The sequence below is a fragment of the Trachypithecus francoisi genome, unplaced genomic scaffold (assembly GCF_009764315.1).
Source record: "Trachypithecus francoisi isolate TF-2019V2 unplaced genomic scaffold, Tfra_2.0 Lachesis_group5, whole genome shotgun sequence".
NCBI lineage: Eukaryota > Metazoa > Chordata > Mammalia > Primates > Cercopithecidae > Trachypithecus > Trachypithecus francoisi.
This window is the reverse complement of record NW_022681470.1, coordinates 81647064-81791242: the sequence shown is the minus strand read 5'-3', so window position 1 is coordinate 81791242 and position 144179 is coordinate 81647064. Positions and strand designations below refer to the sequence as shown.

The following is a 144179-nucleotide window of genomic DNA, read 5'->3' as shown; positions in this document are numbered from 1 at the left end:
GATAACCCCCCTCCCTCCACACACACACACACAAACATATCGCACAGCCAGAACAGTCATACCTGGCCATCACAATATGCAAGATGCCCCATCTCCAGGATCCAGGTGAAATCCTCCCCTACCCTCTAAAAACAGCTCTTAATTTCCCTGTCACTGAAACAGAAGCAGAGCTGGGGAAGTGGGTGGAGCCATCTGGCTTTATACCTGTATCTCCTAAAAAAAAAAAAAAAAAAAAAAAACACAGAGGGGGGCTGGGAAGGGCTCACAAGGAAAGAGTGTGTCACTGTAGCACTGCCTAGAGACAGATTTTCTGGCGGGGATGATGAGATGATGGCAGAGGGTAGGAAAATGTGCTGCAAAGTTTACAATCTGCCCCATCTGTTCAGCGCTGTTCTGTCCGTGGCAGGCGCGGAATGGCTTATCGGCTCTTGCCATGCAGACACATGCAGGGGCCAGGCTGTCTGGGGAAGCCTACAGAGACATGGAGGGCCAGCACCACTGCCTGGAGCATGCAGAGGGTTTGCAGAGGCCCAACCCCAAAGGCAGAAAGCCCATGACTCTTCATGGCAGCCCTTTTGCTTTGAGATCTAGGAACCTTTCATCTCTAGCATCTCTGGAGCTGCATAGGTTATTGTGTATCTCTTAATCTCAGTTTCCTCAGCGCAAAACGAGGCTAGTCCTCCTGCTCTGCATATGTCATAAGGTTGTCACAGTGACTGAATGAGTATGAGAGGGTCTAGAAGAGACCTCTAGAGGCTGAAAAGCAAACAAAAAAGCCTCGATGCCATGGCTCACACCAGTAACCCCAGTGCTTTGGGAGGCCAAGGTGGGAGGATCACTTGAGGCTGGAGTTCAAGACCAGAGCTAGGCTTTGAAAACACAAGGATGAATAAGATGCAATATCCGTCCTCTAGGGTTCATAGTCTTGTGGGAAGCCCATAGATGTGGTCCAATGGTAGCACCTGGAGTTGACTATGAAGTCAGCAAGGTAAGCTGAGCTGTGAAGGGCTTTATGTGCCAAGCCAAAGTGCATGGATTTTTTTTTTTTTTTTTTTTGAGTCAGAGTCTCACTTTGTCACCAGGCTGGAATGCAGTGGCACAATCTCAGCTCACTGCAACCTCTGCCTCCCAGTTCAAGCGATTCTCCTGCCTCAGCCTCTCAAGTAGCTGGGACTACAGACACACGCCACCATGCCTAGTTAATTTTTGTATTTTTAGTAGAGATGGGGTTTCACCATGTTGGCCAGGATGGTATCAATCTCTTGACCTCGTGATCCACCCACCTCAGCCTCCCAAAGTGCTGGGATTACAGGAGTGAGCCACCACACCCAGGTAGTGCATGGATTTTTTTCTCTACATTTGTGGGTCATAAAACACAATCCAGAGGGTACAAGAAGAAAATACTAAAATGTTTATATATTTCTTTTTATACAATTAAATACATAATAAGCTAAGCTTTATTAATATTCACTCTAAGCAACAACCTTCATACCTTCACTTGGTCCACTCATCAGTGACCACAAGTCACAGGGTCTTGAGTGATCCTGGGGGAACAGTGGGCATCCCACAACATGGATGGGTTGACAGTGGCGATTCCAGTTCTCAGCTCTCATTCAGCATGATGTAGCCTATTATAGACAAGCCTGGGTAAGTGGAACTACAGAGAACATTCAGTGTTTAACTATCCCCAAAGTGGGCAAGAGACTTAAATTTTGTTCTAAAAAGAAACTGTGGGCTGAAGAAATAATGCAAAATAAGACAAACAGCAAGAAAGAGGCAGACCTGACAATTGTTAGCCACATTTCAGGGGCAAACAAAACAATATAATCAGATCTCACGAGCCAGCCAAAAAGTTTTCAAATTACCAAGACTATTTGAAACATGGCTTGGCGCATGCTGTTGCTAATGAGGAATCTAACCCTAAGTGTAATTGTGCTCAAGATATTAGCTGACAACAGTAATGAAACCATTGCAGTTAACAAGACATTTTAAAATACTGCTTTCATTTTCTTTATCATGTTTTTTGAGTTAATATTTGTGTATACTTCACAATGAGCATAATATATTGGTACAGTAATGCATGTATAAAAGTACAAATAAATGAGCATACATCTGCTGGGAGTGCGTACTCAACACTTTTCACTGCTAGAGTGGTAATCAAATCGATGCAACTGTAAATAGCCTAGACCCCCGCCCAGACCCTCCTGTTCTTGGCTTTCACCTTCCAGGAGTAGTAGGAAAAACACTAAAAACATTAAAAGTGGGCACTGCCTACTAAAACTTTGTCAAAGATATATTCCAAAGAGTAAGACCTGCTGGTTTAACCACTCTTTCTTCCTAGTCATGGCCATGTGCCAGAGAGGAACATGTATCCAGCTAAATCTCAGCTCTGCAACTCACCAAGATGTGGGGCAATTCAAGTCACTTCTCTGGCCTAGGCTCCACACATGCAAAATAAAGGAGTGTGAGGTGGTATGGGAGGCAGAGAAGGGGCTTCTATTTTAATGGGGGTTTTGTTGTTGTTGTTTGTTTTTTGAGACAGGGTCTCACTCTCACCAAGGCTGGAATCCAGTGGCATGATCACGACTCACTGCAGCCCCAACCTCCCTGGGCTCAGGTGATCCTGCCACCACACCCTCCCAAGTGGCTGGGACTACAGGCTCGCATCACCACACCCAGTTACTTTTTGTATTTTTCGTAGAGACAGGGTTTTGCCATATTGCTCAGGCTGTTCTTGAACTCCTGGCCTCAAGTGATGCGCCCACCTCAGCCTCCCAAAGTGTTGGGATTACAGGCATGAGCCATTATGCCCAGCTTATTTTAATGTTAATTCTTTATCTTAATATGTATTTGAAAAATAGTAATTTTCCGTTTATGATGGTGATCTTTTTTAAATCCACTTATGTAAGTTTTACAGGAGTAGATATTAAAATACTAAGCAAATAATATAGCTAGTGTGCAGATTTAGATGTCAAAAACTGGTGGCTGGAGTCTAACTGCGGACTCAGAAACCCTGGCTGGATGATATTTACCTAGTGCCCAGGTCTGAAACTCTATGATTTTTCTTAACCTGTACGCATGTAAACTAAACTATCATAAGGCCCTTATAGGAAACAATAGGACTTAGACAAGTATGTTACAGTTCAGTTTAGGTAGATCATGTTATCCCTCTTGGCCCCTGATTTAAGATGAACAAATGCAAACCAAAAGATGAATGAAGTAGTTTTTTGTGGTGACAGCTTCTGCTGCTGTTGGAGATGAGGTTTGAGGGAGAGGGGTGTTTGTTTGTCTGTTTGCTGCTTTAATAAAGAAAGCTCTCTGCCTCGCCGTTGTGGGAGTCTAAAACTACCGTAGAAAGAAATGTCCAAATACCAACAAAGGGAGGGAAGGAACATGAGCCTCAGGCCCTGTCCCTCACCCAGACGCCCTCTCCCGGCGGAAATGTGCGGGTTTGGTGCCCCCTGCTGGCCCTTTTCTGACAAAGACGGACACCCAACCACGGAGGCCTGGGAGGGCCACTGCAAAATGAGCCTCTCGATGGTCGTGTGAGTGCACACTCTTGCAAAAATGCACCTGAAACAACAGCAATGCATAACGCATGATTGTTAAGAAAACAGATCCCATGAAGTGGCTCTGTGTCTCCTCCTTCCTGCCACTATATTGAATTAACGTGTAACTTGAATAGACAACAGCAGAACCCAGGGGAAAATTCGAAAGGCCTCTTCTCATCACTGCTTCTCATCACTGTCCTCAGCCAGATGGTTCCCCGTGTTCTCCAGGTGTACTGAGAACACAGTTAGCTTTTGCAACAACCCTTACATGCATCTGAACTGAGGCTGGGAAGTGAAGCTCAGGCATTGCAATCATTTCCTCAAGAAACAAACTGGCCAGGCACAGGGGCTCACACCTGTAATCCCAGCACTTTGGGAAGCTAAGGCAGGAGGATGACTTGAGTCCAGGAGTCTGAGATCAGCCTGGGCAACATAGAGAGACCCTACCTCCAACTCTACAAGAATTTTAAAAAAAAATTAGCCAGACATGGTGGTATGTGCCTGTAGTCCCAGCTACTCAGCAGCCTGAGGTGGGACGATTGCTTGAGTCTGGAAGGTTTAGGCTGCAGTGAGCTGTGATCACACCACTGAACTCCAGCCTGAATGACAGAGCAAGATCCAGTGTTTAAAAAAAAGTTAGGTAGGACACATTGTAAATTATACAAAGGGATATAGGCTGCGGGCAGGGTCTCTGTTCTCAAATGGCTTTCCATCTAGAAAAAGAGATAAAAACAGAAATGGTTAATAATGTCAGTTACCACTTATTAAGCCAGCCACTTTACCATAATCTCCAATGTTAACAACAATGCTGTAAGCTAATAATTGCCACGTTGCAGATGGGTAAACAGGTTCAAAGAGGCCAAAGGACATAGGCCAAAAGGGTGAGAGCCAGGTCTCCAACCCTGGTCAGCTTGATTCTGAACTCCATTCTCTGTCCACTCGCATCATTTTTGGCTTAGTTCCCCTATACATGTAGGAAGATAAACTACACCCACCCACACATGGGCTCCCACATGAACAGGGAGGGCATGTAACTATGACAGTAGCCACCTCAGGGGCTGGAGGGAGGTAAATGGGCTGGAGAGGTGGCAGGGTGGGTGGAATGAAGGAAATACAAATGTGCTATTTATTTTATTTTGAAAACAAACAAGGTTTAAAGCCCACATATACCTCATGGTATGTTGTTAGACAAAAATACTTTTAAGTGCAAATAAAAATTGTTAAATGTAAAAAATGTCAACATTTGTTCATTTTGGTTGATGGGAAACTGGCTATTCATTATTTAATTCTCTGTATAGCTCCATTTTTTCTTTTTTGTTTTTGAAACAAGGTCTCACTCTCTTGCCTCAGCTGAAGCACAGAGGCACCATCATAGTTCACTGTAACCTCAAACACCTAGGCTCAAGTGATTTCTCCCCTCAGCCTCCCAAGTAGTCGGAACTATAGGCGTGCACCACCACACCTCACTAATTTTTTAATTTTCTGTGGAGACGGGGTCTCACTTTGTTGTCCAGGCTAGTCTCAAATTCCTGACCTCAAGCGATCCTCTGCCTTGGCCTCTCAAAGTGCTAGGATTACAGGCATGAGCCACCATGCCCATTCTTAGCTCCAAACTTTTTAAAATTTTCTTAAATGTGTTTTACTTCAGACAGGGTCTTGTCCTGTCACCAGGTTGGAGTGCAGTGGCATGATCATAGCTCACTACAGCCTTGCCCTCCTGAACTCTAAGGATCCTCCTACTTCAGCCTCCTGAATAACTGGGACTACAAATGTATGCTGCCACACCCAGGTAATTTCTTCATTTTTTATAGACAAGGAGTCTCGCTATATTGCCCAGACTGGTTGCAAACCAGCCTCAAATGATCTTCCCACCTGAGCCTCCTGACATGCTAGGATTACAGGCATGAGCTGCCATACCTGGCCTAGTAAATAATATTTTTATTTAGGAGGAAAGAAGGAAAGAAACCGAAAGGAAATAAGTATCCTCCGAGGATCTGAATATGAAATCATGAAAACCAGTCTACCCACTTTGTAACCACATGCAAGTATGACTACGAACCCACAGGTTCAATCCAAGTGGAGAATACTCAGCTATTTACACAGTGGCTTTTGTCTGGGGACCTCAAAGCACTTCACAAACACAAATTAATTCTACCTCTTGTCACCTCCTAAAAGATGGAGGAGTATTTTACAGATTATTAAGTAGGGTCTGGGGAAAATGAAGTGTCTTATCTAACATCACACCATGAGTTACAGACTGAACTGGGAATAGAGCCTTGGAGACAAGAAGCAGCCCTCTGGCCTAACCACAGCTGTGACAGCATCAATGATAAAGAAGAAACCTGTAGCATCTGCCGCTCCTATTCTTTTCATGATATGTTATAATGCACTGTGCCTTTAAGAAGCAGGCCTTTCAGAGAGGCCAGCCTCCCTTTCCTCACATTAAGCCTCATCTGAAAATATCCTACCATGCATAAACAGAGGTCTTTTTCAGGGACAACCCAAGCCACATTCTGTGGCTTTCATTTTGCATCTCCAGCCAGGCAGTGTTCAGTGCTGGCCTATGGTAGAATGAAACAACTCTTCTCCTTTCCCCCTTTCCCCTTCTCTCAGAGGACAAAGCCAGGGAGGAAAGGGGCAGCCTGTTACCATCAGACCTCAGTGCCAAGGAGGCCTGGTGTGTGCTGAGCCAGGACAGACAGTATGTGCTCCAGAACCCCCTTTGGAGTGTCAGTCAGTAAACTCTGGTTGTGCCATCCTGGAACCTGGCTCCTCTATGGTTCCTCTTACCTGCCTACCTGAGCCCCATGGCATCAAGGTCAATGACTGGCCAGGACACTAATATGGTTCTAGTTCTTTTTTTTTTTTTTTTTTGAGACAGGGTCTTGTTCTGTTGCCCAGGCTGGAGTGCAGTGGCATGATCATGGCTCACTGCAGCCTCAAACTCCTGGCCTCAAATAAGCCTCCTGCAGCCGGGCGCGGTGGCTCAAGCCTGTAATCCCAGCACTTTGGGAGGCCGAGACGGGCGGATCACGAGGTCAGGAGATCGAGACCATCCTGGCTAACACGGTGAAACCCCGTCTCTACTAAGAATACAAAAACTAGCTGGGCGAGGTGGTGGGCGCCTGTAGTCCCAGCTACTCGGGAGGCTGAGGCAGGAGAATGGCGGGAACCCGGGAGGCGGAGCTTGCAGTGAGCTGAGATCTGGCCACTGCACTCCAGTCCGGGCGACAGAGCGAGACTCCGCCTCAAAAAAAAAAAAAAAAGCCTCCTGCCTCAGCTTCCCAAAGTGCTGGGATTACAGCCACAAGCCATGTGTCCAGCCTTGTTTCTGGTTCTCGCTGTCACTCACCTCAATTCTGAGTCTCCCAACTGGGCTCCGTGGCTCCTGACTGCTGATAGTGATTGTTTTAAAACACAATGCTGACCACGGGACGCCCCTACTGACATTCCACACCTGCCCATCAGCCGAGGATGAAGTTTAAGCTCCTTCGCATGGGAAACGGGGCAAACTGGCTCCCACCGACCCCTCCAGCTTCTTCTACTTCTGCTCCCTCTTCCCAGTAACAGAGCCTCTCACAGGAGCAGTTCCAAGGAGAACATCCATAGGCTTCCCTCAGTGAGTCAAGAGGGAGGAGTCCAGAGTTCAGTTATCAAGTTGACAGGATGAGAAGTGCAGGCCAGCGGCAGAGCCACAAGGTCCATGCTGCTAGGAGCCCACGGAAAGCGGACTAAGAAAAGGAAGGCCTGAAGCCCAGAAACCAGTAGCCAAAGGAGCTACCTCTATGGTTCCTGCATCAGGGGCAGGAAAGCACTGAGAAGGAGACACCACCACTTTCTGGGGCCCCTTTTCTAGGTGGGACAGCTGGGGCTTACCCCTGGGAGACACTGACACTGTCGCCTGCAGCTCTGAGGAGGGAAGGAGGTTGCAGGACTGCTCCTCAGGTCTGGATGCCACCCCAGCAGGCCAGACCGAGGCACCACAATGACTCATGCGCTCGAACCTCGGGCGAGGGAGGCACAGAGGTGCCAGAGACTGAGCATGGGTCTCATCGTCACCGGCCTGGCACCTCACACTTCTGCTTGTTTGGATTAATCTTGTAGCCAAGAGGGAGCTATGGAGGATCTCACCTGGGGAGTAACATGATCAGACTGAGGTTTCCAGAAAAACCCCTCTGGCAGCTGTTTGAGGCAGGGAGAGTACTTGGGAGATGATGACAAGAGTCCAGAGGACAGGACAGCAAGAGTCTGACCTGTGGCAAGGAAGGTGGGCCAGGGAGAGGGGGCTGCATGGATTGGGCACTGGGTCTCTGGTGAGGGTAGATTATATGTGAGCCAGATGAAAGCATGGAGCCAGAACAGACAGGAGAAGCTGAGAGGAAAACTCACAGCCAATAAACAAACTACAATCTGGGCTTTCTTTTCTTCTTTCCTTTCTTCTTTCCCTTCTTCTTTCCTTTCCTCTTTCTCTCTTTCTTCAGGGTTTCACTCTCACCCAGGCTGGAGTACAGTGGCATGATCTTGGCTCACTGCAAACCTCTGCCTCCCGGGTTCAAGTGATTCTTGTGCCTCAGCCTCCCGAGTAGCTGGGATTACAGATGTGTACCACCACACCAGGCTAATTTTTGTATTTTTTAGTATAGATGGGGTTTCACCATGTTGGCCAGGCTGGTCTTGAACTCCTGACCTCAAGTGATCTGCCCGCCTCGGCCTCCCAAAGTGCTGGGATTACAGGCGTGAGCCACCATGCCCAGCCAGGGCTTTTTTTTTTTTTTTACCATGAGGTTTGCCCAGGAGTAGACAATACAGGCAACTTCTCTCTTTTAGTATCTAATAACACATTTTACCTCTAGCATTTACTCGAATGCCTAGTTCCACTACTAAACCCTAAACTACTTTAGAATACAAATCATAGTTATCTTTGAATCCCCCAGGGTCTAATACTGTACCTCACATATAACAGGTGTTTAATAAACAAAGTCTCATTGGCTAGAATACAGAAATACATATATACATACCTTTATATCCATATGATTACGACAAAGCATATATGACTAGTGGGAGAAGCTGGAAGTTAGAGTTGTACTATATTTTGAAGAATGCTGAGTTAAAGATATATTTGATACTCTAAGTAATGGGGTATCATTGAAGTTTTCTGACAAGAAGAGTAATTTTATTAGAGCTATGCTTAGGAAACTAAACTGGGCAAGACGTTTTATGGAATAAAGCAGGAAGGACTGTAAGTAAGATTAACAGAAAGTTACAGCAATATTTTATCATAGAGTTCCTGCACAGGGTATAACTAATGGCCCGTGGCCACATTCTACAGACTGCAACCTAAGTCATTGACCATTAAGTTAAAAATCACATCTTAGGAATTCCAATTAAGACACAGACAAATACAGTATAAGATCAACTGTGCTAGTCTGAATATTTCTGTCTTTACTGGGAAAGCCTGCCCCTTCAAACGCCAGAAGCATTTACAACTCTCCGAGATCTGAGCCTGTGCCATGTTGTGAGTTTGAAAAGGCCCACATCTGGCTTTAATGATCATTGTCTAAAAAGAAACGTATCTGAAGGATTGGAGAGAAAGGAAAACTTTGGGGGGAAAAGAAGAGAAGGACATGTTTTATCTCAAGCCACCTAGCTTCTATTTTATAAATTTATCTATTGCCAAATACATTTTAGGAGTAGATTCTCACAAAACATACATATACCAGAAAATAGCAGTCTTAAATGGAAATACCTCTCATCCACTACTCTGGCATGGCAGATGGCCCTCTCCTGATGTTCAGGGAAATGGACTTTGCTTTCAGAGAGAAAAGCCTATAAAACAATGAGGAGTTGTCTAGCGTATGCAGAAATGCTTAACCCCTTGCCCGCAGGTATCAAACCTGTATATGGAATACAAACAGCATTCCTGAGCAGGGACTAAGTCTTATTCATCTTCATATCACCACAGTGCATTGCACATAGTAAATGTCTCTAAATATGAGCAGACATAGTTTAAAAAGAAGGCTCAACTCTTGAGGTATAAAGATAAATTGGCCTCCCGCACTGGTAAGTCTGTGGGGTTTCTGCAGTTCAGCAAGAATCCAAATACAGGACAAGACATGACGTACCCCTTGCTTGTAGACACCCTTGTAACAGCGGAGATGAAGCTGAGTTCTGGGGCTTCGACTGTGTTATATTCAAAAGTGTTTTGGTTGAACTATGGGCCCTCAGGCTGCAGCGTCTAACATCATGGGGATACATATACACCAGAGAAAGATCACGTACGCATATATATTTGGCAAACATTAAATAGAATTTATGATGTGCTAGGCACTATTTTAATCACCTTAAAAATATTAACCCATTTAACGTAATTGTCAGAACAAACCCCAGAACATAGGCACTATTATGATCCTCATCTACAAATGAGAAAACTGAGGCACAGAGAGGACACTTGCCCAGGGTCACATTGCTATTAAGTGACAGAGTCAAGATTTGAACCCGATCTGTCTGGCTCCAAGTCCAAGTCTGTGTCTTAACAACACCTGGCCTCATGAACAGCTCTTTTCTGGGTTGCAACAACAATTCTGTTTGGTTTGTTGGATCTGGAGGGATATATACATGTTGATATGTTTATAAGAATTGGTGGCTGGGCACGGTGGCTCGTGCCTGTAATCCCAGCACTGTGAGAAGCTGAGGCCAGCAGGTCACTCAAGCCCAGGAATTTGAGACCAGCCTGAGTAACATGGTGAAACCCCGTCTCTACAGAAAAATACAAAAATTAGGCAGGTGTGGTGGCTCACACTTGTGGTCCCAGCTACTCAGAAGGCTGAGGTAGGAAGATCACCTGAGCCCCAAGAAGTTGAGGCTGCGGTGAGCCATGATCACACCACTACACTCCAGCCTGAGAGACAGAGACCCTGTCTCAAAAAAAGAGAATTGGTGCTTCCCTTGTGTTATGAGTATGAATACTTCTCATCAACGTGTAGATACTGAGCTTGTTGATAATTAAAATGTGATCACTTTCTCTCTAGTCCAATTCCAGGCATGGTCTAATTGCTTAATATATGTGAAATTCTAGTATGGAGAAGTGTCTAACAGAAAAGCAAGCAACTCCGTTTCCCAAGGGTGGCTACTAGACACGTGGCTTGTTGGCTGCCCTTCTGATCTCACATCGTTACCCTAAAAGGGCTGTATCAGGTTTAACTTCAGGGAAGCCCTTGGAACAGGGACGATGTTATCTCAGTTCTCACTCATCCTCCCCCACTTGCACACGCCCTACAGAGTAATACGCAGACTAAAACTCCACTGAGCAGTGGGGACTGCCAGCAGATCCTCTGCCACTGGGGCCAGGAGGGTGGCACGGAGTAGGGTCCTGGGGCCTGGCAGAGCAGAAGCCAAGGCTGAGCAAGGAAGGAGGGAAGACAGTAAATACGGAATGTGCTAGCTTCATCACTGTGCCTGAAGTCTTTTACATCCCACAGTTCTGGAACAAAGAGAAGTTACTGCGTGTGTGTGTGTGTGTGTGGGCGCGCGCGTGCACGCTCACGCATGCACGTGCATATGCGTGCAAGGAATGGGAATGTGGCCCCAGGCCTGGTGACACACCAACAGCACTTCACTGCTGATTTTTTGGTTTATTTAATACTTAGCTGCCTTTGTTACAAAGGAATTTCATTCCTAAGAGATCCATTATTTTCAAAAGATTCATTCTCGAAAGATTATTATTGTTCAATATTCTATAAACCAAGATTCCTTAAAATAAGAAGGTTTGGGTCTCGGGAGCAATCTTTCCAACTGGGAGCAGGGGAGGGAGTATATTTCCAAAGTGGCAAAACAAAATGAAGCCTTTAAGCCAATCATTTCAAAAGAAATAACCAAACTTTTAGTGCAAGAGGTCACAGGGATCAAAGTACTACTTTCGGTTAAAGCTTTGGCTTGTTCAAAGGACTTTGCACCCCCAAATTTTTTGGGTAATCAATTGGCAGTTTACCAATTTTATTGAACACCAAGGGTTCATATGGTGTTGGTATAAACAGTAAATAAAATTAAAGTTTAGAATCTGCTCTACAGGCCGGGCGCGGTGGCTCAAGCCTGTAATCCCAGCACTTTGGGAGGCCGAGACGGGCGGATCACGAGGTCAGGAGATCGAGACCATCCTGGCTAACACGGTGAAACCCCGTCTCTACTAAAAATACAAAAAACTAGCCGGGCGAGGTGGCGGGTGCCTGTAGTCCCAGCTACTCGGGAGGCTGAGGCAGGAGAATGGCGTAAACCCGGGAGGCGGAGCTTGCAGTGAGCTGAGATCCGGCCACTGCACTTCAGCCTGGGCGACAGAGCGAGACTCCGTCTCAACAAAAAAAAAAAAAAAAAAAAAAAAGAATCTGCTCTACAAAGACAATGTTACTGAAAGGCACAAACAATATAAATAAAACGAAACAAGATCTTAGAGTCAAACAGACCTGAGTCTGAATTCCAACTCTGGCAACTATGTAATCCTAGTCAAGTTACTCAATCTTTTTGAGCCCTAGTTTTCTTGTGGGTAAAATGGGGATAATTACACCTACCCTAGGGGTTTGATTTTTCTGTGAAAGTTAGAGGAGATAATATGTAAAAATTTTCAGCATAATGCAAAAAAAAGTGTTTACTAAATATTAGTTATCTTCCCTGTGAAAATAAAGAAAAGTAATATGCCATCATTGTGAAGTAACGTCACTCTGCAAATTTACAAACAACTTAACCAAAATGAAAAGGAAAATGTATTCAGGGTATCTACTGAGTACCCACTACATGTATATCACAATTCATGATATGGCAAAAAAGACTTTTTTTTTTTTTCCTTTTTGAGACAAGGTCTTGCTTTGTCAACGGTTGGAGTGCAGTGGCATGAACACAGCTCACTGAAGCCTTGACTTCCCGGGCTCAAACAGTCCTCCTATCTCAGCCTCCTGGACTACAGGCGTGCACTACCACACCTGGCTAATTTTTGTATTTTTTGTAGAGATAGAATTTGGCCATGTTGCCTAGGCTCATAACCCACTTTTCAAAAGCTTACACTTGACTTGTCTCTCATGAAAGAAAGAAAGAAAGAAAGAAAGAAAGAAAGAAAGAAAGAAGAAAGAAAGAAAGAGAGAGAGAGAGAAAGAAAGAAAGAGAGAGAGAGAGAGAAAGAGAGAGAGAGATGGAGGGAGGGAGGGAGGGAAAGGGAAAATAATAAAGAGCTTACACTCAAGTCAGGGAATAAAAATGTTCATATTAAACACTCAGTGGCATAAAAGCCATACTTGCCCTCCATTGAGCACTTACAATGCACCAGGCATCATGCTGACCACCTCAGGAACAGGGTCTCATCTGATCCTCTAAACAGCCAAATGAGATAGTTATTGCAATTTCCCATTTCCCAGATGAGAAAACTGAGGCCTAGTAAGGTTAAATTACTTACCCCAAGGTCACAGAGTTAATATGTGGGCTTGGAACCCAAGCAGTCTGAATCTATAAGCAGCGGCATACAAGGACCAGTTACAACTAAGTCACAGGAGAACCCAGAGAAAGATGAAGGTGGGGTTGGACTAGTGACACAGTACTCCTTGGAGAAATTGAGCTGGGCTCTAGAGGAAACATGGAAGGCAGGGGGGACAGGAGGGGACAGGAGAGGAAGGGAGGGGAGGCAGGGGACAGGAGGGGAGGGGAGGGGAGGGGACAGGAGGGGAGGGGGTCATGGGAGCAGCCTCCTGCTGAAGCCTCCAGAGGACCGCAGGAGGAAAGGGTAACTTTCTTTAGGGGGAGAGGAAATTGGAAGAGGAATCCCTTTACCAAATGTTGCCTGGAGCCCAGAATTTCAGCCAGTCTGCATAATAATAATGTCCTACATTTTAAAGAACACACCATAGTTTACAAAATGCTTGCACAAAACTGTCCTATTTGATGATGACAATGGGTAACATTTACTGAGAAATGTATCATAAACCAGGCACTACACTAGCTCATTCCAGTCTTAACAGGGTGCTAGGAAGTAGGTTGTAGTCTTGTCCCTCCCAGATGAGAAAACAGAGGCCAAGGTCAGCTAACATGTGGCAACAGTAGGGTTCCAGGTTTGAACTCAGGTCTAACTCGGGAAGGCATCATCCATATAGTCCTCAAAACAACCTGTTTAAGTAAATAGGGCAAGTATTGTTTCCATTTTTCAGATGAAGAAACTGAGCCTCAAAGAGAGCAAGGAAATGAGTAACTTAACTCCACTAATAACTAAACCAGGTTTTGTGTCACCCAGTCCTCAAGTCCCCTCCACCCCACCTCCAAGTTTGCCTTCCCAGGCCTGAGGGCATCTCTGTCCTGGCACCCCGCCCTCCTGGAGCAGCCAGAGGCCTCAGAGCCTGTGGTTGCTGTGGCCCACAGCACAGCGTGCCTGAGCCTGCAGGGCTGGGCCTGTTATTTCACAGTAGTTGGCACTCCCATGGCAATCCCTGCCAGAGGGCTGGGTCGGGTTTCCTGTCTATCTCCCTTGCCACAGCTGTGTTTTCAATAGAGAAGTCGCCTGTTGCCTCTCCTGGGGGAGGACCACACTCCAGCTCCCCTTGCTAAACACCAGGCAGCCCTGTGCCGTTGCCAGGGTTGTGTGAGGATAAGATTAGGAGGGGACCCGCCCCTGTGCAGGCCTGAGCAGCTGGACAACCGCCCGTGCGATGTGGGCTTCCCCGAGGCCCAGGCTGTCACCTCGGCTCTGGGAGGCCCTGTGTGGTTGCAGGCAGCAGCGACAGCCCTCCTGCTGCAGGGGAGCCACCTGGCTGTTTTGGAGTGAGAGTCCAGGCTGCCTGTGGGGTCAAACCAGGAGGAAGAAGGAAATAAGAGGGGGGAGGGTGACAGAGACAAGGGGAATGAAGACAGAAGCAAGGGAGGAAAAGACAGAGAGGAATTAGGGCCAAAAGACCAACAAGGGAAGGAGACGTGGAACACTCTGGTCCTGGCTTTCAGCAAGTGCAGCACCCGTGCCTCAGGCTCTCCCTAGCTGATAGGAATTTTAATTACACAAAATTAAATTGTATATGACATTTAGTACATTGTGTTCTAAATAGTGTATTGGTTTTGAATACAAAGTAAAGGCCATCTTCTTTCACATCCTCCTCCCAAAAGGGTGGTGACTTCATCCTAGCAGAAGTCTCCCAGGGTTCCTCCGCCCCTGCCCCCACCTCCCCGCTCCCTCCCGGGGGAGAGCTATTTGCCTTCCTCCTGCCCTTCTGGGGTTGGCACCCAGCTGTTTCTTCCCTCCTCCTCCTCCTCTCTCACCCTCCAAAGCTCTGATCCCATCACCTTAGCCTGTGTTCCACCCCCTGTCAACTCACTGGCTTTCAACATCTCACCCTTCCCTCCACCTTTTATGTCTCTGGGCTCTGTTCCCCACTATTCATATGGTGTTTAAATCCACTGCTTCCTTTCAGAGGTTAGAGAAGGGATAAAAGCTTTCCTTTATGTTTGCCAGTGTTTAAATTGCTTCTGAAAACACCCAGTGGTGAAAACTATGAAAAGGGGACAGTCTTTTCAGCTGATTGTTTATGTAGAACTCGGCAGGGAATGTAAGCAGGGGGGTTGCTCAGTAATTATTGGACTCCGTTCCCCTGGCTCAGGCCCCGCCCTCCCTAGCCGTAGAGGTGGAATAGCAGTCCACCTCCCTACGCTGCAGGTTAGGCTGGTGCAAGAGTGCCTAGACCAGGAGGAAGCCTGTTCGTTCTGCTTATGCAAGCCAGGAGGCTCTGGAAACAGGCAAACTGGGTTTAGCCATAAAGAAATAGGCCAGCCTCCAAATAAAAGGCTTTCTGCTCTTGCTCCACGGCTGTGCCTTTCAGGAGAGCTGGGCTTTCAGCTCCAAAGGCTGCCCTTCTCCTCTGTCCTCCATGCTGTCCACATGGAGTCTCTACCATGAGATACTTGCCGCTGACCAGCTAGGTTCACAGAGATCATTTCGTGCTGCAGTCTCACTCACGCCACTTATTTTATCCCAGTAGATGTTTGTTTCGGCCCCTAATTTCCATTCCCTGGGGCCAATAAAGTGGCTTGATTCCCTCTGTTTCTGAAGACTCCAAGAAAACAAGGGCTTCACTCTCTGGGCGCCCTAGCACTCTTGGGTTCTGCCTACAAGTGGTATCCTCAGGGAAGACCCCTTTGGGCAAACCATTCCGAACAAGTCCCAGAGGCTCCTCTGCTCCCCTGCCCTCCCCACATTCTTCAGCACCTCCCTCCAGTTGCTCAGGAAGCCTCCAGATCCTCTGCCCCTCTACACTACCTTCCTCTATCCTCCTCTCCAGAGAATCATCTCCAACAGGGACCCCTCTTCCAGGAAAGTAGCTGGTCACAAACAAATTTCTGTGTAAAGGCCGGGCACAGTGGCTCATGCCTGTAATCCTAGCACTTTGGGAGGCCAAGGCAGGTAGATTGCCCGAGCTCAAGAGTTCGAGACCAGCCCGGGCAATACGGTAAAACCCTATCTCTACTAAAACACAAAAAATTAGCTGGCCATGGCGGCACGCACCTATAATCCCAGCTACTCCAGAGGCTGAGACAGGAAAATCGCTTGAACCTGGGACACAGACGTTGCAATGAGCCGAGATCGCGCCACTGTACTCCAGCGTGGGTGACAGAGGGAGACTCCAGCTCCAAAAAAAAAAATCTGTATAAAACATTATCATGATGAAGAACATGAACTTGGGTAAAAAAAAAAAAAATATATATATATATATATATGTTCAAGCCTATGCTGCTGTCTGCTGAGCATGTGACCTTGGGCAATTCGCTTATATCACTCTAAACTCCAGGACCCTCATCTGTTAACCAGATACAATAGTAATAGTACCTGCCTTATAGTGCTGTTGTCAAGATTAAATGAGATTAAATAAAATTATGAGAAGAATTCTTTACAAAGTGCCTTTCACCCAGTAAGCTGTCAATCACGATATTATTATTGCCCCTGACCATTTATTCAACACTCTTAAACCCCTACAATGAACAAAGTATGAATCCGCTTACCTCAAAGGTCTTTCTGTTCAACAGAGGAGTCAAATATACAAACAAGTGGACATAAAGCAAAGCAGAATTAGTAAATGCACATGAGATAGAAACATGATATGCTTTAGAGAATAGAGAGATGAAAAAAAAGATTACTCTTTCCAGAAGAACAGAAGAGGCACAGCAGTAGAGGTAGCCCACGAGCAAGGCTTTGAAGCATGAGCAGGGCTCTGATTAGTGGAAGCAGATGGTAGGTTCCAGGAAGTAGCAGAAGGGGAAGCATGGAGATGTGACAGTGCAGGGTGTGTGGAATCCACAGATGCCGGTTGCTTCCTCGGGTTTCAGCGCCCCTTCTTCCATCCCAGCAGCCCCAATGTCCACTTAGGCATCCACTGCATTGTGGGGAAAGTCTTGGCTGGGCGCGGTGGCTCAAGCCTGTAATCCCAGCACTTTGGGAGGCCGAGACGGGCGGATCACGAGGTCAGGAGATCGAGACCATCCTGGCTAACACAGTGAAACCCCGTCTCTACCAAAAATAAATACAAAAAAAAAAAACTAGCCGGGCGAGGTGGCGGGCGCCTGTAGTCCCAGCTACTCAGGAGGCTGAGGCAGGAGAATGCCGTGAACCCGGGAGGCGGAGCTTGCAGTGAGCTGAGATCGGGCCACTGTGCTGCAGCCTGGGCGACAGAGCGAGACTCTGTCTCAAAAAAAAAAAAAAAAAAGAAAGTCTTGAGGTCAAGGGAAACTATGCAGCAGGTAGCCACTCAGCACATCCCAGCCCACTGGCGACTGGGGTTGGTGCAGGGGCAGATGTGCATCAGAAACAAGTCTACTCAGATTGAAGACCAGTCAGGAATGCTGGGGAAAAGTCATTCTTTTTTTTTTTTTCTTTGTCGAGATGGGGTCTCACTCTGTCGCCCAGCAGGTTGGAGTGCAGTGACACAATCTCACCTCACTGCAACCTCTGCCCCCTGAGCTCAAGCCATTCTCCCTCCTCAGCCTCCCAAGCAGCTGGGACCACAGATGCATGCCACCAAGCCTGGCTACATTTTTGCATTTTTGGTAGAGACAGGGTTTCATCATGTTGGCCAGACTGGTCTCCAACTCCTGAGTTCAAGCAATCTGCTTGCCTCAGCCTCCCAAAGTGCTGGGACTACAGGGCATGAGCCATTGCACTGGCCAAGTCATTCTTTCTTTAGAGACATGAGATGAAGGGCTGCTGGCAACCATTTTGGGACCATGAGAATCAGGAAGAAATTGTGGCCAGGCACAGTGGCTCAGTTTGTAATCGCAGCACTTTGGGAGACTGAGGTGGGAGGATCACTTGAGACCAGGAGTTCAAGACCAGTCTGGGCAACATAGGGAGGCAATATCTCTATAAAATTTTTTTTAAAAAAGAATAATTGTTTTAATTAGTCAGGCGTGATGGTGCAGGCCTGTAATCCCAGCTACTAGGGAGGCTGAGGTGGGAGGGTCACTTGAGCCCAGGAAGTCACGGCTACAGTGAGCCATGATTGTGCCACTATACTCCAGCCTAGGAGACACAGTAAGACCCTGTCTCAAAAAGAAAAATGAAAAAGAAAAAAGAAAGAAAGGAATTAGATCCTTGGGGAATTGTTGAGCCTTACCCAAAGCCCCACTCTGACACTAGATTTCTTTTTCTTTTCTTTTTTTTTTTTTTGTAGAGATAGGATGTCGCTATGTTGCCCAGGCTGGTCTCAAACTCCTGGCCTCAAGCGATCCTCCTGCCTTAGCCTCCCAAAGTGCTGGGATTACAGGCATGAGCCACAGCGCCCAGTCAGCTGACTCTAGACTTCTTTTGTCCCAGAAGCAAATAAGGGCGTGTATTGTATAAGCCAGTTTGAGCTATGCTTTTCAGTTTCTTGATGTTCAAAAAATGACCCAAAATAGAGTTATAAAAAATTGAAAATAGAAAGGTATTAGAGGGTTAAATCATGAAAGGCTTTCCTTACCCCATTCTAAGACTTTATGTAGGCAGTGGGAAATCTCATTGAAAACTGCTGAGGAAGGAGGTGGCATGATCAAATCTGTTTTAGGAAATTAACTCTGATGGCAGGATGAATGATAGACTGGAAGGGAGAGGGATCAGAAGCAAAACAACAAAAACAACGATTGATTAGTCATGAGTCTGGGCTGGTAAAAGGACATTTTATCAAATATCTCCAGATGTCCACATGGCCTGGAGTAGGGAAGAGTAAGCAAGCAGAGATACCTATGGCAACCTCTCTTATCAGTACCAATGGCCTTCCCTTCACACTTAAGAGCTTAGTGTATACAGCAGAGAGTCTAAATCCTCATACTGTATTACAAAATCTCAGAAGACTACCCAGTTATCTTAGAAGCTTCAAACAACGGGAAATTTTTAATTTTAAAGCAAAGTCAAATTTTAATTTAAAATTTTAACTAACATTTTTAAAAGGTGGGGAGTAGGATGCAACCCCAAAACAATAAGCTTTAACGGAATGTCTTCACTCCCAAAAGTTTGTGAATCACTGATCTAAATCATGGCGCTCCCAGCACCCCTTCCTGGAGGGGTTGCCAGTCTTGGCATGGGTTCCCAGCCCCCTGGGGAGCTACCCCAGGAAGAGGCTCCAGAGCTCCCAGAGCTCCCATCCTCAGATCCACGAAAAAATGCGAATCTCTCCTGGAGCAATGTAAGTGTCTTGATTCCTCTTCCTGTCACCTTTCCCTGCTGCCCTTTCTGCTGCACTGTTGCAGCACTGGGCTGATGACGCCAGGGCAGTGAAGGTTCCTTGCCCCCGCCCACTGCATCTTCCCCTGTGCTGAAGCAGTGCATGGTAACCCGGCTGCCTGCGTTCTGATGCATTCCCCAGTCTTTCCCACGGGCACACTCCCACCTGCATTCCAAACTGACTGTTTCATTTACATAATTCCAATAGCTTTCAATGCCAGCTTCCTGTTTTTGTAAACTCCTGTACAATTTTTTAGTTTTATAAGAAACAAGGGCCCCAGCTCACAATCACCCTCTACCAACATAATTTATCTGCATCAAAGAAGACAGGGAAGCTTCTGTCCATTGGTTTCCCTTCTTATTTGGAAATAGAAGCTTAAAAAACACCCAGTGGTTTCCAATCCAGAGAGTTGCATATAAGCTTTTGACTTCACTGGTTACTGGCTTCCTGTTAACCGAAAGAAGTTTCAAGCTGAGTCAGAGAAGAGAACCAGGCCCAGCAGTGATTCATTAGTGTTGCTAATGACACCCCTACCGCCACCACCATCACTGCTGCTTCTGCTGGGACTACAGGGGCCTCCATGTTAGCCTAATCCTAAGAGAGCAAGAAACTGAAGTCATTGTCCTGATTTTCTCTTGCAGATGGCATTGTAGTGGCAGCAGTGAGCACAGGCCAAGCAAGACTGGCCTTGAGATGAGGAGGCCAGATGGGCCCTGAATCAGGGTGGTTTCAGGATGCCCAGGAAGGCACTGCTGCTGCAGAATAACTTCCCCCTCTCCCTGCCCTCCCTTTGCACAGTGCCTGAAGATTCTTCCTCCCTCACAGCTTTTCTGGTCTTCCCGTAAGATACAAATACAGCTTAAAAGGGCTGCCATACCCTAATATGATTAATGTGATGAGCTCACTTTGGAAAATACTAATCACTTGAGAGATGCAGATGGAACAGATGCTGAAATTATAACCCAAAAGACTACCAGGTCAGAAAAGAGAGGCAGGAAAGAGATGCAAGTGTCAACTACTTCTCAGTTTTGCCCAGATCCGGGCTTCACTGCAGGGTCATGGTCAGGAGCATCTGACCACAGTATAGCCAGCAGTGCAGGAAGTGTTCAGCACTCCTCAGCCATGACTCTAGTTTAGGGATTTCTCCCAGTGCCAAGATCCTCCTGAAGGGCTCCAACAAACAGCAACACACAAAAAAAGTTGTTTTAGAAATGCATCTATACAACAAAGGGTTCCCAACCTGTCTTCTTGCAGCTAAGTCTATCATATGCATTATCTTATCTAATCTTCATAGCAACCTAGGAAACATCACTTCTCCTGATTCTACAAATGAATGGTGAAGATGATGCCACAAGTAAATTTCTGACTTAAAATATCCTATTCCATCACAGTATAATTGATTAATTCCTGGACTTTAAAAATCAACATATCATTCACATAACATAAAATCTATCATTTTTTAAAGTAAACATAAAATCTATCATTTGTTGAAGTACGCAGTTCAGTGGTTTTTAGTATATTCACTATGTTGTGCAAACATCACCACTAGCTAATTCTAGAATATTTTCATCACCCCAGGAAGAAATCTTGTACCTATTAGCAGTCACTCCCAAGTCCTCCCTATGCCCCTCTCCCTGACAACCACTCATCTACTTTCTGTCTCTGTAGATTTGCCTATTTGAACATTTCATATTAATGGAATCAAAAAATGTAGTTTTTTTGTGACTGGCTTCTTTCACCTCATGTTTTCAAGAGTCATCCATGTTGTAGCATATAATAGTACTTCATTCCTTTTTATGGCTGCATAATATTCCATTGTATGGATATACCACATTTAGTTTATCCATTCATCCATCAAAGAACACTTGAGTTGCTTCCCCCTTTCAGCTATTGTGAATAACACTGCTATGAACATTATTGTACAAGTTTTTGTGTGGACATATGTTTTCAATTACCTTGGGAATTCCTAGATGTTTTTATATATCTGCAAACACAGGTAAATCTAAAAGAAATGAGTATCAGTTATTCAGCTATGGTATTGCATTCATTACAAGGTATTTATAATATGCCTGTTTTCAATAAGGATTTGCAGTATTCCCACCATGATATCCTATGCCACCTGTAGTACTGCACCTGTCACACTGAGTCTGTTTCCACAACTGCATGGAGTGCTCTTTGAGGGAAGGGACCCATCATATTCACTGTAAACAATTTCTTAAGTATAAGTCGCTACCTGTCTGTGAAGCAGCAGCACCTTCCTGGGCATACTGAAACCACCCTGATTCAGGGACCATCTGGCCTCCTCATCTCAAGGCCAGCCTTGCTTGGCCTGTGCTCATACTGCTACACCATCTGGAAGAGAAAATCAGGATGATGGCTTCAGTTTCTTGCTCTTCTAGTATTAGGTTAACATGGAGGCCCCAGCAGCAGCAGCAGCTATGGTGGTAGCAGGAGGGGTGTCATCAGCAACACTAGTTAGCTGGGCCAGAGCTGAATGGACTGGAGTTGACATCTGCCCACGGGACAGCAAGCAGCACAGAAAGTGCTCAGACATGAAAGTTCTCCCCACAGGCTCCTCAGGCAAGAATGGATCAATTAGACCCTCCTTCTCAAGTGGATGGTGGTTGGTAGAAGCCAAGAGACACAAGAGAGGAGGCAGCAAGCAGCAGCCCTGAGGAAGCAGAAGTTCTGGGGTACTGAGAATGATATGTAGTTGTTCAGTAACTGCTGGGCTGGCAGAGAGGCTGAGACAACAAATTCGTGCAGCTGGGAGGACAAGGGGCTGAGTCTCTGCCACTACATGAGATCTTGAATAATTTTTCACTTCCCAGATTATGTTCCACTCCACATGAAAAGAGCATATCTTACTGCTTAGTTGCACTCTCTCTGCCTATGAATAGCTCATAGATGTCTTTTTCATTGTTGTGTTTTGTAGAGATGGGGTCTCACTGTGTTCACAGACTGATCTCAAACTCTTGGCCTCAAGGGTTCCTCTCACCTCAGTCTCCCAAAGTGATGGGATTACAGGAGTGAGCCATGATGCCCACACTCAGCCCGCTCCTCTTGCCCAGAGAGTTTGCACATGGACTGCTGCTCCCCTGACCCCCCTCCTCCAGCCACTTCTCTCCAATAGCAAATGCTGTTCCCCTGGTGAATGCCCATTCCTCCTGGGATCTCAGCTCAGCATCACTTCCTCCAGGAGGACCCCTTGGAGCAGTAAAAGCCTCTCCTCTAAGCCCTCACAGCTGCATCAGCAGCTTTGTGACACCACTGCTGTTAACTGCATCTGTTGGGGTCCGCGTGTTTCCTAAACAAAGGAATGAATACACAAGACAACACAAGATAAGACAAACATGGCAGCCGCCTCGAATGGCGTGCTCTGCTTTATTTTATACAGTCGTTTGTGGAATGTTGCCAAGTCACAAGACACATTGTTGTTTTTCTGACCTTTCCCTGACTTTCTGGATTTTCAAGATGTTTACACATAAACAAGCTCCCAGGGTCTGCTGTTAGCAGCTGGCTCGTTTGTCCTCCCTGTTTGCAGGGAAGGAACGCCCTGCTTCGTTTGCAAGAGCAGGACTTATCGGGAATGTCTCGTTTGAGAGCACATAGTCCTCTACAGCATCTATAGAGTGATTACTTCATTCATATTGACTCCCAGCTACACTAACACTCCATTAAGGTAGAGACTATTTTGGCTCAGCTTTGTATCCCAGCACCTAGCCTGACACCTAGCAGGGCAATAAATATTTGATGAACAAATGAATTCATTGTTTTTTTTCAAGGAAGGAAACAAGTCCAATTTTTAAGTAGTTAAGGATACAGGACCTTCACATTGATCTCATAGTAAAAAATCAGAGTGGACTGACAAAATTCAAGGCATATACAAGGCATGTCCTGGGACCCTCTCCTTCTGCCATAGGACGGACAGTACCTTGGCATGGGAGAGAAGGGGGTTGGGATCAGGACTGTGTGAGGTAGTCTTGAGTCCTTACATGAGGAGGCTCATTGAACAGCCAAAAAATTGATGAGTCTCAGATAGGGGTCTCAGGAACTACTGCCCACCACGGGAACTACTCTCACTATGGGGCAGGTCTAACAGGCCTCTAAGGCATGAACTGGTAGAGTGTGGGTGTGTGCATGCGTGCATGTGTGCATGCGTGTATGTGTATGTGTGTGTGTGTTTGTCCTGTACTACAGATTCAGGTAAGGAGCAATGTGTGGGGCTCAGGTGCAGCCCCTGAATAGGGGGAAGTGGAGGTAGGCAGAGAGGGCAGAAGAAAGCAAGCCACTTTGAACACATCCCTCCAAAAACATCTGAGAGAGTTTAGCATAATAATCCGATTTTGTGAGACAAAGATCCAGAGGGAGTTGGGCATGAGTCCAGTTCTGAATCAATCTGGTGGGCACCTCAGGGCCCAAAAATACTCTCTTTACCAGGCCCTGACCTGAGCCACCTGTTATTGGAGCTGTGGAAGCTGGAATCCAGTTCCGATTAGGGCAGAATCCCAAAGAGGTCTTTAAGATAAAGTGGCTGTGAAAGGAACCCCGAAAGAACCATAGGAGTTAAACTACAGAAACCAGTATTTAGTACCATCAAGCTGGTTATCACAGGGCTTCAGCCACAGGCAAAGGTTTGGCAGGAATGTGAATTCAAAAATCAGGACTGTCAGGCAGCAGGCTTGATACATCAGTTACTACTTCTAGTCTCCTCTATTATCCTCCCCTTCCTGCTTTCAAGATGCAGGCTAAGGAGGAACCCAAGATGTGGCACTGCTTTCTGCCTGACATACATTCTCTGGGCCTACTGGCCTGACAGCGTTAGAATGACACCAGGATAAATCAAGAGGAACCGGCATGCCGAGAAAGATGTCAGCAGAATTAGTTAATTCTACACCCTTGGACTAGATAGCACGTTGAGAGGCTCTGTGATTCCTGAAATCCTGTATGAAAATGATATGAGATCTAATGTTTCAAGGTTCTTTTCGTCGATTTTATCAATAAGCGATGTGAAATACCAGCACTGCTGATAAAATATTCAGAAATTATATTACCACAGCTTTTGACCTGACATCTGTGATAAGACATATTTAAAAATCAGCTCTGGTGGCTTTTAAGGCTAAAAGACTGAAAGACATTATTACTGATTTTGCAGTTAATTTGAAGAACCACATCTGATCTTACATTGTCCTTTCTCATCAGATCAATACCTTCAAGTTTATTGTCTGTTAAAATGCTGCAGTACTGCAGCAAATTTACATACCCGATTGGTTCTGTGGCAGTGATAAGCACAAAGCGGTGTTAATGACGGGACTCTGGCCTGTCCTTTGCAGACTGGAGAGGAAATTATTGAGTCTCCTCCAGGTGCGTGAGAGGAGAGGCGAATCACACTCTCTCCCCTGCCATTCTCCTCACCTCCAACCTACACAAACAGCTTGATTCCTGCTTTTGTTTCCTTGTTTCTCCCACGTGCTTTTGGGAGTACCACTGAATGAGAGTGACCTGAATTATCTACAAGATATGGTAAAAGCAAATCATCCCCAATTTCCAATATTTTTTACTGTAACTGAAACAAGTCACTTTGATAAACCTTGCAACTCATTCGGACGTTTCAACTTTGTGCTTTGCTCTGTACTGGAAATCACCCGCTCCCCTCTCTGCCACTCCCAGGTGTTTACTTTTCATAATTTTTGCTAACAGCAATCACACCCCTTCCTCGAGCCCTCAGGGTAGACTGAAACTAGATTTAAAGAAGTACACCGGTTCTCCCTACCCCACTCCCAAAATATGTATATAAACACACAGGTAAGCGCATACACACACATATTCAGAGCCCCAGGTAGGTTTCCCTGACCTTTTGGTTTGCTAAGGACAACTTTAAAAGCCAAAAAATGACTTGCAAACTTCCTTTATGTTCTGCAAATAAAAATTTCCTCATGTATATTACACAAATCAGTCACCTACCCTACTTACCCACCATATCAAGTTTATATACAAAGACTAGCCAAATAACTTCCAACAAACGGATTTCTTTAAAAAAAGAAAAAGAAGGAAAATTTTGTTTCTGGGCTTAAAGTACCTTTGTCAACTGGTGACAAATAAAACAAGATTTCAAGGGATGATTACAGGCCCTGAGGTCAATGCCCTCACTCTCCAGGGAAATTGCTAACTAAACCCTTATAAATGGATTCGATGTCTCACTATCCTCCATTCTGATATTGTTGGTGATTATAATAAAATAGCCAGTCATTCAGTCTTACCATCAACAGATGGTGCCTGCTTTCTCTCATACTTGCCTAAAGGCCTCTGTTACAAACTCAGAAATAAAATGGGAACTTTTTGAAGAATGTCAAAAAAAGATGCAATAAAAACTGTAATAGGTACTCAGCTATGGATATTACAGCAAATAGAATCGGAGCACAGGCTTTTGAGCAGGAGCTGACGTTACCACAGACACTTGTGAGTCTATACTGGGGGCTCAGGACTTTCAGGATGTCTAGCACAGAAAGAGATGACTTCAAGAAAGCAGACTGCTGACCCCAAGATCAGCAAAATAAAACCTTCTTATGAAAAGTCTTTGTATATATGTTAAACTAGAAGATTGAAAGGAAAAACTTCAAAAAATAATGATTCTGTAGGATGTATTAATAGATTTTATCTATAAACTACCCAAAACCATGGCAACAATGGTTAAATATTATTCAAAGTGCTTTTATTCAGTTCCTTTACCTTTATGATCATGTAGTTATTTACTTAGGCTCAATAAAAATCCATCCTCTTTCCCGTAAGATTAAACTGAATAAATCAAATTTGCAACAATAACCAAGACCCAAATCTCATTTAATTAGGTATGACAAGCCACTTTTAAGGAACAAGGACTATGCTTTACAGGTTGGGGAGGAATGCCTACACGCAGTAATGTGTTGGTAAGTGTTTAACAACCAGCTCTGCAAAAGAAAAAAATGCACTGCATTGTCTCATTTGCCAATTTCTGTGGTATAAATATTCCTGTCACGGCCAATTTTAACATGACATCACTGAATGTGTAGTTGAGAAGACATGAAATAGCACACCATTGTAAAGTATTTCCACCATAAAGATGCAATATTCAAGTTGAATGATAAAGAATCATTAAATAAATAAATACAATAGATGCAGAGAGGCCAGGCACAGCAGCAGCTCATGCCCACAGTCCCAGTACTTTGAGAGGCCAAGATAAGAGGATCATTTGAGGCCAGGAGTTCAAGACCAGTCTCTGAGCAATATAGTAAGACCTTGTCTCTACAAAAATAAAAATAAAGTAAATAAATGGGCCAGGTGCAGTGGCTCACGCCTGTAATCCCAGCATTCTGGGAGGCCGAGGTGGGAGGATCACTTGAGGTCAGGAGTTCGAGACCAGCCTGGGCAACATGGTGAAACCCTGTATCTACTAAAAAATACAAAAATTAGCCAGGCATCATGGTGGGTACCTGTAGTCCCCCACTACTTAGGAGCCTGAGGCAGGAAAATTGCTTGAATCTGGGAGGCAGAGGTTGCAGTGAGCTGAGATTATGCCACTGCACTCCAGCCTGGGTGACAGAATGAGAATCAGTCTCAAAAATAAATAAATAAATAAAAAATAAAGTAAATAAATGAACTTATTTAATAGATGCAGATAAGCTTAAGAGCATAGATAAAAATAAACTGCCACACAATAATTAGTAAGAGATAGGTTTTCAGTATTTATTGCCATTGTTTTAAACATAATTTATTTAATTATAAATCATAAAGTTTAGTTTCTAATAACAGCCATGTTTAACAAGCAGCTTACAAAATTCCTATAAATTTAACAATCAGTTCTTGCAAGCCAGTATGAGCCAGTTCCAGAACACCATTCCCAGAAAACTGTCCTGGAACCTATTCTATGGTTTATGGAATATCAGCTTTACAGATAGTAAAGAATTGCCTAGCAAGTTAGGAAAATGACTAATTTGGAGGAGTCTCACACAAACAAAACCTCACAGAAGCAAATTGGATGTTTTTTGTTCCTCAGCTCAGTAAATACACTAATAAGGGCCTGCTAAAGCAAACTAAATATGGCCTGAGAAGGACTCCATATTTCTGTATTTGAGTCCTTGTGGACGCACTGTAACCTTGTAATAGGTAGACAAGATTGAGAACCTAACTTAGGAGTATGCACCTGTAACAATAGCTGAATCTTGGCCAATCCCAGTGGCCATACTTCAACCACTCATAGACTGCTAAGTGTTCAAATAAGGCAAACGCCAACTCATAGCCAGTCCAGCTGTTTCTGTACCTCATTGCCAATTTCTGTATGTCATTTCCCTTTTTTTGTCTTAAATTGTTCTAACCATGAGGCATCTCTGGAGTCTCTCTGAATCTGCTGTGATTCTGGGAGTTGCCCGATTTGCAAATCATTCATTGCTCAATTAAACTCCTTTAAATTTAATTTGGCTGAAGTTTCTCTTTTAACAGGCCATAAAATAATCTGACACATAAAAGTACATTACAGATATGGAGGATTTACAAGTTAAGTCTCAAACCACAAGGCTCTGGTTTTTGAAGTCTGTAACAAGGATGTATTGGTGTATTAACATCTCTTATACATGATGTAATTAAAACAAAATTTCAAAAGAGTTATATGGAATCAGAAAAATCCCAAAACAATTTAGGAGGTCAAATCTGCATGCTAGAAAAGAAGTTGACCATAAAGAAAAACTGTGAAAACACAAATACCCTGCTGGGCTGCATCCCATGGGGGAGTAGAGGGAGAAAACCATTTTGCACCCAGAGACAAAACAAAACACAAAAACCAGGATTACTCTGCATAATTCTAGTTTCCAAAATATGAAACTCTGAACCATTCCTATAGTGACTCCCCAACAAAAAAAAATCTCTATTCCTAACTTTTGCAATGCTAATGCCTGAATATATGTCTCAACCTTTGTAAATATTAATATCACACAAGAAAAACACTGTTTTTCCACCATAAACAGTAAACGCAGTGATTTGGTCATTTTTTCTTTTTTTTTTTTTTTTTTTTGAGACGGAGTCTTGCTCTGCCACCCAGGCTGGAGTACAGTGGCCGGATCTCAGCTCACTGCAAGCTCCGCCTCCCGGGTTTACGCCATTCTCCTGCCTCAGCCTCCCGAGTAGCTGGGACTACAGGCGCCCGCCTCGTCGCCCGGCTAGTTTTTTGTATTTTTAAGTAGAGACAGGGTTTCACCGTATTAGCCAGGATGGTCTCGATCTCCTGACCTCGTGATCCGCCCGTCTCGGCCTCCAAAGTGCTGGGATTACAGGCTTGAGCCACCGCGCCCGGCCTGGTCATTTTTTCCTTTAAATACTTGTTGCATTTTTTATTGGATGAGCCTGTCTTTCTAAAGCCTGGATTCCCTTGCAACACTCGCTAGAAATAAAGTTGCTTTCTCTTCTAAATGCTTTTGTCTGAGTCTTTGATAGTAACTTGCTTACTTGTCCCTATTTTTTTTGGTCCTACACACCTATTGCTATGATCTGAATGTTTGTGTCCCACTGAAATATGTATGTTGAAAATTTAATCCCTAGTGTGATGATTAGGCGATTAGATCATGAGGGTGGGGTCCTCACCAATGGGATTAGTGCCAAGAACTGCCTTGCCACCTTTCAACATGTGAGGACCCAGCAAGAAGACACCATCTATAAGAAATCAGGCCCTCACCAGACACCAAAGCTGCTGGCATCTTGACTTTGGACTTCCCAGCCTCCAGAACTGAAACCTCAATGTTTGTTGTTTACAAGCCACCCAGTCTATGGTGTTTTGTTATAGCAGCCCAAATGGACTAAGACACCTGCTCCCAGTCATGGCCATGTATTAATAGCTCCTATCAGACCAATCTTCTCACAGATAACAGTGAGCTCTGGACAGAAAATAAAAACATCTTTCTAAAGTCACAAAAGAGCAACCAAAAGTAGGTAGACGCTGGAGGGGAAAAAACATTTGAAAGAGGGGAAAGGAACTAAGGGAGCATCCCATTTTGTATGGCTTTTATCCTGAGGGAAAGCCCTCAAATGGCACTATGCAGGGCAGCTAAAAGTAGAAAAAAAACCAAAGTCTTACTGGCATGAACCAAAGGATGGGATTTGAGGGAAATACAGATGCTGGAAAGCAAAGCAGGGGAAATCCTGAAAGGGAGAGGGACAGAAAGGAGGAGCCCCAAACTGTGGGTATAAATTCTGACCAACTGTCCAGCTGATGCTGGAACCACATGTGTGTGAGTCAGACTTGAAGCAGCCCAGCCAAGAATAAAAGAACTGAGCAGAAATGTGAGCTACCACTCATAGCAAGGAAGACAAAGTTTAGCATTTGAATTCAGCCAAGTTAACTGCCTAGCATTAAAAAAAAAAGAAAAATACTCTTCAGAGAAACATAGCAGAACTCAGAATCTCTACAACATATTCACAGTGTTCAGGATACAGTTCAAAATTATTCAATATTCAAAGAAACAGGAAAACACTACTCATATCAAGAAAAATAATAAAATCAATGAATATCAACCCTGAAATGATTCATACATTGGAATTAGTAGACAGGGTTATATAAAACAATTATTACAACTAAACTCAAGGACATAAAGGAAAATATACTTGGAAAATATGCTTGTTAATAAATGAAAAAATAGGAATTGTCAGCAGGTAAATACAAACTATAAAAAAGAACTAAATAGAAATTATAGAACTGAAAAACACACATCTAAAATTTAAAAATTACCAGATAGGGGCCAGGCGTGATGGCTCATGGTTATAATCCCAGCATTTTGGAAGGACGGGGCAGGAGGATCGCTTGAGGCCAGGAGTTTGAGACCAGTCTGGGTGACATACAGAGACCTAGTCTCTACAACAAATTTTGAAAAATTAGCCAGGCATGGTGGCACATGTCTGTAGTTCTTGCAGTCCTACTCAGGAGGCTGAGGCAGTAGGATTGCTTGATCCCAGGAGCTCGAGGCTATAATGAGCTATGATTGTGCCACTGCACTCCAGTATGCATGACAAAGCAAGACTCTGTCCCCCCAACCGAAAAAAAAAAAAAAAATCACTGAATGGGCTTAACAGCAGAATAAAGATACAGAAGAAACTGTCAGTGAACTTGAAGACTGATTAACAGATAAATTATCTAATTTGAAGATCAGAGTGAAAAAAGATGGGAAAAAAAATTGACAGAGCTTCAGGAATCTGTGGGCCCTTATCAAAAGATTTAGCATAAGTACAATCAGAGTACCAAAAGGAGTGAAATAGAATGGGGTAGCCAAAACACTCAAGGAAATAATAGCCAAAATCTTTTCAAAATTGCTATGACCCTATTTAGAGTGCAAGCTTAATAAAAGCCAGGATTTTTTACTTATACCTCTTTAGTAGCCCATGTCATACCTAACAAGGTTAGGCCACATACTAGATTCTCAACTAGTATCAACTTATATATTCAGCATCAAAAATAATTATTTATTGAGTGCCTGCTGTGTGTAAAGCACCAGGAATGGTGTAGAGACACAAACATGCCCTGTGCTTAACGGAAGAAGAAGGTTTTGAAAAAGTATAAGAGAAAGAAGCTTTATTGTTTCTTTTTAAAAAAAGGGAAGGGTTTCCAATGGCCTCTGTTTTTCAATCTTTCCTAGGTAATTCATCATGATTTGATCTAACTTGCTCATAGCGATCCCTGCTAAAAGAATGTAACATTGTGATCCAGAGTGAGAAGGGATGTCACATCGGCAGGCCATGGTTACAGGTACATCCTTCCAGAACGGCTTCAAATGGTGCTTTTCTCAATTAACTGTTTAGAACAGAAAGGGAAGCTTCTTCTATACAATTTTCACTGTGTTTGCTTGAAGTTACCTTTACCTTTTAGGCAGAACTTACATCCTTTAAACAGCTGCAGATGATAGCTGTAACTATGACATATTTTTATCAGTCAGTAAAATATAGGGGGAACCAGCTAAGAAAGACCATTTCTCCACTTTGGGGAGAAAATACAGAGGTGTGTATACTTCTCCAGAACCTAGAGGGTAAAAGATCAAAAGGAATATTTGTGTGTGAGAGAGAGAGGGACAGAAAGACAGAAGGAGGAAGGGCTCCTAAGATTCCTTTCTCTGTGTGAATTCTTGAAGCACTTCCCTCCATCTGTTTACACATTGTCCGCTAATAGTCTATGATTCTGAGAACCAACCTGTCCACAAATAAATTCAGTAAAAATATCACATTTGGTGCTTTGGTTGTACTGGTCTGATAGGCTCACCTCAAGTATGATTGTAAATGTAAGGACATGGTTTCAGGCACAAAGCCTGAAACTATATGCCTGGAATCATAAATTTAGTAAATCCCCTCGAAATGAGCTGCTGAGAATGTCTTATTTCTGTTAGAAAATAGAATTCACTCATAAAGATATAAGCAGAAATTAGTCTAGGAAGTGGCATTTATGAGTTTGGTTATAGATCTGTCACTGGCTTTTTATGTGACTTTCGTCAGTGTTTTAGTATCTCCGGAGCCTATTTAGTCAGCCAACCTGGGGATAATACTCTTTGCTATCCTTCTCACAGCAGTGCTGCCTCTGTCCTAATCATAATAGCTATCACTTATTGCATTAGTCCTGTGCATCAGGCACCGTGATAAGCACTCTACTTGCATTATTTCTAATCCTAACAATCATCTTGAAGGTAGGTGTTATTCAATTTGCAGATGACAATACTGAATCTCAGAGTTTTAGCAATCTTTAAAAAGCTGCACCGACTAGTGAGGTGTGATGCCAGGATACTATCAGGTGCTTCTTACTACATGATGCTAAGTTGCTTTTATTCACTCGGCATAGGTGATATAGAAAGAGCATTCTAGCTATGTATATGTATATATTTATATATATATATGCATATAACTGTATGTGTGTATACAGAACAAAAAACTTAGTGATTACATTCAAGGAATATAAACCTAGATGAAAGATGAAATATGGCCCAAATCATCTAGAGAGTATAAACAAAACACAGTGAAAGCTACAGGCTGCACTTAAGGACTACGCATAAAACACAAAGTGGCTCATGCCTGTAATCCCAGCACTTTGGGAGGTGGAGGCAGGAGGACTGCTTGAGCCCAGGAGTTTGAGAACAGCCTGGGCAACATGGCAAGGCTCTATCTCCACAAAAAACATAAAAATTAGCTGGGCATGGGAGGCTGAGGTGGGAGGATCATTTGAGCAGAGGAGTTGGAGGCTGCAGTGAGCCGTGATCACACCACTGCATTCCAGCCTGGGCAATAGAGCCAGACCTTGTCTCAAAACAAACAACAAACAAAAAATACAAAGTAAAACAATATTTGAGATGCCTGTGGTAACCCCTGGAAATCATTAGAGACTGATAGTTTTCATATTGTATGCATCCTCACCTAGATAATAAATCACCTCAAAGAGAAAGCGTCCCTTCCACACGCCTGACAAGATGAAAAGAGTTGTACATTCCCTACTGCATGATTTCTAATGTAACTTGAAAACAAGTGCTCAGTGTTCCCAAATCAGAAGCATTAGAAAACTGAAGTTTTACAACTTGATGATTGTGGACGGATACATGGGAATTCATTGTACCAGTCTATCTTTCTTTGCATGCTTAAAAATTTCCATAATTAGGCCGGGCCCGGTGGCTCAAGCCTGTAATCCCAGCACTTTGGGAGGCCGAGACGGGCGGATCACGAGGTCAGGAGATCGAGACCATCTTGGCTAACACGGTGAAACCCCATCTCTACTAAAAATACAAAAAAACTAGCCGGGCGAAGTGGCGGGCGCCTGTAGTCCCAGCTACTCGGGAGGCTGAGGCAGGAGAATGGTGTAAACCCGGGAGGCGGAGCTTGCAGTGAGCTGAGATCCGGCCACTGCACTCCAGTCCTGGCGACAGAGCGAGACTCCGCCTCAAAAAAAAAAAAAAAAAAAAAAAAAAAAAAAAAAAAAATTTCCATAATTAAAGTTTTAAAAGAAAGAAGAGGGCTGGGCATTGTGGCTCATGCCTGTAATCCTAGCACTTTGGGAGCTGGAGACACAACAAGCCCGCACATCATAGTGAGATCCTATCTCTACAAAATTTGTTTTAAATTAGCCGGGCATTATGGCACCATCTGTGGTCCCAGCTATTTGGGAGGCTGAGGCAACAGGATTGCTTGAGCCCAGGAGTTCAAGGCTGCAGTGAACAATGACAACGCCACTGCACTCCAGCCTGGGTGACAGAATGAGACCCTGTCTCTAAAAAAAAAAAAAAGCCAGGGGCCGAGGGGAAGGAAAGAAGGTGGGGGAAAAGAAAGAGAAAGAAACATAGCAGTCTACCTGGGACGGAAGAAGGCTGATGCCTAGAAACAAAGGAGAATTCTGAAAAAATAAATGACCTACAAAGGAGCTTCTCTTCTCCTATTGGTCAGTAGTTGTAGTGTTTTAGGAGGAGAAAGCTCAGTGAAGAAAAGGAAAGATCTTCCTGTTAAAACCTGAGTTGTTACCTGTAAGGGATTCTGAATAACCAAGAAAAGCTACCATCTTGGAAGATGCACCCAGTAGCCCAACATGGAGAAGCAGAGAGTGACTACATAAGTTTATGAACGAAGGGCAGGTATGTAACAGAGGGCTGTTTCCAATAAACTCAACTACAACCCAGAACAAAGCTCAAAAATATTAGTAGGAATATAAAAATATCCAGCACTCAACACGCTGAAACTGACAATGTCTGGCATACAATCAAAGATAGGTACAAAGAAACAGGAAAACTGACTCTTGGTGAGGAGAAAGATCAGTCAAGATAAACTGACCCAGAACTGATCCATCTGTTAGAATTCACAGTCAATGACATAAAAAATAATCATTACAACTATATTATATATGTTCAAAAGTTAAGTAAATGCATGAAAGATATTTTTTGAAGACTCTTATCAAACTTCTAGAGATTAAAACTATAAAACCTGATATAAAAATACATTGCTGGGATTAATGGCAAAGTAGATACTACAGAAGAAAAGATGAGTGAACTTGAAGACATATCAATAGAAACTATCCAAGATGAAACACAGAGAAGAGCATCCATGAGTTGTAAGTGCCTAATATACATGCAACTGGAGTTCCTAAAAGGTAGGAGAGATGGGGACATAAAAATATTTGAAGAAATAATGGCTAAAATCTGGGTAAATTTTATAAAATTTATAAATTTGATAAAACCACAAGGTCACAGATACAAGAAGCTTCATGAATCCCAACATGAAGAAAATGACAGCAACACACATCATAGTCAATGTGCTCAAAACTGGTGATAACGAGAAAAAAATTTTTTTTTTTTTTGAGACGGAGTTTTGCTCTTGTTGCCCAGGCTAGAGTGCAATGGTGCGATCTCGGCTCACTATAACCTCAACCTCCTGGGTCCAAGCAATTCTCCTGCCTCAGCCTCTGGGGATTACAGGCACATGACACCATGCCCAGACAATTTTTGTATTTTTAGTAGAGACAGGGTTTCACCATGTTGGTCAGGCTGGTCTCAAACTCCTGACCTCAGGTGATCCACCCATCTTGGCCTCCCAAAGTGCGGGCATTACAGGCATGAGCCAACGCACCCAGCTGAGGGAAAAATCTTAGAAGTAGTTAGAAAAAACTACATACATGTAAATTTCTCATCAGAAACAATGTGAGCAGGGGAGGAGGCAGACCAAGGTTGCAGAATAGAAGTGTTTACTCATTGATGTCCCCCACAGGAACACTAAATTTAACAACTATTTACACAAAAAAGCACCTTCATAAGAACCAAAAATCGGCCAGGTGCAGTGGCTCACACCTGTAATCCCAGAACTTTGGGAGGCCGAGGTGGGCGGATCACTTGAACTCAGGAGTTTGAGACCAGCCTGGCCAACATAGCAAAACTCTGTCTCTACTAAAAAAAAAAAAAACACACACACACACACACACACACAAATTAGCCAGGTGTGGTGGCATATGCCTGTAATCCCAGCTACTCAGGAGGCTGAGGCATGAGAATTGCTTGAACTAGAGAGGTGGAGGCTATGGTGAGCCAAGATTATGCCACTGCATTCCAGTGTGGACAACAGAGCAAGACTTTGTCTAAAAAAAAAAAAAGGGGGAGAAATCACACTGCTTTTTGTTTTTGTTTTTGCTTTGAGACAGAGACTCACTCTGTCACTCAGGCTGCAGTGCAGTGGTGCAATCTCAGCTCACTGCAACCTTCACCTCCCCAATTCAAGCAATTCTCATGCCTCAGCCTCCTGAGTAGCTAGGATTACAGGCACGCACCATTACGCCTGACTAATTTCACAGTACCTGATGTTAACTTCATATCACTCAAAGAGGCACTGGAGAGGGTAGGAAAGACAGTTTTGAATTGCCAACACCACCCCTCCCCATTCCCCTGCCGGTGGCCAGCTAGCTGTGTGCCACAGAGAGAGAATCTGTGTGCTTAAGGAAGGGAGAGTGCATTGATTGTGAGATTTTGCCTTGGAATGCAGTGCTGCCAACAGTGGGCAGAACTCAGCCGGGGCCCAAGGAGGGATGATTTAGCTCAATCCTAGCCAGAAGGGAATCGCCCACTCTACTGGTCAGAACTTGAATTTCAGCAAGCCTCGCCACCGCAGGCTAACATGCTCTGAGCCCTAAATTAACTTGAAAGACTGTCTAGGCCATAAAGAGTGCAACTCCTAGATGAGTTCTAGTGCTGTGCTGGGCTCAGAGCCAATGGGCCTGAGGAGCACACGACCTAATGAGACACCAGCTGAGGCGGCTAAGGGAGTGCCTGCATCACCTCTCCCCCAGCACCAGGCAGTACAGCTCACAGCTCCAAAAGTGACCTTCCTTCTGCTTGAGGAGAGGAGAGGAAAGAGTAAAGAAGACTTTGTTTTGCAACTTGGATATGAGCACAGTTACAGAAAGATAGGGCACCAGGCAGAGTCATGAGGCCCCCATTCTAAGGCCTAGTTCCTAAACAACATTTCTAGACACATCCCAGGCCAGAAGGGAACCGGCTACCTTGAAGGGAAGGACCTGTTCTTGATAGGATTCATCATCTGCTGGCTAAAGAGCCCTTGAGCCCTGAATAATCAGTAGTGGTAATCAGGTAGTACATACTGTGGGCCTTGGGTTAGACTCGGACATGCTGGCTTCAGTTGTGACCCCGCACATTCACAGCTGTGGTCGCTACGAGGAGAGAACCCTTCTGCTTGAGAAAAACAGAGGAAAGAATAAAGAGGACTTTGTCTGGAGCTTAGGTACCAGCTTGGCTACAGTGGGGAAGAGCACCAAGCAGGCTCTTGGGGTCCCTGATTCCAAGCTTCAGTTCTTGAACGGCATCTCTAGACCTATCCTGGGCCAGAGGGGAGCCCACTGCCCTGAAGGGTGAGTCCCAGGCCTGAGAGCATTCAACACAATCTGACTAAACAGCCTTGGGCGTTAAATGAACATCAGCAGTATCCTAGCACTGCTCCCCATGGGCCTGTAGTGGTGCATGAGGAGAGACTCCTCTGCCTGCTGGGGAAAGGAGAAGGAAGAGTGGAAAAGACTCGTTCCAGTGAGTTTGGTGCCAGCTCAGCTACAGTAGAATAGAGCGCCAGGTAGATTTCTAAGGTTTCCGACTCTAGGCCCTGACCCCTGGACAGCATCTTTGGACCCATCCAAGGCCCAAGGGAACTCACCGCTCTTAAGGGAAGGACACAAGTTTGACTGGCTTCACCCTCTGCTGAATGTAGAGCCCTAGGGCCTTCGGCAAACATAGGCAATAGCCAGGTAGTGGTTACAGCAGGCCTAGGGCAAGACCCAGTGCTCTGCTGGCTTTAAGTTTAACCCAGTGCAATCCCAGTGGTGGTGGCACAGGTGTATTTGTGTCACCCCTTCCCCAGCTCCAGGTATCTCAGCACAGAGAGAGAAACTCTCTTTGTCTGGGAGAATTTAAGGGAAGAGAACAAGAGTCTCTACCTGGTAATCTAGAGAATTCTTCTAGATTTTATCCAAGACCATGAAGGTGATACCTCTATGAGTCTGCAAGAGCCACAGTGTTACTGGGCTTGAGGTACCCTCTAATGCAGCTATGGCTGCACTGACCAAAAACTTAGATCACAACACTCAAGTCCCTTCAAATACCTGGAAAGCCTTTCCAAGAAGGATGGGTACAAACAAGCCCAGACTGCAAAGATTACAATAAATATCTAACTCTTCAATGCCCAGACACTGATTGATATGGTTTGGTGTGTTCCCACCTAAATCTCATCTTGAATTCCCACATGTTGTAGAAGGGACCTGGTGGAAGGTAACTGAATCATGGGGTCAGGTCTTACCCATACTTTTCTCATGGTAGTGAGTAAGTCTCATGAGATCTGATAGTTATGATAAGGAGTTTTCCCCCACAAGCTCTTTTCTTTGCCTGCCGTCATCCATGTAAGATGTGACTTGCTGCTCCTTGCCTTCAGGGATGATTGTGAGCTCTCCCCAGGCACGTGGAACTGTAAGTCCAATAATCTCATGTATGTCTTTATCAGCAGCATGAAAATGGACTAACAGAGTAAATTGGTACCAGTAGAGTGGGGCATTGCTGAAAAGATACCAAAAAATGTGGAAGCAACTTTGGAACTAACAGGCAGAGGTTGGAACAGTTAGTTTGAAGGGCTCAGAACACAGGAAAATGTGGGAAAGTTTGGAACTTCATCAAGACTTGTTGAACGGCTTTGACCAAAAGCCTAATAGTGATATGGACAATAAGGTCCAGGCTGAGGTGGTCTCAGATGGAGATGAGGAACTTGTTGGGAGCTGGGGCACAAATGACTCTTGTTATGTTTTAGCAAAGAGACCGGCAGCATTTCGCCCCTGCCCTAGAGATTTGTGGAACTTTGAACTTGAGAGAGATGATTTAGGGTATCTGGCAGAAGAAATTTCTAAGCAGCAAAGCATTCAAGAGGTGCTGTTAAAGGCACTCAGTTTTATATGGGAAGCAGAGCATAAAAGTTCAGAAAATTTGAAGCCTGACAACGTGATAGAAAAGAAAAACCCATTTTCTGAGGACAGATTGAAGCTGGCTGCAGAAATTTGCATAAGTAAGGAGAAGCCTAATGTTAATCCCCAACACAACGGGGAAAATGCCTCCAGGGCATGTTAGAGGTCTTCACAGCCGCCCCTCCCATCACAGGCCCAGAGGCCTAGGAGAAAATGGTTTCTGGGGCCAGGTCCAGGGTCCCGTGCTGTGTGCCATCTAGGGACTTGGTGCCCCGTGTCCCAGCCACTTCAGCCATGACTAAAAGGGGCCAAGGTACAGCTCAGGCTGTTGCTTCAGAGGGTGGAAGCCCTAAGCCTTGGCAGCTTCCACATGGTGTTGAGCCTACGGGTGCACAGAAGTCAAGAACTGAGGTTTGGGAACCTCCACCTAGATTTCAGAAGATGTATGGAAACACCTGGATACCCAGACAGAAGTTTGCAGCACGGGCAGGGCCCTCATACAGAACCACTGTTAGGGCAGTGCGGAAGGAAAATGTGGGGTTGAAGTCCCCACACAGAGCCCCTGCTGGGGCACCACCTAGTGAAGTTGTGAGAAGACGGCCACCGTCCTCCGGACCCCCAAATGGTAGATCCACTGACAGCTCGCACCATGTGCCTGGAAAAGCCACAGACACTTAATGCCAGCCCATGAAAGCAGCCAGGAGGGAGGCTGAACCCTGCAAAGCCACAGGGGTGGAGCTGCCCAAGACCATAAGAACCCACCTCTTGCATCAGTGTGACCTGCCTGTGAGACACGGAGTTAAAGGAGATCATTTTGGAGCTTTAAGATTTGACGGCCCTGCTGGATTTCAGACTTGCAGGGGCCTGTAGCCCCTTTGTTTTGGCCAATGTCTCCTATTTGGAATGGCTGTATTTATCCAATGCCTGTACCCCCATTATATCTAGGAACTAACTTGCTTTTGATTTTACAGGCTCATGGGTGGAAGGGACTTGCCTTGTCTTAGATAAGACTTTGGACTGTGGACTTTTGAGTTAATGCTGAAATGAGTTAAGACTTTGGGGGACTGCCGGGCGCGGTGGCTCACACCTGTAATCCCAGCACTTTGGGAGGCTGAGGCAGGCGGATCACTTAAGGTTGGGAATTCGAGACCAGCCTGTCCAACATGGAGAAACCCCGTCTCTACTAAAAAATATAAAATTAACCGGGCATGGTGGCGCATTCCTCTAATCCCAGCTACTCGGGAGGCTGAGGCAGGAGAATCACTTGAACCTGGGAGGCAGAGGTTGCAGTGAGCCAAGATCGTGCCATTGCACTCCAGCCTGGGCAACAAGAGTGAAATTCCGTCTCAAAAAAAAAAACAAGGAAGAAAAGAAAAAAGACTTTGGGGGACTGCTGGGAAGGCAATGATTGGTTTTGGAATGTGAAAACATGAAATTTGGGAGGGGCCGGGGTGGAATGATATGGTTTGGCTGTGTCCTCACCAAAATCTCATCTTGAATTCCCACATGTTGTAGGAGGGATCCAGTGGGAGGTAACTGAATCATGGGGGCAGGTCTTTCCCATTCCGTTCTTGTGATAGTAAGTCTCACGAGATCTGATGGTTATTATAAGGGTGAGTTTTTCTGCACAAGCTCTTTTTTTGCCTGCTGCCAGCCACATAAGACATGACTTGCTGCTGCTCCTTGCCTTCTGCCATGATTGTGAAGCCTCCCCAGCCATGTGGAACTGTAAGTCCGATAAACCTCTTTCTTTTATAAGTTGCTCAGTCTCAGGTATGTCTTTATCAGCAGCATGAAAACAGACTAATACACTGATGAATATCCACAAACATCAAGACTATCCAGGACCTTAGCAAACAAACTAAATAAGGCACCAGTGACCAATCCCAGAGAGACAGAGATATGTGCCCTTTCAGACAGAATTCAAAATGTCTGTTTAGAGAAAAGTCAAAGAAATTCAAGATAATACAGAGAATGTATTCAGAATCCGATCACATAAATTTAACAAAAAATTGAAATAATTAAAAATAATCAAGCAGAAATTACGGAGCTGAAAAATGCAATGATCTACTGAAGAATACATCAGAATCTATCAAGAGCAGAACTGATCAAGCAGAAGAAAGAATCAGTAAGCTTAAGAAGAAGCTATTTGAAAATACACAGAGGAGACAAAGTAAAAAAGAATGAAGCATGCCTACAAGATCCAGAAAATAACTTCAAAAGGGCAAATCTAAGAGTTATTGGCCTTAAAGAGAAGGTAGAAAAAGAGATGGGGGTAGAAAGTTTATTCAAGGTGATAATAACAGAGAACTTCCAAAACCTAGAAAAAGATAACAATATTCAAGTACAAAAAGGTTGTCGAAAACCAAGCATATTTAACCCAAAGAAGACTACATCAAAGTATTTAATATATTTAATATATCAAACTCCCAAAGGTCAAGCAAAAAGAAAGAATTCTAAAAGCAGTCAGAGACAAGAAACAAATAACATACAGTGGCAGTGTGTCTGGCAGCAGACTTTTCAGTGGAAACCTTACAGGCCAGGAGAGAGCAGTGTGACATATTTAAAGTGCTAAAGGGAAAACCTTTTACTCTAAAATAGTATATCTGGAACAAAAATACCCTTCAAACATGAAGGAGAAATAAAGACTTTCCCAGACAAACAAAAGCTAAGGGATTTCATCAATACCAGACCCTTCTGCGAGAAATGCTAAAGGGAGTTCTGCAGTCTGAAAGGAAAAGACATTAATGAGCAATAAGAAATTATCTGAAGGTACAAAACTTTCTGGGTAACAGTAAGCACACAGAAAAACACAAAATGTCATAACACTGTAATTGTAGTGTGTAAACTACTCATATCTTAAGTAGAAAGATGAAAAGATGATCAACAAAAATAACAAAAACCACTTTCATGACATAGATGGTATAATACAATATAAACAGAAACAACAAAAAGTCAAAATGCAGGAAGACAAAGTTAAAGTGTAGAGTTTGTATTAATTTTGGGGGGCTTTGTTCATTTGTTTTTTGCTTATTTATTTGTTTATACAAGCAGCATTGTCATCAGTTTAAAATAATGGGTTTGTGGGCATTTCAGTTATTCCATCTAAACTATAGGACTGGATTTGGGGTTCTCAAATATAAGCAGGCAGAAGAATCTCCTAAAGAATTTGTTTGAAATTCGGAATTCAACTTAAGAGATTAAGATGGTGGATACGAGGCAAGACTAGTTTGAGCATCCCATTCAGATGGACAGAACAGCATGCGGAGACTTACATCGTGAACTTTTGCTCCAAGAACTACCATAGGAACATACCAAGAAAGCCAAAAGAATCCACAGACCCTTTGAAGGAACTTCATCACCCCTGCAGGCTCCCTGAGATGCCAAAAAACTGTGAGTCTGCTTGCTTTCTCAATGGGGCAAGTTCTCAGCCCTGGTCACCAGCTGCCTAGAAAGAAACTTGGTGCTGTTGCAGGGGCATGGGGAGAGTAAGATCAGCTTTAGGACTGTGGGCTGCTCCGGAGCAGGGTGAGGTCTGTAACTGCCGGCTTTCCCCCAGTTCCCTGGCAACCTGTACCTCACGTCTCAATACTAACATTGACTGTAAATGTCCTAAATGCTCCACTTAAAAGACACAGAATGTTCTTTTTGCTTAGGATAGCTTTGGCTATTCCAGGTCTTTTGTGGTTTCATATAAATTTTAGGGGTTTTTTTTCTATTTCAGTGAAGAATATCATTGTATTTTGACAGGGATTGCATTGATTCTGTAGATTGCTTTGGGTGGTATGGACATTTTAATAATATTGTTTCTTCCAGTCCATGATCATGGACTGTCTTACCAGTTTTTGGTGTCTTCTTCAGTTTCTTGCATCAGTGTTTTATAGCTTTCATTGTAGAAATCTTTCACTTATTTGGTTAAATCCTAAGTATTTAACCCATTTCCTATATAGACAAAAAAAGTGCAGCTCGCTGTCAGTGCTTATTTCTCAAGGCAAATGGATAATGGGTTAAGTCTATTTGTAGCTATTGTAAATGGTATTACTTTCTTGATTTCTTTTTCAGATTGTTCACTGTTGGCATATAGAAATGCTACTGATTTTTGTATGATGATTTCATGTCCTGAAACGTTAGTAAATTTGTTTACCAGTTCTGATAGTTTTCTTAGTGGAGTCTTTAGGTTTTTCTGAATATAAGATCATATTATCTGCAAACAAGGCTAATTTGACTTCCTCCTTCAATTCTGATGTCCTTTCTTTCTTTCTCTTGTCTATTTGCTCCAGTTAGGACTTGAATAACAGTGGTGAAAGTGGGCATCCTTGTCTTGTTCCAGATATTTGAGGAAATGCTTTCAGTTTTCTCCATTCAGTATGATATTAGCTGTGGGTCTGTGCTATATGGCTTTTATTGTGTTGAGGTACGTTCCTTTAATACCCACTTTTTTGGAGGATTTTTATCATGAAGGGGTGTTGAATTTTTTCAAATACTTTTTCAGCATCAACTTAAATGATCGTATAGTTTTGTCCTTCATTCTGTTGATATGATGTATCACAGTGATTGATTTGCATAAGTTGAAACATCCTTGCATCCCTGGGATAAATCCTCCTTGGTAATGATGAATGATTTTTTTTAATGTATTGCTGAACTTGGTTTTCTACTATTTTGTTGAGGATTTTTGCATCAATGGTCACGAGGGATATTGGTCTGTAGTTTTCTTTTATTGATGAGGCTTTGTCTAGTTTATGAGGCTTTGTCTAGTTTACAGGTAATAACTGGCCTCATAGTGCACAGTTTACAAGTATTAGGTTTACAAGTATTCCCTCCTCCTCTATTTTTTGAAATCATTTGTGTAGGGTTGGTATTATCAGTTTTTAAATATTTGGTAAAATTCAGCACTGAAGCCATCAGGTTCCAGGCTTTTCTTTGCTGACAAAATTTTTATTATGGCTTCAATCTCATCACTTGTTATTTGCCTGTTCAAGTTTTGGATTTCTTCATGGTTCAGTCTTGGTAGGTTGTATGTGTCTAGGAATTTATCTGTTTCTTCTAGACTTTCCAATTTATTAGCATATAATTGCTCATAGCCGCTAACCATCCTTTGAATTTGGCAGTATCAGTTGTAATGTCTCCCTTGCCATCTCTGATTTTCTTTTTTTTTTTTTTTTTTTTGAGATGGAGTCTGGCTCTGTCACTCAGGCTGGAGTGCAGTGGTACGATCTCAGTTCACTGCAAGCTCTGCCTCCCAGGTTCACGCCATTCTCCTGTGTCAGCCTCCCGAGTAGCTGGGACTACAGGTGCCCACCACCATGCCTGGCTCCTTTTTTGTATTTTTTAGTAGAGACGGGGTTTCATAGTGTTAGCCAGGATAGTCTTGATCTCCCAACCTCATGATCTGCCCACCTTGGCCTCCCAAAGTGCTGGGATTACAGGCGTGAGCCACCACGCCCGGCCAAAACTTTCATTTTTTTATCTCTTCATTGACCCACTGGTCATTCAGGAGCATATTGTGTAATTTCCCTGTTTGTATAATTTCCAGAATTCCTCCTGTTATTGGTGTTTAGTTTTATTTTATTGTGGTCAGAGAAGATATTTGATATTATTTCCATTTTTTGAATGTTTTAAGATTTGTTTTGTGCCCTAACATAGGGTCTTTCCTTGAGAATGATCCATGTGCTAAGGAAAAGAATGTGTGTCCTGCAGCTGTTGCATGAAATGTTCTGTAAATATCCATTAGGTCCATTTGGTCTATTGTGCAGATTAAATCCAATGTTTCTTTGTTGATTTTCTATCTAGGAGATGTGCCCAATGCTGAAAGTGGGGTGTTGAAGTTTCCAGCTATTATTGTCTCTCTCTCTCTCTTTAGCTCTAATAATATTTCCTTTATATACCTGTGTGATCTCATGTTGGCTGCATATGTATTTAAAATTGTTATATCCTCTTGCTGAACTGACCTCTTTATCATTATATAATGACCTTCTTTGTCGCTTTTTATAGTTTTTGTATTGAAACCTTTTTTTGTGATATAAGTATAGCTACTCTTGCTCTTTTTAGGTTCCATTTGCATAGAATACCTCTCCCCATCCCTTTGTTTTCAGTCTATGTGTGTCTTTACAGGTGAAGTGGTGAAGTATGTTTCTTTTAGGCATCAGATCATTGGGTCTTGTTTGTTTGTTTGTTTTGTTTTTTAATCCATTCAGCCACTCTATGCCTTTTGATTGTTGAGTTTAGTCCATTACCAATTGCTTGTTATTATTGATAAGTAAGGACTTATTCCTGCCATTTTGTTGTTTCCTGGTTGTTTTGTGGTCTTCTCTTCTTATTTCCTTCCTTCTTGTCTTCCTTTTAGTGAAGGTGATGATTTTCTTGTGATATGTTTTAATTTCTTGCTTTTCATTTTTTGTGTATCCATTGTACATTTTTAAATTTGAGATTACCATAAGGCTTGCAAATATCTTGCAAACCCATTATTTTATTTTTTGAAAAATACAAACTAAGGCTTTTTCTTCAATTATCTCTATCATCCAGGGTAAAAGAAAGTAAGTCACCTGCAACTGAAGCCGAACCCTCCTGCCAATGAGAGATAAGCAGCTCTGGGTAATTTCACATAGCCCAGCAAAGACAGTTTCCTTGAATTCTCAAGAAAAATTGACCCTAAAATTTATCAGGATGACTTATTCACAAGAATCATCTGAGATACCCATTACAAATACAGATGTCCAGAATCTTAGGTGGTTGCGGGAGAGGAAAGCTCCTGTAATTTTGCATTTTGTGGTGTTTTATTTTTAATTTTTTTTATTTCAATAGGTTTTTTTGGGGAACAGGTGGTGTCTGGTTACATGAATAAGTTCTTTAGTGGTGATTTCTGAGATTTTGGTGCATTCATCACCCTAGCAGCGTACACTGGGCCCAATGTGTAGTCTTTTATCCCTCGCCTCCCTCAATCCTTTTCCCCAAGTCTCCAAAGTCCAATGTATCATTCTTATGCCTTTGCATCCTGATAGCTTAGCTCTCACATATTAGTAAGAACATACAATGTTTGGTTTTCCATTCCTGAGTTACTTCACTTAGAATAATAATCTCCAATTCCATCCAGGTTGCTGTGAATGCCATTATTTTGCTCCTTTTTATAGCTGAGTAGTATTTCATGGTGTACACATATATACCATGTTTTCTTTATCCAGTCATTGATTGATGGACATTTGGGCTGGTTCCATATTTTTGCAATTGTGAATTATGCTGCTGTAAACATGCATGTACAAGTATCTTTCATATAATGACTTCTATCATCATATAGAAAATGTGATATCACTTCATTTTAAATGGTTTTTATGCAAAAGACAGGTAATAACAAATGCTGGTGAGGATGTAGAAAAAAGGGAATCCTTATACACTGCTGGTGGGAATGTAAATTAGTACAACTGCTATGAAGAACAATTTGGAGGTTCCTCAAAAAAACAAAAATAGAGCTATCATATGATCCAGACATCCCATTACTAGGGAAATACCCATCCCCCCCAAAAAAGGAAATCAGTATATCAAAGAGATATCTGCACTTCCATGTTTACTGCAGCACTATTGACAATAGCCAAGATTTGGAAGCAACCTAAGTGTCAAATGAACAAATGAATGGATAAAGAAAATGTGGCACATATACACAATGGAGTACTATTTAGCCATAAACAAGAATGAGAGGGGGCTGGGTGCGGTGGCTCAGGCCTGTGATCCCAGCACTTTGGGAGGCCGAGGCGGGTGAATCACAAGGTCAAGAGATCAAGACCATCCTGGCTAACACAATGAAACCCCATGTCTACTAAAAATACAAAAACTTAGCCGGGCATGGTGGCAGGTGCCTGTAGTCCCAGCTACTCGGGAGGCTGAGGCAGGAGAATGGCGTGAACCTGGGAGGCAGAGCTTGCAGTGAGCCGAGATCGCGCCACTGCACTCCAGCCTGGGCGACAAAGCGACACTCCGTCTCAAAAAAAAAGAATGAGAGGCCAGGCACAGTGACTCACACCTGTAATCCCAGCACTTTGGGAGGCTGAGGTGGATGGATCACGAGGTCAGGAGTTCAAGACCAGCATGGCCAAGATGGTGAAAGCCTGTCTCTACTAAAAATACAAAAAAAATTAGCCAGGCGTGGTGGCAGGCACCTGTAGTCCCAGCCACTCAGGAGGCTGAGGCAGAGAACTGCTTGAACCCAGGAGGCATAGGTTGCAGTGAGCCAAGATCACGCCACTGCACTCCAGCCTGGGCAACAGAGCAAGACTCCATCTCAAAAAAAAAAAAGAGAATGAGATTCTGTCATTTGCAACAACATGAATGGAACTGGAAGTAGTTATGTTAAGGAAATAAGCTAGGCACTGAAAGACAAACTTTGCATATTCTTAATTATTTGTAGGAGCTAAAAATTAAAACAACTGAACTCATGGAGATAGAGCATAGAATGATGGTTACCAGAGGCTGGGAAGGGTAGTGGGGGAGTGGGGAGGAAGAGGGGATGGTTAATGGGTACAACAAAATAGAATGAATGAGTAAGAACTAGTATTTCTGCCAGGCATGGTGGTTCACGCCTGGAATCCCAGCACCTTGGGAAGCCAAGGCGGGCAGATCACTTGAGGTCAGGAGTTCAAGACCAGCCTGGCCAATGTGGTGAAACCCTGTCTCTACCAAAAATACAAAAAATGAGCTGGACGTGGTGGCGTGTGCCTGTAGTCCCAGCTACCCAGGAGGCTGAGGCAGGAGAATCACTTGAACCCAGCACCCAGCATGCAGTGAGCTGGTGGCAACAGAACGAGACTCCAGCCTGGACAACGGAACGAGACTCCATCTCAAAAAAAAAAAAAAAAAAAAACACCTAGAATTTGCTAGCACAACAGGGTGACTATAGTAAAAAATAATTTAGGCTGGGCGCGGTGGCTCAAGCCTGTAATCCCAGCACTTTGGGAGGCCGAGACGGGCAGATCACGAGGTCAGGAGATCAAGACCATCCTGGCTAACACAGTGAAACCCCGTTTCTACTAAAAAAATACAAAAAAAAAAAACTAGCCGGGCAACGTGGCGGGCACCTGTAGTCCCAGCTACTTGGGAGGCTGAGGCAGGAGAATGGCGTAAACCTGGGAGGCAGAGCTTGCAGTGAGCTGAGATCCGGCCACTGCACTCCAGCCTGGGCGACAGAGCGAGACTCCATCTCAACAACAACAACAAAAAATAATAATAATAATAATTTAATTGTACACTTTTAAATAATTAAAAGAGTAGGCCGGGCGCGGTGGCTCAAGCCTGTAATCTCAGCACTTTGGGAGGCCGAGACGGGCGGATCACAAGGTCAGAAGATCGAGACCATCCTGGCTAACACAGTGAAACCCCGTCTCTACTAAAAAATACAAAACACTAGCTGGGCGAGGTGGCGGGCGCCTGTAGTCCCAGCTACACGGGAGGCTGAGGCAGGAGAATGGCGTAAACCTGGGAGGCAGAGCTTGCAGTGAGCTGAGATCCGGCCACTGCACTCCAGCCCGGGCCACAGAGCAAGACTCTGTCTCAAAAAAAAAAAAAAGAGTAAAACTGGATTGTTTGTAACACAAAGGATAAATGCTTGAGGTTATAGATATCTCATTTATCCTGATGTGATTATTATATATTGTATGTCTGTAACAAAATAGCTCATGTACACCATAAATATACATGCCTACTATGTACTCCCAAAAAAGAAACAATGCAAACAAGAAGACAATGGAACAACATCTTTAAAGAACTGAAACAGACGGCCAGGCGTGGTGGCTTGTGTCTGTAATTCCAGCGCTTTGGGAGACCGAAGTGGGAGGATGGCTTGAGCCCAGGAATTCAAAACATAGGCAGATCCCATTTGTACACATAAACAAAAAACAACAACAACTGAAAGAGGGCTGGGTGCGGTGGCTCACACCTGTAATCCCAACACTTTGAGAGGCCAAGGCAGAAGGGTCACTTGAGGCCAGGAGCTGAAGACCAGCCTGGGCCAGACTAGGAGACCCTTGTCTCTACAAAAAAAGTTTTGCAAAATTAGCTGGGCCTGGTGGCACACACCTGTAGCCCCAGGTACTTGAGAGGATTAGGCAGCAGAATCACTTGAGTCCAAGAAGGCTGCAGTGAGCTACGATCATGCCACTGCACTCCATCCTGGATGACAGAGTGAGACACTACCTCTTAAAAAAAAAAAAAGGAAGAAGAAGAAGAACTGAAAGAAAGAACTGCCAAGTTTAAATTATACACCCAGTTTTTTAAAAACCATATTTCAAAAATGAAAATAAAGATGTTTTCAGATTTTTTAAAAATCTGGCAGAATTCATCACTACCAGACTTTAAAAAATATTAAAGGAAGGCCTAAAAGTAGAAGGAAAATGATACCACATAGAAACTGAATGAAGAATAATTGTGAATATAATAATAATAATGAAAATAAACTGAATGAATTAATAACCAAAGGAATGAAGAGTGTCAGAAATGGTTACCACACAGGTAAAATATGGAAGATGTTGTACCTATTATTTATGTCTCTTTAAGAGATAACTGAGTCCTCAACAAAATATTAATAAATTAAATTCAGCAATATCAAAAAAGAATTAGCCAGGCACGATGGTACATGCCTGTGGTCCCAGCTACTTGGGAGGCTGAGGCAGAGGGATCACTTGAGCCTGAAGTTTGAGATTACAATTAGCTATGATTTGCACCCCTGCACTCCAGCCTGCGTGACAGAGCAAGACTCTGTCACTATAAAATAAATAAATAATAAAAAATTCTTTAAAATTATACATCATAACCAAGTTGGACTTACTACAGGTATGCAAGGCCAGTTCAATATTTGAAAATCAATCAATATAACCCATAATATCAACAGGCTAAAGAAGAAAAATCAGGCTGGGCAGAGTGGCTCACACCTGTAATCCCAGCAGTTTGGGAGGCCAAGGTGGAAGGATCATTTGAGTCCAGGAGTTCAAGACCAGCCTGAGCAATACAGCAAAACTGTTTCTACAAAAAAATTTAAAAATTAGCTGGGCATGGTGCCATGCACCTGAAGCTCCAACTTCTCAAGAGGCTAAGGTGGGAGGATCACTTGAGCCCAAAAAGTAAAGGCTGCAGTGAGCCATGACTGTACCACTAAACTCCAGCCTGGGTGACAGAGAAAGACCCTGTCTAAAAAATAAAATAAAAAAGAAGAAAAGTCATATAGTCATATTAATTGATATAGAAAAAGCATTTTACAAAATCCAATCCCCATTCACATGCACATACAAAAAAGTTTCACAAACTAGGATTAGAGAGGAAATGACTCAACTTGATAGAGAGCATCTACCAAAAAACTACAGGTAATGGCATAATTAGTGGTGAAAGACCAAAAGACCGAATGCTTTCCTCCTATTATCAGGAACATGGCATCATCATTCTTTTTTTTTTTTTTTTTTTGAGACAGGGTCTCATTCTGTCACCCAGGCTGGAGTGCAGTGACAGTGGCATGATCATAGTTCACTACAGCCTCTAACTCCTGGCCTCAAGCGATGCTCCCACCTTCTTCTCCCACAGACGTACTCTCATTATTCTTATTCAACACAGTACTGAAAGTTCTAGCCTATGTAATAAAGCAAGAAAAGCAATAAATGCAGACAGATTGGAAAGAAAGAAATAAAATTGTCCCTATTTGCAGATGACAATTATCTACACAGAAAATCCTAATAAATCTACTTTTAACTGCAATTTTAAAAATTAATAAGGAAGGTCACCGGACACAAAATCAACACACAAAAATCAACAAACATGTAAACCAAAGCTGAAAACACAATACCATTTACAATTGCTACAAAGCAAGTGAAATACTTAGGTATAAATCTAACAAAACATGTGTAAGATCTGTATGCTGAAAATTACAAAATGTTGATGAAAGAAATCACAGAAGACCTAAATAAATGGAAATACTGTGTTTATGACTTAGAAAACTCAACACTAAAAATGTCAATTCTTCCCAAATTGATTTACATAATTCCTATCCAAATTCCAGCAAGGCTTTTTATAGATATAAATAACTTATTCCAAAATTTATATGGAAAGGTAAAGGACCTAAAAGAGTTCAGACAATTTTGAAAAAGAAGAATATGATAAGAATCATTCTACCCAATGCTAAGGCTTACTAAATAACTTCAGTAATCAAGACAGTAGGGTACTGGTGGAAGAATAAATATGTAGACCAATGAAATATAAAAGAGGAATCAGAATAGAACCACAAAAGAATGTACAACTGATTCTTTTAAAGAAAAAAAGGTACAAACATGATTTAATAGAGGAAGCACAGCCTTTTCAACAATTGGTGGTAAAAAAAAAAAAAAGGGCGGGGGGGATGTCTGTAGGCCAAGAAAAAAACAGAAAAGCCTCAACCTAAGCCTCATACCTTTTACAAAAAGTAACTTAAAATGAATCATTGATTTAAATATACCATGTAAAACTATGAAACTATTGGGGAAAAAACAAAAACAAAAAAACCAGGAGGAAATCTTCAAAATCTATGTCTGGGAGAAGAGTACAGTAAGTACTTCAACTTGATATCGAAACTATGATCCCAGCCAGGCACAGTGGCTCACACCTGTAATCCCAGCAATATGGGGGGCTGAGGTGGGTGGATCATCTGAGGTCAGGAGTTCGAGACCAGCCTGGCCAATGTTTCTACTAAAAATACAAAAATTAGCTGGGCGTGGTGGCGCCTGCCTGTAATCCCAGCTGTTCAGGAGGCTGAGGCAAGAGAATTGCTTGAACCCAGGAGGCAGAGGTTGCAGTGAGCTGAGATCGCACTATTGCACTCCAGCCTGGGCAACAAGAGCAAAACAAAACAAAAACAAACAAACAAACAAAAAAACCTATGATCCAGAAAAACTTGATGAATTGGACCTCTTAAAAATTAGAAAATTTTGCTCTGTGAAAGATTCTGTTAAGAGAATGAAAAGGGCCAGGCATAGTGGCTCACGCTGTATTCACAGCACTTTGGGAGGCAGAGGTGGGCAGATGGCTTGACTCCAGCAGTTCAACATTAGCCTCAGCAACATTTCCAGCAGTTCAAGAAATGTTGCCCAGGCTGGTCTTAAACTCCTGGTCCACATATTTCTACAAAAATATAGAAAAAATTAGCAGGGCAGGCCGGGCGCGGTGGCTCAAGCCTGTAATCCCAGCACTTTGGGAGGCCGAGACGGGCGGATCACGAGGTCAGGAGATCAAGACCATCCTGGCTAACACAGTGAAACCCCGTTTCTACTAAAAAATACAAAAAAACTAGCCGGGCGAGGTGGCGGGCGCCTGTAGTCCCAGCTACTCGGGAGGCTGAGGCAGGAGAATGGCGTGAACCCGGGAGGCGGAGCTTGCAGTGAGCTGAGATCCAGCCACTGCACTCCAGCCTGAGCGACAGAGTAAGACTCCATCTCAAAAAAAAAAAAAAGAAAAAATTAGCGGGGTATGGTGGCACACACCTGTAGTCCCAGCCACCTGAGAGGCTGGGGTGGGAGGATCACTTGAGCCTAGGAGGTCAAGGCTGCAATGAGCCATGATCACACCAGTGCACTCCAGCATGGGTAACAGAGTGAGACCCTGTCTCAAGAGAATGAAAAGATAAATTACAGACTGGGAGAAAATATTTGCAAGCCAAATATCCAACGAGGAATTTAGTATCTAGAATATAAAGAATTTCCGAAACTCAACAGTAGAAAAGCAAACAATATAATTAGCAAGTGTATTAAAAACATTTCACTGAAGAGTAGATACAGGTGACAAGCTAATAAATAGATGTTCAACCTCGGTGATTAGGGCAATCTAAATTAAAACCACAATACAGTATCACTACATGCCTATCAGACTGATAAAATAAAAAATGCCAAATTCTGGCAAGGATGTGGGAAAAACTGGATCACTCCTACATGGCTGGCAGGAATGTAGAATGGGACAGCTACTCTGGAAAATATTTTGGCATTTTCTTTTAAAACTAAAAGTGCACTTACCATACAACCCAGCAATTGCACCCTTGGGCATTTATCCCAGGCAAATGAAAACCTATATGCACTCTGAAATCTATACATGAATGTTGATAACAACTCTATTTGTAATAGCCAAGAACTTGATACCACCCAAATGTCCTTCAATGTATAAATGGTTGAAGAAACTGTAGTACATCCATACCACAGATACTACTCTGCAACATAAAGGAAAAAACTATTGACAGAATTAGGCCTTGGCTGGTTCTCAAGGGAATTATGCTGATTGATTTTTTTTAAAAAGCTACACACTGTATGACACTACATAAGTGATTCCATTTATGTAATGTATTCTAATAACAATATTAAAAGATGGAGAACAGATGAGTGGCTGCTGGGGTTATGGACTGGGGAGAAAGAAGGTAGATGTGACTATAAAGGCATCAGGGAGGCTTATGGTGATGAAATGGGTCTGTATCTTGATTGTGGTAGCAATTACACAAAGCTACACATATGATAAAACTGCATAGAACTACATACACACACAAGTGAGTGCATGTGTGACTGGTAAAATCTGACTAAACCCTGTGGATTGTACCAATGCCAATTTCCGAGTTTTTGTTTGTTTTCTGTGTTTTTTTGAGACAGAGTTTCGTTCTCATCACCCAGGCTGGAATGCAATGGCGAGATCTCGGCTCACTGCAGCCTCTGCCTCCCAGGCTCAAGCGATTCTCCTGCCTCAGCCTCCTGAGTAGCTGAGATTACAGGCTCCTGCCACCATGCCCGGCTAATTTTTGTATCTTTAGTGAAGATGGGGTTTCACCATGTTGGCCAGACTGGTCTCAAACTCCTGACATCAGGTGATCCACCCGCCTCGGCCTCCCAAAGTGCTGTGGTTACAGGCGTGAGCCACCGCACCCGCCCAATTTCCTCATTTTGATATGGTATGTAGTTATGCTAAATGTCAACATTGAGGGGGGAGGGGTGAAGGATGCACAGGACCTTTCTATACATTTATTTGCAACATCCTGTTTATCTATAATTATTTCAAAATAAAACATCTAAAAAAGAAAACTGGCTGTTTGAGCAAAAATAATAATATAGGCTGGGGTTTATAACAAATGTGTAAGTAAAACATACGACAACAACAGCATAAAAGCTAGGAGGAGGGAAACAAAGGTACACTCCTGTAAAGTTGTTACATGTGAAGTGATACAGTACAACTTGAAGGTAGACTGTGATGAGTTAAAGATAATTCTAAACAGCCAGATATGGTGGCTCACACCTGTAATCCCAGCACTTTGGGAGACTGAGGCGGGCGGATGACGTGAGATAGGGAGTTTGAGACCAGCCTGACCAACATGGAGAAACCCCGTCTCTATTAAAAATACAAAATCAGCCGGGTGTGGTGGCACATGCCTGTAATCCCAGCTACTTGGGAGGCCGAGGCAGGAGAATCGCCTAAATCCCGGGAGGTGGAGGTTGCAGTGAGCCAAGATGGTGCCATTGCACTCCAGCCTGGGCAACAAGAGCGAAACTCCATCTCAAAAAAAAAAAAAAGATAATTCTAACCATCTTGGCTGGGTGCCTTGGCTTACGCCTCTAAATCTCAGCACTTTAGGTGGCTAAAGTGGGAGGGTCGCTCGAGTCCAGGAGTTTCAGACCAGCCTGAGCAACACGGTGAGGCTGTTTCTACAAAAAATCAAAAAGTTAACTGGACCTAGTGGTACACACCTGTGGGCCCAGCTACATGGGAGGCTGAGGTGGGAGTATTGCTTGAGCCCAAGAATTAATGACTGCAGTGAGCTGTAATCATACCACTGCATTTCAGCCTGGGCAATAGAACAAGACCCTGTCTCTAAAATAAAATAAAATAAAATAAAATCTTTTAAAAAAAGAAGAGCAAAGCTGGAAGACTTATGCTACCTGACTTCAAGATTTATTTAAAAGCTACAGGAATCAAAACTGTGTAGTTTGGTATAAATAAGGAAAATATATAAATGGAACAGAATATGGAAATCAGAAATAGATCCATACATAAATGGAGAACTAATTTTTTACAAAGGTGCCAAGGCAATCTAGTGGAGAAAGGATAGTTTTTTCAACAAATAGTTCTGGAACAATTAGATACCCACATGCAAAAAAGAAAGAAATGAACTTTGATCCATAACTCACACCATACATAAAAATTAGCTTAAAGTCAGGCAAGGGAAAGTATTACCTATTCAAAAATTAAACTAACTAGCTGCGTGCAGTGGCACATGCCTGTAGTATCAGCTACCTGGGAGGCTGAGGCAGAAGGATCCCTTGAGCCTAGGAGTTTAAGAACATCCTGGGCAACATAGAGAGACCCCATCTAAAAAAAAAAAAAAAATCAATTCAAAATAGAGCATTGACCTAAATGAATAACCTAAAACTATAAAACTTCTAAAAGAAAACACTGGAGAAAACTTTTGTGGCCTTGGGGCAAAGATTACTTAGATAAGACACCAAGAGCATAACCCACAAAAAATAAATATAAAGTGAACTCCATCAAAATTTAAAGGTTAAGCTCTTCAAAAGATACTTCTAAAAGAATGAAGACAATCCAGGTCGGGCGCGGTGGCTCATGCCTGTAATCCCAGCAATTTGGGAGGGTGAGGCAGGCGTATCACAAGATCAGGAGTTCGAGACTAGCCTGGCCAATATGGTGAAACCCTGTCTCTACTAAAAATACAAAAATTAGCCAGGCATGGTGGCATGTGCCTGTAGTCCCAGCTACTTGGGAGGCTGAGGCAGGAGAATCGCTTGAACCCGGGAGGCAGAGGTTGCAGTGAGCTGAGATCACACCACTGGACTCCAGCCTGGGCAAAAGAGCAAGACTACCTCTTAAAAAAAAAAAAAAAAAAATGAACACAACACAATCAATAAGCTGGGAGAAAATCTTCACGAAGCACATATCTGATAAAAGACTTGTATTCAGGCCGGGCACAGTGGCTCACGCCTGTAATCCCAGCACTTTGGGAGGCTGAGGCGGGCGGATCACCTGAGGTTGGGAGTTCGAGACCAGCCTAACCAAAATGGAGAAATCCCGTTTCTATTAAAAAATACAAAATTAGCTGGGCGTGGTAGCGTATGCCTAACCCCAGCTACTCAGGAGGCTGAGGCAAAAGAATCGCTTGAACCTGGGAGGTGGAGGTTGCTATGAGCCGAGATTGTGCCGTTGCACTCCAGCCTGGGCAACAAGAGTGAAACACCGTCTCAAAAAAAAAAAAAAGACTTGTATTCATGCTAATAACTCTAAAAATTAATAACAAGAAAACAACACAATTTTTTAAATGGCCAAAGGATTTTTAACAAAACATTTTAACAAAAGACTGACCATCCCAAGAGTCAGCAAAGATATGAAGAAACCAGACACTCACACATCATCAGGAATGGAAACAGTACAAGCACTTTGTAAAACATTTTGGTAGCTTTTTAAAAAGTTAAACAGGCCAGGCAAGGTGCCTTACGTCTGTAATCCCAACACTTTGGGAGGCCAAGGCAGGTGGATCACGAGGTCAAGAGATCGAGACCATCCTGGCCAACATGGTGAAACCCCGTCTCTACTGAAAATACAAAAATTAGCTGGGTGTGGTGGCACACACCTGTAGTCCCAGCTACTCGGGAGCCTGAGGCAGAAGAACTGCTTGAATCCAGGAGGTGGAGGTTTCAGTGAGCTGAGATCGCATCACTACACTCCAGCCTGGTGACAGAGCAAGACTCTGTCTCAAAAAAAAAAAAAATTAAACATATTTTGGGAAACCAAGGCAGGAATATCACTTGAGCCCAGGTGTTTTGAGACCAGCCTAGACAACATGGCAAAACCCTATGTCTACAATAAAAATACAAAAAATTAGCCAGGCGTGGTGGTGCATGCCTGCAGTCCTAGCTACTCAGGAGGCTGAGGTGGGAGGATCACCTGAGCCTGGGAGGTTGAGGCTCCACTGAGCCGTGATCATGCCACCACACTTCAGCCAGGTGATAGAATGAGACCCTGTCTCAAAAAAACAAAAAAAAATTGGGTCCAGGCCCAGTGGTTCACACCTGTAATCCCAGCATTTTGGGAGGCCGAGGTGGGTGAATTGCTTGAGGCTAGGATTTCGAGACCAGCCTGGCCAACATGGCAAAACCCCATCTCTACTAAAAATACAAAAATTAGCCAGGCGTGGTGGTGGGCACCTGTAATCCCACCTACTTGGGAGGCTGAGACAGGAGAGTCGCTTGCACATGGGAGGCAGCGGTTGCGGTGACCCAAGATTGGGCCACTGCACTCCAACCTATGTGACAGGGCGAGATTCTGTCTCAAAAAACAAAAAAAATTGAAACCTAACACTGAGGATTTTTAGGGCAGCGAAACTACTCTCTATGACACTACAATGGTGGATACATGTCATCATTAAAGGTTTGTCCAAACCCATAGAATGTATAACACCATGTGAACCCTACATTAGGGTTACATTAGAGTGAATCAACCTTACTGAAAACTATGGACTGAGTGATAATGATGTCAATGTAGGTTCATTGACAGTAACAAATGCACCAACAGCGCGGATGGTGATAATGGGGGAGGGTTTACGTGGAGCGGGGCAGGGTGTATATGAGAACATCCTGTACTTTCAGCTCAATTTTGCTGTGAACCTACAACAGCTCTAAAAAAATCAAGTCTATTTTTTTAAAAAAGGAAACAAGTACTGATAAATGCTACAATGTGGATGAACATTGAAAACACCGTGCTAAGTGAAAGAAGCCAGTCACAAAAAAATATATACTGTATGGACTCCATTTATATACGTCCGGAATAAGTAAATATATAGAAAAAGAAAGCATATGATTAGTGGCCTACAACTGAGGCATGTGGAGAATGGGAAATGACTGCGAATTGATATGGATTTTCTTTTGGGGTGAAATACTCTAAACTTAGATTGTGGTGTTGGTTGCACAACTTTGTTAATCTACTAAAAACCAGTGAATTGTGTACACTTTAAATGGTTGAATTTGGTAGTATGTTAAAATCTTAATAAAGATGTTTTAAAACTGTTTAAATCACTATGTTAACTGAAAAAAAGAAATGATTTATGTAAGGTATATGCATGTGAGGAAGAGATATATATTCAGAAGTAAATACATATGTCTATAGATTCAATAAATTCCTTTTAGTTATTATCTTAAATCAGAGGTAAGCCAAGGGAAGTAAGTGTGCCTTGTGTGCTGATACTATTCTATAGAATACTGGTGTGATTAACTCCCCTTAAAGAAAGGGGAGTAAAAGTCATACTAGCTATAAACTCATATTGTTTAAAATGTATAATGAATCAAAAATAAGTCTGTATTGAACATCCTTTGTTCAAAATTTACAATGGAGGCCAGGCACAGTGGTTCATGCCTGTAATCCAAGCACTTCGGGAGGCCAAAGTGGGTGGGTCACTTGAGGTCAGGTGTTCAAGACCAGCTTGGCCAACATAGCAAAACCCCATCTCTACCAAAAATACAAAAATTAGCTGGGTGTGGTGCTGGGCGCCTGTAGTCACAGCTACTCGGGAGGCCAAGGTACAAGAATTGCTTGAACCTAGGAGGCAGAGATTGTAGTGAGCTGAGATCGTCCCACTGCACTCCATCCTGGGTGACAGAGTGAGACTCCATCTCAAAAAAAAAAAAAAAAATTAAATTAAATATACAATGAATTAAGGATAAAGTCATAATAAAAATAACTGGCTGGATGCAGTGGCTCTCGCCTGTAATCCCAGCTACTCAGGAGGCTGAAGTGGGAGGACTGTTTGTGCCCAGGAGTTTAAGGCCATAGTGAGCCACAGTCACGCAACTGCACTCCAGCCTGGGCGACGGAATGAGACCACATACCTTAAAAAAAAAAAAAAAAAACCTACCACATGATTCAACATTCTACTCCTGGATATATACCCAAGAATAACACAAAGGCACATACACAAATGTTCAGAGTAGCTTTATTTTAATAGCCAAAAATTGGAAGTGATCCAAACGTCCATCAACAGGTGAATGGATTAAACAAACTATACAGATACGGTATATCCATACAATGGAATGTTATTCATCAATAAAAGGAAAAGAATTGACAAACACAACAAGACAGATGAATCTAAAAAATAATTATGCTGAGTGAAAGAAGACAGACAGAAGAGCACATACTCTACGATTCCGTTTACATAAAACTTAAGAAAATGCAAACGGATCTGCAGGGACAGAAAGCAGTTCAGTGGCTGCCAGGGGGAGGGTTTTCTCAGGGGGAAGAGGCCGAGAAAACTTTTGTGGGTGATGGATATGATCCCCCTGTTGATTGTGGTGACAGTTTCACAGATGTAAACATATGGCAAAACTTATCAAATTACCCACTTTAAATATAAGCAGTGTATTGTATATCAATTATACCTCATTGTGGCTGTTTTAAAAAGATGATTCCAAGCTTAAGAAAGATAAACCAGGAGGGGTGGATCATGCCTGTAATCCTAGCACCCTGGGAGGCCAAGGTGGGTGGATCACTTGAGCAACCTGGTCTTAAGCTCAGGAGTTTAAGAGCAGCCTGGGCAATATGACAAAACCCTGTCTCTACAAAAAGTACAAAAGTTAGCCGGGTGTAGTGGCATGGGGCTGCAGCTCCAGCTACTCTGGGGACTGAGGCAGGAAGATCACTTGAGCCCAGGAAGTTGAGGCTGCAGTGAGCTGTGTTCGTACCTCTGTATTCCGGCCTGGGTAACCAAGCGAGACCCTGTCAAAAAAAAAAAAAAATAGGGGTTCCATGACTCTAACAATCCCCTCCCCACCCAGGGTGTGCAGGGGAACTGAACCAAGAGCCTCAATCCTGTCCTTGCTTTTTCTGAGCTCAGCACAAGCTCAAATGTGCATTTTACAAAGGCAATCAGACCAGCCTGTCTCTCCTCTCTGATCCTTCTGGCCCCTCCACATCTCTACCCCCATATTTAAATGGAAGCTAAGAGACACTACTATGTGCTTATGAAACCCCAGCTTCACTCCACCCCCACCCTGGGAAAGACTTCAAATTCAGTAATTCTAAGGAGAAAGATAAGCACAAACAGATCTATTTTATTCTGTGTACAGAGTTCTACCAGAAAAAATGCCTCGCCCAAGATACAAGTTGTTATTTCTTTCTTTACTGAGAGGTATTTGCCCCTTTGCCATAGTATAGATGAGAACAGGAAAATACTTGGATGTCACTGAGGGTCACGTTATTTGTTATAATGAGATTTGGCTCCATGGAATAGAAAAGTTGTTTTCATACTGTAAGGATTTATTTTCATCACTTTGTTAAAGTCCCGGAGTAAACAGTCAGGAACTGTTTTGGCAGCTCTGTGAAGTCATCAGGGTTTCGGCCTTCTGTTTCCTCCAGCATGTGACATCCATCCTCAAGGTCACATGATGTCTGCTGAAGACTTGATCTAAGCAGTAGGAGGAAGAGGGAAAGGCAAAGAAAGGGGCCCTGGATGCCCTAGAAGATAAAAGCCAGGCTACTAGAGAGGAAGTCAGGTGTTTGGCCATTCGGAGTCAAAGAGATAATAGACACTGGAACCAATCCTGGAATAGCATTTAGGCACCTTGGAGGGTGTGCCCTAAGAGAGATGATCACTGGAGCTGAACAGGGCCTCTGGGTACAAGGATCACGTAACAGTATGGTGCTAAAATTTTCCCCTTTTCTTGAAAAACTGCTGCAAAGAGCTCCCCTCCTAAGTTCTGGCCCCATCTTTCCAGGACTGTATCAGAAGTGCAAGCAGGGTCTCTCCTGACTGGACCAAACAGGCACTGGGAGACCCCATTGACACTTCCCCTGAATACCTTGCATCTTCCTCTGAGCACTCAGCTACCCAGTGCGTCTGATACCCATGGTGGGTTGGGTGCATGGGTGGATCCGAGCAAGACGAAAGTTCACTGTTCCTGAATACACACTTGAAAAGTGGTAAGGTCTCAACAAATTCATAAAAGTGAGTACAGTATGTTATCATTGGGGAGCAGTAGGAAAGTGGTGGGAGGTCTGTTCAACAGTGGAAGGAACGGTTGGAATCAGACAGTAAGAGCCACAGACAAGGTAGTCAAAGGGTAGTTGCTATCATCAGACCGGGCTCTCCTGCCCACCAACCACAGGCCACAATCCCAGCCCTTCTCTCTGATGTCAGGAGCTGGGGAGCATCTGCCTTGCCAAGCCTTGTGCGATCGGCTCCTGGCAGCCTCACACTTGGTAGGCTGAGGGACTGGGAGTGAGCCAGAGCCCCTCTGCTAAGCATAACTTCGGGAAGTGGGCAGCCCGCCCCTGAAGAATCAATACTGACATAGCACTGCTGCCTTCGCTGCTGACCACACAGGGACTACAGGACCTTTCTTGGCTTTGGTGCCCTGGCCACACGATGCCCCCAGAACCAGGTTCTGCTCAGCGCTGGGCTCTCCCACCACTGTCAGTGAATGAGATCAGAGCGAATCCAGCCGTACGTCACTCCTTAATACATTCAAAAGCACAGAGGAGGTCCCTGGACGCAAAACCAGGAGAGGGTAGGAACCCTGGAAGAGAATATCCTGCCCAAGTGCAGTACTTCACTATAATTATCACAGTTATACATTATTTCTGTTTAAGATCACTTCAGAGGGCACTAACTGGTATAAAGTAAAATAAGTCTTCTTCCTCCCTACACCTAGCTGCACTCCCTAGGGACCACCACGTATAGCTTCTGGTATACCTTTCAGAAATTTTCTATCCTACTGTATTCTGTTGAATGCATGTGTAAGAATTTTACTTATAGATAATTCAACTAACAATAATCACTAATTTATAAAATGCATATTATTGACACTGAAATTGGAGGTGGATAAACAACTAAAAATGATAAAAGTGAACGTTTAATTCTTTCAGAGTGCAGTTTTTGAAATGACCACCAGGTGTCAGAGTTATCAACAGTAATCCCCAAATTATGACTGGAAAGTTACAAGAACAGAAAAGTGCCTGGCTGGAAATGAGACCACGAGATTCCTCCCTTAACAGGATTCCTTGGCCCTTTGGCCCAATATTTTGTCTACTTAGGGTTGCAGGGAGGGAGGAAGGGAAGCTACAGACAAAAAAAAAAAATTCCTCAGACCACAGATTCCCATTCAATTGGGTACCCTTTGATCTTTAGAGAAGCTCTGTGAAAGCACTGTTAAATTTTACATGGGAAATGTAAAGGCTAGGCAGAGTCAGTCCTCCTACAGCTGCAAGGCTACTTTTGGAAGCCAGAGCTATCTCCTTTCCTCAGTAGGGGCGGAGAACAGAAGAGGACATGGACACACACGGACACACACACACACACACACACACACACACGAGAGGAGGGCTCAGCTACAGCCATCCTTGTTTTAAAAGGGAAAATTCAATTCTGTTTGTAGGAGCACCTCCTAGTTTACCACCGCCATCTCTTACTCACTTGCCATTGACTCCTCACATGCACTTCCTCTACCAGGCCTGACCTGCCTGCTGTCCTGAGCTGCTGACCTAAAAACACTCAACCTCCATGCTTGAGAGCAGGGCGTGGACCGTCTCCCCTCACCACATCCAGGCTGTCGTCCAGGGGTGGTTATGCCACCCTTCCTCCAGGGCAGAGGCCTGAGCGGGGTGGCCTTGCTGCTCCCACTCCCTGGCACCACATGCCCAGCTCTTGTAAAGCCAACATACCATGGAGGGCTCCAGGCGACTCCCACACAAGCCTCTTCCTGTATCTTCTTGGATCACTGATATCCGCACTGGCAGAACAGGAGAGTGAAGCAGTTAGGACAAGGCCTTGTGCAAGGAGGGCACGAGAATGGCACAAGTGGCTCCAGAGTGAGCTAATGTCTTCCCTGGGAGGGCACAGCTGAAAAGTGTCAAAAAGACAGGGGAATCCTTGGCTGGGCACAGTGGCTCATGCCTGTAATCACAGCACTTTTCAGAGGCCGAGGTGGGAGGATCTCATGAGGCCAGGGGTTTGAGACCAGCCTGAGCAACACGGTGCAAACCTATCTCTACAAAAAATACAAAAATTAGCTGGGCGTGGTGGCACGCACTTATAGTCCCAACTGCTTGGGAAGCTGAGGTGGGAGGATGGCTTGAGCCCGGGAGGTCCAGGCTACTGTGAGCCGTGACTATACCACTGCACTCCAGCCCAGGCAACAAAGTGAGACCCTGTCTCCAAAAACACTTTAAAGAAAAGGGGAATCTTTACATGTCCCACTGGCACTTGTCTAGGCTGTTCCCTGGACCACATCTCATTTCTGAGTTATGAGGCTAAGGAAGGGATCAGACAGGTTTCAGACCCCCTACACACTAGAGCTTTTTGTGGATGGAACATTGCTATGCAGAACGATGCAGAGCTTGTGAAAAGAAGCAGGAGATGGTGTGAGGAGAGGGGAGCGGGGAAGAAAAGAGTTCCCTTCCTCATGGACCACGTTATGCATGTTTCAATCCTACTTGAAATGTGACTTCCATGATTTCTGACAGATTAAGGTGACCTTTTCATGTGAGCTGAGTAACCACATCTGCTAAACTGGCACATGCCACATCGACCACATGAAACAACAGGAATTATTTTAGTCACTATACGCTTTAAATGCCATATATAATTTAAAATGATACACCTGTGGTGCCACACATATAATAAAATGTCAGTTATTATTAAAACACTGGTAGTATTCATATTCCATATGACAATACACTATGTTTGATGTTTCAAACATAAGGTTCAAGCCAAATGCTTCATATAAAAACATAAAGGGGTAAAACAATGTTTATATCTGGACCTCCATTCATTTACCATGACTGATATAGTAACTGTTGCTTTAATGTGGCGTATGGCAATTGAGATTTCTCTCCATTATCCTATAACATATAAGGGGTACAGAACAGAAAGAATCTCTCATAATGCTATTCCTATTATACTCCCTTCCTGAGTAGGGTCAGACTAAGCCATGGGCAGGGACCATCCAGAATCACCCTCATCTACACTGAGTGTGTCTACCTCAAGGAAGGTTTAATAATGGGCCTCCTCTCTGGGCACTGAACTGTTTGGTGACATTTGGATAATCCTGGATCTACTAGATTCCTGGTAAGTCAAAGAACATTCCAAATCTCTCCAAAGTCTTCCTATCAGTCACAAGTTCTACTTCATTAGGCCGTTCGGATGATAAGGGTTTCACAAGGCCAAGACAGACTTCACTGGTCAATGTGTATTTTGAGGATGGGGTAGTCAGGGGAGGAGGAGGGTGGATTCAGGCCCCTACCTCACTCATTCAAATACAGATGGTCCCTGACCTACAATGGTTCAGCTTACAATTTTTCAACTTTATGATAGTGTGAAAGCAATACGCATTCAGTAGAAACCATCCTTTAGTACCCATACAACAATTCTGTTTCTTACTTTCTGTACAGTATTTAATTTATTGAATAAATTACATAATATTCAACATTATTATATAGTAGGCTTTGTGTTAGATTATTTTGCGCAACTGTAGGCTACTGCAGTGTTCTGAGCGTGTTTAAGGTAGGCCAGGTTAAGCTATGAAGTTCTGTAGGGTATGTGGATTAGATGCATTTTTGACTTACAGTATTTTCTACTTACAATGGGGTTTATTGAGATACAACCCCACTGAAAGTCAAGGAGCATCTCTGTACCTGCTTGCCACCACCCCCTCCAGGTTATTCATGCTTTAAGTAGGTGAGTCAGAGGAGGTGGGCGGTTATATTTGGTTTTGCCATGTGTATGGTATCCTAATGACAGTGACTCCTCCCTCTAGTTAATCCTTCCACAAGCGACTCCACCTCCAAGCCCTGCACTCAGCCAGGTAAAATGCCTGACTGAAAATCTCCAGTCTCTTCACCAGTACCAGACGCCAATTCTCTTCTAGAAAGCAAGGAAGGAAATCACTGATGTGAACACAGAAGCAGAAGACTTTCTAAGCCAGTCACGAGCTTGGGTGCAGAGTCAGACAGGTCACTGACCATAATTATCCCTCCCATAAGGGCAGCCTTCCTCACCTGCAGCCACGCAGCTTCTGAGGCAGTGACAAATAGTTGTGCCTGTCGAAACTCCAGAGGAAACATTCCTCACCAGGTCTCTCAGTCCAAGCTTCAGTGACAGGACCAGAAATGTAAACAGACTACTCCAATAGAAACAAGAGAGAACTGGTTCTCCTGCTCTCTGGATGGTTTATGACATTTCAATTATGTTCAACACAATATAGCTGAATTATTTTTAACCTTACTGAGCCTCCTAGCTTTGTAAAAGAAATATTCGTTGATAGAGTGGAAGGACAGCTAGAAGCAGAGATCTGGAAGAAAAAAAAAAAAAAACTCACTAGTAGAAATGAGCCTATAAACGATACTACTTACAATATTGAGTAGATAAAGCATAGCACCTTTTACTCAAGGAACCATGAGTGAGGGACATTTTGGGTGTTGCTTATTTGTAATTTACTTCTTAGAATAATATAGTGCATTTTCTTCAAGCAATTTTGCTGTTATTTCAGCAAACAGGAGAGAGGAAATCTCAGTTCTAATTTCCCCAGTAGCTGTGCTGCCATGATTACCATCATACTAGAACAAACAGTTCAAGATAATTCTGCCTAAGGTTAAGACAAAGAGATTCTTAATGCACAATCTTTTGGACAATATGACTCAGTGTCTAAATAAACTGATCTCGGGTTTTAATAGTTTTGTTGAGGGGAGGGAGGATAAAGAAGGGTCCCATTTCTTCTCTTTGTTTCACTTTTATTCTCCCCTCAATGCTACGAAAACCTTTCAAAACTTGTCAAAGGTATCAGTGCACCTGTAGTCCCAGCCACTAAGGAGGCTGAGGCAGAAGGATGGTTGAGCCCACAGTTTTGAGGCTGTAGTACACTTTGATCATGCCTATGAATAGCCTGCACTCTGCACTCCAGTCTGGGCAACATAACAAGAACCTATCTCTAAAATTTTTTTTTAAATTTTTTAAACCTTGTTAAAGGTATACAACAACCTCACAGTGAAATATCCAAAGTTCTTCTGACTATGGTGTTAGAACTAAGCATAAGAGTTGCAACCTCCAGTGACTACAGGTGCCAAATACCTTTGTTTCATAGTATCTTGAGACCAGGTAGAGTGGCTCACGCCTGTAACCCCAACACTTTGGGAGGCCAAAGCAAGAGGATCGCGTGAGCCTAGGAGTTCAAGACCAGCCTGGGCAACATTGTGAGAAACTGTTCCAACAAAACAACAACAACAACAAAAAGCAAGGCATGGTGGCTCGTGTCTGTGGACCCAGCTACTCAGGAGGGCTAAGGTGGAAAGATTGGAAGATGGGTTGAATCCAGGAAGTCGAGGCTGCAGTGAGCCATGATGACACCACTGCACTCCAGCCTGAATGACAGAGAGAGACTGTGTCTCTCTAAAATAAAAACATATATACACACATTATATATACATATTACATGTGTATATTATACATATACTTTTTTTTTTTTTTTTTTGAGACGGAGTCTCATTCTGTTGCCCAGGCTGGAGTGCAATCTCAGCTTAGTGCAACCTCCGCCTCCCGGGTGCAAGTGATTCTCCTGACTCAGCCTTCCCAAGTAGTAGGGATTACAGGCATGTGCCACCACGACTGGCTAATTTTGTATTTTTAGTATAGACAGGGTTTCTCCATATTGGTCAGGTTGGTCTCGAACTCCCGACCTCAGATGATCTGCCCGCCTCAGCCTCCCAAAGTGCTGGGATTACAGGCGTGAGCCATTGCACCCAGCCATAATCTTAAACTATATTCTTTTGGCCCTGAAATACTTTACTTTTTTTTTTTTGAGACGGAGTTTCGCTCCATCGCCCAGGCTGGAGTGCAGTGGCACGATCTCCACTCACTGCAAGCTCTGCCTCCCGGGTTCACGCCATTCTCCTGCCTCAGCCTCCTGAGTAGGTAGGACTACAGGTGTCCGCCACCACACCCGGCTAATTTTTTTGTATTTTTAGTAGAGATGGGGTTTCACAGTGTTTAGCCAGGATGGTCTGGATCTCCTGACCTCGTGATCTGCCTGCCTCAGCCTCCCAGAGTGCTGGGATTACAGGTATAAGCCACCGTGCCTGGCCAACACTTTACTTTTTAAAATATCCATTTCTTCTTGAAATACAGCCCACTTTGCTGCGCGCAGTGGCTCAGGCCTATAATCCCAGCACTTTGGAAGGCCAAGACGGGTGGATCACTTGAGGTCAGGAGTTTGAAACCAGCCTGCCCAACATGGTGAAACCCTGTCCCTACTAAAAATACAAAAATTAGCCAGGCACGGTGGTGCGTGCCTGTAATCCCAGCTACTTGGGAGTCTGAGGCAGGAGAATTGTTTGAACCGAGGAGGTGGAGGTTACAGTAAGCCGAGATCACGCCACTGCATTCCAGCCCGGGCAACAGAGCGAGACTCCATCTTAAAAAAAAAAAGAAAAGAAAAGACAGTGATAAAGGAAATAGTTCACTTTTGTCTTAATTCTACTATTAGAAAAATAATAGTGTAACATGGATGAATTTCAAAAGTAAAAATAAATACAACAGTACCACAAGTGGCAACTGACAGTCAACCTCAATATCTGGGAGGCAACAGGGAAGCATGGCGACTCTGGTAATCTGAAAAGCGCATAACCTGTATAAAAGCAGAAGCCGCTGTGAATGCCAACCATCTGTTTTTCAGAAGTGTCGATCCAAGTCTTCATTTGAGAAACCAGAAGTCCAGATTCCTATGTGTAATCTCTTAATTTTTAAATATGGACTATTATCTTAAAAGAAAAAGTCATCAGGTCACCACTTTGCTACCCTCCTTTACTAACTAGAAACAATCTGACTGGGGATAGAATTATTCTGGAAGTCAGGGAGCCAAGACTGTTAAACCCAGCTGACACCAACCTAGTTTCTTCCCCTGGGCCAAAGACCTAATCATTCTGTGACTCAGTTGCATTGTCTGAAAAGTTTAGAGGTCCAAAATTCCTTTCAATCCTAAAATATGGCATATGGATGAATAAGTTTTCTAGATAGTCAATACTCACAAGAATAACAAGGAACATAATTAAATGAAAAACAAAACTAGATCATTGTGCCATAGCAGGCTCTATTACATTGTCTAGACATGATCTTGGTGTGACCAAGCTATTTGGTTAATATAACCACAAGAATTGGAATACTTTTATCAGAGCAGATCCAGTTTCTAATATCTACCCACCCACTGGGGAGAGAAAAAAAGTGTGGATCTCTAGTACATCATGACTCCGGAAGGAGCACCCCTCTATGAAACAGAACTCTTGGGTCTTTTGAACCCAAACCCAGCGTTTGAAGGGAATAATTCTGAGTCAGAACAAAGCTGACCAAGAGGCTGCCCTGAGCCACAGCTCTTGCTTAGCAAGTTCATGCTCAGCCTACCTGCGATGAGCTTTGTAGATGCCACATCACGGTCTCCTGCAGGCGCCAACTGCACTAGGAACAGCTCTTCTTACATAATCCTCGGCCATGCCCCATGACTGTGCACGAGGACATGGCTTTGCCCTGCACAAACGCACACAGGATTTTAGACATGGCATCTCATTTTTCAGGGAGCACAGAAAGGAAATAGAAAATATAAGGCTGGAAAATAATAAGGAATAGATAAATTAAGGGCCTTTCCCACTGTAAAGGTTAAAAGCATATTTCAGAACAAATAAAAGTGTTCACCTTCTTGTGGTTATATTAACTGTGTGCCTTTGGCAAAGTGAAGGCCCAAAGAATAATGGAAACCCACATGAACTACAACTGGTGGCTTCTTCACACAGGCCATCGTGACACAGATCGCATGGCTCCAAGTGAAACGTGGAAAGGGTGTCTGCTCCCTACATTCCTAAGTACTTTTGTGCATCAGTTGTGAACAGGACCTTTTCAATTTTGCTATTAGCAGCTGCCAATAAGTATCTAGTACGTCTTAAAGAATAATTTACCTTTGGTTCCAGAACCAGCTATGATCTCTCTTCAGTTCTATCGCCCCCTAAAGGCGTTTTCTTCATTGTGTCCTTTTAATGCCCTGGCTTTAGCTAACCAGGGTGTTTATTCTAAAAGTCAGTTCATTCTTACCCTAAGTCCTTTGTATTATCTGTTCCCTCTGCCTGGAATGCTCTTTACCCTGATCTTCACAAGAGCAGTTCATTCAGATCTCAGCCTCAAGGGTACCCCTGAGAGAGGCCCTCCCTGGCCATTCAGTAGACAGGGTCTTCCCAAGCACTGTGTCATGTGACCCTACTTTAATTCTCTGCCTAGCGCATCACACCTTCACACCGTCACACCACCTGATACATTTCCTGTTTCTTTCTTTCTTTTTGCTGGTCTTCCCTGGAAGACACAATATAAGACTAGAATATAAGTTTGTGTAAGCTTATAAGAATATAAGCTCCATGGAAATAAAGATTTTGTGTCTTGTTCACTGCATATTTCTAGCACCTAGAAGGGTCTTACATATAGCAAGTGCTCAAAAAATATTTTTTGAGGGAGTCCCTGAACATATTCTGGCTCAGGGGGCTTCTCAATAATATATACATATGTGTGTGTGTATGTGTGTATGTGTGTGTGTGTGTGTGTGTGTGCTGAATGAATGGACGGTTGGATGAATGGAAGAATCCATTCAGCAAATATCCACAAAGTGCCTGTGGTGTACTGGAAATATGATGAGGAGTAAGATCTTCCTTCAAGGACCCTACTAGGTCCCCACCAGGGAAGCAGGCATTACAGAATACAATGTGGTAGAAGAAATGCTTGAAGAAGCATTTCAAGCTCTTAACTTTCCCTAGAGATTACCCTTATACTATCTGGGTTTGGGTATGAGGGTAATCTCTAAGGAAAGTTAAGAGCTGGCCAAAAGGATAAGAATGAGAAGAGGGGTAGCAGGTAAGGCATCTGAGAAGCACTGCAACAAAGCCACCGAGTCTGAAAGCAAGCCACAGGTTCCGGGAGCCCCAAGTGGTCTGGTGTGACTGGAGCCACAGGTGAGGGACTTGAGGGAGACTGGGCCTCCAAAGAGAGGCATGGGCCAGTTCTTAAGGAGCCATGCAGACCAGTACCTGCACATTAGATTTTATCATCTAAGCGGTGAGGGCCACTGAAATCATTTTATACAGTTTTAAGTAGGGAAGTGACATAATGGTTCCATGCTTTATAAAGATAATTTTGTAGCCGGGGGTGGTGGTGCATGCCTATAGTCCCAGCTCAGGAGGCTGAGGTGGGAGAATCACTTGAGCCTGGAAATTCAAGCCAGCAGTGAGCTATGATCGCCCCACTGCACTCCAGCCTAGGTGACACAGCAAGACCCCCTCTCTTGGGGGAAAAAAAAAAACAGAAAGAAAGATAATTTTGGTAGCAGTGACAGCAACAAATTAGAGAAAGGAACAAAATATTCAGGAAGCTATAGTCTAATCCAGGTGGAAGAAAAAAATGTAAACCCAAACTATGAGTGGCAATGGAGATGAGAGGAGACAGATTAAAAGCTATTCAAAGGGTAGGATCAATAGAGCTTAGTAACACAGGAGATGCGGGAGGTGAAAGAATGAAAGGGGTTAAAGAGAATCTGGCTGGGCACGGTGGCTCACACCTGTAATCCCAGCACTTTGGGAGGCCAAGGCAGGTGGCTCATGAGGTCAAGAGATCAAGACCATCCTGGTCAACACGGTGAAACCCCATCTCTAATAAAAATACAAAAAATTAGCCGGGCGTGGTGGCAGGCACCTGTAATCCCAGCTACTTGGGAGGCTGAGGCAGGAGAATCGCTTGAACCCGAGAGGCGGAGGTTGCAGTGAGCTGAGATCATGCCATTGCACTCCAGCCTGGGCAAAAAGAGTGAAACTCCATCTCACACAAAAAAAAGAGAATCCCAGTTTCTGATTCGTGTCAGTGGGAGAAACTGTGACATTCTTCATGGAAATGAATAGCTCTCAGGCAGGCACAAGGCCTCTGGAGCTCTAAATTCACTCTGCCTGTGAGCTGACTGAATCTGAGTCCGCTTGCTTGCGTGAGCTCATGGACACTTGCCCAAGTGGCTATCTATGGTCCTAGCATAAATATGAGTTTATCTGCTGAATAAGTAAATGCAGACAGAAGTCCCTCTGGTGTGTGTACATCAAATCTGCAGTGCTGGTGATTTATCTGTTCATAACAATACACGTGGGATTGCACTGCACGGCCATTTTGGGAGGCACACACTGATCCATCACCATGAACACATGACTATTGGTCTAAATATAGATGTGCCTGTCACCTCAGAGAAAGAACAGACCAGAAGTCATGATCCCACTTACTCCAAGGAAACTTTAAGGTGACAAACTTGAAAAAAAAAATCAATGAACGTATAATATTTCTTAAGTCTGAATCTGATCTAAAGATCAAATTATAATTACCTCCCCTTTGTTTCATTTTTCTTGACTTTAATTGCTAATTTAACCCCAGCCTCTTCTAAAGTAGCCCCACTTCCATTCCAAGATAATTCTGACAGTCCTCAAGGGACACCTCACAGGTGCTCAAAAGCAAGTACAGTCGGCTATCTATCAAGACACTCTGTGAGGATGTCCAGTTTATTTCTGATGGTTTTTTTGTGTTTTTTGAGAGACAGGATCTTGCTGTGTCATCCAGGCACGATCATACATGTCGTACAGTGGCACGATCATAGCTCATTGCAGCCTCAACCTCCTGGGCTCAAGCAGTCCTCCCACTTCAGCCTCCCAAGCAGCTGGGACTACAGGCATCCGCCACCATGCCTGGCTGGAGTTTATCCATTTTCTCCTCCTCCAGTGCCCCCATCTGCTGCTGCCACTTGAAAGACTATATAATGTTAAGAGCATGGGCTCTAGTGACTGCCAGCTTAGGTTGGAATCCTGGCTTTGCCCTTGATGAGCTGTGTGACCCTGGGCAAATTATTTAGCCACTCTGTGCCTTTTTTTCCCACCCTGGTAAAAAATATATATATATTATTATTATTTTCATTAACCTCTAGCCTACCTTGTGGAGGTGCTTGTGACAATTAAATGGGTTAATATTTATAAAGTACTTATAGTAGTGCCTAAAGCAGAGCAGGCACTGAATAAATGCCAGCTATTATTTCTACTACCATCACTCCTACTGGCCATGAGGATACCTCTGGTGGTCCTGCCATAAGGTGCCAAGGCAATGGGGGTTATTATAAGGTAAGGGACAATGCCCTCTTTGTAATATGACATCAAAGGCAGCTACAGCTTATGTCCAGTGTTTTCTGAAATTACCACTGTGATGGTTAATTTTAGGTGCCAACTTGACTGGATTAAGGAAGAGAACTGGTGAAGCACTGTTTCTGGGCATGTCTGCCAGGGTTTCCACAGGAGACTGGTGTGTGAGTCAGTGGACTGAGTGGGGAAGACCCACCCTCAATGTGGGCGGGCACCATCCAACTGGCTGGGGGCCCAGATAGAACAAAAAAAGGAGAGAAAAGGATTTCCTCTCTCCTGGAGCTGGGACACTCTCCTCCTCCTGCCCTCAGTCATCAGAACTCCAGGATCTCTGGCCTTGGGACTCCAGGACTTACACCAGCAGCCCCCTAGCTTCTTGAGCCTTTGACTTCAGATAAGAAGTACACCATCAGCTTCCCTAGTTCTAGGGCTTTTAGACTTGGACTGAGCCACACTACCAGCACCCCAGGGGCTCCCGCTTGCAGACGCACTATTGAAGGACTTCTCAGCCTCCAGAATCCAGTGAGCCAATTCCCTAATAAACCCCCTCTCATATATCTATAGATCTACATCTATCCTATTGGTTCTGTCTCTCGGGAGAACCTAACACAGTTCCTAAAAGTTCTTTACATTTTTACTTGCAAAGGACTGAGATGAGCTATGAGTCCATGGGCACCCAGGGTAGAAGGCAAATGAGTGACCAACACCATCTATCCTCTCTCCCTCAGGGCTTTGTTACAGGGCTCAGCTGGGTCCAGTCTGGCTCCATCTCCCTTAGGATGAGTTCTGCCCAGAAGACTCTTTCCTTCCTCACCTAGATAGACTTCTTTGAGTCCCCCTCTTCCCAGTGCTTCCAAAGGGGGAATTTAAATCCGATCCTTTAAAAATAATGAAACACGGCCAGGCACAGTGGCTCAAGCCTGTAATCCCAGCACTTTGGGAGGCCGAGACGGGCGGATCACGAGGTCAGGAGATCGAGACCATCCTGGCTAACACAGTGAAACCCTGTCTCTACTAAAAAAAAATACAAAAAACTAGCCGGGCATGGTGGCGGGCGCCTGTAGTCCCAGCTACTCGGGAGGCTGAGGCAGGAGAATGGCGTAAACCCGGGAGGCGGAGCCTGCAGTGAGCTGAGATCCCACCACTGTACTCCAGCCTGGGCGACAGAGCGAGACTCCGTCTCAAAAAAAAAAAAAAAAAAAAGAAACACCAGCTGTATCATTAAATTATTTCTAAGTGGAATTTAGACTTAATATGAGTCTTTTAACAGTAGACTCTTAAATGAAGCTCCTTAACTCAAGACTAAAGAATACTACTGATGTGGGCATTCATCTTTGATGATGAGTCCCTGTTGACAGTCTTAACATTAGGACAGGAAGAGGAAAAATTAAATTTTAAACATACCATTTATGTTAGCATCAAAAAACATCCGATACCTAGGAATAAATCTAACAAAAGATGTACAAGACTTCTACACAGAAAACCATGAAACATTACATTACTAAGAAAAATTAAAGACATAAAGAACTATATAAGTAGAGAAACATGCCATATTCCTAGACACAAAGATTCGATGTTATAAAGATGTCTAGTCTCCCCAAATTGACCCAAAGATTTAATGCAGTTCCAATCAAAATTTCACAAAATTTTTTGTGGAAATTGATGAGTCTACACTTTACATGAAATGCAAAGGGCCAAGAATAGCCAAGACGATACTGACAAAAAAAAAAGTTGAAATAATTATACTACCAAATGGCAAACTTAGTATAAGATTACAGCAGCAAGTAAGTCAGTATGGTATTAGCACAAACTTTTACCAGTTAAAACATAAAGATATGTGAATAGAGCAATCGAGCAGAGTTTAGAAACACACCCACACATATACAGTGCTCTAATTTATAACAACACCACTGCAAGACAGAGGGGAAAGGATTTTCTTTACCCTGTGGTGTGGGTCAACTGGACATTCACATGGAAAAACAATGAACCGTGGTCCCTACCTCACACCAGTCAGAAAACTAAATTCCAGAATGCTTGTAGACATAAACATGAAAGGCAAACATTGAAACTTCCAGAGGATATAACACAGGAGAATATCTTTATGCCCTTGCAGACAAGAAATGACTTCTAAAGTAAAACACAAAAAGCACAAACCATAAAGAGAACAACTGATGAACTGGATTTCATTAAGAACTACTGTTCATCAAGACAACATTAAAAGAGCAAAAGCAAACCACACAGAGGGAAAACAAATTTGCAGTACATACAACCAACAAAGGACTCACAACATCTAGACTCTGTCGTCCAGGCTGGAAAGCAGTGGCATGATCTCAGCTCACTGCAACCTCTGCCTCCCAGGTTCAAGGGACTCTCCTGCCTCAGACTCCCAAGTAGCTGGGATTACAGGCATGCGCCACCACACCCGGCTAATTTTCATATTTTTAGTAGAGATAGGGCTTCACCATGTTGGCCAGGCTGATTTTGAACTCCTGACCTCAGGTGACCCACCCACCTTGGCCTCTCCAAGTGCTGAGATTATAGGTGTGAGCCACCACGCCCGGCCAAAAGGCAACACAATCTTAAAAGAGGAGGAACAAGCAAAAGATATGAAAAAGCATTTCACAAAAGAAAACATCTAAATAGCAAAAAATGTATATAGACCTACTTACATACACACACACATATACGTAGGTCTATACATACACTTTTGTATTAATACACACACACCATTAGTCATCAGAGAAATGCAAATTAAAACAACAATAAGATACTACTGGGGTCCTGGTAATGTTCTATTTCATGACCTGGGTGATGGTTTCACAGGTATGTTCACTAGAAAAAACTGAGTTGTACAATTAAGGATGTATATACTCCTCTCTACATATTATATTTAAATAAAGATGTTTACTAAAAAAAAAACTGGGGCCGGGCGTGGTGGCTTACACCTGTAATCCCAGCACTTTGGGAGGCCAAGATGGGCAGATCACGAGGTCAGGAGTTTGAGACCAGCCTGACCAACATGGTGAAACCTCATCTATACTAAAAATACAAAAATTAGCCAGGCATGGTGATGCACACCTGTAATCCCATCCATTCAAAAGGCTGAGGCAGGAGAATCGCTTGAACCTGCGAGTCGAAGGTTGCAGTGAGCCAAGATCGCGCCACTGCACTCCAACCTGGGTGACAGAGAGAGATTCTGTCTCAAAAAAAAAGCAACAACAAACAAACAAACAAACAAAAACAGCTGGGCACGGTGGCTCATGTCTGTAATCCCAGCACTTTGAAAGGCCAAGGAGGGTGGATCACACGATCAGGAGTTTGAGACCAGCCTGGCCAATATGCTGAAACCCCGCCTCTACTGAAAATACAAAAATTAGTTGGGTGTGATGGCATGCACCTATAGTCCCAGCTGCTCGCGAGACTGAGGCAGGAAAATCACTTGAACCCGGGAGGCAGAGGTTGCAGAGAGCCGAGATTGTGCCACTGCACTCCAGCCTAGGCAACAGGGCGAGGCGAGACTCTGTCTCAAAAATAAAAAATAAAAATAAAAAAAACCAAATGCCACATGTGGGCCTTTTTTAGATCCTGCTTCATACAAGCCAACTGTTAAAAGAAATGGTGAGACAGTCAGAAAAATTTGAGATTAATTGCATATCTGATGACAATATTAATTTTTTAGGTGTGATGATGGTATTAAGGCAATATTTTCAAAAGGAGGTTTTATCTTTTAGAGCTACATACTGAAATATAAGTAAATATATTATAAATAAATAATATCCTGGATTTAATTCAAAACAATCAGAAGAGAGGACAGATAACACAAGCATAGATGAGTTGATAGCTATCATAGCTGGACAGTGGTGGGGACATGAGAACTGCTACACCATCTCTTTACCTTTATGTATGTTTAAAATACTGCACAATAAAACTTTTTAAAAATCTAGAAACAAATCCAAGGTTTTATCTGTTTGCCTATTTATGACTCTTCTCTTCTGCCCATACGTGGACTAATCAAATAACATTATGTAATAGCAATGCAGAGTCCATAAACACTGAATCCCTAGGCTACAGAGACCTCAAGAAATCATCTTGGCTATCCCCTCACCATCAAGCAGTCTCTGAAACAGAGGACATCCCAAATCACATCTGCACACTGACCAGCACAGGCGACAGTGTGTCTACTCTCAGAGAAGCAGCCTAAATATATAAAAACATATATATATTTTTATACATATATTATATATTACATATCATATATTATATATATATATATATATATATATATATATAAAGAACCTAGATGAACCTAGATAGGGCAGAGCAATCATTTACCTATATTCTTTGGGGTGTATGCCAAGGTAAGGGCTCTAAGTAGCCTGGCTGCTTTGTCTAAAACAGAAGACTCTTAAAAGAAGCTCCTATATTCTCCCTGAGCTGACCTTTCCTGTCTTGTCCCTCGAATATTAAGCTTATGCTATCAAGCCTCATCTCAGTTAGGTATCTGTGGCTTCCTTTGCCAGCTGACCTAGCTGGAGCTGCTAATGGAGTAATCAAGTATGAATTCCTGTATAAATCAAGTCTGGCTCTTATTGCAGGGATCTAGACTACTACAGGCCTACACAGTTTAGAAACCCTCATTAGATAGATGCAAGTACTTGTAAATATAAACCTGGCTAGGGCCTTCTGATTTATTGTGTCTCCCAGGAAGCCCTCCAGATTTGGGAGACTTCTCAGTTCACAGGGAAAGAAAATTCATTTCCTCCTTCTCACCTTCCTTTGCCATTTCAAGGTGAAGTGTCCTAAATTGATAAATCTCCAAGTTAACGCCTAGCTTAGTGTGCTATCCCTACTGGACATAATATCTGTTTCAACAAGGATTTCTTGGAGAAATGAACTATACCTTTGGCACAAAGCATCCAGGTACCCTCTGTGATAGCTTCTGGAGGAAAGAAAATCTTTTAGTGTCCCTAACGGGCATAATGAAATGATACAGGCTTCAAAGGTGAAGAGTCGAGGTTTCATATACCCAAAAAGGGAAAAGTTCAAAAATGAATGTATAGGATTTGCTCCATTTTTTCTTTTAACCCCTAAGGAATTTAAACAGTGGCTACTTTTCGGACTAACACAAGCCGTCTCCAAAAAGTCACGTAATGAAGCGGCTGAGAACACGACTCTGGAGCCACACATCAGCTATACAACCTCAAGTTTTCTGTGCTTCAGTTTCTCACCTGTAAAATGCAGCTAATGAAAATACAGCCTTAATAAGGTTGATGGGAAGATTAAAAGAGTACAATATATGTAAAGTACTTACAACCCTGTCTTCCCAGTGTTAGCTCTATTATTTCATTATCACAGAAGCCCTGCTGTGGACATATGCCATCGCAGGGAAAAAAAAAAAAAGGCTAAGAATGGAACAAGTGGACACTAGGAAACAAAATGAAAAAGAACAGTGTTGTTGACACTTCGGCTAAACCTTAAAAACATCTACTTCTATGCCACAGTATTTGTCAATAATCTGGGGACAGAGAAAAAGACATTCTGAAATAAGGGGTCGGAGGTGTAGCAGAAAATGTACATCCCTATTTTTCAGGAATTTATAGAGAAAGGCTACTCTTATGTGTGATGATACAAACCCCAGTAAGAGAGGCCAGGCTCTTGCCCATAATCCCAGCACTTTGGGAGGCCGAGGCAGGAGAATTATTTGAGCCCAGGAGTTCAAGACCAGCCTGGGCAACACGGGGAGACCTCGTCTCTACAAAAAGTTAGCCAGGTGTGGTAGTGTGTGACTGTGGTCCCAGCTATTCGGGAGGCTGAGGTGGGAGGACTGCTCGAGCCCACCTCAAAGTGGGTGCAGTGAGCCATGATCGTGCCACCGCACTCCTGCCTGAGCGATGAAGGAAGACCCTGTCTCAAAAAAAAAAAATTAAGAGAATCAACAAATCTCCCAAACTCTGTTAGTCCTCAGTTGGCCAAGCACCCCTCCACTAGCCACAAAAAGCTGAGTTATTGTTTTGCATTTTGTTGGTAATGACTGACATTCATGGTCTTTCATTCAATACATTTTTTAAAATTCAGGCTATTATAATATTTCATGTTTGCCTATACATTTAGTATTATTTAGTAAGGAGCATAATTTTTAAAAATAATAATTAATGGAAGAAGCCTCGACATCCCTTCAACAATTTTTTAAACTTTATGAATAATCTACTAAAGTCTTTAAAATTTTTCAGTTTTAAATGCCTAGTTATTGGTCCATTACCTCTACAGGGGATGCATACACATATTCAGAAACATTTTCTTATGATAATTAGAATTTGTTGTTAACAGTCATAATTGTGTTTTACCATTGATTATTGTGATTATCATAATGCCAGAGGGATGAACAACACATTTGAAACTGAGAAGAAGGAAGACTGCCCAAAGGGCCTGTTGTTAGAGTCTATGCATGGACTCCTGGGGCTATTAATTATTTATCTGGTTTTCAAAGTTAATAAATAGGAATGTCTTTTTGCCCTTTATTCCCCAGATGAACTTAACCAAATGAGAGATGGGGTGGGTGTGTGCAGAGATGGCAGTCTGAGAATACAAGAGGTATAGGTAATGAGAAGGAGATTTTAGAAAAACAAAGACTTACTGTCAAATATACTTAATAACATTGCCTTATCTGGCATGTTTATCTGGCATGTTTTTATTATGAACATTTTGATGTTTTCGAGTGTTCTTTTAAAAACGAGTGCTTTAGAAGCATAACATGAATATGAAAAGAAAGACAAATTATATACAATCTCACAACCCAAATAACCCCTTGGCACTTTTTAGAAATACTTAATACTGTATACAGCTGTAAAATTCAAACACTAAGGAGTAGTATTAAATGGAAAAATAAGAACTTCTCCCCTTCCTATCCCACTCCATCCATCAAAGAGAAACCCTGTTTATGCTTTTCTTTCCCACCAGAGAAAAAAATGTGCATACATACATAAATTTATCTACCAAAATGCATCATATTAGGCACACTGTTTTGTAACATGCATTATTCACTTAATAACATATCTTGGTACTATATCCATATCAGCACATGGTGATTAGCACTTTCTTTTTCCTCTTAATGCTTCAGGCCAGAAGCAATTGTCCATGTCTGTAATCCCAGGACTTTGGGAGGCAAAGGCAGGAGGACTGCTTGAGCCCAGGCGTTCAAGATCAGCCTTGGCATCATAGGGTGACCCTGCCTCTACAAAAAAAAAAAAAGTAGTCAGGTGTGGTGGTGTGCACCTGTAGTTCCAGCTACTTGAGAGGCTGGGGTGGAAAGATCACTTGAACTTTGGAGGTTGAGGCTACAGTGAGCCATGACTGCACCACTGTACTCGAGCCTGGACAACAGAGTAAGACCCTAACTCAAAATAAAATAGTAATAATAATAATGCAACCGGGCGTGGTGGTTCATGCCTGTAATCCCAGCATTTTGGGAGGTCGAGGCAGGTGGATCATGAGGTCAAAAGATCAAGACCATCCTGGTCAACATGGTGAAACCCCATCTCTACTAAAAGTACCAAAACTGGCCGGGCGCAGTGGTTCACGCCTGTAATCCCATCACTTTGGGAGGCTGAGGCAGGCAGATCACAAGGTCAGGAGATCGAGACCATCTTGGTTAATACAGTGAAACCCCATCTCTACCAAAAACACAAAAAATCAGGCCGGGCGCGGGGGCTCATGCCTGTAATCCCAGCACTTTGGGAGGCCAAGGCGCGCAGATCAGGAGGTCAGGAGATAGAGACCATCCTGGTTAACACAGTGAAACCCCATGTCTATTAAAAATACAAAAAACCAGGCCAGGCGCGGGGGCTCACGCCTGTAATCCCAGCACTTTAGGAGGCCGAGACAGGCGGATCACAAGGTCAGGAGATCGAGACCATCCTGGCTAATGCGGTGAAACCCCGACTCTACTAAAAAATACAAAAAATTAGCCAGGCATGGTGGCGGGCGCCTGTAGTCCCAGCTACTCCAGAGGCTGAGGCAGGAGAATGGCGTGAAACCCGGTAGGCAGAGCTTGCAGTGAGCCCAGATCACGCCACTGTACTCCAGACTGGCAACACAGCAAGACTCCGTCTCAAACAAAACAAAACAAAACAAATACAAAAAATCAGCCGGGTGTGGTGGCAGGTGCCTGTAGTCCCAGCTACTCCAGAGGCTGAGGCAGGAGAATGGCGTGAACCCAGGAGGCGGAGCTTGCAGTGAGCCAAGATCGCACCACTGCACTCCAGCCTGGGCGACAGAGCGAGACTCCATCTCAAAAAACAAAACAAAAAAAAACAAAAACCAAAATTACCTGGGCATGGTGGCCCACACCTGTAGTCCCAGCTACTGGAGAGGCTGAGGTAGGAGAACCACTTGAACCTGGGAGGTTGAGTTTGCAGTGAGCCAAGATTGCACCACTGCACTCCAGCCTGGCTACAGAGCCAGACTCCATCTCAAAAATAAATAAATAAATAAAATTAAATAATAATGCTTTAGTGACTATCTTTGTACCCATAGCTGAGAGTTAAATGTTTTTTTTTTTAAATACAACCCATACTGCAAAATCAGAGCTGCAAGTACAAACTAAGCAGTCTATCCCAGCTGTGTGGTAGGAAAAGAACGATCTCATTTATATGGTTCATTTCAGTTCCTTCAGGAAATTTCCCGCGACATTGTTATTTATACCAAATGGGTCTCAAAAACGTGAGACGGCTACTGAGAAGAGGACTGTTTTCCACTGAGAGGAAGGTGAATATGTCTAACTGTGTACAATTGCTGGTTGTAAAGGCGCCTGTGGCAAAGCAGTCGTCCTGTCTTTGTGCTTAAATCCACCTGGTGTGCCACCCCTACCCTTGCTTACAGGACTGTACTGAATGCCCATGGCATGAACGGAATGTTTGCAGAAGGGGAAAATAAGCAAGCACTGGAGAAACATGCATAGAACAGCAGGTAAAACTGCCAGATGACTGTGCCCTTCATCCACTCATGGAAGGCCAATATGAAGCCATGTTCAGAGTCATCTGCCCGGAGCTACAGAGGAATACAGGGCTGAGTAAGAAAGTGACTACAGAGTCACAGCTCAGAAACAATCATAACCAAAAAACCATCTTATACCTCTGCATTTAGCTGCCTCAAATCCTTTCTAAATGAAGAGGGATTTAAATTTTATTTTAAAATATTTCAACACAGTACTTTTCCAAATATTTGTTATATTCGTTATCTCATGACCCACACATTAACACTAGCAGGCAGGTAGGCCAATGTCATTATTCCCACTTAAACATGACATGCCTGAGGGGCTGCAAAAGTTAAATGACTTGCCTGGAGTCAATCGGCTGACCAACTGTTCGGACCCAAGAACCATGCTCTCCTGAATTCTCCCAATCCCAACCAGGCCCAACAAGTCCAGCTGGACAATTTTAGCATCCCAAAGAAAAGTTAGGAATGAAGCTGGAGATATAAATATAAAAATATTCCTTCCCAAAGACACCTGAGATCTGAAAACTACCTCTTCCTAACAAAAATTTAAAAAATTAAGTATCGATGTTGCTAAGCACCAAGTTGATATACCAAATTTACATCTGGACAGAACAACTACAGTCTCTACTAGTCACAAAGACTTGTGAGAAATGTTGGTTTTATGTTTTATTATAAACATTTATACTATCTCAGCTTTTTAAAATATGGTAGAGTTTAATTTTTACAATTAATATGTTGTCTTGTGGTCAGGAGTGGTGGCTCATACCTGTAATCCTAACACTTTGGGAGGCCAAGGCTGGAGGATCACTTGAGCTCAAGAGTTTGAGACCAGCCTGGGCAACACAATGAGACTACGTCTGCATTTAAAAACAAAACAAAAAAAAGGCCTGCACGGTGGCTCACGCCTGTAATCCCAGCATTTTAGGAGGCCAAGGCAGACAGATCACGAGGTCAGGAGATCGAGACCATCCTGGCTAACATGGTGAAACCGCATTTCTATGAAAAATACAAAAAATTAGCCGGGTGTTGTGGCGGGCGCCTGTAGTCCCAGTTACTTGGGAGGCTGAGGCAGGAGAATGGTGTGAACCCCGGGGGTGGAGCTTGCAGTGAGCTGAGATCGTGCCACCACACTCCAGCCTGAGTGACAGAGCAAGACACTGCCTCAAAAAAAAAAAAAAAAAAAGTTGCCATGGGCAGTACTAGTCATTTGTCATTTATATATCCAACACCTATATCTTGAATTGCCTTCTAGTCTAGTCTGGACTGGCTTATATGAATGTTTTTCAAACTCTTTTGACAATGGCCTACAGAAGAAATATATTTTACTTTGTGAAGCATAGACATGTGTCTGTCATTCAAACAAAAATTTCACAAAATAATAATCACCCCTCTTTTGAGTGATTCACTTGGATATCTTCTATGCTTTTATACTTTGCCACATTATTTTTTAAAATACAAATTATGGCCCAGTAAATGGATTTCATGACTTACAAATGGGTCACAAGCCAAAAGCCGAAAAAACTGGATTATATGAACAATATACAGATTGTGCCCTCGAGGAATCTGTACATTAGTTGGGAGTCTCATACACTTCACACACCTCTTTTTTTTTTTTTTTTTTTGAGACGGAGTCTCGCTCTGTCGCCCAGGCTGGAGTGCAGTGGCCGGATCTCAGCTCACTGCAAGCTCCACCTCCCGGGTTTACGCCATTCTCCTGCCTCAGCCTCCTGAGTAGCTGGGACTACAGGCGCCCGCCACCTCGCCCGGCTAGTTTTTTGTATTTTTAGTAGAGACGGGGTTTCACCATGTTAGCCAGGATGGTCTCGATCTCCTGACCTCGTGAGCCGCCCATCTCGGCCTCCCAAAGTGCTGGGATTACAGGCTTGAGCCACCGCGCCCGGCCACACACCTCTTACAGTTGGAAAGGCCTATAGGTCAATTAGTTCGACTACCTACTCTATACTTGATTCTACAGCATCCCTGAAAAAAGGTGAGACATGTGAAAAAGGCTTGTTTGCTCTTTCAAGGACAAGGAGTTACCTCTTACTTAGAACCTAGCACAATATGGGTCAAATAGAGACCTGTTAAAAACAGTACAGAAACAAATACAAATGAATCAAGTATCAAAATATACACTTGATTTCTTTTTTCTAAAAGATAACTTGGACCTTTGTTCCTAAACCCATCTTAGTCTTTTTTAGGAGGAGGGTGAAAAGGGGAAGGTAAATCAGGGGGACAGAGGTCTAGAAAGGCTTCTCTCTGATGACCTGAAGAAGGGGTCTTAGCAAGTTACATCACAAGTAGCCTTCGCGATTGAGGAGCCTAATAAATGACACTCACAATGACGGCTAGGAGAGTGGAAGTCAGGAAAGGCTCCCCTGAGGAGGTTTGAAATGAGCTGAGTCTTGAAAGATTGACTGCAATCAGACAGGTGAAGAAAAGATGGGAGAGTGTAGTCAAAGACTCTGAAAAAGAAATGAGTCAGTACATTTGGGGGACAGCAGATGGGGTCCCTGAAGCAGAGCAATAAGAGATGAAGCTGAAAAGAAAGACTGAAACCAACCTGTGGTGAGCAAGACAGAATTTGGATTTTATTCTGTAGGTAATGTGGTGTCACTGAAGGTTACTCAGTGTGTAGAGTGTATTTCAGAATTGTTCATCTGTACATAGACCTGAAACTTGGCTCTAGAAAGACCTAAAGACCCAGAGTTCAGATAACAGATTCTCAAGCTGTGTTTTAGTACAGAGAAAAATGTTCTGTAAGGGACTTTATAAATTCAGAATTCTAACATGAGCAGTGTTGGTTACCTAAAAAGTAGAAAAACTGGAATATAGAGTTTAGATAGCAATGGAATCCAATTTATTTTTCATCATTTTACTTTCATTAATTTTTAAAAAGTGTGAGCTTTGTCTGTAGCTGCCACTAAGTGACTGATTTCCTTTATAAACCCTACAGACTTTATTCAGAAGCAAGTCTTCAGCATTGCTATGGGTCTAATAAACTATTATAAACCATTTTGCAAAAATTAAATTTTTCCTAAACAATAGCAACACTTTTAAAAATAAGGTTGTCTAAAGTTAATATACAAACAGGGCTTTCTGAGGGTGTTAACTATCTAGTAATTCAGGCTCTGCTGGATACAGTGACAGAGCTCTAAGAACCTCAACTAGAACTCAGGTCGGCCTCAGGTGAATATAAACACTGTATGTGAGTCACCTTGCAATTACAGCTGCCACCTGGAAGCAAATTTAAGCAGTAAGAACTACAAAACCAAATCCCTGTAAGATCCTGCATTGACCTTCCTCTTACTTCTTCCTGTCTGAGGATCCATAAACCTCAGGATTCTTTACTAATTTCTCATCAGCATCATTTTTCATTGTATTCCCAAATTTAAAAACGACTGTCTCCAAAGGCCTCAAAATTACTTTCAGTTATTAGTATAATAAGTATCAGCGATGTATGATGTATTCATTAGAACCTATGGTGTTTTTTTTCCCCCTCCCCACAGGAAAACTACTTCAGAGAAAGACTTAATTTCTGAGAAAATCTTTGTACATATCGAATATATATGCTATCGACATGAAAATAATTGTTTGGGGATAATGCACACCATTTGCCAATGATTAAGATTCAGCCCAGTCTTTGTCACTACATTTCTACATTCACATAAATTAGTAAGTCATGATGACACGGAAGGCTCACATGCCACGTAAAAATTTCAAGCTTGGATCTGAATCGGTGACTGAATCCTCCTCAGAATGCGTATTTTGGAGGCAACTGTTTGGTTTATGTTACTGCTCCCTAAACCGGGCAGTGACTCAAGAGGCAGCTGGAAGAGAGAAGGAGGTGCTGGGCAAGTGCTAAAATACTGAAGTCTCAACAGTAGAGTCCCTCCCCTTCTCTACACACCACACAGCCTTTTTGTGACTTCTTGTCCCCATCAGATATGCTCCTCTAGACTAGCTCACCTTCCCAGGGTGGGGCAGAGTCTCACCGGCTCATTATCTCACAGCTCCCGGGATGGCCCCGGGTACAGCAACTGTGTGGCACTTGGCTGTGGAAATTCAAGTTTTTCCACCCTAAAACAAGTAGGTTGTGAAACCCGATTTCGGTCCTGGTTACCATTAAGAGAGGGGCCTACCACAGCCCTGTGCCTGGAAGTTCTTGCTACTAAACCTCGCCTCCTGCTCCACCCTCACCTTCAGCACCTGATGGAGAAGGTCCAGTCCCTCCGCACACCTTACATGCCCAGGCCACACTGGTGGACTCACGCACGCACGCCAACTCTGCCATCCCATGCACGCCCGGCTTCGGAGAGCGGCTACGAACTTACTGCTCGCCGAGTCAGCCGAGCCAGGGCGCAAGGGGAAAGGCCGGAGAGGGGCTGGGGATAGGATCGGATCGGAGTTGGGGTCGCGGTCGGGGTTGGGGCGGACCCCGCCGGCCCGCTGGCCTCCCTCCCCTGACTCCCGGGACAGCCCCGGCGCACGTGCTGGGTGACAGGCCCCCTATAGGTTCCATACCTGCCACCGGAAGTGAGTGAGGAGGGCAGTATAGGCATTTCCTGTGACGCGAGCGCCTGGACTCCATTAGGCAGCAGCTGGGGGAAGAATCAACACACCAGGGAGCAGAGCGCAGCGGACCCGAGGACAGAGGCGGCAGCTGCCTCCGCTGCCGCCCGCCGCCGCCGCCGCCGCAGCCACTGCCGGGGCTCAACCCAGCGGCGGGTCCCGCGCCCCCTCAGCCGCCCCGCGGCGCCCGCAGGCGCGACCCCCGGGCCGCGCACCCCGAGCTGCCTCCGGGAGGGGGGGGGGAAAGGGCCCGGATTCTCCTTCTCCCCCTCCTCCTCCTCCTCCCCCTCCTCTCACCCCCACCCTCCTACCCTGACCCCCTCCCCGCCTCCCCGGCCCCCCTCACCCGGACCCTCTCCCCGGCCCCCGCCTCCCCTCCCCCGCCTCGCCCCACCGGCTTCCCACCACGGCCTCTCTCGGCGAGGAAACTCTGGCCTCCGCTTCCTCCTCCTCCGACTCGGACACCGGCGGAGCCTCCCCGCCCCCGCGGAAGAAACCCCGAGCCTCGGCGGCGGAGGGAGCAGGAGAGCCCGGGGCTTCGGCAGGCAGAGCAGGCCTCTCCCCTCCGTCCTCGTCGTCCTCGTCGTCGTCCTCCTCCTCCTCCTCCTCCTCCGTGGTGGTAGTGGTGGGACTCCCCCCGGCTGCTGCCCCTCCCGCCGCCGCTGCTGTCCCCCACCGAAGTAGCGGCCACAGCCTGGTCAGCGGCAGCATCATGCAGGCCAACGGGGCAGGAGGAGGAGGAGGAGGTGGCGGCGGCGGCGGCGGAGGAGGGGGCGGCGGGGGCCAGGGACAGACCCCGGAACTCGCCTGCCTGTCGGCTCAGAACGGGGAGTCGTCCCCCTCGTCGTCGTCGTCCGCGGGGGACCTGGCCCACGCTAATGGGCTCCTGCCTTCCGCCCCCTCCGCCGCCAGCAACAATAGCAACAGCCTGAATGTCAATAACGGGGTTCCCGGCGGGGCGGCCGCCGCATCCTCAGCCACCGTCGCAGCTGCCTCCGCCACCACCGCCGCCTCCTCTTCCTTGGCCACCCCAGAACTGGGCAGCAGCCTCAAGAAGAAGAAGCGGCTCTCCCAGTCAGATGAGGATGTCATTAGGCTAATAGGACAGCACTTGAATGGCTTAGGGCTCAAGTAAGTATCCCTTACCGGCAGCTGGTGATGGACAGACCGAGGGACGGAGGCTCCAGGGGGGTAGGGGTAGCGGGGGAGGGGGGTTTGAAAGAGCTCGGTTAAAGAGAATGAGTGCTGGGCACGCAGGGCCCAGTACACAGGAGGACGCGTCTCAGACAGGCCGACCGGGGAGGAGGAGCGGACCTGAAAGGAAATAGGGGGAAATCAATCAGTCTCACAAATTGTGAGATGAGACAGGCGGTTGAGGGGTTAGGAAGGGGTAGGAGAAACCCAAAGAATGACTTCTCCCCACGCACCTTCAGAGCTTAATTGTCTGTCAATAAAGACAGATGCGGGAGTGTGTCTCTCTGTGTTGGGGGAGGGGTGGATTAGAGCTGGTGGAAATAATGAACCTTGGAGGATTTGTTTTTCAAGTGTATCTTGGAGGCATCTTTGTGGGACACCTCCCCACCCCCAACCGTGGCAGACAACAACCCAGGCAAACTACCAATCAGGAAAGACAATCACCTACAAGTGTTTATGGGAACGGAGGGGCTGGGATCATTTGGAAAGAGGTTGTTGAATAAATCTGATGGGAATAATGAAGATACAGTGTTGATGTCGTTTAAAGGCCCTTGTGTGTGTGTACAAGAGGCCTAACCCTAACTACTCTGAAATCTCAGTTTAATACCAAGAAGATGATCGCCTCTGAAAAGGGGACATCTGATCTGGTGAATCATTTGTTTTCAAATACAATTTAGGTGGCCTTGTATACCTAACATAGGGTGAGGGTAGACAGCGACCTTGGACAAAAAACACCGTTTTGTATACACACAAAGAAAAACTAAGGGGGTAGAAGGTAGGATTGGTGGGAGTGTCTGATGAAGGAGGTGCAAGAGGCAGAGTCAGAATGAAATGGTGGGGGGGAGGACGTGCAGCAGCAGTCAGTTTCCTACATTCAGAGTGTAGATTAAGCTCTCAGGCTAGCCGATGTGTACTTTTGCATTTATGGATTTCTTGGGGAGTGGGGAGGAGAACAGAACTTTTTAAAAGTGACATAAGTATTTTGATTTTCAGGCAGATCGTCGCACTGTTTAGCTAAAAATTAAGTTTTAAAGCTGAATTAAGAAAGCATTGAAACATAAGCACAAAAAAAAATAAGACTGATAAATGAAGGTTCTCAGATACCAGAATACACGAGGGAAGAAAATACAGTTGATGAATCTTTTAAGTGCTCAAAGACAAATATGTGGTAGGAAGAATTCACTTTATTCTCTAGGGAAAAGGATTAGTATGAAAACAGATTTTGTAAATGCTAACAGAACATGTTACTGAGACAAGAAGCAAGCTGACAGCAGCAGGAGGAAATAACTCGTGACTGTTTGGAACCTACACCATAGTAAATTTGCTATTTTTAGTATAGAGAGAAAGGGAATGATTTTTGATGCTGGATTTATTTTAATTTTAAAGATTAACCTAGTAGAATTTCTATGCAATATAATACCTGGATATATAAGCTCTTAAGTGACACAGGTCATCTCTGTCACCGTGTGAAGCTAATCATTTTGATCTTTCAAAATGTAGTAATGTAGTATGTAGATCCTGGTTTTTCATTTATTTGACTAGTTGGTTACAGCACATTTTTAGAAATCTTATACTTTATACATTAAATTGAGGCATCAAATGGCACACTAGGAAGAACTTATATTGATTCTGGTTTCAAGAAAGGTTTTTAACTTGACTAGAAAAAAATGTAGGTGTCAGTTTTAAATAAAGTTTGTTTAACCAGGCACATGAAAGCTATTTTTTTCTTCATCATGAGGCTAGCTTAAAAATTTTGCATCTGTTTTCATGGACATTAGTTTATTTGGAAGATTAAAACCCTAAAGTTGGTCAGGTCTGTTTTACACTGTATCTCTCCTGCAGCCAGACTGTTGATCTCCTCATGCAAGAGTCAGGATGTCGTTTAGAACATCCTTCTGCTACCAAATTCCGAAATCATGTCATGGAAGGAGACTGGGATAAGGTAAAGTAGGGCATATAGAGCTGTGTGACTGCTGCTAAAATTACAGATTTGATGTGCATTTTGTAACATTTCTGTTTTTCTTTTATACCAATTTTTACAGGCAGAAAATGACCTGAATGAACTAAAGCCTTTAGTGCATTCTCCTCATGCTATTGTGGTAAGAGGCGCACTTGAAATCTCTCAAACGTTGTTGGGAATAATTGTGGTAAATACACTTTTGTTCTTAGTTTCACATTTATGCTTATTTTAATAGGTTATTGATAATTCTAGGCTTCTGCCTCTTATTTAAAAAAAAGGCCTAAAAGTAGTTAAATTTCATTTAATTTGTGAACTAGGATAAGTATATGTTTTAAAGTATGAATTTTATATCTTTAAAATCATACATAGTAAATGTGTCATTTGAACTTTATAAATTAAGCTCTACAAAAAATATATTGAAAGCTCTTCGTGCTTTCAGTGCTACTAATAGGAGTTTTATGTTTATAGAGTTAAAGATAAATTATACTTTTATTATGTTACTTAAAATACTGAATGTGCTGGTTAAAGAGAAAATGTGTTTGGGTGTGTGTATATCCATACAGCCTTAAGAAGCTGATATGTTATATTTTTTTAATCTTTGGGAATTATAGTTAATTCAAGCCAACTCCGTTGGTATGCTGGCCATTTTCCATTCTTGCATTCCAGTTGTGTGAATTGACAGTGTCAAAGTTTGTATAATATGTATCACTCTGGTGGAGGGTTTGTATGCGGATTTGACCATTAGGCCCTGCTTACTGGCCTTATTTCCCTGACAAGATCAATTTAGTAGTTTAACCTGTTAGTCTCTTTCATAAATCTTAATGAATCTTTTAGACTTATGGGCTTTAATTCTTCAGTAGATGGTGGTGAGGGAGAGAGGAAATAAGGTTTTTCTAAGTGCTAGAGTTTGGAAACCATGAAGAATCAGCTGCTAGCTGCTGGGTTTTTAACTTCTAGCTGATTCATTTGTTGTCAAAAGCAGTTTCCTGTCTGGGGGTGGGGAGAGAAAGAAGGCAAATAGGAAGTGAAGTAGAGAAACCAGCTGTTTGTTAAATATTAGTAAATGACTATTACATTTTGATTTTTTTTTAAATTGGGTCAAACATTAATCTTTTCTGTCTCTTTCTATAAAAATAGGGCCTTGGTGGTTTTTTTTTTTTGAAATCTTGTTACGAAAGTTTTCAAACTCAATGTAATTCTATACAGTAATATAATCCTAGAGAAATGGGCTTCAGGTGAATTAAAGGTTCAGACAAGCAAGAACAAATACAAGTTCGTTTAAATTGATGATGTAGTGTATTATTTTTATTTCATTAAATACCTAAAATATTAAAAATTTTAAACTGTTGAGTGAGATAATTGGTAATAAATTAACTTATAAAATAATTCTGTAGTAAAATTTAAAAATAAAAACAAGTTAAAATAGTTCATGTATATGAACTGTATATTCAAGTATATTCAAACATGTATATTCAAAGGGATTGGAAATTTTTCATTAACTAAAGTGTCCTCAACTGGTGTGTTTGGGGTTTAAAAAAAAAAAATACCCAAGTACATTTTATTGAGCAGTTCTTCATAAATTTTTGCTTCTGACTGAATGAGCTAAAATAAAGACAGTTAGATGGCCAAAATAAGAATTAAGGTTGCTTTCCCATTGGGCAAGTTAGCACTACTTGTGTGTTGACAATAAAGAGCTTGCTTGTGGACTGTTTTAAAATGTGTGTGATTTCTTGGAGGTTGTTTAAGCTTCACCCAAATTATATCTGTAATTTAGTGGTAAAAAATTTAATAGGCTTACTTCCTATTTTTTTCTTATTTATAGTAATTTGAGAGTTCTATATTGGATGTCAGTTATGACTATCTGATTAGAAACCTTCATTAGAGGCAACATGTAAACTGAAGAAAGATAGTTATAGATAATAAGGAGGAATCCTTTCTTTTTACAGCCTGTTGAGTCTGTAGAACATTCTAGGATCTAATAAAAAAAATGGAGATTAAATCTCTGGCTGAGTCTCATGCCATCAAACTGTTTAGGTATTTATACAAAGAAAGGGGTTCCAACTTTTATCTCACTTTAAGCGTTGATGAATCAATTGCTTTTAAAGATTCATTTCAGCATTTTTTGAAGTTGCTCTTCATCTCTCTAATTGTGTTTAAATTTACTTTTCTCGTCCATTGCATCTCCAGAAGAGAATCTAATATAAGCTTAAATTTGTAATAATATCTTAGGAGACAACTATTAGGGTTTCTTTAAACATTATTATTTTAATTGTATACCCAGGCACATTGATGGCTTAGTCTAGACTAAAATTGTACTTTATTTTTTAAGCGTGAATGTTTTCATTGACCCAATTCACTCTCCCTACAGCCTACTCCCTTTGTTTTTTTTTTTTGTTGTTGTTGTTGTTTGTTTGTTTGAGACAGAGTCTCACTCTGTCGCCCATGCTAGGGTGCAGTGGCGTGATCTCGGCTCACTGCAACCTCCACCTCCCGGGTTCAAGTGATTCTTCTGCCTCAGCCTCCGAAACAGCTGGGACTGCAGGCGCACGCCACCATGCCCGTCTAATTTTTGTATTTTTAGTACTGACGGGGTATCACCATATTGGCCAAGCTGATCTGGAACTCCTGACCTTGTGATCCGCCCACCTCAGCCTCCCAAAGTGCTGGGATTACAGGTGTGAGCCACCGCACCCAGCCATTTAAATGGTTTCCAGTTAAATGGTAATAGGAATGGCAGAAGTTGCTCTCATGAATCATCTTTTTTTTTTTTTTTTTTGAGACTGAGTTTCTCTCTTATTGCCCAGACTGGAGTGCAGTGGTGTGATCTCGCCTCACCGCAACCTCTCACTCCCGAGTTCAAGAGATTCTCCAGCCTCAGCCTTCCAAGTAGCTGGAATTACAGGTGTCCATCACCACGCCCGGCTAATTTTTTTAGTATTTTTAGTAGAGATGGCATTTCACCGTGTTGGCCAGGCTAGTCTCGAACTCCTGACCTCAGGTGATCCACCCGCCTCAGCATCGCAGAGTGCCGGGATTACAGGCGTGAGCCACCATGCCTGGCCAAACCAGCATTTTTTAGTTTGGATTCAAGTGTACTTAGCCATTTCTGGGCAATTTGGATGGGTATACGAGACCAATAATAGAAAACTTTTTTTATGTCTAGAAATATTTGGTTATTTTTTAATGTAATGGAAATATGCTTAACAAAAATTGACATCTATAATTAACTAGTATATTTTAAAGTCAAATAGGAGTTTTGAGAGCCAAGTTTATATATAATTTGTTTCCCCTTTTCTCTGAGAAATCATGATTTAATTGATAAGATTTGGTTATAACCTTACTCCAGAGTTAGAATCACTACTGAATTAGCTAGGAGGCGACCCTTGAGAACCAAACTTTCTGAGTATCATAATTTCTCGGTTTTTCTTTCATGTTGAGTTCAGTTTAATCATATGGGAGCAAAGGAAGGGATAAAGCAATTCAGTATTGGGTGGACTAGGGTAGCAACCGCAGAATTTACAATGTGAAACTATCATTCAAGCTTATCCTAGTCACTTAACAATTTCAAATTTATTAGATATTAAAATGGAGAAGGAGATCTTGCTGAGCCCAGAGATGGTGAAAAATCATTAGAGACCAGAAATAATCTCTTAAGAGGTCTAATTGGGAGCTGGGGAAAGACATAAAGCAGAGTTTATTTTCCTAATATTTTTCTATCTTTATTTCTTCAAGATTTGTTTTAAACATAAACATTAGTAGAGCCCTGGGCCGGGCGCGGTGGCTCAAGCCTGTAATCCCAGCACTTTGGGAGGCCGAGACGGGTGGATCACGAGGTCAGGAGATCGAGACCATCCTGGCTAACACGGTGAAACCCCGTCTCTACTAAAAAAATACAAAAAAAAATACTAGCCGGGCGAGGTGGCAGGCGCCTGTAGTCCCAGTTACTCGGGAGGCTGAGGCAGGAGAATGGCGTAAACCCGGGAGGCGGAGCTTGCAGTGAGCTGAGATCCGGCCACTGCACTCCAGCCCGGGCTACAGAGCAAGACTCCGTCTCAAAAAAAAAAAAAAAAAAAAAGTAGAGCCCTGTCCCCATCTCAGCAAGCTTTAATTTTGTCTGATTTTTACAGTGTTTTCAGTATTTAGCATTATTTGTTAATTATAGGGTTTTTGCTTTCTTGAGATTATATTTACATTTTTGTGCTTTAAATTTTGGGAGGTAAAATACAGTTTTACTCCCCACCCTTATCATATGTGTCAAACACTTCAACTGATTTTTTGGAGAATAAACATTTTCTCTCAAATCTCTAGCTGTGCTTGGCCAGCAGCATGTTAGTTGCCATGCACAATACCAGGATTTGATATCTGTTTGAGAATATTCTTGGTCTTGATCTGGATAAAATGACTCATAAGAAATGCTCTTGTGCTACTTTTATAGCATTCCCTGTATATACAGAAATACGTGTTTATATTGGCTTCTCTCAGAGTTTTAGTCAGCCTTTCTCTGTTCTCCTGCCCCACCTCTGCCCCATAGAAAGAGAGTAACATGTTGTATCAAGATCTTGGTGGGAAAATAAGGGGGAAACAGCACTTTGGGCACTGTCCCTACACACATTGGAATGGGGGAGGGATGGGCATAGGAACCTAATGATTGATACCAAAAAATATATAAATATTCAGTAAATAAAAAACTTGCCCTGAAATTTTTTTTTAAGTCCCTCAATTCCCAGTTACTAAGAAAATTTAGTGAAGAAATTACATCACATGCTCTGGCCAGTTCCATGTGGCATTTAAATGAAAAAGTTCTGCAACTGAATATGATTTTCAAGTTTGAATTTAAAAAAATACCACAAAATGGAATGAAACTTTTTTTTGGGCGGGGGGGGGGGGGGACAGAATTTTGCTCTCGTTGCCCAGGCTAGAGCGCAGTGGCACAATCTCGGCTCACTGCAACCTCCGCCTTCCGGTTTCAAGCAATTCTCCTGCCTCAGCCTCCCAGCAAGCTGGGATTACAGGCGCCCGCCACCATGCCCAGCTAATTTTTTTGTATTTTCTTTTTTTTATAAGTAGAGACGGGGTTTCACCATGTTTGTCAGGCTGGTCTCGAACTGCTGACCTCGTGATACATCCGCCTCGGCCTCCCCAAGTGCTGGGATTACAGGCATGAGCCACCGCGCCCGGTGGAATGAAACTTTTAACATTTTATTGATAAATGAAAATATATGAGGTCTTCATTTCATAGTTGGATTTTTTTCAGAAGCTAAAATGGTGCAAATATCCAGAATAACTTCAAATATAACATTTTTTTATTTTTAGTTTTTTTTTTTTTTTTTTTTGCATTGTTTAGTTTTTGCTTTCTGTGACCAGGTGAATATCAAAGTTTTTTCATTTAACATAGAAAGGTTAACTTCAGGCTATATGTACAGTAATGTACTTTTCAGGGCATCTTGGTAATTAATGTATTTCTGAAACATCCATTAGTCATTCTAAATTTATATGTAAAATTTGGTAAGTGTAATTTTCCTAGAGTTACAGGAGTGTCTCAGTTTGAATTTTTTTCTGTTCCTTAGCCATATATTTAAGATGAGATTTGTATCAAGCATAAGCAATGTATCTTATAAAGGATGTATTGAAATACATGCCTAACTTATATGAGAGGGTTTATTATTGCTTGCTTTCTCTAGAAACCACTTTCATAAGTTTATAATTTATCTCTCTTCTAAATACTCCTTGATAGAAAATCTTGTAGAGCAGTTTATTACACTGTTAATTCTACAAATAAATGGTAATTTCTCCACAGCATTTCGTGACAGCAGTGTACTTTTTTATGGTTTTAAAGTAAGCATTTTGGGCCAGGTGCAGTGGCTCATGCCTATAATCCCAGCACTTTGGGAGGCCAAGGTGGGCAGATCACTTGAGGTCAGGAGTTAGAGACCAGCCTGGCCAACATGGCAAAACCCTATCTCTACTGAAAATACAAAAATTAGCTGGGTGTGGTGGCGGGTGCCTATAATCCCAGCTACTTGGGAGGCTGAGGCAGGAGAACCGTGTGAACCCAGGAGGCAGAGGTTACAATAAGCCGAGATGGCACCACTGCGCTCCAGCCTGGACCACAGTGAGACTCTGTCTCAGAAAAGAAAAAAAGCATCTTACAAACAAGAAAAATTATACTTTAAGTTTTAATTTTAAGTGGGCTTGAGATCTTTACCACTGTATTCCTGGGAGTCTGTGAATGTAACTAACATTCCCTACCTACGTCTTTTCTGTTTACATCAATTGACTTGCTCAAGCTCCACAAGTACCAAATAATGATGAAAAGGTCCCTCCAAACTGTGGTCCTTAATTAGGTTTAAGGTTTAAAAGAAGTTTTGAAATATTTATAAACATCTCTTTTCTCTTGTAAAAAACTGCTAAGATTGTGACCAAGTTGAAAGTAAAATAATAAAGTAGCATTTAAAAGTATTTGGTTATTAGGTTTAGGGGAGAAAAGAGCTAATAATAATTTCCTGTTCTTCATTTTTAAATGCATTAGTGATCAGATTGTCAGAAATATACAAGTACCAATATAGAATCTTTTTAAAAACTTTTAAGTTCAACCATCTAATGTAGACATCCCTTAATAGCTGCCTAGAAGAGAGTGAGTGCATCAAGCTTATGCTTGGCTGCGTTAGTCGTAGGAAACTCAATACTTTGCATACCAACTTGTAGTCCATTTGTTGGACAGCTCTTAACCTTTGATAAGCCAAAATAAGACACTTTTCTGCTTCTTCTGAGTGTTTCTAGTTCTGCTTTCTGGTCTACTTAGTCCCTCTTTCACATTGTGACTTAAGTAGTTCATTTGCTGTTTTTTTCTCTAATCTTCTCAAAACTTGTTGCATAAAACCCCCCAATGCCCTAGTTATAAAGTCATACTTTTTAAAAAGCAAATTTCAAATACTTGGAATAGTTCTAATTTTTTATACAAGAACTAAAATTCTAGGAAATTGCTTTGAGAGGAGAATTCATTTTTTCCAAGGCTGATACTTCGATCACTAATGATCTAGTCTGATTTGAGATTATTTGTTCAAAGCAGAGTTTTAGTAAGATGTGGAATTGAGCAAAGTCACATTTAATCTACTGTGGCTCTACTAAACTATTTTGAGTCATCTTGAAACTTTATAAAAAGTTATTTCAAAGGGCATAGTAGAATGGTTTCTACTGTTCTGTTTAGGCACAAACATTTTCTGAAACTTCCATCAACTTTTTTCCCCTGACTGCTGCTTTCTGTCATGTCAGAGGATGAAGTTTTTGCTGCTGCAGCAGAAGTACCTAGAATACCTGGAGGATGGCAAAGTCCTGGAGGCACTTCAAGTTCTACGCTGTGAATTGACGCCGCTGAAATACAATACAGAGCGCATTCATGTTCTTAGTGGGTAAGGAAACTGAGTTCTTGAACTCAGGTTAATGGAGGGCCAAAGTTATATTTCTTTAACATTTTTCCAAAATATAGATACTTGATTATTGCTAAATTCTTAGATATTTATCTAGGTAAACTCACTCCTGTGTGGATGAACTATTTTGGTCATCCTAGGAAACTTCAGACTAGGGTAGAGATATATTTAAGTGGGTGAAAGGGAGAAGAAAATACGTATTGCCTGTGAAATGCTATTTTAAAATCTTCTATGAAAACCCAATTACATTCCAAGGACAGCTTTTGTAGTTAAAAACAAAATAAAAATCATATGATATGGATCATGGTAAACAACGACATTTCCAGTATTGGTGCACACTAAGTTTTTAAGTGAATACTTGTCATGTGCCAGGCCCTTGCTAAGCTTTTCACATAAACAACCTCGTTTAATCCTCACATCAACATCAGTCCTTTTTTGGGGTATGAAGGGTAGAGACAGGGTCTCACTATGTTGTCCAGTGTGGTCTCAAACTCCTGTGATCTTCTCACAGTGTTGGGATTACAGGCATGAGTCACTGTACTTGGCCACATTAATCCTTACAATGTTAGATTACCCAAAGGTTTGATCCTGGGCCTCCTTCTTATTCTCTATCTACATACTCTTTTTAGGTAATCTCATTCTATATGATGCCTTCACATACTGTCTGTATACCGGTGACTCTTTCTTTCTTACATGAAGTGACAATGTATATATCTAGTGGCATACCTGACATTCTCCACTTGGATGTTTAATAGATGTCTCAGTTTTATGAGGCTGGAGTGCAGTGGCACAATCATAGGTTACTGCTGCCTCCAGTTTCTGGACTCAAGCCATCCTCCTGCCTCACCCTCCTAAGTAGGTAGGATTTCAGGAAAACAAAATTCTGGATTCACCCCTTCATGATAAATACACTCAACAAACTAGGAATAGAAAGGAACTTCCTTGACCGAGTAAAGGGCATTAATGAAAATTCACAGCGCTGGCAGTGAAAGACTGAAACCTCTCTCCTTGTGATCAAGAATAGGACAATGATGTCTACTCTTGCTACGTCTGTTCAACATTGTATTAGAGGTTCTAGCCAGGGAAATTAGTCAAGAAAAAGGAATAAAAGGTTGAAAAGGAAAAAGTAAAACTATCTCCATTTAAAGATGTCATGATTTTATATAAAGAAAATTTAAGAAATCCACTAAAAAACTCTTAGAACTAATAGGCAAGTTCAGCAAGGTTGTAGGACACAAGATCAATACACAAGAATAATGGTATTTCTAAAATCTTAACAATTAATTTAAAAAATTGAATTAAGAAAACAGTGTTATTTACAGTAGTATAAAAAAAAAATTTAGGAATAAATTTAACCCCTACAGACCTGTGCCACTTCTAGCATATCGCAAGATCTTCAACCCAGTTGCTGAAGGGAAAAACTTAAGCCTCATACTGCTTTTTCTTTATCTTTTAACTTTGACATGTATGGCCTAATTCTGAAACATCTCAAATTTTCATTTCTCTGAATCTCCAGTTTCTAGCCTAGTTAAGCCATGGACATCTCTTCTAGAATATTATAGTAGCTTCCCACCTAGTTACATTGTCTTCACTCTTAATTTTTTTTTTTTTTTTTGAGACAGAGTTTCACTGTTGTCGCCTAGGCTGGAGTGCAGTGGTACAATCTCAGCTCACTGCAACCTTCACCTCCCGGGTTCAAGTGATTCTTCAGCCTTGCCTCCTGAGTAGCTGGGATTGTAGGCATGTGCCACCACACCCAGCTAATTTTGTATTTTTAGTAGAGATGGGGGTACCCCCATGTTGGCCAGGCTGGTCTTGAACTTCTGACCTCAGGTGATCCACCTGCCTCAGCCTTCCAAAGTGCTGGGATTATAGGTGTGAGCCACTGTACCCGGCTTCACTCTTAATTTCTTAATAATGTGTATTTCACACAGTAGCCAGATGAATAAGCAAAACCATAAATGAAGTCTTCACTCCCTTACCACTGGCTCTCCAGCAGTCTTAAAACCCAAAATCTCTGTGCAAGGCTACAAAAACCCTGATCCTTTTCTGCCATCTTTTTCTTTATTCATTACTGTACAGTGACACTCGTGCTCTTTTTGTTCCTTCACTTGCCACCCCTTAAGGCATTTGCACTGCTTGTCCTCTCCATCTGAAATGTATGTTCCCCAGTCTTTGCATAGCTAGGTACTCCTTGTTTAGTTCCCAGCCCGAGCATCATCTTCTCCCGAGATTACCCACTGGGTATTCTCGTCACATTACTCTGTTTTTAATTTTTTTCTTTATAGCATATTTCACTATATGATATGGCTCCAGCATCAAGAACAAATATGTGACACATGAGTTTGTAAATACAAAATGATGAACAAAAGAATGGGCCCAAGATAAGGGTCCATTCCTTGCATGTAGGGAAACTGAGCCTCAAAGAAGTTAAGTAGCCAGCACAATATAAAGCTAATAATTCAGAAAGCAGTTCTCAAAGCTTGGTTTGACTGATTCCAAAGTCATTGGTCTTACCCACTATCTCATCTTGTAACAGTAAATTCTACAGGTTTTTTGTTTGTTGTTTGAGATGGAGTCTGGCTTAGACTTAGTCTTGCTTAGACTGGTCTTGAACTCATGCCCAAGCAGTCCTTCCACCTTGGCTTCCCAAAGTGCTGGGTTTACAGGTATGAACCACCACACCTGGCCTGCTAGATGTTTTGATATGGTAGCTGACAAATTATCTTGTTCTGATTACCTTTTTTTTTGAGACAAGAGTCTCATTCCATTACCCAGGCTGGAGTGCAGTGGTGCAATCTCGGCTCACTGCAGCCTCCACCTCCCTAGTTCAAGCAATTCTGCCTCAGCCTCCCAAGTAGCTGGGATTACAGGTGTGTGCCACCATGCCCAGCTAATTTTTTTTTTTGTATTTTTAGTAGAGATGGCATTTCACTGTGTTGGCAAGGCTAGTCTCGGACTCCTGACCTCAGGTAATCGCCTGCCTCACCTCCCAAAGTGCTGGGATTACAGGCATGCTGATTACCTTTTTAATGCAGTATCTGATTTCTTTGTCATCGGAATATCATTCACATGATTTTTTTCCTGCTCTTGAGTCAGAACATATAATTTAGTCACATGGGTTTTATTCTGAAGCAAACCCTGAGTTTTTTACCTAAGGAAATGGCCCGAAGGTGGCAAGATGTGGAACTGGGATCAGAACCCAGAGTTTCTCCTACTCAGTCCAATGTCCTTTTAGTTATACTGTAAACAGAAATTCTTTTGAAACTTTAAGATTTAATGTGTATTTTCACAAGGACATAGAAGCAATCATAAGTCATTTTTTTTAATTTTAAAAATAAACATTTTAAAATAATTATTGATAATAAACTTTGCCCAAAAGAAGTTATTTTAGAAACAAAATATTCACAACAGCAAACTTCCTATAGAGTAATTTGAGTGTTGAGTATAATTACTTACATTATTAAGTTTTTTTGATCAGCTAAAGCACTATTTATGTAGTAAATAACGAGAAGTAGTTCTGCTGTTTGGGAAGAGACTATTAAATCATTTAGATTCTAAACGAAATACGCTTTATGCAGTTAAGAAAGGGAGGGAGTGATACTAATGTTAACTGAGAGGTATAGCAGGTAGTAGACTAAGTACTTAATATGCTTCATCTTCAGGAATTCTCATTACCCTATTTAATATTCTTTTTACAAGTGAGAAGAAGAGATTTGTCTGGCAGAGCATGAGACAAAATAGCAGGAGAGTTACTTGCCAGGTCTAATCTCCATGTTTAAATAATACCTTCACTTCTTTTACTTTCAAAGCGCATTCTTCTGGGAAGAGCCAAAACCAGGTCAGAGTCACACTCCCAGCAGGGGACCCTCATGTATTCTCCAGAATCTGTGAACTTTAGCTTTTATTCCACCTTCTTTACATACAGTGAGCAATAATACAGTTCCCCAATTTTGTGCTCTGGGATCTCAGTATCTTTCACAAGATGACACAAGAATGATTATCCAGTTATACTATTTCTTGAATGATGTTTATTCTAAAGTCTTGAAGGTATGGTTTTTGGGTTTTATTTTACTCTTCAGAAGTAGTTAAGTTAGCCTAGTGGTTAAGAGCAAGTTCTACAGCTAGAATGCCTGAGTTTATATTCCTGCTTTGCCTCTTAACCCTAGGCCAGTTACTTAAGCTTTTTGTGCCTTGGTTTCCTCATTTATAAAAATTGAATAATAATAGTGCTTACAGGGTTGTTATAAACATTAAAGGAAGTAATATGTGTTGAGTGCTATAACAGAACCTGCACAATAAGAGCCATACATATATAACAATAGCACAAGCATATGTTATGTTAGTAGGTAATATATATTTAGATGTTGTTACTTACATTTTAGTAATTATATGCAGGTGCCAGATTATATTAATGAATTGAGTCCACTGTAGAAATTTCTTGATATGTATTAGTAAGAAGCAGATAGCCAGATGGTCAATACTTTTCAATTATATTTATTTCAAAGAAATGGGTTTGATATTGGTTGCCTTCTCTGTTGTATTTTTAGGTATCTGATGTGTAGCCATGCAGAAGACCTACGTGCGAAAGCAGAATGGGAAGGCAAAGGGACAGCTTCCCGATCTAAACTATTGGACAAACTTCAGAGTAAGAGTCTTAATTTTTTATGTTTCTGTATTTTCTCTTAGATTATGAATGGATACAGTGATCAATTAGGAAGACATATCTAGACATACTTTTATTGAGTGGTTAGAAGAGGGAGAATCTGTTTTTTCAGACTCTGTCATGGAGTCTAAGAAGCTAACCTCAGGAGTCAGTGAAAGGGCACTGGTCCCAGAGCAGCCCTTCTTGCATTTGTATTATATGGTGATGCCCCCCCTTAAGATTTTGTTTGGGGCCGGGCGCGGTGGCTCAAGCCTGTAATCCCAGCACTTTGGGAGGCCGAGACGGGCGGATCACGAGGTCAGGAGATCGAGACCATCCTGGCTAACACGGTGAAACCCCGTCTCTACTAAAAAATACAAAAAACTAGCCGGGCGAGGTGGCGGGCGCCTGTAGTCCCAGCTACTGGGGAGGCTGAGGCAGGAGAATGGCGTAAACCCGGGAGGCGGAGCTTGCAGTGAGCTGAGATCCGGTCACTGCACTCCAGCCCAGGCGACAGAGCGAGACTCTGTCTCAAAAAAAAAAAAAAAGATTTTGTTTGGGGGAAAAGTGCTGTATTTAGAGAAAAAAATATGTAAACCACAGTTTTAAGTCACAAGTGCTTTAAAGATTTTGATTTCAATAGTAAGGCCCAGGTTTCTTTAGGTAAATTGTTTTATTCTTCCCCAACCATGTTATGTTTATTCTAGATTGTAATGCGGGTTTCATTTTTGCTGTATTTTTATGTAAAAGATGTTGTTCTCTCTGCAAATTATATGATTCTATAATTTTGATGTTGAGATGACAGTGACGGTCCTAAGAATCACAAAGCCATGCATTTGGGGGAGGTATAAGGCATTCAAGGACTGCAATAGGTTGATACTGATATCAAAACACTAGTTACTCCCTGAATTCACACAGTATCTTTGACATTTGGAGTAATTTGTACTTGATCTTAGCCAAAAGGCCAAAAAGTGATTTTTAGAGCAGTTTGATGGGAACTAGAGCTTGACCTATTGCAGCATTTTCCAAAATTTTGCTCTTTGTTAAGTGGAGATTTTACTTACACCTGGTCTCCTTCTGGTATATGATAATTATCTGATACTCTTTTCATTGTTGTCTTCTTTTTCTTCATTTTGTTGTTGTTGTTCCCCGCTTACCTCTCCCTGCCCCTAGAAAGTCCACATACAAAATAAACCCCTCCCACCCAAGTATATCCAATTCTATGAGCAACATAACTATTGCTGCTGACAAATATTGGTAAAGCTCACATATCACATAACCCAGAACTTCTCTATTTAAGAAGTAGATACTATTGGGGTAGGAACAAGTACAGCAGAAGATGAGCAAATGTCTTAAATAAAAGTTTACAGTTTATTATTATTTCTCTTTTTTAAAATATCTTCTATTAAAGCGTATTTACCACCATCAGTGATGCTTCCCCCACGGCGTTTACAGACTCTCCTGCGGCAGGCGGTGGAACTACAAAGGGATCGGTGCCTATATCACAATACCAAACTTGATAATAATCTAGATTCTGTGTCTCTGCTTATAGATCATGTTTGTAGTAGGTAAGAGGAAAACTTCTTATATTCTGAAATAGGCTAACATTTTACAAACTCAATGATGAACTTATTTTAGTTTTCTTTTTTAGAGTCTTGTCCTGTAGCTATATAACAGTTCATGTCTGACTTAACATTTTTTCACAAGTAAAGCTAGAACTATGAAAATTGAAAATTATAAGAAATTTCTGTATGTTTATATAGTAACCATACCTTGAGAACTGAAGTTGGGAAGCCAGTTTTTCATTATCTATAGGTTTGGTTACTCGTTTTCTGTGTCTGACAATTTAACTATGTCTCAAATTATTTACTGCACATAAAATCATGGCAATTCTTTTTTCTTAATGAAAGTTCTGCTTTTTAGTAGAAGATGGACTCTAAAAATGGTTAAAACAACAGCTATTATTAACTTATAGTTTTGGTTTTTTTACTGTCTCTACCCGTGTCCATAATTCAACTTGTAAGAATTTAGGCTTCTCTTTTGAAATTAGGAGTATTTTGAATAAAAATATACCTACTATTTTAATGGTCTCTAAAATTAAAGTATAGCTTTATTTTGTTCTTGGTGTTTTTATTGGTTTCTTTTTTAGACACAGTCTCTCTCTCTCTTGGCCCAGGATAGAGTGCAGTGGCACGATCATAGGCCACTGTATAGCCTTAGGCTCAAGTAATCCACTCACCTCAGCCTTCTGAGTAGCTAGGACTATATAGGCATGCGCTACCATGTCTGGCTAATTCTTAAATTTTTTTGTAGAGATGGGGTCTCTCGCCCCTACTGGTCTTAAACTTCTGGCCTCAAGCAATCAATACGTCTGCCTTGGCCTCTCAAAGCACTGGGATTACAAGCATGAGCCTCCATGCTAGGCCTAAAGCATAGCTTTAATTTTAAGATATCAAATAACAAATTGTGAAATATTTCAGACTTCAAGAATGAAATAATTTGGATCTGATGAACCAAACAGAATAGAGAATAGCTGCAGTGCATGTGCTCAGTTGCTTTTACCAGTGATATCAAAGAACTAATGAAAATAATATAAATAAGAACAAAAGCATATTAAGTGTAAGGGCTTTGGAATAATGAGGAACTTCTGAATAACTATAAAAATTGTCTATATATGCATATTTCTACTGTGATTTAAAATAATTTTTTACATATGTATAAACCACTTTTGTAACTATTGAGTTTTTATCTCACTCTCCCTACTTGAAATACAGAAATAATAATTGTTTGAGATATTGGCCTTAAATTACTTAAAAGGGTTATTTAATCTTAAAGTATTAAATTATTACTTGGTACCTATCTTAAATGTTCTACAAGAAAGTGATTAGAAATTTTTTCCCCTGTCCCCTTTTAAACTCTTTAATAATGGTCATTGACCCGCTTCTGAGGATTTTAAAATCTTTTTGTATAAAATTGAATAGAGGTAGGAAGAGATAATAGATTAAAAGGCTCTATATAGTTTTGTGGTTCATAGCTCCATTAGCAGATTTGAGAACAGTGTTAAAATTAAGACGCTTGTGAACCCAAATCTTTTTTTGGTTCATAAATTTAAATATTTTGAAAGGTGGTGACTAGACATAATGGTTCAAGAGGTATCAGTAGGTTGGGAGCTTGCCCTCCTGTTTCGAAACTAAAATCTATGGGAACATGACCAAAGTGTTTTAACACGTACATCAGCACCTATGAAACTAAATGATGAAAAATACTTAATCTAACTTTTTCCAACCCTCAGATAAGGGACCAAGCTCTCATAAGCCTGTGTAGAAAAGCAGTCCAGAGTTTTACATAGGAATGAAAGCATCCTTTTTCTTCTTCTGAAATAACCATTGATTAGAAGGTCTTCTCTGTAATCTTAAAATGAAACCTTCACTCTGTGCTCCTAAGTACCTCTCTTTCTCTCTCCCTCCACTTTAGAGCTACCTTCTTGAAATCATTACCTACTACACATTCGCAATGTCTGTGTCCTTACTTTTCCTTCACTCTTCATATTTCTGTAGTATTAGGACCTGTGTAGCTAACGTAACACCAGAATTGTTGATGTTGGTGAGAATACCTCTTTTACATTCAGTGGATATTTTCCAGCCTGTATCTTCACCTTACTATAGCACTGTACTACTCTATTTTGAAACTTTTCCTTTGACTTCTAAAACATTTTAGATTCTTAGTTTAACTCCTGGCTACTCCTTAGGCTTTTCTTCTTTAACTGTCCCTTAAAGAAATACGTGTTCCAGGCTGGGTGCGGTGGCTCACGCCTGTAATCCCAGCATTTTGGGAGGCCGAGTTGGGTGGATCATCAGGTCAGGAGATCGAGACCATCCTGGCTAACATGGTGAAACCCCATCTCTACTACAAATACAAAAAAATTAGCCAGACGTGGTGGCACACGCCTGTAGTCCCAGCTACTCGGGAGGCCAAGGCAGGAGAATCGCTTGAACCTGGGAGGCAGAGGTTGCAGTGAGCAGAGATCGCGCCACTGCACTCCAGCCTGGGCAACAGAGCGAGACTCCGTCTCAAAAAAAAAAAAAAGAAATATGTGTTCTAGAATTGTTTCTTCCCTCATCCGTAGGTTATACTTCCATGGTTCTAATGACAGCTAGATACAGGCCAGAGCTATAGAATTTATCTCCAAGCCTTAGACCTTAATACCACAATTTGGGTTCTCAAGTACATTAAACACAGCATGTCCGAAACAGAACTTCCTTTCCCTCTCACCTATTTTTCCAAAATCTGCTTTTTCTTAAATTCCCTACCTCAGTGAAAAGCAGCCATCTACCCAGTTTTCCCAAACCAGAAAACTTGGAGTCAGCCTTAGTTTTTTACTGTAGAGATTTTAAAGCCACTAAGAATAATGTCACACATTACATTATATACACGGTCTTGAGAGTGAGTTGTGCCCTTTATTGCTAAACTGAGAAAATAGAACCTGAATTTACTTAGTTATTTTTTAATTAAAAACAATTATTTTTAATTTTATTCGACACATGATCTTGCCCTGTAGCCCAAGTTGGAGTGCAGTGGTGCAATTATAGTTCACGGTAGCCTTGAACTCCCATCTCAGCCTCCTGAGTAGCTGGGGCTTCAGGCGTGGACCACCACACAGCTAATTTCAAAAAAATTGTTTGGCTTTGTTTTTGTGTTTTCGTTGTTGTTTAATGGTGATGGAGTTGCTCACTGTGTTGCCCAGGCCAATCTCAAACTCCTGGCCTCAGGTGCTCCTCCCATCTCATCCTTCTGAAGGGCTAGGGTTACAGGTGTGAGCTACCACACTGGGTCTGAACCTAAATTTAAGTCCTATTATTTATCTAAAAGTCTTCAAAAGAACAGTTGCTAATTTTTGTTACCTTCTTTACTCTTTTAGAAACTAGATTTTAGCATTGGAACTAGAAAACTATTTTCAGAAATTAAATCTTAGCTTTTAAATTACATAGGAGCTTTTTTCTGGAGAATAAAGAATTAATTATGAATTATGACTTTTAAAAATATCCTGATGTACATTGAAAAGATTTATCAGATTGTATACAATTTCTAGGCAGGGCATGGTGGCTCACACCTGTATTCCCAGCACTTTGGGAGCCCAAGGTGGGGAGATCACTTGAGCCCAGGAGTTTGAGACCAGCCTGGGTAACATAGCAAGACCTTGTATCTACTAAAAATACAAAAATTAGCCGGGTGTGGTGGCAGGCGCCTGTAATCCCAGCTGCTCAGGAGGCTGAGGCAGGAGAATTGCTTGAACCCAGGAGGCAGAGGTTGCCATGAGCCAAGATCGTGCCACTGCATTCTAGCCTGGGTGACAAGCAAAACTCAGTCTCAAAAAAAATACAGGCCGGGCACAGTGGCTCACACCTGTAATCCCAGCACTTTGAGAGGCCGAGGTGGCTGGATCACCTGAGGTCAGGAGTTCGAGACCAGCCTGGCCAACGTGATGAAACCCTGCCTCTACTAAAAATACAAAAAAATTAGCCGGGCATAGGGTGCGCACCTGTAATCCCAGCTACTGGGGAGGCTGAGGCAGGAGAATCATTTGAACCCAGGAGGCGGAGGTTGCAGTGAGCAGAGATCACACCACTGCACTCCATCCTGAGCAACAGAGCAAGACTCCATCTCAAAAAAACAAAGATAAACATTAGAGGAGGAAAAAACTATTTCTGATACTGAAATTGCTTATTTGATTGGAATTTTGTCCAGCAGTGCCTTGGAAAATATGATTTTAAAATGGTATTTGGAAAGAAAACTGGTCTTGAAGTCAACCATAGGTCCAAATCTTAGTACAATTACTTACCAGTTTTATGTCATCTAGTAAATTATTTGTCCTCTTTGAGCCTCGTGAAAATGGGGCTAGTAGTACTTCCATGAGCAATATTATATGTAAAGTGCAGCATTTGGCACTTAGTAAGTGCTTAATAAATGTCAGCTAATATTGATTATTTTATCTAAAATCACACATGTAGAGTAGTAATATTAAAGCAATTTAATTTAAAAATCTGAAAGTTTAAAACAGCCTACAAATACCCATCTGCTAAGGTAGATTGCCATGTGTACCAAGTAAAGAATGTTAATTTATTTTTACATGTATATTTTGTTTCAGACTGGTGAATTGACAAAATATAATTGTAAATTATTGATTGGGAAAAGAAGCAAGGAAGACCGTGTTTCCAGATACACTTAAAGGTGTATCCGTTAATGTTTAAATAACGTTGTTTTTTTGGTGGGAGGGGGATTGTCGTCATTATTGTTGTTTGAGACTGAGTCTCACTCTGTCACTCAGGCTGGAGTGGAGTGGCATGATCTTGGCTCACTGCAACCTCCACCTCCTGGGTTCAAGCGGTTCTCCTGCCTCAGCCTCCTGAGTAGCTGAGACTACAGGCATGTGCCACCACACCCAACTAATTTTTGTGTTTTTAGTAGAGATGAGGTTTCACCATGTTGGCTAGGCCAGTCTCGAACTCCTGACCTCAGGTGATCCGTCCGCCTTGACCTTCCAAAGTGCTGGGATTACAGACGTGAGCCACTGTGCCCAGTCTACTCAAATAATGTTTTTTTATAATACAGAGAATTAAGGTAGAGCTGTTTTGTCTAAACAGTAGCCACTAACTACATGTGTCCATTTAAATTCAAATGTAAAATAATTCAAATTAAATAAATCAATTTCCTCCAGCTTACTGGCCACATTTTAAGTGTTCAGTAGCCACTTGTAGTGAGGGCTACCGTATTAGATAGCACAGGTATATAGCATTTCCACTGTCACAGAAAGTTCTGTTGGACAGTGCTGATGTAGAGGTTGGAAAAGAATGGTTTTTTAATGAGTGCTTAATGAAAATAGTCATTTAAGTTGGTAAACCGGATCATAAATCACAAAATTCTTTGCCCTTGATATATAATATTAGCTGCCATTTATGAGGTACTAGCTAAGTGTCAGATTCAGTCTAAATGGTTTATAGTCATTTTCGCTTCCTCTTATTTCATCCTTGTATAAGGAATTCTGTAAGGCAGATACCTTAATCTTTGTTTGATGGTTGGAAAAGTTTAGATTTAGAGAGGTTAATTTAATATCTCAGAATCGTAGCTAAGTGACTGAGCCAAAATTTGAATCTAAGTCTGTCAGACTACTGCTCCCATTCTTAAGGTTTTGCTCTTAACTACTGCACTCCTTGCCATATATTGCACTTCTTCTGTGCCTCCCTGAAAATATTATTAATCACATTTAAGTATCTATTACATTCCAGAAATTTTAAATGTATTTCTAATTCTTACAAGAATTCTAAGAACTCTGTTAGGTAGATACTAATCTCCTTTTGTAGATGTGGGAACTCAAGCTGAGAGAGTTAAATGACTTGCCAAAGACATTAAAACTTGTGAGTGAGAAGGACCTAAACTCATTATCTGGAAGCTATTCTGATTTCGGTTTTGGTTTGTTTTTTGAAATGATCTCACTCCATCACCCAGGCTGGAGTGCAGTGATGCGGTCATAACTCACTGCAGCCTCTTAACTCCCAGGCTCAAGCAGTACTTCCACCCCAGCCTCCCCAATAGCAAGTAAAAAAAATGTAGCTGGGCCTGGTGTCACGGGTCTGTGGTCCCAGCTACTCAGGAGGCTGAGGTGGGAGACTCTCTTGACACCAGGCGGTCAAGGCTACAGTGATCTGTGATTGTGCTACTGTACAACAGTACACAGCCTGGGCGACAGAGAGACCCTGTCTCAAAAAAAAAAAAAAAGAAAAAATTTTACAAATGCATTCATTTCTTATTTTTAGTGATGTGATCTTCAAAGAAGTTTTGTCAGTTATGTAACCTTTTTTATTATTATTCTAATCTGTTTTGAAAGAATAATTTGTGGACCTCTTTGTTTTAGGAGGCAGTTCCCATGTTATACACAGCAGATACTTACGGAGCATTGTAATGAAGTGTGGTTCTGTAAATTCTCTAATGATGGCACTAAACTAGCAACAGGATCAAAAGATACAACAGTTATCATATGGCAAGTTGATCCGGTATGTACCCCAATATGAGTGTTTATATTACAAAAGGGAATAATTTTGAATCTAATTCGCTGATTACATATTTTTAAGTATACATATATCAACAGTATTCTTTTCCAAGAGCATTTTTTGTCATCTTTATTTCTTACATCTTCGTGTGTTCTATAGATAATATTATTAACACTGTTGAGTGTTTATGTACTAATGATGTTAAATCTGTGTATGCATTATCTAATTTAATTTTCTGAAAAACTCTGTGAGGTGCTAACATCTGCATTCAGAGGAGGAAACTGAGGTAGAAGTCAAATGCTTTGACTCTCACAGCTAGTACATGACAAAGTTTGACTCAAATCCCGGAATACCTTGACTCCAAACAAACCCACTGCTATTAACATATGTGCCAATTTATATCTTTATTAGTACTTGATTGAAAGATTAGGCCAGGCACGGTGGCTCATGCCTGTAATCCCAGCACTTTGGGAGGCCGAGGCAGGAGGACCACTTGAGCTCAAGAGTTCAAGACCAGCCTGGACAACATAGGGGAGAGTCTGTCATTACAAAAAATTAGCCAGGCATGGTGGTACACACCAGTCGCCCCAGCTACTTGAGAAGATGAGGTAGGAGGGATCAGTTGAGCCCAGGAGGTCGAGGCTACAGTGAGCTCTGACCTTGATACTGCACACTCGAGCCTGGGCAACAGAGTGAGACCCGGTCTCAAAAAAAAAAAATAAGAGTGGGGGAAGATTAATACAATGTCCATTCTGTTCCAACCACAAGTTAGAAAAGACTCATTACTCTTTTGCCTTCTGAAGCCCATCATTATCTTGTATAATTTGTGGACCTTGATGTGTAAGCCTTTCTCCTTTGTTTTCCCATTGATATATATGAAAAGTATTTTATTCTGGATTTAAAATTCTGAGTTCCCTCTAAAATCAGTTAAGTGTTTGTTTATAACCAGATGACCTATGGATTTGTTGTGGATAATAAGTATTTTCATTTATTTCAGCTAATTGAACATTTATCAAGGGATCAAAGAAGCACATGACTCCAGATAGATTAAGGAGCTATATTTGTTTTAGGAGTCATTCACCTAAAATAAATTTTTCTTTTTTTTTTTTTTTTTTTTTTTTTTTTTTGAGACAAAGTCTCACTCCTGTCCCCCAGGCTGGAGTGCAATGGCGCAATCTTGGCTCACTGCAACCTCTGCCTCCTAGGTTCAAGGGATTCTGCTGCCTCAGCCTCCCGAGTAGCTGGGATTACAGACGTCTGCCACCACACCTGGCTAATTTTTGTGTTTTTAGTAGAGATAGGGTTTCACCATGTTGGCCAGGCTGGTCTCAGACCCCTATTAGCTCAGGTAATCCGCCCGCCTTGGCCTCCCAAAGTGCTGGGATTACAGGCGTGAGACAGTGTGCCCAGCCAAATAAACTTATTTTGAAGTTTAGAATTAAAATATGCTATTAGCTCAGTATAAAGTTTTGGGCTCCTGTGTTGAGAAAAATAGAAAAAGGGAGCCATTCTGAGACAGTATCTCACTGTGTTACCCAGGCTGTAGTGCAGTGGGGTAATCTCGTCTCACTGCAACCTCCACCTCCCAGGTTCAAGAGATTCTTATGCTTCAGCCTCCCAAGTAGCTGGGACTACAGGCACGCACCATGACGCCCAGATAATTTTTGTATTTTTAAAGTAGAGACGGGGTTTCACCATGTTGGCCAGGCTGGTCTCGTACTCCTGACCGCAGCTAATCGCCGATCTTGACCTCCCAAAGTGCTGGGATTACAGGCGTGAGTCACCATTCCAAGCCTAACAGTTCTTTTTAAAAGAGAATTGAATTTGAGAGCATACACCAATGCTTGCATACCTACATATGCTACAAACAATGAAAGGTAAATAAGATACATTCTTTACCATAAAGCAGTGGTTCTTTACCTTTTTTTGGTACCACGTACCTCTTTGGCAGTTTGGCAAACCTATGTACTCTTTCTCAGAATGTATTTAAATGCATAAACGAAGCACATAGTAAGGCCAAATATATGTTATGTATTCATTACTAAGGAAAGCCAATTATAGTGATACGTAGTTAACATAGTACAAAAACGTATTTTTTATTTTTATTTAATGCTTTATTAATGCGTTAAATAATAAATTCTAGCAGCAGATGTAAGTACCAGAATTTTGAAGTAGTGATGAGCACACAAATATTTCAAGTATCTGCAACAACTATAATATATGAAAAGATTTAAGATTTCTGTTGTTAATGGAGTCACCTAATACCACCTAATTTAGTATATCAGCTAGTATACTACCCACCACTACCTAATATACTACCGTATGTAATTAATAATATACCCAGTACTGCCTAATACTACCTTGTTACTTGCCTGCGTTAGAGAGTGAAGGAAACACTAAATTTCAGGCTGTGTTTAATAAAAATAGAGATGTATCTTTTTCCAATTTAAATTCATAGACCCCTGATTCTATCCCTGGACCCATTCTTGTAGATCTCAGGTTTAAAATTCCTGTGAAAAAAATGTACAGTTTAAATGAAAACAAAATTCAATGAAATAAGCATGATACGTAACAGATAATACATAAAGTATTATGAAAGCACAAGGAAGCTTTACAAGTCGAAATACCTCATGAGAGCCTTATTGTGCATCACACCGGTGGACAACAGGAAAGGGGCACTCTAGGAAGACAGGAAAACCTCTTACCCTCCTATCCCCCTCCAAAAGAAAATAATAATAATAAGATAATGGGATGAGTAATGACAGAGTGGCAGATTAGACTAGAAAAAGAGTTTGGGATCAAATCACAGCCTTTGCATACTAAGTTCTGTTTTCATTCACCAGTCATTTATTTGCATGATACCTGAAAAAGAAGGCAGTAATACCAAAACTGTGCTTTATTAAAGTTTTTCCTGGTAGCAGTGTATAAGAATCCCCCTTCGTGGCCGGGCGCGGTGGCTCAAGCCTGTAATCCCAGCACTTTGGGAGGCCGAGGCGGGCGGATCACGAGGTCAGGAGATCTAGACCATCCTGGCTAACATGGTGAAACCCCGTCTCTAGTAAAAAAATACAAAAAACTAGCCGGGCGAGGTGGCGGGCACCTGTAGTCCCAGCTACTCGGGAGGCTGAGGCAGGAGAATGGCGTAAACTCGGGAGGCGGAGCTTGCAGTGAGCTGAGATCCGGCCACTGCACTCCAGCCTGGGCAACAGAGCGAGACTCCGTCTCAAAGAAAAAAAAAAAGAATCCCCCTTCGTTTAGCCAGTATTTATTAAACACCTGCTGTGTGCCAGGTCTTTTGCTATAGACAGACTAAGCACATGATAATACACCGTAATTTATAATGGGCACTACAGGAGCTCATAAAACAGAGCCTACTGGAACAGGAAAGCTAAGGAAAGTAAGAAAAGTAAATATTGGGTGAAGAAGAGGTAAAGAACTGTTTAGGCAAAACTAGTTAGGTTAGGCCCTTGGGCAAAAGAAAACATAACATGGCATTTGGGTGGTTTGGGGAAAGAGTTTCAGGTACACTAGAGTTGAGGTTAATTAAGTAGCAGCCAGATCAAGGAGGAGCTTTTGTATTCTTTGCTAAGAGGTTTAGACTCTTATGCCAGTGTTTCCTAGAGTGTTACAGTGAGTCCTCTGGGACTGACTCTTTTAGTATGATGGTATTTTGGTAATGTCAAATACTGTCTGAAAAAATTATAAGAAAATGTATGTTCTTTTTGGCCGGGTGCTGTGGCTCACCCCTGTGATCTCAGCACTTTGGGAGGCCGAGGCAGGTAAGTCACCTGAGGTCAGGAGTTCAAGACCAGCCTGGCCAACATGGTGAAACTCCATCTCTAGTAAAAATTAAAAAAATTAGTCTGGCGTGGTAGTATGTGCCTGTAGTCCCAGCTACTTTGGAGACTGAGGCAGGAGAATTGCTTGAACCTGGGAAGCAGAGGTTGCAGTGACTTGAGATCGTGCCACTGCACTTAAGCCTGGGCGACAGAGAAGACTCCATCTCCAAAAAAATATATACGTATGTGTGTGTGTGTATGTATATATATACATTTGTGTATATATATGTATACGTGTATATATACACGTATATATATATGCCCTTTTTGAACATGTGTGTGTATTTTTTAATGTAGAGGAAAAAAATACATTTAAGAGAGCCTTAAAATCTGAGTTGATGTGATTCCAATGCCTACATTCCTTTAACAGTTTTTCTTTGCCTAAAAAGTGATTTTTACCCATTCCCCCCAAAATCCAAGCAAAGTCATATAGGCTTCATGAACATGTTATTTCCACTTTGAATAAATTAGTGTAAAGGCACTGTACTAATGAAGATACAGTATTAATGTTTTTATTTTCAACTTTATCTTTTATAGGATTATATTTTTTTCATTCATGAACATAAAACAGTTTTTGAGTTAAATATTTCTTTTTTTTTTTTTTTTTTTTCTTTTTAAGACAGGGTCTCACTCTGTCACCCAGGCTGGAGTGCAGTGGTGCGATCTCGGCTTACTGCAACCTTCACCTCCTGGGTTCAAGCAATTATCCTGCCTCAGCCTCCTGAGTAGCTGGGATTACAGGCATGTGCCACCATGCCCGGCTAATTTTTGTATTTTTAGTAGAGACAGGGTTTCACCACATTGGCCAGGCTGGTCTCAAACTCCTGACCTCAAGCAATTTGCCTGCCTTGACCTCCCAAAGTGCTGAGATTGCAGGCACGAGCCGCCACACCTGGCTGAGTTAAATATTTCTAAAGGAGTTTGTCTTCAGTTTAAAAGCAAATCTTTGTGTTGATCTGGGGCAGTACTGTGAATGAAAATTTGTTCCTGGAAGATCTTGAGCTAGTCAGGAAGACTTGACTTGCTTAGTAAATTATTTAAACCACTTTGATCTAATGATACTACTGATCTGATACAAATACCTCATGCCTCTTACCCACTTCCCAAAGAAGAATCAGAAGTAGTCGCATTGTTAACTATTGAATTTTGTCAAAACGATGGTGATTTGGAATAGATAATTGCATGAATGATAAACTTAGAATTCAGTGAAGAAACAGTAGCGTAAACAATCCATTTTGCAGTGACATTTCTCAGGAGGGGAGGAATCTCCAGCTTAATTTTATCAGACTAGTTCCCAACTTGTTTCAACTGCTTGTGGGTCATTCCATTGGGATTTCCTCCCACTCCACCCTCCCCCCTCGCCCCCCTAGCTCAGAGCTAAACTCAATCAATCTTAAGACTAAAGTCTAAAACTTATTGTTTCTTCCCACCTTTAGTCAAATTCTTACTTCCTCTATTTCTTGGAAACATCCATCCCTATCCCCTAAACCAGAAATCTGGAGGTTGTGTTTGAAGATTTCTTGTTATATTCTATCATGTCATTTTTATCTCCACAGTATCTTTTTTTTTTTTTTAAACAGGTGTTTCACTATGTTGTCCAGGTCAGTCTTGAACTCCTGGACCCAAGCAGTCCTCCAGCCTCAGCTTCTCAAAGTACGGGTATGAGCCATAGTGCCCAGCCCAAAATACCTTTTGATTCTGACCTATTTTAGTCCTTAACATCTTACATTAGGGCCTCATTTTTTGGGAACTGACTGTAAACTATGTATGGCTCATTATCGTTCCATTGTCCCGTTATGGTTTCCTTATCCTGTGTCTTTCTTTCTGATTCATCTTCCACGTTGTTATCCTGGTTCCTAAAGCCAAATATCACACTGTATATTCCCTAGCTTACAAATTTTAAGTGGCTTTTCACACACAGGGAAAATGTAGCCCCTTAGCCTACAACAAACACGTCAACTCTTGCAGCCTTGTCACTTGCCACGTCTACATTTGCACTTCACAGTTCAGCTTGCATAGCTTACAATATGGGCTTTTAAGTGAGGCAGTCCAGATTCAGATCCCCATTGCACTACAAACAGGCATGTTTCTAACCTTTCTAAACTTTCATTTCTTTCCCTATAATATGAGAGAGGGGGTAATATTCTAGATCTGTGAGGATTAAATGAAGTATTGTTTGTGAATGGTGCTAGTAGTGGTTAGCATTAATAAGTGGTAGCTTTGCTGGGTAGGATTGTAAAATGGTGCAACCACTTGGAAAACAGTTTGGCAGTTTCTCAAAATGTTAAACAGAGTTAGCATATGACCCAGAAATTCCACTCCTATGTATATACCCAAGAGAAATGGAAACATATGTCTACACAAAAACTCATACATATTCATAGCAGCATTATTCATAATAGCCAAAAAGTAGAGAAACAGTCCAAATGTTCATCAACTCATGAATGGATAAACAAAATAATTATACTGTTAAATATTATTCAGCAATAAAAAGAGATTAAATACTAATACATTCTATAACATGGATGAACCCTGAAAACATGCTAAGTGAAAGAAGCCAATTAAAAGAAACCATATCACGTATAAGTCTATTTAGGTGAAACATCCAGAATAGGCAAATCTATAGAGACAGAGACAGAAAAGTAGTGGTTGCCAGGGGCTGCACGGAGGGATATGGCAGCTGCTGATGGGTAGGAGGTTCCTTTGGGAAATGATGAGAATGTTCTAAAAATTCGATGGTGTGATGGTTGCACAACTCTGAATATACTAAAATATACTGAGTTGTATACTTTAAAAGGATGAATTTTATGGTAAGTTATATCTCAATGAAGTTGTTTAAAAATATGTAAGAGATAGCTCATTGTACCCATCTGTTTTCAGTTGCCTTGAAAGCTTTCTAAGGTCAAATGCAATATATCTTTATACATATAGTAAAAATATAAATATATCTTTATATTTTCATCGAGTACACAATGACTTGTATATAGTAGATGCTTAATGGTGTAGTAGATGCTTAATAGATGTTGCAATGTGTATGAGTCTTTATGAAGCAAGCTGTTAAAGGGAAAATTGGTCTGAAAATTCCTCAGATTAAATTATCAAAGTACATCTTTGTAGCTATTTAAGTTCTTGCACCAGAAAACAATGACTTTAGTGAAAGGAGTTAACTGAATTGTTTATTTTCCTTCCTAGGACACACACCTGCTAAAACTGCTTAAAACATTAGAAGGACATGCTTATGGCGTTTCTTATATTGCATGGAGTCCAGATGACAACTATCTTGTTGCTTGCGGCCCAGATGACTGCTCTGAGCTTTGGCTTTGGAATGTACAAGTGAGCGAGTTCCATCTTTGGTTTAGCTTTTAAGTACAGCATAGTCATAATGTACATATTCATTATAACTTTATTGATTTATATAACAGAACCATTCAACCTAAATTACTATACTGTATCTCTTCAAGTGGAACCCAACTTTCCGGATTTATCGATTTAAATATTATGCTCAGTAATATATTTTTGAAAGAATGATAAGTAAGTGTTTTCAGGACATTTGGCTTTGTCCTATGGAATTTATACTATTTACTGTGCTTCCTCAGAAAAGATTTATAATGGTTTCATAGTTTCACAGTTGTACATTAAAACTACCTTTGAAATGTAAAAGGTCAGTGTTAAACCAGATTTTCCATTCTAATGGCAGTTGCACCATCTCCTTACCTATATTTTATATACTAAGCTAGTTTAGTGAAGCTAAATGATGTTTTCAGTACTTACTACTAAGGGCTTTATTGCTGGGTTTGTTCATTCGTTTGTTTGTTTGTTTTTGAGACAGAGTCTTGCTCTGTTGCCCAGGCTGGAGTGCAGTGGCGCGATCTCAGCTCACTACAACCTCCGCCTCCCAGGTTCAGGCAATTCTCCTGCCTCAGCCGCCCAAGTAGTTGGGATTACAGGTGTCTGCCACCACGCCCAGCTAATTTTTTTATTTTTAATAGAGATGGGGTTTCACCATGTTGGCCAGGCTGGTCTCAAACTCCTCACCTAAAGTGATCCGCCTACCTCGGCCTCCCAAAGTGTTAGGATTACATGCGTGAGCCACCGCCCACCCATTGCTGTTTATATATGAAAATTTGAATTTTATGCAGGGTCCCATTTTAGGAAGAGTCAGCATTAGGTTCAGTTTGTTAGTTACAATTCATGTTTTAGAAATCCTGTAGTTATAATAGTAAGACTGCCTTGCTGGTCAGTCATTTCCCTGTTTCAGCTCCAGCTTTTTATTAAGAAAATTTTCAAATATTAAGAAAAGTTGAAATAAGACAATGATGATCTATGTGCCCACCACTGTAGGTTCAACAGTTGTTAACATTTTGTGATACTTTGTACATACGTGCGTAGAAACATGCATTTGTGGCCGGGCGTGGTGGCTCACGCCTATAATCCCAGCACTTTGGGAGGCCAAGGCGGGTGGATCACAAGGTCAGGAGTTCAAGACTAGCCTGGCCAAGATGGTGAAACCCCATCTCTACTAAAACTACAAAAAATTAGCAAGGGTGCTGGCAGGCACCTGAAATCCCAGCTACTTGGGAGGCTGAGGCAGGAGAATCAGTTGAACCCAGGCAGCAGAAGTTGCAGTGAACCGGGATCGTACCACTGCACTCCAGCCTGGGTGACAGAGTGAGACTCCGTCTCAAAAAAAAAAAAAGAGAAATGTGCATTTGTACTTACACATATATACATATCTAAAACATTTGAAAGTAAATTAGATACTTTACCCTAAATACTTAAGCTTGTGTCTTTTAAAAAATAACATCCTACCTATTCAAACGTTATGATATCTAAGAACATTAACTATAATTCTCTATTTTCTAGGACTTATGATCAAAGTCCACGATTGTTCCCAAAATGTGTTTTATGCCATTTTTGTCAAATCAGCATTTAATCGATGTTGTATTTGTGATTGGGTTCAGGGAGGTGGCAGAACACAGAGTAGAATATTAAAATTTCTTTCCCTCAGTAAAACAGCTTGCAGTGAGTCTGACCTAGAAGATCAAAGAAAACTTTTTTCCATTAAAGCTTTCTTTTCACCTTCCAAAGGAGAAAGTATATAGTCTTAATCCTGTAATAGAAATTTAATGTAGAGTGCCTTTGTAGTCTTTCTTTGACCAATTTTGAATTTCTGAACAATTAAACTATGTTCTAACATAACTTTCATTGTGTAGTACTTTATATACTTAAACTTCTTCTAAAAGGGTGATCTTTTCATCAGTTTTTAGATTTCTTTTTTTTTTTTTTTTTTTTTTTTGAGGCGGAGTCTCGCTCTGTCACCCAGGCTGGAGTGCTGTGGCCGGATCTCAGCTCACTGCAAGCTCCGCCTCCCGGGTTTACGCCATTCTCCTGCCTCAGCCTCCCGAGTAGCTGGGACTACAGGCGCCAGCCACCTCGCCCGGCTAGCTTTTTTTTTTTGTATTTTTTAGTAGAGACGGGGTTTCACCGTGTTAGCCAGGATGATCTCGAACTCCTGACCTCGTGATCCGCCCGTCTCGGCCTCCCAAAGTGCTGGGATTACAGGCTTGAGCCACCGCGCCCGGCCCTAGATTTCTTTAATCATTTCTTAAATTAGAAAAATTCTAATCTAGTAACCTCATGTACTCACTATTCAGAGCATAATAAGAGAAGACAAACCATTTCTGCCTTCAGAACTTAGTGTGTTAATGTATTTGTCAATAGAAAATGCCAAGAATTTAGCTATTGCTTGTATATTTGTGCTCTAAACTTTCAACTGTTTATATCAGTCAACCCAAAGGAGTAAATAGGGGAGACTAGTTAACAATTTGGGGGAAGGATTTATATTGCTGAACACTTTTTTTCCAGTATAAGGGAGACCTGGTTTTCTGTTTTTGTGCCCTCTTTTAGTACTTGGCCCCATTTCCTAATCATACCCTTTGTTTTCACTCTTATTTCTACTTTTGATTACCCATTTGTCACAGGAGAACTATGCCCTTGTACCTTTTATTATTATACCAAGGGCAGCTATTATCTCTCAGATCCTGTTTCTAATCCATGAACAAAATGGAATCAAGACTAGATTAAATGGTATGTGTATACCTTCTAAGTTGAGTAATTCAGAAAATGTAACAGGATGATACCTAACTATTGTAACCACTAAATGTTCTTACTTAGAAATGCCATGGAATGGCTATGTTAAACAGTACAAAGGTTCTTCTTTCTAGTACTGTTCATTGAGATAAAGTTGTGTATCAGAAAAATGTTTTTTTTCTCTCTTCCTACCTTCCCTACTATATTGTGAGCATTTGAATATGAAATTCAACATAATTTATTTAGACTGCCCTTGGCCTACTTTATGGGCATAATTTTTCTTTTTTTTTTTTTTTTTTTTTTTTTTTTTTTGAGACAGTCTCACTCTGTCACCCAGGCTGGAGTGCAGTGGCGTGATCTTAGCTCACTGCAACCTCCTCCGCCTGGGTTCAAGTGATTCTCGTGCCTAAGCCTCTTGAGTAGCTGGGATTACAGGCGTGCACCACCACATATGGGTACAGTTTTTTACTCAGTAATCATGTTCTTGAGGAATTGCTAATTGCATTAACTGCAGTTTTAGAATAAAATTTATAAAAAACTTTGGACTGAGAAGTGGAAGCTCAGAAGGAATAGGTATGTAGTCTTGGGCTTTTCATTATCTTGCTTGGGAAAAATTACGTGTTTTAGTTGATGAATATAATCGATTTGAGATGAGAGATTTATTGAAGTTTATCTCATATCTGCTCTTTGGGTTACCTATGCCAGACACTGTTCAACTCCTGGGTTTTTCTTCAAGTCCTTAATTTCTCTTCTGGGTGCTGTAGTCTCTTTTTTGTAGGGTCAATTAAAACAATTCATTACTTACAATGAACTGGAAAGGCCGGGCCCAGTGGCTCACGCCTGTAATCCCAGCACTTTGGGAGGCCGAGGCGGGTGGATCATGAGGTCAGGAGATCAAGACCCTGGTGAAACCCCATCTCTACTAAAAATACAAAAAATTAGCCGGGCATGGTGGCGGGTGCCTGTAGTCCCAGCTACTCGAGAGGCTGAGGCAGGAGAATGGCGTGAACCCAGGAGGCAGAGCTTGCAGTGAGCCGAGATCATGCCACTGCACCCCAGCCTGGGCAACAGAGCAAGACTCTGTCTCAAAAAAAAGGAAAAAAAAAAAAAGAATGAACTGGCAAACCAGCCAGACATCCCAGTTATTTATTTTTTTTTTCTTCACATATTTCCTTTAGAGGGGTATCTTGAAGGTCTCATTTACAGTTTTATTTCCTTATAGACAGGAGAACTAAGGACAAAAATGAGCCAGTCTCATGAAGACAGTTTGACAAGTGTGGCTTGGAATCCAGATGGGAAGCGCTTTGTGACTGGAGGTCAGCGTGGGCAGTTCTATCAGTGTGTAAGTATTCAGTGCCTCCTTCCCAATGTCTGTTGGTTTAAAAGCAAATGTACTTTTGTTTAAACAATTTCCTTGACTCAGTATCTTATAAAATACACTCTATGGGCCAGGCACCTGTAATGCCAGCACTTTGGGAGGCCGAGCCAAGTGGATCACCTGAGATCAGGAATTCAAGACCAGTCTGGCCAACATGGTGAAACTCTGTCTCTACTAAAAATACAAAAATTAGCTGGGCATCGTGGTGGGCACCTGTAATCCCAGCTACTTGGGAGACTGAGGCAGGAGAATCACTTGAACTCAGGAGGCGGAGGTTGCAGTGGGTCAAGATCACACCATTGCACTCCAGCCTGGGCAACAAGAGTGAAACTCTGTCTCAAAAAAATAAGTAAAACAAAATATACTCTATGAACACCTACTTTGCCATCGTCCTAGACAAGCGCTGTCCAATAGAATTTTCTGGGTTATTTTTTCCTTTCTTTTAAACATTCAAATATTTGTACAAAGTATAGACTTTGGGTTTAGTAGAACAAAAAAAAAATGTGTTAATGCTAAACATTTTTGTTCTTATAAGCAAGTTTCTAATTTATAAGAATTGAAAAAAATTTTTTAAATTCTTTTGAGATTTTTGTAACAAAAAAAAAATGCTGAATTTTATGAGTAGACTCCCTTTAATTAATGTTTGAATAATAAAAGTGGTGACAAGTGCTACCAGAGAACTCTTCAATCTTTGTGTCAACTTCTAGTAAGTAGCTGCCCTAATTATTTTGGATTGTTGGAATGATTAAAATAAGTTTTATGGCAAGGTAAACTTTATATCATAAGTATCGTTTATATCATAAATCATAGTTTACCTTGCCATAAAACTTTATCTGTTACTTGCAGTATAGTGTCTAGAGTCTGTGTCTCATGTTACAGACTCACATGGTTCCAGTATGCATGTCCAGACTTTTCCTTTTTTTTTTTTCAAGAGACAGGGTCTCCCTCTCTGCCGCCCATGCTAGAGTACAGTGGTGTGATCATGGCTCACTGCAGCCTCAAACTTCTGGGCTCAAATGATCCTCCCGCCTTGGCTTCCTAACATGCTGGGATTACAGGCATGAGCTACCACACCCGACCCCAGATCAATTTTTTAAACTAAAAATAATAAGCCATTTAATTTAGCTAAAACAAGTTGTCAGGTTCTTTTATTAAGTTCATTTGGAACACATGGATTTTGATGTTGTGTCATCTCAATATGGTTATAAATTGTTCTTTATTCCCTGCATGCAAGATGATCATGTATGTTTCTGCTGAGCTTGCTGCCCTATACTGGGTTAAGGCATCAAGATACAGTTCCTCTCTCCTAATTTCTGTACATCCTCTCTCATGTCTATAGTACACTCTTTTAATACCATAATTGCTGAATTATTAGCTAAGGAATTTACAAACTCTACCCATTATTCCTTGGTGATGAAGAGAAATGCCATAAACATGAACAACACAATTTTATCTAACTTATAAAATGGGAAGGGTAATTCCTCTCAGAACTTTGGATATTCAATGAGTTAATGACTATAAGAGCTTTGATCTGTAGAGCACATTACAAATTTGGTAAATTTTTGAAAAATGTCATTAACAGATTCCTCCAGTCCGTATGAAGCCATAAAATGTTTTAAAAATCTTTTTCCATTTTGCAACTCCTAAATATTATAGGACAAATTCCAGTATAGTGAATTTTAAAGGAACGTTGAAATTATTTTCAAATAAAAGTAAGACCTTACTTGGAACTTAGGGACTGTTTCTTTCTTTGTATTATTTATGCATGATGAGTTATTGAAGGGAAGATAGAGCTACAGAGTGTCTTTCTGCTTTCCCTTAAGTATGGTTATAATGAAATTTGACCTATATTCAAATTTTCATGGTTAAAAACACTTCTAGAACAGTTAGGTTGAGATCAGTCTCAGAAAAAAAAAAAAAACCTGTTACTAAAAGATGCTGTGAAGGGAGTCTTTTGGTTCTTTATTTGCTTTCTGAGTGCTGTTGAGTAATGAAGTTAATAGTAGTATTTTCTTACTTAGGATTTAGATGGTAATCTCCTTGACTCCTGGGAAGGGGTAAGAGTGCAATGCCTTTGGTGCTTGAGTGACGGGAAGACTGTTCTGGCATCAGATACACACCAGCGAATTCGGGGCTATAACTTCGAGGACCTTACAGATAGGAACATGTAATTATTTTTTGTTTCCATTAAACAACAATTACCTGATTTATATTAAAATGTGTAGTGGAACTTGCCTTTTCACAGTTTTCATGTTTTTTGTTTTGGTTTGCTTGGTAATTTGGATTGGTGGTCACATGGTACTTAGTAATCATTAACTCAGATTCATCTCAATTGAAGTATAGTATGTAATAGTGATTACAGGCAAAATTGTCATACTTAAGCTAGTACATCTTATATATTGATACTTTGAATGGCTTGACTCTTAATATGTTGTTTTTGACAAATTATTTTCTGGTTCCAGAGTACAAGAAGATCATCCTATTATGTCTTTTACTATTTCAAAAAATGGCCGATTAGCTTTGTTAAATGTAGCAACTCAGGTATGTTTATTAATATAATTTTCTGAAAAATTTGGCTTAGTACAAGTTTTATTTTCACTATTATTTTCAGTGTATTTATATTAACAAAATTTTCTACTTACCCTTAAATTTTATTGCATGTGTTTGATCCTTTTTTTTTTTAAGCTGAATTTTTTGTGTTTGATCCTTAAATGTGTATAATCAACCATAAATTTGTCAGAATATTGGTATTTCACATAATAGAAAATGAAGATATTTCATCAGGCAAAGGGACATTTACATATGCTTTTTAAAATTTGTTTGAGTTGAGGTAGAGTAAATATCTGTATTCTCCTTTGCCTGCAGGGAGTTCATTTATGGGACTTGCAAGACAGAGTTTTAGTAAGAAAGTATCAAGGTGTTACACAAGGGTTTTATACAATTCATTCATGTTTTGGAGGCCATAATGAAGACTTCATCGCTAGTGGCAGTGAAGGTAAATTGTGTCCTTATCAGGTTACATATGTTGATATTAAAGTCTGTAAATCTCAATTTGTGAAGGCAGTCACATCTCCAAGAAAATTCAAGGTAGTAAATTAAAATTATTTTATTTATCCAGTACATGGTTAATTTCTGTCTGTAATGACCTAAGCCCCCGTATTATCACAAATTGTTACATACTGTCATGTATTACCTTCTCCTTTTCTGTAATGACGTAAGCCCTCCATATTGTCACGGATCAGCAGTGCTGACTCTGACCATGTAGCAGAGTGTTTGGTGCATGTGTCGAATCAAGATTTAGTTAAATTACTATACTTTGATATCTTGACTTGTATTTTCATGGGACTGATGGTTTTTAAGGGTTGGTAATGTCTGGAAAATCAAGGTTAATTATGATGCTCTACCTGAACTTGGACAGATTTAACTGTAGTTAGTTCTTCAGTTTTTCTTCAGTGGTCACCAGAGTTAATTTGAGTTTGATAATTCTTAAGATTTTAGGAAAGCTGAAATTAACTGAATTCTTCCTACTACTACCCTTTTGAATAAACTTGTTCTCTAATCTAAAAGTGTCAGTATTCCAGACAGGAATATGCCTAAAGCCACTCTGATTTAAAGTGTGAATTGTTTAGAAGATGCAAGCACAAATAAGTGAGGCAGTAATAAAATTTAGTGTACTTTTTAAGGTGATAGGAACTTAACTAGTTGCAAATTATTGCACATTTTTATTCAACACATTTTTCTTGAATACCCACTGTACAGTTCTAGGTACTATAAAAGCAAATTATTGAAGTCATCTTTTTTGGCCAGGCATGGTGGCATATACCTATAATCTCAACACTTTGGGAGGCCTAGATGGGAGTGTTGCTTGAGGCCAGGAGTTCCAGACAAACCTGAACAACATGGCTAGACACTGTCTCTACAAAAAGTAAAAAATACATACTGAATCTGGTTTTATAAGATAGACCAAGGAATTAGATAATGTTATGTTCCATTTATTGTATAAAATGTTTACTGTTCCTGTCTTGACAAAAAAACTGATCTCAGTAGATAAGCAGATCATAAAGTGCACATGAGGTTTTCCTTTAAGAATAAGGCATATTTAAGGATTGGGACAAAGAGAGACATTTAGAGATTTAGATTTTAACATCAAGCATATAAATTCATCTATTCCTTTCCTTTTCTTTTCTTAAGTGCAGTGGCACGATCTTGATGCAACCTCCACCTCCTGGACTCAAGCAGTCTCTCCATCCTCAGCCCCTCAAGTAGCCCCAAGGAATTTTTGTAGAGATGGGGTTTCACTGTGTTGCCCAGGCTGGTCTCAAACTCCTGAGCTCAAGCAGTCCACCTGCCTCAGCCTCCTGAAGTGCTGGGATTACAGGTGTGAGCCACTGTGCCCAGCCTGAATTCATCAATTCTTTCTTTTCACCAAAAATCAGTGTCAGATGAGACTGGGAGGAAAGAAGAGTGATTTGTTAGGTAGCAATTGGGAATTTACTTTTTTCCAGTCAGGAAAAATCTACTTCTAGATTCTCTATTGGCTTTTTGTTTTGTTTTGTTTGTCTGTTTTTAATATATCGTGGGAGATAACAGATATTAGTTTCTAATTAAATTTTTCTGTGGTCTAAATATGTTAAGCCTTCTTGCTTTTAAATTCCTCCTATTTATGAGATGTCTTCTCTCATGGTCTGTTCAATCCTGCTTCTGGTAGGTTTTCTTTCTCTTAATTATCTCTTAATTATGCCTGAGAATCCCGTACAGCTCTTTCCAAAAATATGTACCCTAGAGGTACTTAAAATTATGTATGGCTACCATTATCCCTAGAAAAGCCAAACTTTTTTTAAGCCCAAACTTACTTAGAACCAACCCTGACGAATACTATAATTAACTTCTGGTTTAGGGCTACATATTAGACCACTGTCAAGTACAGAGATTAGTCTTCTTATGACTCAAGTGATTTACAATGGTTTTGAAAATGTTTTGAACATCAGTCAGATGTAGTGAGTATATTATCTCCCAGGATGACCACAGTAATCCATTTGCCATTTATTTGTAAGGAATATATCTCATTGACCCTCCAAATCCCCAAATATGTAAGTGCCAGTATAAAATAGAGCAATTAAGAAACCTTTTCCCAAAAAAGCTGTACCACTACTCAAGCCTTTTCATTGTGCTGGCAATATGTAGAAAAACTGGACTTATTTTTTTACCTTTGCACAAGCAATAGATTTCTCAAATTGATACAGCAAACAGAGCTTGATGATAAAGCCTGTCATTTTGACCTTGATTACTTCAAATCCTGTTTTTCCTGCCTTTCAGCAAATATGCTTCTTGAATATATATTCACAAAAACATTTTCCTCCAAATAGAGAAATAGTTCAGTTGCATTCACACTTTAACCCTGTGGTCCTTCTCTTTGTGGACCTCTTCAGTTTAGGAAGGAAATACAGCTAATCTGTCTTTACTTTTTTCTCTCTCTCTCTAATTTCATTTCATGTAAGAAAAAAATTATTTTCAGAAATTATTGAGCAGCCGATACTTCTAAGAAGATAAATTCAGTTTTTTAATTGGTGCCTCTTAGCTTTTGCTTCACACATACACACACAAAAAGTTCAGATACAGTTCCAGCTTTTTATCTTCATGTCAGAAATATTGAAGCTAAGGCACATCCTCTAAGGTTTCCTCAATTGGCAGTACACCCACTGACAGTTTGCACACTGGCCACATACTTAACTGATATATCATTAAGTTATACACCTTTCTCATTTGCCCTGGGATTCTGCCCTCTGTTCAAGAACTGTCGCCTGTACTTAATCTCATGACAGTAATAAATGGTGTTTATTCCAAACACCTTTCCATATACAAATATATTTAATCCTTATAACAACATGATATGAAATTCATGCCCCCATTTATAGGTGAAGGGTTGTAAAGTGTGAGTAATTTGCCCAAAGTTGCCCAGCTAGTCAGTGTTGGAGGAAGGAGACAATGTTGAGTAGTCTGATTCCAGAGCCCATACTCTCAACCAATACTCTCTATACTATGTGGCTAGTTTTTTGAAGATTAGTTTATTACAAAGAAACAAAGCTGTAGGGGATTTTGATTGTTGTGGTCACTTCATGAGATTATAGTCTACAAAGCCATATCGTGATACAGATAAGGGACCATTGTCTACTCTCACTAGTAAGCTCTTGAGCAGGGCTGCTGGATGTGAATCCCAACTTTACCATTTACTAACTGTTAACCATGAGCAGACCACTTAACCATAACCTATGTTTCAATCACCATTAAAAAGAGGATAAGCAGGCTGGGCGCAGTAGCTCATGCCTGTAATCCCAGCACTGGGAGGCTGAGGTGGGCGAATCACGAGATCAGGAGATGGAGACCATCCTGGCTAACACGGTGAAACCCCATCTCTACTAAAAATACAAAAAATTAGCCAGGCATGGTGTCATGCGCCTATAATCCCAGCTACTCGGGAGGCTGAGGCAGGAGAATCGCTTGAACCCGGGAGGCAGATATTGCACTGAGCTGAGATCTCGCCACTGCGCTCCAGCCTGGGTGACGAGTGAAACTCCGTCTCAAAAAAAAAGATAAGCAGAATACCCATTTTATGGGATAGTGATGAATATTAAATAATATGCAGTAAGTACTTGATACCTAGTACTTTGCAAGCACCCAATAAAGGTTTAGCTGTTGTTTTCATTTTTGCTTCATTATTCAATTTGGATACATTGCTTTTCTGTCACTTCCCATTTCCGTAGAATTTACCACCATCTCTATCCTGGATTTGTTTATGTTCAAAGGCCTTGATTTATCATTCTTCATTACTCATGTATTGACAGAATATTGCAGATAGTTTTTTTGTGTGTGACTTGATGAGAGCTGATCATCTTTTAACAGGAAAAAAGTGTATATTTAAACGTTTTTTCATAAGGTAACATGTTAAACTATTCATGGTATATTTATTTTCCCCTTAAGTTCTAGTAAAGAGTCTTGTTCTGTGTGCAGTGAATGATAAATTTAAGATCAGTTAGTTGGTTTTATTAATGTAAAACTTTTCTCTGAATTACTATATGTTCAGATCACAAGGTTTACATCTGGCACAAACGTAGTGAACTGCCAATTGCGGAGCTGACAGGGCACACACGTACAGTAAACTGTGTGAGCTGGAACCCACAGATTCCATCCATGATGGCCAGCGCCTCAGATGATGGCACTGTTAGAATATGGGGACCAGCACCTTTTATAGACCACCAGAATATTGAAGGTAATACCATTGTATATTACTATGTTTTGTCCAAATGAAACGTTGCTTGGCTTATTACAAACTTAAAGCAGTTTTAAGTAGCAGTTTATTTGAAGTGTGGTATATGATTTCTCTCTTTTACCTATTGTACCCTATCTCAGGCCACAGAATGAGTTTAAGTAATCTAAGAGCCAATAGTGTAGTGGTTGTTTTCGGGGGGACAGTGAAAAGAATAAGCTGGAATATGATACCTCATTGACATCCAGTTAGCTATTTAGTAGTTTCACTTTTAAAATCTTACTGAAAATCTTGCTTCATCATGCTACCTAAATGTAATATTGTAGGAAGCATTTTATACACATGAAACTAACCATTCAAAATTTGAACAACTTTAGATATTAAATATCTTCATTATGGATTTTACTGTTTAACATCTGTTTACACCATGCATCATACTAACATGAGTTGTGTTTAATGGATAGGGAAAGAGAAGAGAACTAAAATTGATCATGTACCTGTGTGCCAAGCAGCATGCTAAACCCTTTACATGTACTACCTTGCATAAAGTCTTCATAGTCCTGTAAGGGAAGTATTTTTATCATTATTTTTAGAGGTAAGGAAACTGCAGCATGGCAAAACTAATTCATTTGTTGAGTGCCATCAGGTCTTCAAGTCTAAGTCTAAAAGGTTTTTTCCACCACTTTGAGATACTTGGGGGTGAAGAAAGGCCAAAATATAAGGCTAACAGTTAAGGCCAAAAGCTTAATTGAACATGATATATCAGTACTACATGATATAATGAGAGGTATATCATGAGAAGTAATGAGAAACTTCATGTCAGTGACTCACTCTTAAATAGAGTGCGTAAAATGTTTAGTTTGCTTAGAAGAAAGCAGTTTATCTATAAACAGATTTTTTGTTAAGCATGTCCCACCTAAATTTTTTTTTTTTTTTAGTGAGAAAGATGACTAATTGCTCTCAGTTAAGTGATTCTCTGTGGAGGAGGGTTATCGGAGTAGCTTGTATGGTTTGAAAAAGTATATTCCCTATACTTTTGTCTCTGTGGTACAGACTGTAGAAGGCTTGACCACATCTCACTGGCTGGTAAGGATATGCAATCAGAGATGAGAATACAAAACACAAAGAGCACACGGTCAAAATTTTGAGAACTACTGTTCGTTTGCCGAGAACCTTGAAGGGCCTTTTTGTCTTTGTAGATCACTACCTGACATTCTAATATTCCTCTAGGAAATCAACTAAGACCAGAAATCTTTACCTTCTTGTGTTGTCCTGTTTGGGTTTCAGCCAAAGGCCTGCAAACCCAAAGTCTTTATAGATCTGCAACTGTGATTCAATCTGTGTTTTTCTCATTTTATTAGTCATTTGGAAGTTATTTCTTCAAGTAAACATACTTGGTTTAAAGAAGTAGGAAAATACTAGGTATGTAATAACAGATTTACCCCAGAAGAGGATATGTTTTATGCCTCCATAGCAATGGAATAAGAGTGTGCTGCTATTTGGTGAATCTGACTAATGTAGACCCTCACTTCAGTGAGTGAGCCAAATTTTGGCTAATTTGTAGGATCTGGGTCCAGTTCAGCAACTCACCATTGTACTTTGCCAACATGGGTGTAGCCCTAAAATGATTGTCATTTTCACCTGAAATAGAAAAAAATAATACTTGTATATTCAGATATTTGGCTATATGTCCTTTTTGCAAGTTATTTTCTGGAGTATCCTCCCTCCACCCCCAAAACACTTTCTTTTTTTTTCTTTTTTATTTGAGATGGAGTCTCATTCTGTCGCCCAGGTTGGAGTGCAGTGGCGCAATCTCTGCTCGCTGCAAGCTCCGCCTCCTGGGTTCACGCCATTCTCCTGCCTCAGCCTCCCGAGTAGCTGGGACTACAGGCACCCGCCACCTCGCCCGGCTAATTTTTTGTATTTTTAGTAGAGACGGGGTGTCACTGTGTTAGCCAGGATAGTCTCGATCTCCTGACCTCATGATCCGCCCACCTCAGCCTCCCAAGGTACTGGGATTACAGGTGTGAGCCACCGCGCCCGGACCCTGAAACACTTTTTCTAATGAAAGTAATACCTATTTAGAATAGAACTTAATGAAAAATGTAGATGAGGCTAAATAAATCAATATTAAAAAATCAAAATACAGCCAGGCATGATGGCTTGTGCCTGTAATCCTAGCTACTTGGAAGGCTGAGGCAGGAGGATCCCTTGAGTCCAGGAGCTTGAGGGTTCAGTGAGCTACGATCATGCCACTGCACTCCAGCCTAGGGGACAGAATGAGACCCTATCTCTGAAGGTGAAACAAAAAAGGAAAAATGTAACACAGTAAAATACTGTAAGTCATTTAAATAAAAATGTTTCAACTCCATTTCAAAAGGGATAAATTTTAACAGAATTATGGACTATAAATTAAATTTTATTTTAACGGTAGAATTAAGTTTGTGGGGTTTTTGTTTGTTTGTTTGTTTTGAGATGGAGTTTTGCTCGTTTCCCAGGCTGGAATGCCATGCGCAATCTCGGCTCACCACAACCTCTGCCTCCTGGGTTCAAGCAATTCTCTGCCTCAGCCTCCTGAGTAGCTGAGTGATTACATCACCATGCCCAGCTAATTTTGTGTTTTTAGCAAAGACGGGGTTTTTCCATGTTGGTGAGGCTGGTCTCAAACTTCTGACCTCAGGTGATCCGCCTGTCTTGGCCTCCCAAAGTGCTGGGATTACAGGCGTGATTTTTTTTTTTGAAGGATGCATAAAATGGAATAGGACGAAGTACTGATGCATGCTACAGTATGAATGGATGTTGAAAACAGTATGCTGAGTGAAAGCAGGACACAAGAGACCATATACTGTGATTCCATTTATATGAAATGGTCTAGAATAGACAGATCTATAGACAACATAGATGTAGTGATTACTTAGGGCTTGGGGAGGTGTTTGACTGCTAATGAATGCTGAAAATGTTCTAAAATTGATTATTAATGGTTGTATAATTCTGTGGATACACTAAAAACCATTGAATTTTACACTTTATTTTTTTGTTTTTTCGTTTTTGTGTTTCTGTTTTGAGATGGAGTCTTACTCTGTTGCCCAGGCTGAAGCGCAGTGGCACAATCTCAACTCACTGCAACCTCCGCCTCCCAGGTTCAAAGTGTACACTTTAAATGGTTGCATTGAATAGTATATGAATTATATCTCAAAGGTATGAGATTCTGAGGCTAGGCACAGTGGCCAGTGCCTGTAATCCCAACATTTTGGGAGGCCAGGGCAGGCAGATCGCTTGAGCTCAGGAGTTCAAGACCAGCCTGGACAACATGGTTGAAAGCCCATCTCTACAAAAAAATACAAAAAGTAGCCAGGCATGGTGGCAGGTGCCTGTAATCCTGGCTACTCAGGAGGCAGAGGTGGAAGGATCCCTTGAGCCGAGGAGGCAGAGGTTGCAGTGAGCCCAAATTACGTCACCAGCCTGGGTGACTGAGTGGGACCCTGTCTCAAAAAAATAAAAGCATTAGATTCTAACATGATTATTCACTTGGGTTTCTTCAGTATTCAAAATAATCATGAATTTAGATTGTAATATATGGTCTAAGACATGATATAGACACATTGTTTTAATGAGTATGATGAAAGTATCAAGAATTTGCTTTGATTTTTTAATGACAGTATAATTTTGTAATGTCATAATGCTAATTTTGAAACTTTCTAACTGGTAACTTTTTTCTCTCCTTCCCCTCTTTTTCCTCTCCATCCTCCTCCCCGCCCCGACCCATACATTTCATCTTGTCTTCATTCAGAGGAATGCAGTAGCATGGATAGTTGATGGCGAATTTGGAGCAGACGACTTCTGTTTAACTTAAAATTAGTCGTATTTTAATGGCTTGGGATTTGGTGCAAACAAACATGATTGATAGCTGGACAGACATGCTCGTCATGAAAAAAGAACCATTTCTGAAGCCCGATTGGGGCCAAACATTTACACCTTGCTTCATAGTAACCAGTTGAGATGAAGCACGTCGTTAGAACGTTGTTGGACACCATGTTGAATTATCCCCCCATCGGTTGTGAAGAACTGTGCTACATTCAGGCTTACCCATTGAACTCAGTATATATATTTTTTTCCTTCCTGTCTTTTGTCTGGCAGGATACCATTCTTGTTGCTCTTCTGTGTAATGAAGTTTAAATGCTTGTTTGGAAAACTTTATTTAACAGTTTAGAAGGCTTGATAGAAAGAGTGCATTAGTCTGAAGAGTATACATTGGATAGGAAAGAATTTCCTTCTTTTGTTTCTCCAAATCTTTCCGCCTTATTTAGCTTGAGATCTTTGCAGCTTGGTTCATGGATTCTAGCCTTGCCCGTTGCGCAGTATATACTGATCCAGATGATAAACCAGTGAACTATGTCAAAAGCACTCTCAATATTACATTTGACAAAAAGTTTTGTACTTTTCACATAGCTTGTTGCCCCGTAAAAGGGTTAACAGCACAATTTTTTAAAAATAAATTAAGAAGTATTTATAGGATTAAAGTGACTTCATTTGTATACATGTGGAATTTAAACCAGCTTAAAAACAGTTTCCTCAATGACTTAGATACGCAGTATAACTGAAGCTCTTCTGGAATACCACATGAGACATGGTCAGAAACAGTGCTTGGAAGGACATTACACAGGAAATTCAGAGTAATGCTTTGAAGATTTCCCCCCTTTTGTTTTATTCCTGAAGGAACATCAGTACCCGATCTTGAAGAAATTCAAGATTCAAAAAGAATTTTAAATACACCAACATGAGAGATCAGTAGTCAGTTGGTTTTCAGTAAAGCTTGTTCCAAGTTGTTCTCAACTTAGGAAGTAATTTTGGTGTGATGTAGCAAAAGAGTAGAAATCAACAGATATAACCACTTTGGGAGTTTATAGTATAATTGAAATTATTAGAAGAATTCAGCAGGTTACAGACAAACTGGGATTAAAACCTCATAGTCATTTATCTTAACTGCCCTTAATATTTTGACACATAGGGATACATAAATTTAAAGAATATTTCTTCTCAGTTTTTTCAGATATTGCCATACTGAACCTCATTCTAAACTGGTGCTGTGGATAGTCTTTCCCTCTCCCCTCCTGTTTAAGGAAAGGTTTCCTTTGTGGAAAAGCACTTTTAATTTTGAGAATTTCACATTTAAAATAAGCCAAAAGCCTGATGTTCACATTGTGCTTTTAAACTCCATAACAGCTGAATACAATATAACATAGTCTCCCTTGAAATTCCCTCCCTTTTTCAGTAGAGGATAAATAGGGTGATCCCAGCTGTTGGAAAGAGAATGGGGATATCCCCAAAATAAGATTCTGGTGAAGAAAAAGTCTTGTACTAAGTTCCCCTTTAGGCATAGCCAAGTCTATAATATAATCATGATCATGAATAGACTCCTCCAGGATCCACAAAGAGAGAGGACTTGGATGTCAAAAATTCTTCCATTGTGGGGTAGGTGGTTGGGGATGGGAGAAAGGGAAAAGTCAGGGAAAGGGAGAAGAAAGAAAAACACATTTGGCCTTAAAATAGCATGCATTCTCCCAGAAGCCCGTAGTAAAGAAAATGACAGATCGTGGTCAGCAGACTCTTATCAAATTGGTATGTAAAAGATTTCTTCAAGCTCCATTTTGCAGAGACCACCACTTAGAGAATCCAAAAATTTCTGTTTTGATACTTCTAAGTTAAAATATATGTTACAGTTTATCTGGTACTTCATTTTTCTTAACTAAAATTATTTTTACTTTAAGCTTGAATAAAAATCTTCATTGGTAACTGTATGTAATTAAGTGGCAACTTCTCTTTACCTCAGTATAGTTAAAAAACATTCATATTTTAAGTGATTCATGTATACCCTGAAGCCGTTAATACACCCCAGTCTCTACAGTAACATCACTAAATGTGGGCATAGAAACTCCACAGCTGTTTACAAATTTGGTTACAGTGTGCTATGGTGCATTTGTAACACTCACTGAGATTTGTGCCCATTCAGGGGCAATTTGGCACTCAGATTCTACTTTACTTCACCTAACCACCCCTAGATCTGAGTTTTCAGAGTGCTTCTGAAGTATAGTTAAAAAACACTTTTTAAAAAGTGGAGTAAAAGTGAGGCACATTTTACAAGAACATAACTCCTATTAAAACGGAGTAACAACTATGCAAAGGTTTCTATAGCAGCTAGGTGAGTTTGTTTTCCGGGTCTGTCTTAACTGGCAGCTTCCTGTATATACTGGTACTTTGCTGTGCCAATTTGCTGTAAACGTCTGTTTCATACATTTGCCATGCAGTGACTGCTAGAAAGGTGAAATAAATGGTAAAGAAGCCTAGAATTTTATGGTATAAGAAACTGATCACAGGATTTTCTAATCCATAGCTATTAATTGAAAACTTCTGATAGTGCTGTAGGCTCTGTAGTAGGCTTAAGAGTGAGTCTCATACTATGAAACCAGCCACAGGATACTAACAAATGTATAAATTGAAAAGTACCAATACTTTTTGCACATAGATCAAAATAGAGTGGAGAATTTGGGCTCCAAAAATCAGGTTAGTAGGCTCATTTCCATGTGCTTAAAAATGTTTTTGTTGTTATGCACTGATTAAGGGCTAGAGCAAATATAAAATTAAATGTCTTTTTCCTCCAAATAATTGGTCATTAATGATAAAATGTTGTACTTGGGGCTTACTGAGATTAGTATGTGGGTAGTAAAGAATTGGAGTGGGAGTTAATGGGGAGGGATGACAAAGCTTCAGCTTTGGTTTTTGTATTTTATTAGTCTTCATAACAGCTACATTTCTGTTGCTCTTATTGGCCAGATAAATGTGTTACATTAAACCAGGTAAGTATTTTAAACAGAGAACATTTTATTTGCATATATCCCTACAAATTGGCCCATTTTATTGGGTGGGGGGGGAAAAAGGGATTCCCTAACTTTAAATAATTAGAATATCCTACAATTGAAAGGAGAAAAAAATCCAATTTTGGCAGTATTTTCTTAGTCTGAAAGAAACAGAAGTAGTAATATGGTGAATTTTATTATTAGGAGTGTTCTGCCTCTAGAGTGGCATTCCATGACATTAATAGAAAATCCTTCTTTCCCACCCCTCCCCATCCTGAAATTTTCTTTTTTAGGATGTTGGTTCCTGCAAACAAGAACTGACCCTATCACCTCTGCCTCACAGTGGGTAAATATATCGTACATCTCTTGAAAGGGAAAATATCCATGTCAGTTTCTTTCACAGTAGAAGAATGGCTGCTTTTGAATGGGGAGGAAAGAAGACATTTTTCTTAATATCCTTTTTGTCCCATCTCTAAAATGTATAAATATTTTGATTTGGTTTTACTTTAATTTCTCATTTATAATTTAGCAGCTCTCCTTTTGGGTTGCTCTCCAACACATTACTTCCATTTCAGAAACCATATCTGATTTAACATAAACTGCTAACTTAAGAATAGGTGAATTTGCATTTACACTTAGACACTTTCTAAAAACAGGGTGAACTTAATTGAAATTTTTCAGTGTTGTTAAGCTATTGTTATAGTAGCTGCCCTATAGTTACAAAAATAAAAACTATAAAAACCCATCCCCTATCTACTTAATCCAGATAGCCTGGATTTAACAAAACTAATAGTATAAAAATGTGTGTGTGTGTGCTGTGTGTGTGTGAGAGAGAGAGTACTTGATTCATTAAAAAGTCCTGGAAACAGCTGTTCTAGGATCTTGTCATTTTTACTAAAAGTCTCGTGCACATGTGAAGTGCCCTCTGAGTTTAAGGTTTGGTTAATACTGGTATATTTTTATAAGATTGAAATTGTGTCCCCATCTTTAACCTAAACATTTTCGTTATCAGGGTCAATGTGCTAGAACTGAATTGTAACATTTTTAGGCACAGATGGAAAAAATGTTATTGGCTCCTTGAAAATGTGTGTGTGTGGCGAGGGGAATAGATCCACAAAAGCATGTATGTACTTACAAACCAAGCTGTAGAGATCAAGAAAAGAACTTAAGTGTTGATCTCAAGATACCTAAATTGTCAAGATTTACATGGCATTGTGGTGGAACTAGTTAACACTTAGAGCTTTTGGTATGTAATAACTATTTGCTATGGACTGATTAAATGTTTCAAAAGATTGTGTTCTTCAATTTTGGTGGGTTTTGAATTTTGTTTTTTTAACTGCCTCTCAGATTATATTTAGTTAGTTTAAATTTCTTTGCTTTATTCATTAAAGTATAAAAACTTCAGGTCTCTGATATTTATTTTCACTTGTTTACTAATTATTTACAAAACACCCTTTGTTGACTTTTATTTTATAAATGTGTAGTGTATTAAACGTCTTTAAATTTTTGTTCAATTGAAACTACATTAACTTTGATTTGCTTTACTGGGATTTTTTTTAAATACACCTTTTCCATGTCAGTGCGCAGCACTTAACCAGTCGTTTGTATTCCCTTTCTTTCAATTCAATAAACAGAATGAATACCTAAATAATTCTTGGTGTGTTACATCTCCTAATATCCATTAATCTGAATGTTTAAGTAGTACTCTTTTTGCCTAAAACAATTGATTTGCTGAATTTTTATGTATTTTAGAGTCCCACTATGTTGCCCAGACTGGACTTGAACTGCTGGGCTCAAGCTATCCTCCTGCCTCAGCCTCTCAAAAGTGCTGAAATAACACACAAACCATCATGCCTGGCTATGGTTTGCTGAATTTGCCTTCCATATATGTACCTAGAGTTTGTGAGTGATAGCTAAAGAAGCAGTGGTTAGTCTGTTGGGATCATCTTTTTTTTTTTTTTTTTTGAGACGGAGTCTTGCCCTGTCGCCCAGTCTGGAGTGTAGTGGTGTGATCTCGGCTCACTGCAACCTCTGCCTCCCGGGTTCAAGTGATTCTCCTGCCTCAGCCTCCCAAGTAGCTGGGACTACCGGCGCATGCCACCACGCCCAGCTACTTTTTGTATTTTTAGTAGAGACGGGGTTTTACCATATTGACCAGGCTGGTCTCAAACTCCTGACCTCGTGATCCACCTGCCTCAGCCTCCCAAAGTGTTGGGATTACAGGCATGAGCCACCGCGCCTGGCCTGGGATCATCTTTTTAAGGGCCATTGTGCATTCATGGATAAACTTAGAAAAATTTTAGGAGCATTTGCATTTCAAAGGAATTGCATGCCCTATTTTTGTTCAAAAATAAAGTTCAAATGTGAAAAATAAGTATTTGGCAGCCAACTAATTAGGTATTGCTTCCTTAGTACTGCTCACTGCTTAGAAAATCATGGTTTTCAGCTTCCTCTGATTAACAGGAAAGAGAAGGGAGAAGTTTTTCTACTTGTTTTCTGTAAGTACAGCTATACTTTAACAGCAGGTTTAGCTAATTTAGTCAGATTATTCATCTACATTTAGAGTTTCATGCCAATTCCCAGGACCAGGTATAGAAATTTTCTCAGCCTTAACAAATCTGAGAGTACAGATTTTTATTTAAAATACAATCTGGCCGGGCAGAGTGGCTCATGCCTGTAATCCCAACACTTTGGGAGGCTGAGGCAGGCAGATGACCTGAGGTCAGGAGTTCAAGACCAGCCTGACCAACATGGCGAAACCCCATCTCCACTAAAAATACAAAAATGAGCCAGGTGTGGTGGGCGTCTGTAGTCTCAGCTACTCAGGAGGCTGAGGCAAGAGAATCGCTTGAACCTGGAAGGCGGAGGTTGCAGTGAGCCAAGATCACACCATTGCACTCCAGCCTGAGCAACAGTGCAAGACTCCGTCTCAATAATAAAATACAATCTAATTCTCTTCCACTTAAGCAAAAGAAAAACTTGTATTACATCATTTAATGACTTCTCTTTTCCAAAAAATCTAAAACTGTTAAGGAAGATTCAACAAACAGAGGTATTCCCTTCATCATATCACATCTTTCAAGAATCTTTGTTGTTGGTTTTGTGGCAGTGAGCTCTTCGCCCTCAAGCTTGATTAGCCTACTTAAATGAGCTTGCTATATATGAAACATTCTGGTCATGTACTTAAAGTTATTAAATCAGCATGTCATTATAGCTAATGTGGGAATCAAAAGGACAAATAGCAAATTTTCAATGAAGTTTATTTTGTTGTGTTTTGTTTTTTGTTATTCTCAGATGAGACAAGTTTTAACTTCCCTTTCTGATATAAGGAGTAGTGGCTTCCTTGGTCATGATATTAAAGTTGGTGCAATTTTATGTACATTAGTCCCTCCTATATGATTTAGACTTTAGAATTCTTTCATACGCTCAGGAAAGACATTTAAAACAATTAGCCATAGTGATAGAACATATCTAGAATAAAAGTGATTCACTACAACTTTAGCTTTTTTAAAAAAACAGAAGAAAATGAATATACTAAATGTTCATAGAATATGCTAAATGTTCATTTAGCATATTCATTTATTTAGAAAAAAAGCCTGTGTGGCTTTTTTCCCTACTGTTTTTTGAATATAATTAAGAAGTAGAGCTACACATTGGATTGGAAATTGTATTCCAAATAGTTTCCAAATGTTGAATAATTTTCCCTCATCCCCCATAGCTGAAGAATATCAGTTTGTGTCCTAAGCATTCAGAAAAGGGATCCCTGATTTTATTAACATCAACAAAACTTTCTAAAAATCATTTTTTTTTTTTTTTTTTTTTTTTTGAGGCGGAGTCTCGCTCTGTCGCCCGGACTGGAGTGCAGTGGCCAGATCTCAGCTCACTGCAAGCTCCGCCTCCCGGGTTTCCGCCATTCTCCTGCCTCAGCCTCCCGAGTAGCTGGGACTACAGGCGCCCGCCACCTCGCCCGGCTAGTTTTTGTATTTTTAGTAGAGACGGGGTTTCACCGTATTAGCCAGGATGGTCTCGATCTCCTGACCTCGTGATCCGCCCGTCTCGGCCTCCCAAAGTGCTGGGATTACAGGCTTGAGCCACCGCGCCCGGCCTCTAAAAATCATTTTTAAAGAACAGGCAGATGCACTTCTGATAGGAAACAAAATATATTTTGGATCTGTATGCTATATTCTGAAAAGGAACATAAACTTTAGATGAACATGCCTGAACCTTTCACAGGTAAGTATGTTTAAGTGGGCTTTTTTGTCCCATTAATGGATTTGCATGAAAAGACCTTTTCAGTAAGTTGCTGTTAACTTGTACACAAAAAAACTAAACAACTAACTTGGTTTTCCTTTTTCTTTCTATGCTTCCTCTTAGTAAAAGTAAACAATTGGAGTGCCTGTTAGATGCCAGGCACTAAGCTAAGCATTTCACATACATTATTTAACTGTCTACTGTATACAAGTATTACTGCTCACTGTTTTCCAGGTGATAAACTCAAGCTTGAAGATATAACCTGTTATTCCAAAGCCTGCAATTTAAATCCAAATGCATGTGAGACTCAGTTGGGGGCTTTTCTAAGTTTCAGATTTCTGAGGCACCTTTCAGATCTCAAATCAAAAGGGAGATCTGGAGTGTGTGTGTGTGTGTGTGTGTGTGTTAACACTCCAGGTAATTTCATTTTTAAATTTTTTTCTATAGAGACAGAGGTCTCACTTTGTTGCCCAGGCTGGTCTCGAACTCCTGGCCTTAAGCAGTCCTACCACCTTGGCCTCCCAGAGTGCTGGGATTATAGGTGTGAGTCACTGCTCAAGACAAGGTAATTTTATGCTGTCAGCCTGGTACCAATTCAGTTGTTGGTGTTTGAAAACCACAAGACCATTATGCTATGTTACATCAGTGAAAAGAACAAAAAGCAGGAGCAAGAGGGGCATTCAGAGGAACTAACCACAACATTAATTATACACATACACCTATTTGGTTATTGAGCAGCAAGTATTCATTTGGGTGCTTACTGTAGGCCAGTCACTATGAGTGTGAGCCATTTAGATGTATTCTCATTTAAATATCAAGGTAGCTTTGTGGAGCAGATATGCTAATTCTCATTTTACAAATGAGGGAAATAGGCTTTAAAAGGTATACGTATGAAGGAGCTGGGACTCAAACCTAGGTGCCTCTGAGCTCATGTTTTTAGTCACTACACCATATATTTCTTTGGTGTCTATGTATGGCCACTTACCTTGGAAAAATTGACTGTTAAAACTTGTCAAAGATAGATGAAAAGTTTAAGGCCCCACTTTGATTCTAGTGAACTGTTTAATTGACAGAAGGAAATGATACTTGAAATTAGGAGACTCCTTCATATTGATTACTTCGGGGTTTTTTGTTTTTTTTGTTTTTAAACAGTCTTGCTCTGTCACCCAGGCTGGAGTGCAGTGGCAGGTCTCAGCTCACTGCAACCTCTACCTCCCAGGTTCATGCGATTATATCATGTCTCAGTCTCCAAGTAGCTGGGACTAGACACGCACCACCATGTCTGGCTAATTTTTATTTTTTGTTTTTTATTTTGTTGAGATGGAGTCTCGCTGTGTTGCCCAGGCTGGAGTGCAGTGGTACAATCTTGGCTCACTGCAACCTCTGCCTGCCAGGTTCAAGCGATTCTCCTGCCTCAGCCTCCTGAGTAGCTGGGATTACAGGCACCCACTATCACGCCCAGCTAATTTTTATATTTTTAGTAGAGACAGGGTTTCACCATGTTGGTTAAGCTGGTCTGGAACTGCTGACCTTGTGATCCGCCCGCCTTGGCCTTCCGAAGCACTAGGATTACAGGCATGAGCCACCGTGCCCCATTTTTGTATTTTTAGTAGAGACAAAGTTTCACCATGTTGGCCAGGCTGGTCTTGAACTCCTGCCCTCAAGTGATCTGTCCACCTCGGCCTCCTAAAGTGCTGGGATTACAGGCATGAGTCACTGCACCTGGCCTGATTGCTTTAATTGTAAAACAGACTTAAGTTTTGTAGAGGGAAATCTCAACAAATTTTAATCTTTTTTCAAGAGACAGGGTCTTGCTCTGTTGCCCAGGCTAGAGTACAGAGATGTGATCATAGCTCTCTGTAACCTTGAACTCCTGGGCTCAAGCCATCCCTCCACCTCAGCCTCCCAAGTAGCTAGGACTGTATAGGTGCCTCTATCGGCTGAATTTTTTTTTTAAGAGATGGGGTCTCACTATGTTGCCCAGGGGTATCGAGCTCCTGGCCTCAAGTGATCCTTCCACCTTGGCTTTCCAAAGTGCTGGGATTACAGGCATGAGCCACTGTGCCTGGCCTAGATACTTAATACTAAGGAATTGACAGTTTATGTGTGACAGTGCTACTATAGTCACATGTGTTTTAAGAACCCTTATCTTACAAAGAAACATACTAAAATATTACAGATGTAATGAGGTCTGGGGTTTGCTTCAAAACGGAGGGCGGTGGAGGGCAAGGAAGGTGGTAGGTAATGGATAAAATAAGAATGACTGTAAGTTTATTTTTCTTCTCTGCTGTTTGAATCAGCAAGTATGGCCATAAGTTGATTATTGTACCTGGTAAAATAGAAAATTACCAACTAACATGGGTAAATCTTATTACTCTCTCCCAGAAAGTTGGCAAATTTATATAAAGCTACCCCAGAGGATTCACCCTGCCCCACAGGTCTCTTCAGTTCTGACAGTTATCAGTGGCAGTCAAATGTGTTACTTTTAACTGAGCAACACAAGACGTTCACCTCTCACCCAGTTTGCATCCAACCTGTGAAATAAGATCTAGAAAACAGGAATTAAAGTGTATGTTCAACTAACTCACATTCTGACTAGGTGCTAACGTTTAATGGGAACTGATATAGATGAAACCAAGATTGCTCCATAACGGATGTAGCAAACCAAATATACAGCAGAGGAAGCCACAGGCAAACCACTGAGTTCTCTCAGCCTGCTGATTCCGACCACCCACCCACCCACTCTTCTCCACCCAGCTTCAGAGGGAAGCAATTAAAAATAAAAGCAGCCTTTACCCAAGAACTTAGTAAAGAGCTCCTGAGCTCAGAACCAAGTTAGCTCAGTGAACAGTCCCTTTAACATGTCCAGACCATGATGATTGTGATTACTGTAGTGAAGAATAAGCCGGAAGCTTTGAATGACCTTTGGTCATTAGAATGTATTTAGCTGAAGCAAAAAAAAGTTACTACCTTTTCAAACATTCATGAAAAATATGGCTTAGATCCAAAAGGCTTCATTTACCAAGAATATTTCAATCTTTGCTATACTACACAGTAAAATAGTATACTTGCTTTAAAGTACGTAAACTCAGGTGACAAAGATCCAGATATTGCTGAATTTCAAACTTACCTTCTCTATCTTGCTGCCTTTTTACATATATTAGAATAAGTTTATTTAGATTTTGAGGACAACTAATTACACCTAGTATATATTTTTCACAACTACTTGACAAAAGTATTACCTGTTAAGAAAGCTGATTTCTCCAGTCTCAAGCAAACCAATTATAGCCATTTCCTAGCCTAGCATGTCAGAATGTTTCATAACGTGACTGCCTTGAAAACAAAGATGGTGAACTTTGATTATGTTGCTCCATTGCTGCTTCTCTGACTTAAAGGCCATCAGTTTGACTTCTTGCTGAAAAAGCAATAGAACACCACAATCAGGTTTACTTATTCACTCAACAATCATTTATTGTTTCTGTGTGCAAGGCACTGTGTTAGGTGCCAAGAACAGAAGGAAGAAGATACAAATATGAATAGGCATACTCTGCCCTCCAGGAACGTACAATCTAAGAGTGATTAATTGCATACAAATAACTATAATACCAGATAGAATGTGGTAAGTGCCACGGGAAATATTACTATGGGAAGCTTTCTTAGCTCTTGGCTTCAAAGACCAGATCAGGTTTTGTTCTACTGTAGTCTGTGTGGCAGGCATGAAAAGGCAGCTGAGGGGACCTGCTAGGCTTTGATGAACTGAGCTGCATCTTGGATTTCGCTTCCTCTGCTCTCTCAGCTGAGGTTATGGTGATTAGCAAGGACGGTTGCTACCACTGACAGGATAGAAGGAAAAAGACAAGGGAAAATGATACATACTAAAAAGATGCACATGGGAGCACTCGATAGTAGTCTATGGACTGGGCCCTGGGTACTGCCATGGGGAAGAGGAGTGGTAAAGGAGAAAGAACACTGGACTAAGCATCAGGATTCAGATGTTCATAGTTACAACACCTTGAGCAATCTCTAGACCTCAGTTTGTCTTTGGGATGAGGGATTAGGCAAAATGATCTCTAAGGTCCTCCACAACTCTCCAATCAATGAAAAGGGGAGAAAATTGATAGCATCTTAACCATGGCTTTTTTAAGTCAGTGCTTTTATCCCCCTTTCATTATTTGTAGAAGCGCCCCTAAAAATTTTTTTTTAGCTCGGCGTGGTGGCTCACACCAGTAATCCCAACACTTTGGGAGGCGGAGGCAGGAGAATCGCTAGAGGCCAGTAATTTGATACCAGCCTAGGAAACATAGCAAGACCTCTGTCTCTATAAAAAATGTTTTAAAAATTCGCTGGGCATGGTGGTGTGCACCTAGTCCCAGCTACTTGGGAGGCTGAGGCAGGAGGATTGCTTGAGTCCAGGAGTTCAAGGCTGCAGTGTGCCATGATTGCACCAGTGCACTCTAGCCTGGCGTACAGGGCAAGACCCTGTCTCTAATTTAAAAAAAAAATTTTTTTAACTACAGTAATCCCCTAGTTTCCTGGCTTTGATAGATGAGCAATACAAGAAGGGTTTTTGTTTTTAACCACAGTTAATGTTTCAGAAGTAAGGAGCTTCTGACTTTTGTTATAAACATGGCACCTTTTTGATTTGCTTAGCCTCAGCAACTTATGCCTGATGTACTGTAAACTGACAGCCAAAGGCTCTCTCAAGTGCAAGGGTCACTATTTTGACAACTGAGAATATCTGAATGAGAAGGTTAAACATTTTGGTCAAAAGTCCTCTACATGGCCGGGTGCAGTGGCTCACGCCTGTAATCCCAGCACTTTGGGAGACCAAGGCAGGCAGATCATTTGAGGTTGGGAGTTTGAGACCAGCCTGGCCAACATGGTGAAACCCCGTCTCTACTAGCTAGCTGCAATTCCAGCTACTTGGGAGGCTGAGGCAGGAGAATCGCTTGAACCCAGAAAGTAGAGGTTGCAGTGAGTGGAGATCACACCACTGCACTCCAGCCTGGGCGACACAGCGGGACCCCATTTCAAAAAAAAAAAAAAAGATCTCTACCACCTTTCAGTTTAAGTAGCTTGTCTCTCAGTTGCAAGGATTTAAGTTCTCCAACAGCTTCGTTGCTTTAAAAAGCTTGAACAGAACATGAAGAGGCACAGGAAGTTAGGAGGAAAGGCAGAGTGAAGGGACTATTTTCTAAGCAAAAGCTGCCTCACAGGGAAAAGGTATGAAAAAGATGCAAGAAAAGTAATGTCTGTTACACACCTTCTTGGCCCTGTGCCTGACAGAGACAGAAATACAAGATTACCACAAGGAGCAATTTCTATGACCCCAAAGAGCCCAACAGAGCCAAATTCACTTTGCCTACCATTTCACCGTTACTTTTGTGTATTGCCATGGCACTACTTCCAGCCTTGAAACATGGTCTGTCTGTACAGGGAGTTTGGCTTAGTGGCTCCCTTGCTTCTGCCAAGGCTAGACCTAGTCCAGGACTAAAGGGACATGCAATCTTTAATCGTTTGGGGACCACACACCCTGTTTAGCTACCCAATTATATCTCAACTAGAGTGAATAATACCTTTGGATTCTCCCACTGAACAGTCATGTTTTGCCCAAATGCCAGTGCTTAAGATAGCAACATTAAAGCACAAACTAGGACTGAGGATAAATTGCCAGGTTTATTTTACCCTGTAAGAGCTGGCAAATAGCTGAGGAGGTGAACTGCTCTCCCAACTGCAAGAGTTTACAATATAGCTCCAAGGAACAGAGTTTGGTTGTGTATTGCTGTCCATTAAATGGCTTGTATCTGGTCTCCCAATTCACAACTTGGTCAGTGCAGAAGGATAGAAGGGTTAATCTGGCACCACGTGGTGCACCAGAAGGCTCAATTTCACGGACACTGAATGACTACTCCTGCTTCCAACCCGATTGGCATCTTCTACCCAAACCCATTAAAATACATTATCAAGGAGATCGGCCGAGTGCGGTGGCTCAAGCCTGTAATCCCGGCACTTTGGGAGGCCGAGACGGGCGGATCACGAGGTCGGGAGATCGAGACCATCCTGGCTAACACGGTGAAACCCTGTCTCTACTAAAAAATACAAAAAAAACTAGCCGGGCGAGGTGGCGGGCGCCTGTAGTCCCAGCTACTCAGGAGGCTGAGGCAGGAGAATGGCGTAAACCCGGGAGGCGGAGCTTGCAGTGAGCTGAGATCCAGCCACTGCACTCCAGCCTGGTCAACAGAG

At 41.6% G+C, this 144179-nt stretch overlaps 2 protein-coding genes across 18 annotated transcripts; one reads left to right on the top strand and one right to left on the bottom strand.

Moving 5' to 3' along the window:
* Positions 1–58173: 58173 nt before the first annotated feature.
* LOC117075312 lies at positions 58174–85074 on the bottom strand. Of its 15 annotated transcripts, XM_033197568.1 has the most exons (7): positions 84942–85018; positions 84387–84497; positions 67633–67755; positions 64464–64534; positions 64242–64363; positions 61908–61975; positions 58174–58964 (listed from the first exon to the last, which is right to left on the bottom strand). In XM_033197568.1, the coding sequence occupies exons 3-7, from the start codon at positions 67657–67659 to the stop codon at positions 58629–58631; spliced, it is 624 nt and encodes a 207-aa protein (XP_033053459.1). In that variant the 5' UTR covers positions 67660–67755; positions 84387–84497; positions 84942–85018; the 3' UTR covers positions 58174–58628. The 15 variants fall into 15 exon arrangements, 9 of the variants coding, with proteins under 9 accessions (XP_033053459.1, XP_033053458.1, XP_033053454.1 ...); XM_033197567.1 differs by lacking the exon at positions 84387–84497 and having other exon boundaries at positions 84942–85074; XM_033197563.1 differs by lacking the exons at positions 67633–67755; positions 84387–84497 and adding an exon at positions 84618–84802 and having other exon boundaries at positions 84942–85029.
* On the top strand, positions 85012–135089 carry WDR26 (WD repeat domain 26). 3 transcript variants are annotated; one of them, XM_033197561.1, is made up of 14 exons: positions 85012–86120; positions 88026–88125; positions 88226–88282; positions 95416–95552; positions 100121–100218; positions 101627–101783; positions 108125–108263; positions 115292–115432; positions 119412–119531; positions 121589–121734; positions 122030–122108; positions 122433–122562; positions 126649–126834; positions 130622–135089. In XM_033197561.1, exons 1-14 carry the CDS (start codon positions 85702–85704, stop codon positions 130645–130647), a joined length of 1935 nt encoding a protein of 644 aa, XP_033053452.1. In that variant the 5' UTR covers positions 85012–85701; the 3' UTR covers positions 130648–135089. The 3 variants fall into 3 exon arrangements, with proteins under 3 accessions (XP_033053452.1, XP_033053451.1, XP_033053453.1); XM_033197560.1 differs by having other exon boundaries at positions 85337–86120; positions 88226–88330; XM_033197562.1 differs by lacking the exon at positions 126649–126834 and having other exon boundaries at positions 85337–86120; positions 88226–88330.
* Positions 135090–144179: the final 9090 nt, after the last annotated feature.

Coding starts and splice junctions, on each gene's coding strand:
- LOC117075312 (XM_033197563.1), bottom strand. CDS start 85,008: ATGGAGTCCAGGCGCTCGCGTCACAGGAAATGCCTATACTGCCCTCCT. Junction 64,364..64,463: donor AAGCTAGGAGGCTCAGTAAG/GTTAAAAATAAT, acceptor CTATTGGAGTAG/TCTGTTTACATTTCTGGTCC. Junction 58,965..61,907: donor GTCGCCTGGAGCCCTCCATG/GTATGTTGGCTT, acceptor TTTTTTTGACAG/GGTCTCGCTTGGTTACCCAG.
- WDR26 (XM_033197560.1), top strand. CDS start 85,702: ATGCAGGCCAACGGGGCAGGAGGAGGAGGAGGAGGTGGCGGCGGCGGC. Junction 100,219..101,626: donor ACTATTGGACAAACTTCAGA/GTAAGAGTCTTA, acceptor CTTCTATTAAAG/CGTATTTACCACCATCAGTG. Junction 115,433..119,411: donor TTTGGCTTTGGAATGTACAA/GTGAGCGAGTTC, acceptor ATTTCCTTATAG/ACAGGAGAACTAAGGACAAA.